This window comes from Hyperolius riggenbachi, chromosome 2, assembly GCF_040937935.1.
Source record: "Hyperolius riggenbachi isolate aHypRig1 chromosome 2, aHypRig1.pri, whole genome shotgun sequence".
Taxonomy (NCBI): Eukaryota; Metazoa; Chordata; class Amphibia; order Anura; family Hyperoliidae; genus Hyperolius; species Hyperolius riggenbachi.
Window position 1 is genome coordinate 558,401,940 of NC_090647.1, and position 144,179 is coordinate 558,546,118.

The 144,179-nt window shown below is 47.3% G+C and overlaps 1 protein-coding gene across 1 annotated transcript; it reads left to right on the forward strand.

The window, feature by feature from the left end:
• Window positions 1-17,388: 17,388 nt before the first annotated feature.
• On the forward strand, window positions 17,389-116,606 carry LOC137545140 (uncharacterized). The gene is made up of 5 exons (XM_068266247.1): window positions 17,389-17,556; window positions 86,723-87,049; window positions 96,524-96,644; window positions 106,866-106,920; window positions 115,964-116,606. The coding sequence occupies exons 1-5, from the start codon at window positions 17,487-17,489 to the stop codon at window positions 116,078-116,080; spliced, it is 690 nt and encodes a 229-aa protein (XP_068122348.1). The 5' UTR covers window positions 17,389-17,486; the 3' UTR covers window positions 116,081-116,606.
• The last annotated feature ends 27,573 nt before the right edge of the window (window positions 116,607-144,179 follow it).

Sequence of the window (144,179 nt, forward strand, 5' to 3'; positions counted from 1 at the left end):
CTACCTATCTAACCTATACTGGAGGGCACCTACCTATCTAACCTATACTGGGGGGCAGCTACCTATCTAACCTATACTGGGGGTGGCTACCTATATAGCCAATACTGGGGGCACTTACCTATACTGGGGGGCAGCTACCTATCTAACCTATACTGGGGGCAGCTACCTATCTAACCTATACTGGGGGCAGCTACCTATATAGCCAATACTGGGGGCGGCTACCTATATAGCCAATACTGGGGGCACCTACCTATACTGGGGGGCAGCTACCTATCTAACCTATACTGGGGGGCAGCTACCTATCTAATCTACACTGGGGGGCAGTTACCTATCTAAACTATACGGGGGGCACCTACCTATCTAATCTATACTGGGGGCAGCTACTTATCTAATCTATACTGGGGGCACCTACCTATCTAACCTATACTGGGGGCAGCTACCTATCTAATCTATACTGGGGGCAGCTACCTATCTAATCTATACTAGGGGCATCTACCTATCTAATCTATACTGGGGCAGCTACCTATCTAACCTATGTTGCAGGTACCTACCTATCTAACCTGTACTGGGGGCACCTACCTATCCACCTACACACTACTAAGCCCCCCCCCCCCCCCCCATTAGTGTATGTGTGTGGTGCGCTCACACGCGAAGAGGATGAATGGGGGGTGGGGGGGCACCAAAATCTGGTTCGCTCAGGGCGCTGTGAAACCTAAGGCCGGCCCTGAGGAGGGGGATGATGAAGCACCTGAAGTTGGTGCAGTTGTGGAGTTGTCTGAGGGAAGCGAAGCTGGGCAGGAGGATTATGATGACGATTATACGGATGCCACGTATGTTCCCAATAGAGGAGATGACCAGGGGGACAGTTCAGAGGGGGAGCCAGAGAGGAGTAAGAGGAGACGAGACCATGAAAGAAGCAGAGGGAGCTCGTCCTCAGAAGCAGCTGGGGGCAGTGTCCGGCGCCATGTATAGCCAGCTAAGGCCAGCCAGCCAACATGCCCTTCAACGTCAGCTGTTGATGCCACCACAGTGCCATCACCCCAGGGGGGCTCAGCGGTTTGGAAATATTTTAACGTGTGTACATCAGATAAAAACAAAGCCATCTGTTCTCTCTGCCTCCAAAAATTGAGCCGTGGAAAGGCCAACACCCACGTAGGGACAAGTGCCTTACGAAAGCACCTGGAGAAAAGGCACAAACAGCTATGGGAAGAACACCTGAGGAAAACCAGCACTCCTCAAAAGACAAGCCACCCTCCTTCTCCTCTTCCTCCTTCAGGTGCATCGTCTTCATCCGCTTTCTCCCTTGAACCTTCACAGCCACCCTCCTTCACACCGCCTCTGCCCTTGAGCGGTTCCTGCTCCTCTGCCCACAGCAGTAGCCAGGTGTCCGTGAAGGAAGTCTTTGAGCGGAAGAAGCCAATTTCGGCCAGTCACCCTCTTGCCCGGCGTCTGACAGCTGGTGTGGCGGAACTATTAGCTCGCCAGCTATTACCATACAAGCTGGTGGAGTCAGAAGCTTTCCGTAAATTTGTGGCCATTGGGACACCGCAGTGGAAGATACCAGGCTGCACTTATTTTTCACGAAAGGCCATACCCAAACTGTACCGTGCAGTTCAGAGGCAAGTGGTGTCATCTATTGCGAAGAGCATTGGGTCAAGGGTCCACCTGACCACGGATGCCTGGTCTGCCCAGCACGGGCAGGGCTGCTACATTACGTACACAGCCCATTGGGTCAACCTGGTGACCGATGGCAGCAAGCAGGGAGTACGTGGCTGCGCAGCGGACCAACTTGTGACATCTCCACGGCTTGCAGGCAGGCCTCCTGCCACCTCCTCTCCTTCTCCTCCAGCTACATCCTCTTCGCTGCCATCCTCCTCCTCCTCCTCGGCTGAGTGGCAGTTGAACTCTAGCGGTGCTGCTATCTCCTCTTCCTCTCCAGCTACACAGCCCCATCTCCCCAGAATCTACGCTGCATGCCAGGTACGATGGTGTCACCCAGTCTTAGACATGTCTTGCCTCAAAGCGGAGAGTCACACTGGACCAGCTCTCCTGGCTGCTCTTAACAAAGAGGTGGAGCAATGGCTGACCCCGCACCAGCTGGAGATTGGCAACGTGGTGTGTGACAATGGCATCAATCTCATTTCCGCGTTGAATTTGGGAAAGCTGACACATGTACCCTGCATGGCACATGTGCTGAATCTGGTCGTGCAAAGATTTGTCACAAAGTACCCAGGCTTAGAGGACGTCCTGAAGCAGGCCAGGAAGTTGTGTGGGCATTTCAGGCGGTCTTAAACGGCCATGGCATGCTTTGGGGACATACAGCGTAGAAACAACTTGCCGGTGAGATGCCTGATTTGCGATAGCACGACCCGCTGGAATTCCACCCTGCTCATGTTCTCTCACCTGCTAGACCAGGAGAAAGCCGTCACCCAGTACCTGTATAATTACAGTAAAAGGACACAATCTGGGAAGATGGGGATGTTGTGGCCCAACCACTGGACACTGATGCAAAATGCATGCAGGACCATGAAGCCGTTTGAGGAGGTGACCAACCTGGTGAGTCGCACTGAAGGCACCATCAGCGACTTGATCCCCTACGCTTACTTCCTGGAGCGTCCCGTGCGTCGAGTGGTGGATGAAGCTGTGGAGGAGCGTGAAAAGGAACAGTTACGGCAGGAGGAGTCGTGGGAGCAATTTTCATCCGAACCAGATGTTTCCTCGACACCTGCGGCAGCACAGAGGGGGGAGGAGGAGGAAGAGGAGGAGTTGTGTGGGAAAGGAGAGGAGTCAGACTTGGATGAGGAAGGTGTTTCTGTGGAGGAGGAGGAAGAGGCGGCGGCAGAAGAACAACCGCAGCAGCTGTCACAGGGGGCTTCTGCTGCTCCACGTTCCCGTGGTATTGTTCGTGGCTGGGGAGAGGAGGAGGACTTGTGTGACGTCACTGAGGAAGAGCAAGAGGAGATGGATAGTACGTCTGGATCCAACTTTGTGCAGATGGCCTCTTTCAGGTTGTCCAGCCTGTTGAGGGACCCCCGTATCAAAAAACTCAAGAGGAATGAGCTGTACTGGGTGGCCACGCTACTAGACCCTCGGTACAGGCAAAAACTGGCGGACCTGTTACCAACTCAACAGAAGGCGGAAAGGATGCAGCACTTGCAGAACAAGCTGGCAATGATGCTGTACAATGCTTTTAAGGGTGATATGACAGGACAACGCAATAAAGGTACCACTGGCAGTAATCCTCCTCCCAAGTCCACGCAGGCAAGGACAGGACGCTCCAGCGATCTCGGGGTGATGTCGGACATGCGGACATTCTTTTGTCCAACGCCTCGCCGTAGCCCTTCCGGATCCACCCTCCACCAACGCCTGGATCGGCAGGTAGCCGACTACCTGGCCTTGAGTGTGGATGTAGACATTGCGAGCAGCGACGATGAACCCTTGGTCTACTGGGTGCGCAGGCTTGACCTGTGGCCAGAGCTGTCCCAATTTGCCATCCAACTTCTCTCTTGCCCTGCCGCAAGCGTCCTCTCAGAAAGGACCTTCAGTGCAGCTGGAGGCATTGTCACTGAGAAGAGAAGTCGCTTAAGTCACAACAGTGTTCAGTACCTCACCTTTATCAAAATGAATGAGGCATGGATCCCAGAGGGCTACTGCACGACCGAAGACTAAGTCAGTCCCCAAACACAGCATCTCTGCCTGCAGGCCGCTTGACTGCCTTCTCCGCCACCACCAACAGGGTCCAGGACTCTAGGCGGATTCCAGAATTTTTTAGGCCGCTGCTATACAAATTTTTCTGGTGCGTGTACATGCCTGCCTAATTTTTCTGGCTGCACTGCGGGCGGCTGCAACAAAAAAAAAAAGGCATGTACATGTGCCCATCCCCCTTCGTGATCATTACCTTGCTGCGGTGAAGGGGCTTGCGTATCACAATGAAGCAATGACCTCCGGCTATAGGAGTGTCTCGGGTGGGGGTGGCACACCGAAGATAATAAGGTCGTTGTTTCATTGTGGTCAGACCAAATTTGATCAGCTTGACAGTCACTGTTCTGTCATTCAGCTACATCAGCCGGGCGACCATATGGGCTGTAAAGCCACCATCACCTGCACTCTCGTCATGGTGCGCACCAGTCCAGCACAGCCGTCACTACACAAACAGCTGTTTGCGGTGCGTTTGGTGTGTCAGTGTGAAGCAGTACACTAATTACACTACCTGATTGATGTATACACATGCAAGATGTTTTAAAGCACGTTAGGCCTGCAATTTAGCATTCAATGTGATTTCTGCCCCTAAAACGCTGCTTTGCATTCAATCCAGATTTTTCCCCGGGACTTTTGGCATCTATCCCACTCCGCCATGCCCCCCTCCAGGTGTTAGACCCCTTGAAACATCTTTTCCATCAGTTTTGTGGCAAGCATAATTTTTCCTATTTTTCAAAGTTCGCCTCCCCATTGAAGTCTATGGCGGTTCGCGAACTTTTCCGCGAACCGAACCTTCAGTGGAAGTTCGCGAACCTAAAATCGGAGGTTCGGCCCATCACTATGCCTAACCCTAACCAACCCTACCAACTAATGCCTAACCCTAACCAACCCCCCAACCAATGCCTAACCCTAACCAACCCTTCAACTAATGCCTAACCCTAACCATAACCAACCCCCCAACCAATGCCTAACTCTAACCAACCCCCCAACCAATGCCTAACCCTAGCCAACCCCCCCCAACCAATGCCCAACCCTAACCACCTGTGCAACCAATGCCTAACCCTAACCAACCTCTCAACCAATGCCTAACCTTAAGCAACCCCCGAACCAATGCCTAACCTTAAGCAACCCCCGAACCAATTCCTAACCTTAACCGACCCCCAACCAATGTTTAACCCTAACCAACCCTCCCAACCAATGCCTAACCCTAACCTACCCCACACTGATGCCTAACCCTAATCAACCCCCCAACCAATGCCTAACCCCAACCAACCCCTTCCCCCCAACTAATGCCTAACCCTAACCAACACCCCAACCAATGCCTAATTCTAACCGACCCCCCAACCAATGCCTAACCTTAACCAACCCTCCCAGCTAATGCCTAACCCTAACCAAGTAATGCCTAACTCTATCCGGACACCCCACCAATGCCTAACCCTAGCCACCCCCTTCAACCGATGCCTAACCCTAACCAGCCCTCCCAACCGATGCCTAACTCTAACCAACCCCCCTTCAACCGATGCCTAACCCTAACCAGCCCTCCCAACCAATGCCTAACTCTAACCAACCCCCCTTCAACCGATGCCTAACCCTAACCAGCCCTCCCAACCAATGCCTAACTCTAACCAATTCCCCCCCCCCCCAGTAATGCCTAACCCTAACCAACCCACTAACCAATGCCTAACCCTAACCGACCACCCCACCAATGCCTAACCCTAACCAACCCCCCCCCCCCTCCCAAGTAATGCCTAGCTCTAACCAGCCCCCCACCAATGCCTAACCCTAACTGACCCCCCCCCCCCAACAAATGCCAAACTCTAACTGACCCCCCACCCTAACCAATGCCTAACCTTAGCCACCCCCCTTCAACCAATGCCTACCCCGGCCCTAACTGACCCCCTCAAACCAATGCCTAACTCTAACCAACCCCCCTTCAACCAATGCCTAACCAACCCCCCAACCAATGCCTAACCCTAACTGACCCTCCCACCCAATGCTTAACCTTAGCCATCCCCCTCCTTCAACTGATGCCTAATCCTAACCGACCCCCTTCAACCAATGCCTAACCCTAACCAACCCCCCCACCAATGCCTAATACCAACTGACTCCCAACCAATGCCTAACCCTAACTGCCTCCCCCCAACTAATGCCTAACCCTAGCCAAACCCCCCTTCAACCAAAGATTAACCCTAATTGATCCCTCTTTCAACCAATGCCCAACCCTAACCGCCTCTCCCCCACCAACGCCTAACCCTAATCAATCCCCCGATCAATGCCTAACCCTAACAGACTCCCCGATCAATGCCTAGCCCTAACCAACCCCCCGATCAATGCCTAGCCCTAACAGACGCCCAACTGATGCACAACCTTAAACGCCCGCCACATTCCCCGCTGATTCCCTGCTAAATATCCGCTGTGATAGTTCTATAGTCGATGGGTTGAGCAGGCACAGAGTCGATATTGCTGGGTGCTTGATGATAAAGTGCTATAGGCAACACACGCTTTTTATTGTGCTATAGCTTCCACATCAGTGCACTGATAAGCATAATTCCCGCCGCGGTGGTTTGGGGCACCTCCATAGACACCCATGTTAAAAGTCGCATCGCCGGCTATAGTGCCAGCTATTTGGAGACGCAGTGTGTATAGCGGGTGGCCCCGGCGCCCGCTATTTTCTTAGTTTCCTCCGGCATCCACTTTTAGTGCATTTGCTGCTTTTAAAATGGGTGCCCATAGAAACACCCAAACTACTGCAGCGCCTCTGGAGCCCAAATTGCTGATTCTGTCAGGTGCAGCTCTGCGGAAAGTTTGTTTACTCTGTTTTACGAAGCCAGTGAAAATAACACCCGGTCTCCCAGAATGCTATGGGAGGAGAATTTTGCATAGCTAAACATCCTAGGCTGTGACATCACTGGGAGGGCGGGACTACGTACCAATATATAGCTATAGGAAGTGTTTCTGAGGCTGAAACCAGGAAAATGACCTTAAAAGTAAGTATCCTAAATAATTTACTGCATTCTACTATATGTCGCTACAGGGCCTCTTTAAAGAGAGTCTGGAGCCTTCTAAAAATCATCTTTTTATTTGACATTTATCTTCAGCAATATCAGCAGTGCTAAAATGCCACATTCCCGCAGCAGAAAGATGTCATTAAACCCCCTAAATACAAGTCGTGGATTTTGCTGCCCGGGGAGGCAGAGCTTAGCGTCAATCCCTGCTGATCTCCGCCTCTCCCGGCCCCTCTCAGTGAAAGAAGACTGAGAGGGGCGGGAGGAGGTGGACATCCGCGGAAATTGACACTACTGGATTGACGCAAGTAGAGGAGGAGCTACAGCGCTAAGCTCTGCCTCTACCAGGAAGCAATCCCCACATTTTGCCCCGTGGATTTGGTGGGTTTAATGACATCGTTGTGCTGCGGAAATGTGGCGTTTTAGCTATGCTGATATTGCTGAAGATAAATGTCAAATAAAAAGAGGATTTTTAGAAGGCTCCAGACTCCCTTTAAAAAGGAACTGTCACGAAAATCTTAAAATTTAAAACATATACAAATAAGAAGTGTATTTCTTCCAGAGTAAAATGAGCCATAAATAACTTTTCTCCTATGTTGCTGTCACTTACAGTAGGTAGAACACATCTGAGATTACTGACAGGTTTTGGCCTAGTCCATCTCTTCATGGGGGATTCTCAGCATGGCCTTTATTCTTTATAAAGACATTCCCTGAAAAAGATTAATACAAAGACGCTGGACAGCCTCCCTGCTCACTGTACACTTTTTTGACAGTTAGATGGAGCAACTGCCATTCACTAAGTGCTTTTAAAAAAAAAAGGAAACCCTAAGAACCTCCTATGAGAAGATGGGCTAGTCCAAAACCTGTCGGTATAATGTCAGATTTCTACTACTTAGTGTAAGTGACAGCACCATAGGAGAGAAGTAATTTATGGCTCAATTAAAGAGACTCTGAAGCGAGTCTAAATTCACGTTTTTAACACGCAGCCGTGTTAAGAACTATGAGCCCTACTAAACCGCCGCTATCCCGCGACAAAACGAGGAGTTTATAACCCCCAAATCCCTTCTGCAAACCCCACGACTTCCTTGGTGGTGGATTTTGCTGCTGGAGGAGGCAGAGCTTTCAGCTGTAGCTCTGCCTCCATGCACGGCAATCGCCGCATGGATCTCCGCCTCTCCCCCCCCCCCCCGCTCTCAGTGAAAGAAGAATGAGAGGGGCGGGGAGAGGCGGCGATCAGCGGGGATTGACGCGCCAAGAGGCAGAGCTACAACCATAAGCTCTGCCTTTACCAGGAAGCGCTCCCCGGACACAGCAGAGGGGATTTGGGGGGTATAAACCCCTCGTTTTGCCCCAGGGATAGCGGCGGTTTAGTAGGGCTTATAGTTCTTAACATGGCTGCATGTTAAAAAAGTGAATTTAGACTCGCTTCAGAGTCTCTTTAACTCTGGAAGAAATGTACTTCTTATTTGTATGTGTTTACATGTATTTTAAAGTTTAAGATTTTCGCGACAGTGGTTCTTTAAGTACTCAATATTTTTGTTGATTGAATTTTGACACAGAAACTGACCAGAAAACAAATAGTCCCCGCCTTTAAGCGTGCTTCTTAGGAATACATATGCGGTGTAACTTCCCCTTATGGGGAATAATTTACTGCATCCACCTATATGTCACTGCGGGGCCTATCTAAGTTTGGGCTTGAGAAGTTTGTCCACTTCTGAGGACAGTCACCCACATCAGTCACATGTCTTACGGACTTCCCCTCCTGCTGTCACTTCTGACTTTTCCCTCTTGCTTAATTTTAGCTGCGACATCTTAAAATATCCCTGACTTGTGATGACTTTAAAGACGAAAGAGGAACTGTAACCATAACAACTTAATGAATAAAATTGCTTATTTTACACAATATTCATTTGTAAATTATTTTTGCCCACCTGGATTTACACTCTGAAACGTATCACAGGTGGCATCCTCTTTAGTCCTGTCAGGTGCATTACTGTGGAATGTTCGTCATTGAGCTTTCTAAAGACAGTGAAAACATTGCCTGGTCCCCCAGAATGCTGTGGGGGAGGGAAAGAGGTGTGCATAGTTAATCAGCCTAGGCTAAGTATCACTGGGGGGGGGGAGGGGGCAGGATTAAACACCAATATTCAGCAATATATAGATATAGTAAGTGTTTCTGATGCTGAAACCAGGATAATTCATGTAAAAATGGTCATCCTGTATACTTAAAGGGACCTAGTCCCCAAGTGTGCAGCACTAGGGTGCAGAGCACAGAGGAGTAAGAGCAGCTAGTGATGGGCTCACGAGTAGTTACTGTCATAGACCGCACGGGCCGGTCCTGGATCGGGTCAATCGCTCAGAGTCAGAAACTCGGTCTCGCTGACTCTGAGCGATTCAATTCAATTCAATGTGTCTGAGGTTGGCAGTGGATCCCTGTAGAGCTAGCTTCCTTTGGCTTCCCCTGGATGAAAGGACCTTTTGGTGCTCAATTAGCAGCTGATTGTGACCAGCTAGAACAACTTTTACCATATGCTAATTAACAAGTCACTGGCCAGCAAGGAATTATTTTTGAACAGTTAATTAAAACAACCCTGCCTTCACTGGTCAAAAAAAAAAAAAAACATACTTCCTGAAATGAAAAAATGTAATTTTGCTCTGCTTTGTGGAACGATACAGAATCGCTAATCGTCTCAACTTCCGTCTCATTCATGACAGTTACCTACTCGAATTTGTGATTCAAATGAGGCTTAATTGCCTCAGCTGTGTGCATGGGAAACGAGAGGTTACTTACCCAGAATTCCATCGGCTTCTATGCGTCCCAAACTTCTTTTGCAAGACTCAATACCGCACTTCCCCCTTCAGGCTTGAAGGAGGAAGTGCGCGGCAGTGAGTCTTCCAACACGTCCCATAGGCCGCCTGCAAGATGTTTGGGATGCATAGAAGCCGACTGAATTCTGGGTAATTAACCCCCATGTCTCCCATGCACACAGCTGAGGCAATTAAGCCTCATTTGAATCACGAATTCGATTAGGTAACTACTCGTTACTACTCGTGAGCCCATCACTAAGTCATAGCACATCAGCCTTTTCCCTCCGTGGGTGCTTGCTATACACTGTTTTCTGCAGCCCATCACTAAGGGCAGCTGATCAATTGATTTTTAATTGGTGGGTAGTGTTAATTATAATGGTTCATTTTTTTGAAATGCTGATGTAAAAAAAGTTAGATAGGTGATGACAATCTATATTTGTATGGTGGCTCTAATTGCAATACTATGCAATGAGTCCACCTGTCTTGCCTCTACTCAAGTACGGTAATGGTATCATTACTCCCTTCAAGAGGAACTGTCGCGTAAATCTTAAAATTGAAAACACGTACAAATAAGAAGTACGTTTCTTCCAGAGTAAAATGACCCATACATTTCTTCTCTCCTATGTTGCTGTCACTTACTACTGTATGTCGCAGCTAAAATTAAGCAAGAGGGAAAAGTCAGAGGTGACAGCAGGAGGGGAAATCCGTAGGACATGTGACTGATGTGGGTGACTGTCCTCAGAAGTGGACAAACTTCTCAAGCCCAAACTTAGATAGGCCCCGCAGTGACATATAGGTAGTAGAAATCTGACATTACCGACAGATTTTGGGCTAGTCCATCTTTCCATAGGGGGTTCTCAATGTGGCCTTTATTCTTTATAAAGACTCTCCCTGAAAAAGATTTATACAAAGATGCTGGCCAGCCTGCCTGCTCACCGTACACTTTTTTGGCAGTTGGACTGAGCAACTGCCATTCACTACAGTAAGTGCATTTTGAAAATAAAGAAATCCCTGTGAACCCCCTATGAGGAGATTGGCTAGTCCAAAACCTGTCGTTTCTGTCAGATTTCTACTACCTATTGTAAGTGACAGCAACATAGGAGAAAAGTAATTTATGGCTCATTTTTCTCTGGAAGAAACCAACTTCTTAATTGTATATGTTTACATATATTTTAAAATTTAAGATTTTCGCTTTCAGCATACTAATAGAAAGGGGTTGGAGGAACTACTAACAATACTCAAAGAGCAGGTGCTGTACAAGGTGCTCTAAATAACCTACACGTTTCACCTACACGGCTTATTCAGGGTAATGTAAAAACACACAAACATACATCCACCACCGCTACCTCCCACAGCCCCAATAACCTATTTACATTTCAGTACATATGAAAAAAAATGATAGCGTGCTCAAACCATGCTGCAGAAGATGTCAGTGGTTTATAAATACATAATAATCATGGGCGGCGCCAGTGGGGTGCTTTGGGGTGCTGAAGCACCCCCTAAAATTGTCCAAGCACCCATAAAGCACCCCCCAGCGTGAACTGACTTTTGGCGTCTAATAGAGGCCGCGTCAGTTCACCGGCAGCAGCAGCCCGCAGCTCCGGCAGCAGCAGAGCAGGGCTACAGTAAAATGTCGTCCGAAGCCATGCTCTGGAGACTTCGAGTATACACTGCAGGGCTTCGGGCGCCATTTTCCTGTAGCCCTGCTCTCAGCGCTCGAGCTTCAGTTCAGGAAGTCAGTGACGTTGCTGGCTGCAGAGGATCGTGGGAGCTAAGCGCCAAACGGAGGCCAGGACAGGAGGTCTTCTGCAGGTGAGTAAATGGTTTTTTTAATGTATTAACAGGTGTATTTTCTGGGAAAATCTGCTGCCAACATTGTGTATTTTCTGGGCAACCCTGCCACATGATTGAACGTATTTTCTGGGCACATCTGCCGACATGATTGAATGTGTTTTCTTGGCAAATCTGCCACTTGATTGAAGTGTTTTCTGGGCAAATCTGCCACATGATTGAACGTATTTTCTGGGCAAATCTGCAGACATGATTGAATGTATTTTTTGGTCAAATCTGCCACATGATTAAACGTGTTTTCTGGTCAAATCTGCCACATGATTGAATGTGTTTTCTGGTCAAATCTGCCACATGATTGAACATGTTTTCTGGTCAAATCTGCTGACATGTTTGAATGTATTTTCTGGGCAAATCTGCTCACATTACGTGTATTTTCTTGAGAAAACCTGCACAATTATGTGAATTTTCTGGGGAAAGGGTCACCAAAACTTGGGCCCACTGTGTTTGCGTTGCACTTTTAAATTACAGTTAGCTCCGCCCTCATCCGGCAATGCCTACGCCCATTTTTGCCGTGGCTATAGCCACACACATTTTTTGCAGCGCCATGCAAAGCTACCCCAGAAGTTGGTCCAGCACCTGCATAGCACCCCCCCCCCCCCAAAATAAAAAATCCTGGAGCCGCCACTGATAATAATATAGTAGCACATTAGACTATAACTATGGTAGTGTTAGATTGTGAGCTCCTCTGAGGACAGTCAGTGACATGACTATGTACTCTGTAAAGTGCTGCAGAAGATGTCAGTGCTATATAAATACATAATAATAATATGGTAGATCATTACACTATGACTATGGTAGGATAAGAGTGTGAGCTCCTCTGAGGACAGTCAGTGACATGACTATGTACTCTGTAAAGTGCTGCAGAAGATGTCAGTGCTATATAAATACATAATAATAATATGGTAGATCATTACACTATGACTATGGTAGGATAAGAGTGTGAGCTCCTCTGAGGACAGTCAGTGACATGACTGTACTATGTAACATGCTGCAGGAGATGTTAGTGCTATATAAATACATAATAATAATATGGGAGGACATTAGACTATGACTATGGTAGAATTAGAGTGTGAGCTCCTCTGAGGAGAGTCAGTGACATGACTATGTACTCTGTAATGTGCTGCAGAAGATGTCAGTGCTATATAAATACATAATAATAATATGGTAGGACATTAGACTATGGCTATGGTAGGATTAGAGTGTGAGCTCCTCTGAGGACAGTCAGTGACATGACTATGTACTCGGTAAAGTGCTGCAGAAGATGTCAGTGCTATATAAATACATAATAATAATATGGGAGGACATTAGACTATGGCTATGGTAGGGTTAGATTGTGAGCTCCTCTGAGGACAGTCAGTGACATGACTATGTACTCTGTAATGGGCTGCACAAGATGTCACTGCTATATACATAATAATAATAATAATAATTATATGGCAGGGCATTACACTATGACTATGGTAGGATTAGAGTGTGAGCTCCTCTGAGGACAGTCAGTGACATGACTATGTACTCTGTAATGTGCTGCACAAGATGTCACTGCTATATACATAATAATAATAATTATATGGCAGGACATTACACTATGACTATGGTAGGATTCGAGTGTGAGCTCCTCTGACGACAGTCAGTGACATGACTATGTACTCTGTAATGTGCTGCAGGAGATGTCAGTGCTATATAAATACATAATAATAATATGGTAGGACATTAGACTATGGCTATGGTAGGATTAGAGTGTGAGCTCCTCTGAGGACAGTCAGTGACATGACTATGTACTCTGTAATGGGCTGCAGAACGTGTCAGTGCTACACAAAGTTTGAAGAGCGACACACACACACACACACGCATGCATGCACACACACACACACACACGCATGCACGCACACACACACACACACACACACACACACGCATGCACGCACACACACACACACACACACACGCATGCACGCACACACACACACACACACACACACACACACACACGCATGCACGCAAACACGCACACACACGCATGCACGCACACACACACACACGCATGCATGCACACACACACACACACACGCACGCACGCACGCACGCATGCACGTACACACACACACACACACACACACACACACACACACACACACACACACACACACACACACCACACACACCACACACACTGTTGTCAGCAAATACACAACACAGGGAACCCAGTGGGCAATCAATGCAGTTTGGAATAAAATAATATTTCTATAGAGCAGGGCAGGATGCAGATAAGGGACTGAGTCAGAACCTAGAAGGATGTTAGATTGGAGGCACTCAGGAAGTGTGTGATATATACAGTATATTATCAATATATCATCAGTATATTATCAGTCACAGCTTGTCACTCATTTTGGCTCCCTGGACCACAAGTCTTTCAAAAGTCCTGCAGACTCATGTTGAGATTAAAAGCAGAACTTCTAGCATACAAATGTAACATTGTATGTGATATGTATAAAGGTGGCCACTGGCCACTAATGATCCAATCTTTTTCATCCAATCTTACCATTGCTATTGTATTTAATATAAGGTACTGCCTTAATTATCCATTCAATATATTCACTCAATTTACCGTTATACTACATAGATTTGGTAAAATTGGATGAAAAAGATTGGATCGTTAGTGGCAACGTTAAAGAGACTCTGTAACAAAAAAAGTTCCCCTTGGGGGTACTCACCTTGGTTGGGGTAAGCCTCAGGGTCCCAATGAGGCTGTAGCTGCAGTCAAGGCTTGCTATATTTACCTCTCCTGGCTCCAGTGGGGGCGCTGTTGCGGCTCTCAGCACGGAGATAGGCGAAAATAGCCGATCTCTGTCGGGTCTGCTCTACTGCGCAGGTGTAGGAGACTTGCGCCTGCGCAGTAGAGTGGGCTGTCAGCGGTCGGCTATTTCCGCCTATCTCCGAGCGGAGAGCTGATACTGCGCCTGCGCTGGAGCCGGGAAGGTAAATATTTACATCCCCGCTGTTTGGAGGGGCACAGCGAGACCGCCGTGGGACACAGGAGGACGGGGGAAGCCTCAATAGGATCTGGAGGCTACCCCCTACTAAGGTGAGTACCCCCGATGGGAACTTTTTAGTCGTTACAGGTTTTCTTTAATTCCTTTTACCACAGGAGGTTTATTTAAAATAAATTTAAAAAAAATCACTTTCACTACCTAAGAATCAATAAAGTAAATCTCCCAACTGAATAAGGATGCCCTTTCTGCAGGCCTAGGGGAGGGGCAATGTGGTGACATCATCATATCCTAACTCTGTTACACAGACATTCAAAGACATAAGAAAAAAAATCGAGAGCCCCAATAGTGTATTATTGATAAAAAAATTTAAAGTTACTAGAGAATCAATGTTATACTCACAAATATGGGTTGCCGAGTGTAGGCACACACTAGTAGCACTTGGGGGAGGGCGGGGGAGAAAACAAGCCTGTCCCCACTCGGGCTAAGAAGTCGCTCTCTGTAGACAGGAAAAAGGTGACCACACCCATTCACCAGGTGCATAAATAAACACTCAAAAATTGCAGAGGCGCCAAACCAGGATAAAATGCATTACAATTATATAAAAGGGGGGGTATTGGTGGACTTACCTCCCCAAAGAAGTCATAACAGTAGTGTATCACAAAAAATACCATTTATTCTTACTTCAATAACTCTCCAACGCATTTCACGGGTCTAACGTCCGCTTCCTCAGGCAAGATACAACAAGGAGCAACTGTAAAATGTCAAAAGCGTGTACAGCGCCTCAAAGGGGTGTCAAAGGGGTGTGTCTGATACTAAAAGTGGCCATACACAATATAATTAAAAGATCCAATTTTACACCAATTCGATAAATGCGATCAGTTGACCAGAAAAATAGAAAGCTTTTTTCCATTTGTTTGAGAAATCTGATTGAATTTTCCGTTTTTATTCGAGGTTTCCTGTTTTATTTGATAAAAGATCAGTGATAAAAAATCAGGAGCATTGTATTTTTCTGATCAATTTATATGAAAATTGTATGGTGTGTGGTAGATTGTCAACTACTTGATGTACAGACCTAAGCAATTGAGTTTTCAATCATTTTTTTCTTTCATAATTGGAGAAAAACTGAACACACGTCGTAAATTGGTCAGATTTTTGAAATGATACAATCGGCCTGAAAAATTGACTGCAATTCGTGAACTGAAAAGATATTTAAAAAATTGTATGGTGTGTGGTCACCTTAACTCAGGGACAAGTAACAACCGTGCAGAAACAGACACATTGCTCACAAGCTGTTCCAGCGCTACACTTCACAAGTGACAGAAACAATTTCCACATTTAAATAATAGCTCTGCTAGTGGCAGGGTCAGCAATTCCATAGGGGCAACATGGGCAACTGCCCGGGGCCTCAGAGCTGGCTGAAGGCCCCTCCAGGTCTCCCCACAAGTGTATAGTGGTCCCTGGGCCCTTGCAGGGTATTTGCAGTAGAGCACTGCACTCCTTCATTAGTCGGCGTTCTTCTGTTTTCATCCCTGCTAGTCCTGTCTTCTCTGTGACCTGCCAGGTCAAAGAAAAGTGGCGCCCCCATGTGGATACATTGGAGAAACATCACAGAAAGACAACACACAGAACATTTATATCACACTTTTCTCCTGGAGGACTCAAAGAGCCAGAGCTGCAGCCACTAGGGCATGCTTTATAACTAGTAACAGTGTTAGGGAGTCTTGCCCTAAAAGCGCTTAGAAAAGCGCTTTTCTAAGCACAAAGCGAAGGGAAAAGCGCTTTGAAAAGCGCTCTATAAATCGCTCAGCACTTGCAATAGCACTAAGTAGAGGCGCTTGATCCAGAATTGGACCTATTACTGTGTTTCTCCCATCTGATTGCCTGATGAAGCGGGAACTTTGCCCGTGAAACGCGTTGCATACCTGGAGAATCCCCAATAAATATTACTGTTATAAAATAACAGCGTATCGGCTGGTCTATTTTGTACCTGAGAGGTGTGTCCACCTACACCCCTCCTTTTTAAGCGGATTTTAATTATTTTATACTTGCTGGCGCCTCTGTTATTCTTGTTTTTAAGGCCTTACTGAGAGTTCTAAAGCCAGTGAAAATATATCTGGTCAGAATGCTCTATGAGGTGAATTCCGCATAGCTAAACAGCCTAGGCTAACCAACAATAGGAGGACGGAGTTAAATACCAATATTCAGCAATATATAGATCAGGGGAGGACTGGCCAGGGGGGAAGGGGGGAGGTTTCCCCCCAGGCTGCCTCTCATTTAATGATTTAGGGCTGGCCGATCCACCAACCGTTTTGATAATTATTATTGAATTGGATGAAAATCTGTACCTCCACAAGCATGCCCAATCAACGATTTAACTGATTTCAGGTGGAAATTAGTTGAATGTATTGATCTGAGATGCTGGGAAATCTCGGGCCAATGTGGTTGATCAAGTGCGATAATCACGAATGATGAATGCGATGGAAACCCCAGCCATTGCCCCTCAAAATGTATTATGTGCCCTCCAGTGCCTGTGCATTTATAATTAACCTGTCACGCTGTCCCTCAAGTGTCCTGGCTGTATTTCTGCATTGGCGCCCCACGTGACTACCGGCATATAGCACATGGGGCGCGTGTGTGACCTTATTTGGGCTGGGGCTGCCGTGAAAACAGGCCTCTAGTTTGTGTTTTCCCTCCAGGCCAAAAGGTCCCAGTCCTCCCCTGATATAGGTATAGGAAGTGTTTCTTATGCTGAAACCAGGAAAATTACCATAAAATTGGGTATCCTAAATAATTTACTGCATTCTACTATATGTCACTACAGGGCCTCTTTAAGTGCTCAATATTTTTGTTACTTAAATTTTGAAACAGAAACTAACCAGAAAACCAAATAGTCATCGCCTAAATGCTTCTAAGGAATACATTTGTGGTGTAACTTCCCCTTGTGGGAATGTTGCAGAAAAAAGATGACAGGAACCGCCCCAGATCTGCCTCTAGATTAGGCTTAGCGGTGACAAAAAAAGAGATCTAGCAGAGAGAAGCGCTGGTGACTTCCGGCTTCTGTCACTGAGAGACGGCTGCAGGTCAGGTGTGCCGCCCGCTACGCTCATCGGAGCAGGACGACCATGAGACAGCCATGTATCCAGGAGCTCTGCCTCCGCTGAGGATCGCCGCGCTCCTGTGTCTACTGCTGCTGCTGCTGACAGGTAGGACACAGGAAATGCTGCACACATCTGGGAACTGTGCAGGTGCGGGCTGCGAGGCTGCTTGTATGCGATTGCTAAATCTCAACGGAGACTTCAGGGAGCCTTGCTGTCCTCTTAGCAGGTCTACAGAAGGTCCTGCTTGTAACTGTTATTATATACTGTTATTATAACTTTTCAGCTGTATGTCGAAACATGGACGAAATCAAAACTGCTGCCTAATTTACGTTCTGCAGAGGTCATTTTATGCAGAGCTAGTGTAATAACTGAGAATCCCCCGTGAGGAGATGGACTAGACCAAAACCTGTTTGTTTTGCTTTCTTGATGATTGTGACAGTGTTGTTGTCCCATTTTAGGTTGTTGGAGATTGTGGACCCAACACATTTGTATGACTCTACTTGGGTTACTGTAGATCCATTTATGGTTAGGGGGAGGTGCTGGAGGGGAGACCTCGTAAATAGTGTCGCAAACATCAAATTTTGTGTTCACGAACGCAAACGCAAATCCATGGCAAAACTTCCACAAAAAATTACTTCAGTTTATTAGTTTACGCAGAGAGGTGTTTTGATCTCTAAAGTGCAGAAATCATATTACACTCCTAAATTAGTGGGATAAAGTGCTTTAAAACGTCCGGCGTGTGTACACGTCAATCAGGTAGTGTAAGGTTCACACTGACAGACGAAACGCAGCATTTACCGCACCACAAACAACCGCAAAGAGCATTCGTTTATGAATTTAAAAAAAAAAAACGTTGAAGCCGCAGCAGCAGAGGCCAGAAAGCTTTTATCTGGTTTTGAAAAAATTGTTTGTTGCAGCCTCTGTAGTAGAGTTCTGATTTTGGTATGGCATATACGTTACATACAAAAATGTAGGGTTTTTTTGAAAAAAAAAAAATGATTGTTGAAGCCACAGCAATGTTGGCATTGGCATATACATTACATACAAAAATGTAGGTGTTTTTTTTTTAATTGTTTGTTGCAGCCGCTGTACCAGAGGCCAGAACGATGTTAGCATTGGCATATACATTACATACAAAAATGTAGGTGGTTTTTTTATTGTTTGTTGCAGCCCCTGTACCAGAGGCCAGAACGATGTTAGCAATGGCATATACATTACATACAAAAATGTAGGTGGTTTTTTTATTGTTTGTTGCAGCCCCTGTACCAGAGGCCAGAACGATGTTAGCATTGGCATATACATTACATACAAAAATGTAGGTGGTTTTTTTATTGTTTGTTGCAGCCCCTGTACCAGAGGCCAGAACGATGTTAGCATTGGCATATACATTACATACAAAAATGTAGGTGGTTTTTTTAATTGTTTGTTGCAGCCCCTGTACCAGAGGCCAGAACGATGTTAGCATTGGCATATACATTACATATAAAAATGTACCGTAGTTTAAAAAAAAAAAAATGTTTGTTGCAGCCTCTGTACCAGAGGCCAGAATGGTGTTGGCACTGGCATACAAAAATGTAGTTTTTGGGGATTTTTTTTCATTGCAGCCGCTGTAGCAGAGGCCAGAACAATGTTGGCATTGGTATGTACATTACATACAAAAAAGTAGTTTTTTTAAAAAAAAATGTTTGCTGCATCCCCTGCAGCAGAGGCCAGAATGATGTTGTCATCATGGCATATACATTACATACAAAAATGTATTTTTGGGGAAAAAAAATGTTTGTTGCAGCCGCTATACAGCAGGTGAGTAGGCTCCCTCTGGTGGTGATTGTGACCACAACTCTTCCTGCTCTTGGTCATGCTGATCTAGCACTCATATTTTTTAATAACTTTATGATTTAGGGAAAAAAACTGTTTAGGGAACTAAATGACACTTAAGTAAGGTGACAGACGGACGGTTAGGTGTATGCTTTTGGGCAGCAATCACTACACAATAAAGGGCCTGCCAGTGAGGCCTTACACAGGAAGACAGCACTGGATACATAACCGTAATTTTTTCAAAAATGATTTGGTTGTAACCACTGTAGCAGTGGATACAAGATATATATATATATATATATATATATATATATATATATATATATATATATATATATATATATATATAAATATATATATATATTTGATTTAGAAAAAAGTAGTGGATACTAGATGCCAGGGGTTCTGGACATTCAGTTTTTTGTTTTTTTTGGGGGCGTGGGGGGTTGATTGTCACTTTACGCAGATCAGGTAACAGATGGGTTTATACTAATATAGGCCCTGCCAGTGAGGCCTTATGCAGGGGACAGTAGTGGATACTAGATGATGCCAGTAGTGTTGGTGAAGGATTATTGGGTTACTAGGACCAGCAGACCTTTCTCCAACAGCTAACGTGTGCACTGGACACACAGAACTGCAATATAATAATAGCAAGAAAAACAATAAACCAGCCCTTATAAGGGCTATTATGGAACGTACTGTAGCACTAGTAGCACTGTGCACACCTGTGTCCAACAGCTAACGTGCACTGGACAGTAGACACACAGAACTGCAATACAACAATAGCAAGAATAATAAACCAGCCCTTAACCTCTTGACGACCAGCTAACGCCGATTGGCGTAAACTGGTCGTCTGCAAGTTTCCATGGAAACGGCCGCTCGTTCGAGCGGCCTTTCCATGTCCGTTCACGGAGGCTGTCTCCGTGAACAGCTGGAGAGCCGCCGATTGCGGCTCGCCGGCAAAATGTAAACACGCGGGGAAGAAATCCCTGCTGTTTACATCATACGGCGCTGCTGCGCAGCAGCGCCGTAAGGCAGATCGGCGATCCCCGGCCTCTGATTGGCTGGGGATCGCCGTCATTTGATAGGCTGAAGCCTATCCTACAATGCGCAGGACGGATATCAGTCCTGCGCAGCTCAGAGGGGAAGGGAGAGGGACGGAGCGCTGAAAACGCTGCGGAGGGGGGCTTTGACAAGCCCCCCCGCAAAGCGCAGAGAGTCGGCGGCGATCAGACCCCCCCAGCAGGACATCCCCCTAGTGGGGAAAAAAGGGGGCAAGTCTGATCGCCCTGGCTAAAACCTGATCTGTGCTGCGGGCTGGAAAGCCTATGCAGCACAGATCAGCCAGAAAGCCACTGGTCGGCAAGTGGTTAAGGGCTACTGGTGGTTGATCTGGATGCTGTGGTAAAACCCATACAGACGTCAGATTTTTCCAAACGACAGGTCGTTTGAACGTCCCGTCGTTCAGTCGTCCGGACGCCAAATCGGGAGTGTGTACAGTCCGTCGTTCAGGTGATAATACTGATCTTGAGCAGTCCGCCTGGCGGATCGCTCAAAACCAGTCTTATCACCCGAACGACGAACTGTACACACGCCCGATTTGGCGTCCGGATGATGAACGATGGGACATTCAAACGACCCGTCGTTCGGAAAAATCCGACGTGTGTATGGGCCTGTAGTAGGCAGTAAGATACTGCACTGAGCACACAGAACAGAGGCCTAACTACCGCTTTCCCTATCAGCAGCACAGCTCTCCCTAATCTGCCTAGCACAGCAGCCAAATGCAGACTGTAACATGTCTGCGGTGCTGGTGTTTTTATGGGGGGGGGGGGGGGGGGTTGGTCCAGAAGGGAGGGATAGCTGATTGGCTGCCATGTGCCTGCTGACTCTGGGGTGAGGGGTTACATTTTGGCTCCCTGATGATGTATGGGGGCGGGTCGAACGCATCTGCCGACGTGAATGCAAATACGCGTTATTTGCTAGGAACTGTCCACCGGCGAACAGTTCAGGCCATCTCTTCTTCCAAAGTCTACTATCATCTCCATGGTTAAAGGAAACCAGAGTTCAAAGGAAATAAAAAGTTTCATACAGACCTGGGGCTTCCTCCAGCCTAATCCGTTCAGATCGCTCCCGCGCCGCCGTCCTCCGCTTCCCGCAGCTCCGGTACCGGGTCCCGTCACTTCTGTCAGTCGCGGCTAGCCTGACGTAAGAGAATAAAATTCTGGCATAGGTTCGTGGGGAGTCTAGATGCTCTAGTACACAAATATTCAGGTACTAGCCAACCCGCGTCGTAGCATACGCCGCATCTATCTATCTAATAGAGTACGTGCCTCAACCTTGAAGCAAGAAGAAGTAGGCTTTCCATGAGAAAATGTATGCATGCTCAAACACCAAGTTTAACCCTAGCAAGTCTGGCTTTGCAAATCCGGCCTAATTGGCTGTTCGAGGCAATGCTCATGCAAATATGCATTTGCTTTCGCATGCCAAACTATGCAGGGTCCAAAAATCAATACCGCAAAGCGATCGCCCTGCGGGTATTAGTTCATGCTACATTAGCACTATCCAGGAGCGCCACGGTGAGGATTCCGAATGCCCCCATACAACCGGGGGACTGCAGGGTCCCAGGCTCTCTTACTGCCTGGGAACCACAGCGGCACCCCGGAGGGGGAGGCTGGGTGGCGCAGCTGCACCCCCCCCCCCCCCCCAAGTGTGGTCAGCGCCAGGGAGAGCCATCCGCACCCACCTCCCAATATTAAAAACAGGCACTTACCTTAACATCCATTGTGTTCTGCAACATGCACATTAACTTGGGGGCACCACATGAGAAAGGAGTAAAGCATGAGTCACCCCGAGCTTTAGAGCTCAGGGCTGGCTCACATACAACACTCCGGGGTGGGGGGAGGACAGGCGCAGACAACTTACTCCAGGGCTCACACCACCAGAGCAAGCCATCCACCACCTGCCTCCAAAGGATACAACTGCAAAAAATGCTTTCCATGAGAAAAATTGTGCGTGCTCAAACACCAAGTTTAACCCTAGCAAGTCTGGCTTTCCAAATCTGGCCTAAATGGCTATTCATGAGGCAATGCTCATGCAAATATGCATTTGCTTTCGCATGCCAAACTATGCAGGGTCAAAAAACCAATACTGCAAAGTGCTCTCTCGCTGCCTGGGAACCGCAGCGGCACCCCGGAGTGGGAGGCTGGGTGGCACAGCCGCCCCCCCCCCCGCCCCCCCCCCCACAAGTGTGGCCAGCGCTGCGGAGAGCCGTCCGCACCCACCTCCTAATATTAAAAACAGCCACTTACCTTAACGTCCATTGGGTTCTGCTACATGCGCATTCATTTTCTCATGGAAAGCATTTTGTGCAGTTTGTATCCTTTGGAGGCAGGTGGTGGATGGCTTGCTCCGGTGGTGTGAACCCTGGAGTGAGTGCGCCTGTCCTCCCCCCCCCCTTCTGGAGTGCTGTATGTGAGCCAGCCCTGAGCTCTAAAGCTCGGGGTGACCCATGCTTCTCTCCTTTCTCATGTGGTGCCCCCAAATTAATGCGCATGTAGCAGAACGCAATGGACGTTAAGGTAAGTGCCTGTTTTTAATATTGGGAGGTGGGTGCAGACGGCTCTCCCCGGCGCTGGCCACACTTGGGGGGGGGGGGGTCGTCCACGTCACCCAGCCTCCCCCTCCAGGGTGCCGCTGTGGTTTCTAGGCAGTGAGAGAGCCTGGGACCCTGCGGTCCCCCCAGTTGAATAAAAAGGGGGCATTGGGAATCCTCCCCGTGGCGCTCCTGGAGGCCTGGAGCACACCAAAAACTGCTAGCAGATCCGCAAAATGCTAGCAGATTTTGAAACGCTTTTTCTTATTTTTCTGTAGCATTTTACCTAGCATTTTGCGGTTTTGTAAAGCGTTTTTGGTGTAGTAGATTTCATATATTGTTACAGTAAAGCTGTTACTGAACAGCTTCTGTAACAAAAACGCCTGCAAAACCGCTCTGAACTGCCGTTTTTCAGAGCGGTTTGCGTTTTTCCTATACTTTACATTGGAGGCAGAAACGCCTCCGCAATCCAAAAAATACCTCATCTCGGGAGTATGCGTTTCAGCAAAACGCCTCCCGCTCTGGTGTGCACCAGCCCATTGAAATACATTACCCAAGCGTATCCGAACCGCTCTGGTGTGCACTAAGCCGGATAGTGCTAATGTAGCATGTAGCAGGGTGACTGCTTTGTGGTATTGGTTTGTGCATGCATTTGCATGAGCATTGCCTCATGAATAGCCAATTAGGCCAGATTTGCAATGTCAGACTTGCTAGGGTAACGCCTCTTTTCCATGGACTGTGAATAGGCAGTGAAATGGCTCTCAAACTCTCACAACTGCTCACTGCTGCCTGGTAACTGCTTGCTGCTGCCTGGTAACTGCTTGCTGCTGCCTGGTAACTGCTTGCTGCTGCCTGGTAACTGCTTGCTGCTGCCTGGTAACTGCTTTCTGCTGCCTGGTAACTGCTTGCTGCTGCCTGGTATCTGCTCACTGCTGCCTGGTATCTGCTCACTGCTGCCTGGTAACTGCTTGTTGCTGCCTGGTAACTGCTTGTTGCTGCCTGGTAACCGCTGGTTGCTGCCTGGTAACTGCTCACTGCTGCCTGGTAACTGCTTGTTGCTGCCTGGTATCTGCTCACTGCTGCCTGGTAACTGATTGCTGCTGCCTGGTAACTGCTTGCTGCTGCCTGGTAACTGCTTGTTGCTGCCTGGTATCTGCTCACTGCTGCCTGGTAACTGCTTGCTGCTGCCTGGTAACTGCTGGTTGCTGCCTGGTATCTGCTCACTGCTGCCTGATAACTGCTTGCTGCTGCCTGGTGACTGCTTGTTGCTGCCTGGTATCTGCTCACTGCTGCCTGGTAACTGCTTTTTGCTGCCTGGTATCTGCTCACTGCTGCCTGGTATCTGCTCACTGCTGCCTGGTATCTGCTCACTGCTGCCTGGTAAATGCTTGGTGCTGCCTGGTAACTGCTTGTTGCTGCCTGGTATCTGCTCACTGCTGCCTGGTAACTGCTCACTGCTGCCTGGTAACTGCTTGCTGCTGCCTGGTAACTGCTTGTTGCTGCCTGGTATCTGCTCACTGCTGCCTGGTAACTGCTTGCTGCTGCCTGGTAACTGCTTGTTGCTGCCTGGTATCTGCTCACTACTGCCTGATAACTGCTTGCTGCTGCCTGGTAACTGCTTGTTGCTGCCTGGTATCTGCTCACTGCTGCCTGGTAACTGCTTGCTGAGCACACAGCTCAACAGTCCGTGGAAAAGAGGCCTTAAACTTGGTGTTTGAGCACGCATACATTTTCTCATGCAAAGTACTTCTTCTTCTTGTTTGAAGGTTGAGGCACTTAGTCTATTATATATATAGATAGATACGGAAACTCTTATACAACACCTACAGTTCTGTACATACAATTAACTTTACAGAACCGTGTACCGTAGGACGGCGTGCAGACAGTTTTTTTCTTGCGAATTTTTTCTTGCTTCTTCACTCTCTGCCAACTGAGCGTCAGATTCCCTAACTGGGAGGAACTGAAACAGCCAGAAAGCAGCCCAGCACAAACACTGTCTGCTACATACAGTAGAGCAAAGGTGATTGTTTCTCCATGCAAATATTGTCGTAGTTTGTATACTGACCAATCAAATTACAGATGAATGTGATTGTTGCAGGTTCCATGATGGTTATAGTATTAAGCTGGAAAAAATAGCATATCGTTGATTATCTCTATAAAGTGGCCTGAGGTCCTCTCTGGGGCCTTCTCAGTGGAAAGCAGAGCCACATTATCCACAAGGCAATCGAGGCAAGTGCCTAGGTCCTGATGGGTGTCCAGGGGGTCTGGCTGCCATCGTCCCTGACTCCGCCTTTTCTTACCAGGCAGACCAGTTACAACATAGTCCCTGTTTGGGAACCCAATCCCCCTGTCCCTCTTTCTCCCTCATTAGTCCCTCTCTCAGGACTGATCTACAGATGTCCTGTGTTTATATTCATCAGCATAAATATTTGTATTTTTATACTGAAAAATGTGTTTCATTGATTTTAAACTTTATTCCTATCCTTTAAATTTATACACAGTAAAGCCCCCATTATCCAACACCAACAGGGATTGGCTGATGCAGGGTAAGTGTAGTTTCTGGCTGCTGGAGAGTCAAAGTTAAAGGGGCACTACAGCGAAAAAACTAAAATTTAAAACATGTGCAAACATATACAAATAAAATGTACATTTCTCCCAGAGTAAAATGAGCCATAAATTACTTTTCTCCTATGTTGCTGTCACTTACAGTAGGTAGTAGAAATCTGACAGAAGCGACAGGTTTTGGACTAGTCCATCTCTTTATAAGGGATTCTCAGGGATATATTTGTTTTCAAAAGCATTTAGTGAATGGCAGTTACTCTGTCCAACTGCCAACAAACTGTGTAGTGAGCAGGGAGGCTGGCCAGCATCATTGTTTAAATCCTTTTTAGGGAATAACTTTATAAAGAATAAAAGCCTTGCTGAGAATCCCCTATGAAGAGTTAGACTAGTCCAAAGCCTGTCATTTCTGTCAGATTTCTACTACCTACTGTAAGTGACAGCAACATAGGAGAAAAGTCATTTATGGCTCATTTTACTCTGGAAAAAATGTACGTCTTATTTGTATATGTTTGCACATATTTTACATTTTACAGTTTTTTTGCTGTAGTGCCCCTTTAAAAATAGACCTAGCTAAAAAAACAGACCTATCACCCACACTATATATCATAAACTCTGTATTAATGTTGGAATACAGTTAAGAAAAACAAATTAAGACAAAGGGCAGACCTAAAGTGTAGCATGTAACAGGTCACATGAGGCGCCGCTGTAGCCATGGATACAGGATTCTGGATGGGTGGATGGGGAGATTCCATCGCTGGAACACTGGGGCAGGGAGTGCGAGGAAGGGGACATTTAGGAAGGGGAGCTGGCTCTATTTCCGCCCTCTAATTGTGTCCGTCCTGAAGCACACGATCCACATTGCTGCATGGAAGACCTGCCTCTCCTTACCGTCCATAACCTGTCCTTTCTCATGTCTATTCATAAGTTTACATGAACAGAAAGTTAGACACGCATTTGACAAGAAGTAAGACCTGATAGGCAGGGCCAGATTTATACTCTTTACCGCCCAAGGCCACTGTCACCAGCCGCCCCCCTTCAGTATAGTTAGCCAGGGGACCCTTTCCCTCTAGTATAGGTAGCCTGTTGACCCCCGCCCAGTATAGGTAGCCAGATGACCCCCTCCACCATTTCCCTCTAATATAGATAGCCAGATGACTCCCTTAATCCCTCCCCCCCCCCTTCAGTATAGGTAGCCAGCTCACCTTGACACTGCAGCAGCCATCAGTGTCACTCATTTCTCTGCTCGTCTCCAGTGCAGAAGCTTCCTCTTCCTTTCCGTCTCCAATGCTGCCCAAGTCCATAGCCACCGGCCACAATGCAAACAGAGAGCAAGGTGGCTGCTGCACAGGCGGCTAGTAGCAGATTACCGCGGTCAGGCGATCGCCTGATCTCCCTGCATTGCAGCATTTGCAAGCTTACAAATGCTGCACCAGTTTAGCCTGCTGCTTTGGTGCCCTTGCTCCTGTGGTGCCCTAGGCCATGGCCTAGGCGGCCTTGGCCTAAATTCGGCCTTGCTGATAAGTCAAATAAAGATTGTGTGACATACTTATGGTCTCTAGTTGGTTATTAAATACATATCTTAGTGGGTAAGATCATAGCTCCCAACTGTCCCTCTTTTGGAGGAACAGTCCCTCTTTGGGAGCCCTGTCCCTCTGTCCTTCTGTCCCTCTTTCCTTCTCATTTGTCCCTCTTTCAGGACTTTGTCCCTCTTTCTATGTAAATATATATATTTCTCTACTGAAAAATGTGTTTGACTCTAAACTTTATTCCCATACTTTAAATTGATATATTTCTAGTTTTCAAATGTTAATATGAAGGAAAATGAACCAGGACAGAAAGCACCAGTGTGGTTTGAATTATAAAACAACACATTTTTCTTATGAAATCTTTATGCTATGCGTGACTAGGGGCGTGATCAGGGGTGTGGCAGGGGCGTGTCTTAAGTGTCCCTCTTTCTCATCTCAAAAAGTTGGGAGGTATGGGTAAGATGAGTTCATGCGGGAAATCAACAGATAAAACTAGGAGCGTAACTAGACATAATCGGGCCCCTCTGCAAAACTAATAGCATGGGGCCCCCTTGGTTCCCAAACCTCATGAGAGTCATGTGATCAGGAGCCGGTGAAAGGCAGCAGAGTGTTTTCTGCTGTGAAACAGCATTTGAAAGCAGGGAAATATCACAGGCGCTCCCGCTACCTGCTACTCTGCATGGCGGGGGGAGGTGGCGGGGACAGTATTTGTGAGCCCCAAAGCCTCCGGGCCCCCCTGCGATGGCAGGGGTTGCAGGGGTGAGTGTTACACCCATGGATTAAACTCGTTTCACAATTATGACTTTGCACATCTCATAATAAGGGCACGATGTGACTGGTGGTTTCTTGGAACTGCCCAGAGTGGTTTATTCAGTTTCCTTTTTGGCAGAAGAACACTGCTACAAGCTGGACAAGAGGACCAGGTGATGACCACAGTCTGCAGGAAGTACTGACACTGAGACCAGAAATACCATGCAGAAATGTTTATTGTAAATCACTCTCGGGCAAACGTGCATGCAAGGAAACCACAACCCAATGCCAGTACAAGGCAGTGTGCACACAACCCCCGGATAACCCATCTAGCTAATTAACTAATATATAAATACAGAGAGGCTGCAGCACACAACAGTGACAGGGGCTCTTGGTCACGCCTTAACACGATTAAAGGGAATCTGAAGTGAAAATAAACGTATGAAATAATGCATTGTATGTGTAGTACAGCTAAGATATAGAGCACTAGTAGCCAAGAAATACGTTTCATATTATTTACAGAACAGGAAGAGTTAAAGGGACTCCGAGCACCTCTCGTGGACATGCCTTTAAGCCAGACGACTTCCAACAAAGTCGTGCTATGACCCCTCTGGAGGAGCCTCTTGCAATGGCCATGCGTGTCACTTCCTCTTCCTGATTCATTCAGGTATGCACTTCTCTAACAGAGAAGACAGGGGTGACCCGGAAGTTATAACATAGCCAAGATGGCAGTCGCAATTTTTAAATTGAAATAGAACAAAAACTATTTGGTGTAGAACGATTCAGGCATCAAATAAAAGAGGAGAGCACAAGCTACAGAAAGATATTCATGTTTAAAGTACTTTGCAGTACAGGTCTGAGTCTCTTTAAAGGCATGCCCATGAGAGGTGCTCAGGGTCCCTTTAAAACTTCAGTTGTTATCTATATGCAAAAAAGCATAGATAGAGCCACCTGCTGGTAGGCAGTGGAAGTCCAGAGTAGCCAAGTGCCATCTAGTGTAAAGACTTTAGAGGGAGGCAATTTAATCAGCATGTTTTATGCAGCTTGGAAATTTCAGTTTGCATCAACTCAGAATTGCAGAGGTGTATCTAGAGGGGTACAGGCATGGCTCTTGCCATGGGTGCCACAGCACCAAGGGGCGCCATGCCTGCCCCTGTGCTGCACCACTATGCCTGCCCCTGTAACTTAGATTTCAGATCAGATTCATTCTGTTATCTGGGGAACATGGCTACTTAATTTATATATGTAGGGTGCACTTGGCTTCAGGGCTAGTTTAAGCCACAATGGGGCCCTAGGGCAAAATAAACCTAGGGGGCCCCCCCAACATATACACCGGAACAAAAATCGGCATTAGGGGACCTTTTTGGCAGCTGGTATAGTCAGGGTGTGAAGTCCCAATCGGTCGGGGCTCCACATTCTGGCTATCCCAGCCTGCATGGGGGACAAGGGGTTAAAAAGTTTCAGGAGGGGGGACCCCACATAATTTTTTTTTTTTTTTTTAAATTCCCACACTCTAAACATAGAAAAAAATTGGGAAAATAGGAAAAAATGCCAGGGATCTTCATACAGCCATATTGCGGCTGTATAGCGATCCCTGGCCAAAGCGCTGCGGCTGCATATAGACCCCCTGGAAACCCCGTCAGGAAATTTATTGCGCTTTCGTTTGATGCATGTAAAATTACACTACCGTTAGGCTTGCTACTAAAAGTGACATTTACCGCATTTAAAAGTATACTTTTTTCCTTCGAAACTTTAAAATCGATTTTCTCAAAAACTATAAAGTCTTTTTGAAAAAAAATTTTTTCCTCTTACTTCTAATGATCTACTTAACATATCCTGCTAATTTAGGGTTTCTAGCATTTAAGGTGGATTTGCTATTAACCATTAAAGTCGTCTGGTTTTTGAATGTGTATTTTTTTTCCTTTGAAACTTTAAAATCGATTTTCTCAAAAACTATAAGGCCGATTTGAAAAAAAAATTTCTCCTGTTGTAGCCACTGGGGGCCCCTACAAGTTCTGGGGCCCTGGGGCAGCTGCCTCCTCTGCCTCTATGGTAGCGCCGGCCCTGCTTGGCTTAGTGTTAGATAAAAGGATAGAGAGGGAATAAGAAGAGATATTTCCTAAAAAGTAACTTCCGCAATATCCAGAGCCAAAATAAACACAGGCAACCATAACACATGTATGTGAGAAAGGATGCTGTTTTTAGAGGGGAAGGGGGCTCTGACTTGGGGGGGGGGGGGGGCAATTTCAGTGTTTGCCATATGCTCTATATTACCTAGATACGCCTTTGCAGAATTGATATTGTCCCATTGACTCTCCCTGGCGGTGTGCTTCTTTTTTGGTGTGTGGGAGGCACATGGCTACAGTAAACAAATTCCATGCAGAGACTCAGGGGGCGGAGCTAGAAATTATGGGGGCCCATAGCAAAATTTTCATAGGGCCCTCAGAACTAGGCACCCTTTGGATATGAGTTAAATGGGCAAATTACATTACAGTACAATATCTAATACAATACAATAACATTTGTAAAGCGCTTTTCTCCCATAGGACTCAAAGCGCATAGTTGTGATCAATACTGGATTGCAGGCTGGACTGTGTTACAGAGGAGACAGTCAGGTGTTCATAATTGCCAGACTAAACTGGTGGACTTAAATCCTTCCGGAGATGGAGCTGCCCTGATTGGGTGTGGCAGTGAGTTCCAAAGTGTAGGGGCAGCATGACAAAAAGCTCTGTACAGGGTATTACATCCTTTTGATCTAAGATTGGGGGGGGGGGGAGGTGAGGGAAAGGGGGTGATGCAGTTGCAACAAGTCTGTCAGGTATTCCCTTGCAAGGTACACCCTGTATAGTCATTGGGCTAAGAGACACAGACAGAGGGTGGAGAGAATAATAGTGAACATATCAAGTATAAATTGGGCCTCTTCTCTTCCAGCGCCCCATATCAGCTGCTATGGCTATTGCTGCGCCCCTACAGCGACTTTTCAAGATGGAATCTGAGCTCAGACTCTGGCACTGTGAAGTGGGAGTGCCAGTTGCTATGGTGCCATGCTACGCCAAGCCAGCTGTTGTACTGGATTTTACTATTGTCCACTGAGCTCCAAACAGGAGTTATGCAATCTGAGCTGTAATCATGAAGTGTCAGGCCAGTTACAGTAGCTTTTTTCATAGCTCGAGGTTCCTGTAACTCTCATGGGACTGTAGGCAGCAGCCCTCTTAACAAAGCATTATACCTAAACATACTTCATATTACTAATAAAATAAGACACTCCAGGCTGGCATTTAAAGGCCGCGGCGTTCTTTATTGGTTTATAAAAAATGAACAAGTAAGAGCTTAGTCATAATAACTCTGTATTCAAATTACTTCACGCTTTCAGTAAACATGACCTTACACGTACACCACTCATCTGATGAGTCCAGGCAACAAAATAGTCACAACAAAATAGCACGGTGTTCCCAAAAGCGCCAGAATCAGGAGATTTGATTTTGACCACCTGGGGCTAGTAGACTGTTTGGGCATCCCACTGCCACTAATGCAAAATATCGGCTATTGGGCGCCAAAAGAAGAAATTTGGGGCCTGATAAATAGCGCCGGGCCGGTCCGACTGAAATTTTTTCGTTTTGAGAATTCGTGTTTTGAAAAATATCATTTTGAAATTCGTTTTGACAATTAACATTTTGTAAATTATCGTTTTAACTTTTTTTTTTTTTCTAATATTTTGAAGCTCGTTTTGAGAATCATAATTACATAAATGATCGTTTTGAAATGTATTATCTTAGAAATGTATGGCATTTTTGTATTAATGTTATTTGCAGCAGAGAAAGGGGGTTTTAGGGTTAGCCACCACCATGGAGGTCTTAGGGTTAGGCACCACCAAGGGGGGGGGGGGGGGTTAGGGTTAGGCACCACCATAGAGGTCTTAGGGTTAGGCACCACCAGGGGGGAGTTAGGGTTAGGCACCACCAGGGGGGTCTTAGGGTTAGGTAACACCAGGGGGGTCTTAGGGCTAGGCACCACCCAGGGGGGGGGGGGGTTAGGGTTAGGCACACCAGCAGGGTCTTAGGGTTAGGCACCACCAGGGGGGATATTAGGGTTAGGCATTGGTAGAGGGAGGGTTCTGTGTGTGGGTAGGGTTAGGTTTAGTTGTAGTAAAATATAGGTAATATTTACCAATGTTTTACTATGCTCATTATGATTGTAAATATATTTTCGTTTTCGTAGTTATTATAGACGATATTTTGCTATTTCTGCTTCACACGGTGCCCTTTTTATTTCCATTATTTTAACATATTTATTATTCTAACTCAGGTAAAGATGAAAAAACGATACAATTATTGTTATAGACATTAATCATTTAAAGAAAACCTGTAACGAAGAAAACCTCCCCTGGGGGGTACTCACCTCGGGTGGGGGAAGCCTCCGGATCCTATCGAGGCTTCCCCCATCCTCCTGTGTCCCACGGCGGTCTCGCTGTGCCCCTCTGAACAGTGGGGATGTAAATATTTACCTTCCCGGCTCCAGCGCAGGCGCAGTATCGGCTCTCCGCTCCGAGATAGGCGTAAATAGCCGATCGCTGTCGGGCCGCTCTACTGCGCAGGCGCAATTCTCCTGCACCTGTGTAATAGAGCGGACCCGACAGAGATCGGCTAGTTCCACCTAGCTCCGTGCTGAGAGCCGCAACAGCGCCCCCTCTGGAGCCAGGAGAGGTAAATAAATGTAGCTTGCCAGGCTTGTCGGGGGAGGATTGCGGGTGACTTTGGGGGAGCCAGCGCTGGATTACCTGCAGCTACAGGGGAGGGGGAAGCCTCATTGGGACCCTGAGGCTTCCCCCTCCCGAGGTGAGTAGCCCCCAGGGGAAGTTTTTTTGTTAAAGAGTCTCTGTAAGGACAACGCTAATTGAAATCTACACCCTGTTTTGATGCTAATGTGGCTGCCAGGGCGTAGATTTCAATTCACAGACACAACGCGTTCCCGCTGCTCTCATTGCTCCCACCGATTGCGTCGCTGTCTCCCCGCCACAGCTCACTCGCTATGCCGTCTCTATGACAGCATACCTCCCAACATTTGAAGATGTGAAAGAGGGACACTTAAGCCACGCCCCCTGTGCGGCCTTAAGCCACACCGCTGCTTTTGCAGGAGGGTGACAATGGGAGGAATGAGTTTGCGGAGGAGAGTGCCAGTGGGTGGGAGATGGTGACACTGGGTGGAAAGGGGGGTGCCAGTGGGTGGGGGAGGAAGGTGCCAGTGGGTAGGAAGAGGGTGTTAGTGGAAAGTGGAGGGTGTCAGTGGGCAGAGAGGAGGGTGCCAGTGAGCAGGGAGGAGAGTGACACTGGGTGGGGAGGAGGGAGCCAGTGGGTAGGAGGAGGGTGTCAGTGGGTGGGGAGGAGGGTACCTGTGGGTGGAAAGGAGGGTGACACTGGGTGGGGAGGAGGGTGCCAGTGGGTAGGAGGAGGGTGTCAGTGGGTAGGAGGAGGGCGCACTGGGTGGGGGGGGAAAGTACCTGTGGGTGGAAAGGAGGGTGCCACTTGGTGGGGGAGAAAGGTGCCAATGGGTAGGAGGAGGGTGTCAGTGGGTAGAAGGGTGACACTGGGTGGGGAGCAGGGTACCTGTGGGTGGAAAGGAGGGTGACACTGGGTGGGGAGGAAGGTGACACTGGGTAGGAGGAGGGTGACACTGGGTGGGGAGGAGGGTACCTGTGGGTGGAAAGGAGGGTGCCACTGGGTGGGAGAGAAAGGTGCCAGTGGGTAGGAGGAGGGTGTCAGTGGGTAGGAGGAGGGTGACACTGGGTGGGGAGGAGGGTACCTGTGGGTGGAAAGGAGGGTGCCACTGGGTGGAGGAGGAGGGTGTCAGTGGGAAGGAGGAGGGTGACACTGGGTGAGGAGGAGGGTACCTGTGGGTGGAAAGGAGGGTGACACTGGGTGGGGGAGAAAGGTGCCAGTGGGTAGGAGGAGGGGGACACTGGGTAGGAGAAGGGTGCCAGTCAGCAAAGAAGAGGGTGCCAGTGGGTGGGGAGGAGGGTGCCTGTGAGTGGGGAGGAGGGTGCTAGTGGGTAGGGGGGTCGTCAGTGGAGGGGGGGAGAATGCCCGTGGGTGGGGAGGAGGGAGTCACTGGTTGGGGAGGAAGGTGCCCCTGTGTGGGGAGGAGATTGCCCTGGGGAGAGAAGACAGAAGAAAATGATCGAGGCGCCAACCGCGCCAATAAGGGATGCGGGAGCCGGCTTTATTCCTCGCTCCCTTCCTCTGAATGCCCCATACCTGTGGTGAATGTGTGCCCCCCTGTAGGCAGTGTGTGCACAGCGGAGCGGTAGGTCATCTTACCGCAGATCCAGGCGCACCGGCAACTGGAGTCTCCAGCTTCCTGTTTACCATGACGTCACAGGAAATAGAGACTAGTTGCCGGTGTGCATGGATCTGCGGTAAGAGGACCTACCGCTCCGCTGCGCACACACTGCCTACAGGGGGGGGACACATTCACAGCAGGTGGGGGCATTCAGAGGAAGGGAGGGAGAAATAAAGCCGGCTCCCGCATCCCTTATTGGCGCGGTTGGCGCCTCGATCATTTTCTTTCTGTCTTCTCTCCCCAGCCACACCGGGACTTAAGGGGGGCTTACCGGGATAGCGGGAGAGCAGGGCCGGGCCGAGGCAGAGGCTGGAGAGGCTCCAGCCTCAGGGCACAGTGTAGGAGGGGGCGCACAATTCATTCAGCTGTCATTCCTAATTGTGTATGAAGCAGAAAGAAATAAGAAAAGGGGATACATAGCAGTGACTGTAAGCCAGATAACTAGATATTAAGGTGTTGGGGAGGTTGTGGGCCCTGTGGCCCTCTTAGTCTAATAGCAATCAGTGTGTGACAGCTGGGGTGGAAGGGATGGAGGGGCGCACTTTGGTGTCTCAGCCTTGGGTGCTGGAGGACCTTGTCCCTGCTCTGCGGGAGAGCCCTCCCAAATCGGGAGAATCCCGACCAATCCGGGACGGTTGGGGGGCATGATGACAGCAGAGCCCTGTGAGCTGATCAGGGGCCGCTTTCATTGGCTCCTGGCCCTATCTTTCAATGTAGGCAACTCGCATTGGCTTACATTGATAGACACGGTCAGCAGCCAATGAAAGCCGCCCCTGATTGGCTCACAGGAACTCTGCCGTCATAGAGACAGCAGAGTGAGGAGGCCTGACGTTCCAGGTGTGTGGTGTGGATGGCGGTTGTGGTGGGTATGTGCGGCTATTCATCGTTATTCCGCAATGTCTGGTATCAGTGGTCTCTGGTCCTTAAAGGGGCAGAGACCGCTGGTACTTAAGTGGTAAAAATTACGGCTATACCCGGTGCCCTTTTTCCTGGCGCCCTTATTTGATGTATGCCATTGATAAACTGAACCAGATGACCAGACTCTGCTCCAAGCCTGTTTAACCCCTTCAGGACCAGCACCCTCTGCCCCCTTAAGGACCAGAGGGTGCTGGTCCAGCAAACCGCCGCTTTCCGACGAATCGCCGCAATAATTTGCCGCTCCTGCCGGACACGCCGCTCTTCCCCGCCGCAGGCTGCTCTCTCTGCCGTCACTATGACGGCAGATCGCTGTGCGCTGGTCAGGAGCCACTTTCCTTGGCTCCTGACCCTGTCACTCCATGTAAGCCAATGAGAACGGCTCCTGCCTGGCTCACAGTGCTCTGCCGTCATAGAGGCGGCACTGCAGCTGATTGCAGCGGGGACGGAGCGGACAGAGCGGCGGGGACGGGCGGGGGCGCGTGGTCAATGGGACGTAGAGTTTACGTCCGGTCAGAACCGCAGCGCCCCTTGCCCGCCGTGGAATCGTACTCGCTCAGTCCGCAGGTAGTTAAACACAGAGTTTTGCTCTCTGCATGTTTGTGCTAATTTATCTTCTCTTAGGAAGTGGACAAAACACGTCATTTGACCAGAGGTGCCTCTGACAGCTTGTGGCCCATGGCTGTGGTCCCCCGGTGGTCTCTGCGCTGATCTAGCTAACACACCACCCCATCCTGGGCTGATGCAATCATTCTCACATCAGGAAGTTGTAGTGGTTTTATAGACAGTTAAACTTTGTAATTGTCAAAGCTTTAAGTCACCTCTCTTCCTCCTACCGGTATCTGCTGCACAAGCTTCATAGGCCACATTTGCAGACATGATTGAATAATTCCCCAGGTACATTGTGCAGACTCTGAAATGCTGGACGTGTGTCCAGTGTGCCTGTTTCCAAAACTCCTTGAGGGCTGGAACCCACTAGAGTTATTCTTTGAGCATTTAGCGAGCACTTTAAATGGCTACCGCTTTCCCTAAACACTCTGCCAATGTAAATAAACGTAACTAATTCCACAGTAGCGATTGTGATTAGCAAAATCACAGGACATGCAGCATTCTGGGAGCTTTTTCGCTTCAATGTAAAGTATTGAAGTGCTGGCAAATCGCTCATGAATTGATACACATACTGATTTGTGTGCGATTGCAAACTGTAAATAAAATTATGATACATTGAAAGGACCAATCAGAATTAAAATCGCTAAGGGCTCTTTCACATTAGGGCAGGCTTTCTGCGTTAACGCAAACGGAAGCCGTTTGCGTTAACCAAGGTAAGATGAAAGTCCATAGACTTTCATTTTACCTTCACACTCGACGCTGCGTTTCGATGCGTTGCGGTTCCGACGCACCCGGGCGCAGTTTTTCCTCCAACGCACCCGCGAGCCGGCGTTTTCCGTCGGGTTTAATTACCAGCTACTGCCGCTGATTGCGTCGCACCGCAGATACCCGACGACACGCCGCAGGCAGACAACGCATGCAGGAGAACGGCTCCTGTTCGCGTTGTCTGATGTGAAAGAGCCCTAATCACAAATCGCTACTCAATCACTGGCAAAAAGCATACACTTTTTAAAACTGATCTCAAAAGCGCAGGAAAACGTTCATGAAGTCTCTTACAAAATGCTAATTAGCGATTTACGACTTGTACTGGCTTCCACTGTGCGTGCCCTTGTAATAGATTGTAACAGAACTCTCTTTCTCTCTCTCTTACCCTCTTATCCAGCCTAGAACTCTCTTTCTCTCTCTCTTACCCTCTTATCCAGCCTAGAACTCTCTTTCTCTCTCTTTTACCCTCATATCCAGCCTAGAACTCTCTTTCTCTCTCTCCTTACCCTCTTATCCAACCTAGAACTCTCTTTCTCTCTCTCTTACCCTCATATCCAGCCTAGAACTCTCTTCCTCTCTCTCTTACCCTCTTATCCAGCCTAGAACTCTCTTTCTCTCTCTCTTACCCTCATATACAGCCTAGAACTCTCTTTCTCTCTCTCTTACCCTCTTATCCAGCCTAGAACTCTCTTTCTCTCTCTCTCACCCTCATATCCAGCCTAGAACTCTCTTTCTCTCTCTCTTACCCTCTTATCCAGCCTAGAACACTCTTTCTCTCTCTCTTACCCTCTTATCCAGCCTAGAACGCTCTTTCTCTCTCTCTTACCCTCATATCCAGCCTAGAACTCTCTTTCTCTCTCTCTTACCCTCATATCCAGCCTAGAACTCTCTTTCTCTCTCTCTTACCCTCTTATCCAGCCTAGAACACTCTTTCTCTCTCTCTTACCCTCATATCCAGCCTAAAACTCTATTTCTCTCTCTCTTACCCTCATATCCAGCCTAGAACTCTCTTTCTCTCTCTCTTACCCTCTTATCCAGCCTAGAACTCTCTTTCTCTCTCTCTTACCCTCTTATCCAACCTAGAACTCTCTTTCTCTCTCTCTTACCCTCTTATCCAGCCTAGAACGCTCTTTCTCTCTCTCTCACCCTCATATCCAGCCTAGAACTCTCTTTCTCTCTCTCTTACCCTCTTATCCAGCCTAGAACTCTCTTTCTCTCTCTCTTACCCTCTTATCCAGTCTAGAACGCTCTTTCTCTCTCTCTTACCCTCATATCCAGCCTAGAACGCTCTTTCTCTCTCTCTTACCCTCATATCCAGCCTAGAATGCTCTTTCTCTCTCTCTTACCCTCTTATCCAGCCTAGATGTCTCTTCTTATTTGTTACTCCCATTTTCGTAGCCATACAATCAATACAGTGTGACCAAATTCACTGTGCTAACTACTACCTAATAAATATGGTATGACCAAATCTTTTCTGTTAAAGGGAATCTGAAGTGAAAAAAAAAAACGTATGATATAATGATTTGTAATGTGTAGTGCAGCTAAGAAATAAAACATTAGTAGCAAAGGAAAGAGTCTCATATTGTTTCCATTACAGGAACAGTTAAGAAACTTCAGTCATTATGTGTGCGAAAGAGCTTCTCTGAGCTCTCCAGTCCAACTTGGGTCAGAGACAGTCCTATTTTCCGAAACACTTATACATCAAAGAAACAGTGAGAGGCAGCTTCCTATAAGGTTTTACTGCAGGGGAGTTCAAATATTATCATTAGCTCTGCTCTGTTTCATGGTTCAAAATAATAAAATACTGTGTTTTGTAAACTGAAAATATGACAGAATGATGCAATGTTATAGAAATTTTTTTATAAAACTGAAAATAAATATATGAGACTGTTCTGTGTTACTTATGTTCTATTATCAGTACTACACATACAACTCATTATATGATAAGGTTTATTTTGCTTCAGTGTCACTTGAAGCATGTACTGAACTATTTGCAATCCCCACAAGCTGAAGAGCTCCCACTCTGTCTCTCCATCACCTGAAGCTTAGTGAAGAGCTGTCATATCTTATGAGAATTATCGCCCACAAGGGGAATTGTTGCGTGTCATGTGGCCCGTCTCGGTCTAGTTGGGTGGGCGGTAAGGTGCATAAACGTGCAGACACTGGGGCTACACATAGGTCGCTGTTACAAGCCGTGAAATAACCCGCGGCTAAGAAACCTGCTCATTTTCTTTTCTATAAGACTCTACAGGCAGGAGAGATCTTGTTATTGAAACATTTTGATTGACTAATACTAAACCGCTATCATTAATATTTATTATTCTGAGCTGACATTTTCAGCAGTGCCTTACAGGGCAAATAACTGTGTTACTAAGGAGCTTATAATGTAATGTCTCTACCTGCAGTGACCATAAACTGATAATATAATTATTTGTATCTATAGCCCAGATCCTAAACAGTTTTTTCCCAAGATCTCATAGTCTTAAAGAGACACTGAAGCGAAAAAAAAATGATGATATTATGATTTGTATGTGTAGTACAGCTAAGAAATAAAACATTAAGATCAGATACATCAGTCTAATTGTTTCCAGTACAGGAAGAGTTAAGAAACTCCAGTTGTTATCTCTATGCAAACAAGCCATTAAGCTCTCCGACTAAGTCTTAGTAGTGGAGAGGGCTGTTATCTGACTTTTATTATCTCAACTGTAAGTGAACTGTTTTCTTTTTCTCTGCCAGAGGAGAGGTCATTACTTCATAGACTGCTCGGAAAGAATCATTTTGAATGCTGAGTGTTGTGTAATCTGCACAAAATATAGAATGATGCAATGTTAGAAAAAACACTATATACTTGAAAATAAAAATATGAGAATATTTTCTTTGCTGCTAATCTTCTAGTAATTATTCATAGTACACAACCAATTCACTATATCATATATTTTTTTTCGCTTCAGTGTCTCTTAAAGGTGGTCACACACGATACAATAAAATGATCCGATTTTACGGCAATTCGATAAAAACGATCAGATCTCCCCAAAAAAGTCGAAAGCTTTTTTTTCATTTGACTGAAAAATTCGACCTGATTTCCCGTTTTCTTCGATTTTTATCGATCCGGAATGCCAGATATTTTTCTTCAATCTTTCTAAAGATTGTATGGTGTGTGGTAGATTGCCAATTTATTAATATACACACCCTAGCAATTTTCTAAGCGTTTCCAATCATTTTTATGATAATTGGGGAAAAAAATTAACATATGTGTGTGGTACATTGGTCATATTTTTGAAATATTACAATCAGTCAGAAAAATTGATTGCAATTCTTAAATTGAACAGATATTTAAAAAATTGTATGGTGTGTGGCCACCTTTAATTTGTTAATACAAGTTAAAAATCTAGGTTTAAGATCTTGTCTCAAGTGACTGACTGCAGTTATTAACCCTTTTCCACTGGCCTCATTTCAGTCTTAAAATTGGACCAGACATGATTTGTAAGCCCTTGCCAATCACAGGGCACCATAATTATTAAGGTAATTAAAAATTAATAGTGGTACTAATCTGAGACATATCTGTGTTTTGAGTCCTATGGGAAAAAAGCGCTTAAACAAACGTTATTGTATTGTATAGTTATTACCGTATATTATTGTTTTGTATCATCAAAATTACATTTTCTTTTTAAGCATTTTATCCTTTAACAAGCTGCAGACAGAACAACATGCTGATACTAAGGCCACATACAGACATCAGACCATAGTCTTTGGAAAATGAAAGATCACAGACCAATCTTACCACCCTTCATGTAGTATGAGAGCCATACTCTACACAGTCTATTCTATGGAGCTGAACTCCACATCAGGAAAAAATCTTTGCAAGATGCTGCACACAAAGATGCTGTACAGAAACAAAAGATCAGTATCTGCAAAAGATCTGTTCCTGCCAAAGATCCATTCCTGCAAATTGCAATGATAGTCTATGAGATCTGCAGATCATCATACACACATGATTTAACTGACATTCATCTGCAGATCTGCAGATCTGAAAATCCATCCTGGTGGATTTGATCTGCAGATGAATGTCAGTTAAATCATGTGTGTATGATGATCTGCAGATCTCATAGACTATCATTGCAATTTGCAGGAATGGATTTTTGGCAGGAACAGATATTTTGCAGATACTGATCTTTTGTGTCTGTACAGCATCTGTGTGTGCAGCATCTTGCAAAGATTTTTTTCTGATGTGGAGTTCAGCTCCATAGAAAAGACTGTGTAGAGTATGGCTCTCATACTACATGAAGGGTGGTAAGATTGGTCTGTGATCTTTCAGTTTCCAAAGACTATAGTCTGATGTCTGTATGTGGCCTAAGCTAAGTAACAGTCATTGCCCCTGCAGAGCCTGCTGTAAATCCTTTCAGCTAGGCAGCTTCACCTTATCCGCCCACATTTGTAAAGCAGGAATTTTAGCTGTAGAAGCCTTGTTGAACACAGAACAGGTAACATTTGTGCCGTGCTCTGGTAGATCTGGGGATGGAGATTTTCTGCAGGAAAATGAAGACTTCACCCCCTCAGATATCAGCTGCGTCTCGTCTGCACACACTGATGCATAGACAGAAGGAAGGCTGCGCCTGCACACACTGATGCGTAGACAGGAGGAAGGCTGTGCCTGCACACGCTGATGCATAGACAGAAGGAAGGCTGTGCCTGCACACGCTGATGCATAGACAGAAGGAAGGCTGCGCCTGCACACACTGATGCATAGACAGAAGGAAGGCTGTGCCTGCACACGCTGATGCATAGACAGAAGGAAGGCTGTGCCTGCACACACTGATGCATAGACAGAAGGAAGGCTGCGCCTGCACACACTGATGCATAGACAGAAGGAAGGCTGTGCCTGCACACACTGATGCATAGACAGAAGGAAGGCTGCGCCTGCACACACTGATGCATAGACAGAAGGAAGGCTGCGCCTGCACACACTGATGCATAGACAGAAGGAAGGCTGCGCCTGCACACACTGATGCATAGACAGAAGGAAGGCTGCGTCTGCACACACTGATGCATAGACAGGAGGAAGGCTGCGCCTGCACACACTGATGCATAGACAGAAGGAAGGCTGCGCCTGCACACACTGATGCATAGACAGAAGGAAGGCTGCGCCTGCACACACTGATGCGTAGACAGAAGGAAGGCTGTGCAGACACTTCCTGTTGATGGAAATGGCGTTTGGTGATGCTCTTTGTTCTGATGGAAGAACAGTGAGATCAGACTGTCTGCAGCGGAGTCTGCCTCTGATATTTGTCTTGTGGTTTATCACCCCCTGTAAACAAGCTCTGTGGGTGTTTTTTACATCGACCTAATTGTTCTACAGCCTGATGCAACACATTCGCGACTGTCTCTCTCTCTCTCTTTCTCTCTCTCTCTCTCTCTCTCTCTCTGTTTTCAGAATATTGAAGTTACCTTCTATAGACCCTTATGGCTGGATCTGTGGCAAGGCCATGGCCTAGGGCAGCAGGAAGCAGGGGGCAGGCAGCAGGCTGTCCTACTAAGGCAGTTTAATTGCCAAACATGTAAACCGCAGCAGTAAGCCAGCAGTAACCCAGTACATGGCCGTCCTGCTTCCACTGGGACCGGGGTGTGGAGTACTGGTCCTGTGCTCCTCCCATCCTGTGCGGTGCTCCCCCTAAGCACAGCACAGACTGGGGGGAAACACAGGACCAGGGAAGTACACAGGGTGGGGTGACCACAAGACAACAGCACAGGACCAGTGGAACAAATGGGACAGGAGGACCGCACAGGACAAGGTGGTTGGGAGGGGTAGTTGGCGACACTGGGCCTTGGGCAGTAAAATATCCAAATCCAGCCCTGTAGACCCCACTCTGAGTGGGTTTTCTGTCCGTTTTCTGCAGGTTTTATTACAGAAGCTAATGTAACTGATAGAGAAAATGCTCCCAGTGCTTCACTGCTGTCTGCTTTTATCTGCATGGGGAAAACACATTCTAGTGTGCACTAGCCAACTGAATAACATTGGTTCACCTGTGCAGAAAGCGAAAGGTGGGGGGGAGAAGAGGGGCCCCATCCAAAGTTTTGCAAGGGGCCCCTGTGATTTCGAGTTACGCCCCTGGTTGGGGAACTCTGTTTTAAACCACCAGCAAGCAAGAAATTTTTTATAGTACTTTTTCCCCAACTTTTTGGTACTTTTTAAATTGCAAATTGCTGTAAAGTTATTTTAAATAAAAGTTGAAAAATGTTCTCCTAGGAGAAAACTCTGGAGAAAAAAATAATTGCATATAGGCCCAAGTCTCTAGAGGGGGAGTAAAGGCTTGCAGATAGAGCATACTGTGAGCTGCATCTGGTCAGAAGGAGGAAGTGGTAGCTCATTAGATACTTAACCCCGCATTGGCTGAACTGAAGTCATGAACCAGCAGGGTGGCGAGTGAGGGGTAGAAAAGTTATTCAGCAGTAATGTCCTAGGTGAGGGGGCAAGGTGACCAAAAAAAATTGCACGGTGCCACGGTCCCAACATAGCGGTCATCAGTTAAAGTGGACCCAAATTAAAAATACAAGATTTCAAAAATAAAATCTATTTTCTAAATTATAATAATAAATAGCAGCCTTTTTTTCAGCTGCATGATGACAAATATAAAATATTTTACATTTATTGGAGGAACCCCTCCCTTCCTTTCATATTGCCGGGACAGAATCCGGCAGACTGGTGGAGTAGCAATGGAGGAATTGCTAATGGCTGCCACCTGTATAACGCTAGTTATGAAAAGAGAAGGGTGAAAAGCATGCACTGAAATGCTCATAGGCTTGAAGGAGTGTTTATTTATCTTTGTATGTGGCAGAGTGGTGCAACTAAATATTTTTAATTAAAAAAAATGTTTGGTTTAGGTCCACTTTAACACCTGCGTCATGACTTCCTCATATGACTGAATAGCTTTGCAGGACAGCTGAGGGCGCCGCTATGTCTGTTCACAGGATTAGTGTTGCTCAGTAGAAGATATGTAACAGAGAAGCATGTGGTGAGTTTCATCAGGTGATAGATTTAACCCTTTCCCTGCCAGCCGACATGTCCTAAACGCGAACATCTACTGCCAAGCAGTTTATAGACATTTTACACTCATTAGATTTACTTAACATATTTGACAAGAAGACCTACATGAAATAGGACATATTATATATATATTTTTTTTCCGTAATGAATTGGACCTGAACACATAAACAAAATGTACTTGTCAGGAACCGGCCCCATGGCAAGCCTGCCGAGACTGGGGGTTTTCTCGTTTCGACCAGATCGAGAGGGGGGCAGCCATATTCAAGCTAACACCAGGCTGTCTCCCTCACAACACTGCCACCACTAGCAGCTGCTAGACTCTTCGACAATTCCCACTCTGCTGTCAAGGGGCCTTGCACTCAGTCCAGCGTTTTTGTATTTGGGTCAGCTTTGCGCTTAGGCCACAATACGGGAATGCCACACACACATGAACTCTCACACGGTAGCTGTGTACCAACCGAGCATCCAATCAGACACTGAACTTGTAACACAAATTACACTGCAGTCTCTTCTAGGAATGAGAGCTCTGCTTAGTACATCAGAAGACCAACTTATTCAAAGAGTAACTGTCGGGCATAAAATAAAAAATCAATTCTATATTTTTATCTGGTAAACAAGTAATGAGGATGCTAATCAGGCAATCCAAAAGTTAAAATCTCTTTTACTTTTCTTGTTTATAAATGATCATTCCCCAGTTTACCTGACTCTTATTTGGTACGTTGCCGCACAAAGGAAGTTGCAGGGCATGCTGGGTTATCCTTTTTTGATTCTGTGCATTAGTTAAGTCTGAAGGGAAATAAAGAAGCAAAAAAGGACAACCCAGCATGCCCTGCAACTTCTTTGTGCGGCAACGTACCAAATAAGAGTCAGGTAAACTGGGGAATGATCATTTATAAACAAGAAAAGTAAAAGAGATTTTAACTTTTTGATTGCCTGGTTAGCATCCTTATTACTTGTTTACCAGATAGAAATAAAGAATTGATTTTTGATTTTATGCCCGACAGTTATACTTTAATAAAGATTTAATATTCCAAAAAAGTGGAACAGTGCAGAAAGAAATATATACAAAATATTTACAAAAACAAAGTAAAAATACAAGGACACACAACAAGACAGTTTGCCAAAATAAAAACGGGAATCAAAGCAGAAATTGAACTTTTACCAGCGCAAAGGTCCAACTTGGTCGTGGAAGGACACAGGTTCTGATCAGGAATCAGGGACCTCTCTAGCTCAGCGCTACCTTCAGGAGAAGACAAGTTCTGAATCTTCCATGCTGACTTTTTATAGGAAGATGTGTAGCGCTGCTTAATATGCTGGCGCTTTATAAATACAATAAATAAATAAATAGCCTGAGACCACTCAATGTTCAGATCCAGAAATAATCTAATTTCCTCAGATTGTGACATCACCATTTGCAGAGACCTCTGTCACATCCTTGCTGGCTGTGATATGCAAATTCCAAAGGTTCCTGTTCTGCTTTCACCTTTCCCAGACTCTAGGTATAGCCCAATTGTGTTTTGGGAACAACAGGTGGCTGCATACAGGCTTCAAAGCAATGCAAACACCTTGCAGGCACATCAAACTATTCCTGACAAATGGCTGCTAATTAGCAGCCATTACATCACAGTACTTTTTCTGGAGCTACAACAAAAAATGTTTGAGTGAAATACTGTATGTTAAAGGGACTCCGAGCTCAAAATAAAAACAAAATTAGTACTCACCTTGGGCTTTCTGTAGCCCAGTGTAGGTCAGGAGGTCCCCCAGCGGCGTCCTGGCTCTTCTCCCAAGGCCTGTGCAGAAATGGCTGCCCGGCGGCTCCCGTCCGGCAGCCCGGCGACCCTGGCCCGAGTGTCGGGCTCCTTCTGCCGCATACGTCACATATGACTTCACCATCCGGCCGCCTTGCGTCATCACGGCGGCCGGCGTGACAGTACGGCGCATGCGCGGTTTAATTGCGCATGCGCCGTACGGTCACGCCGGCCGCCGTGATAACGCGACTGCTACCCTTAGTATGACTGCTACTCTTAGTATGTACAGTATAAGCTGTTACTCTGTGCCTGTACTGATAGTAAACTAGCTGCAGTGTATGCTAATCTCTGCTTCCCCCAGTATGTACAGTATAGGCTGTTACTCTGTGGCTGTATTGATAGTAAACTAACCGCAGTGTGTGCTGATCTCTGTTTCCCCCAGTATGTACAGTAAAAACTGTTACTCTCTGCCTGTGCTATAGTAAACTAGCTGCAGTGTGTGCTGATATCTGCTACCTCCAGTGTGTACAGTATAAAGGTAGCCATACACTGGTCGATTTGCCATCAGATTCGACCAACAGATAGATCCCTCTCTGATCGAATCTGATCAGAGAGGGATCGTATGGCTACCTTTACTGCAAACAGATTGTGAACCGATTTCAGCCTGAAACCGTTCACAATCTGTTGTGGTTGTGGTGGTGCCGCCGCTTCCCCCCCCCATACATTACCTGCTCCGCCGGCGCGACTGCCCCCCGTCACCGCTGCTCCGTCTCCACTCTGGTCTCCAGGTCCGGCATGCTTTACTTCTTCCTGCCCGGCAGGAAGTTTAAACAGTAGAGCGCCCTCTACTGTTTAAACTTCCTGCCGGGCAGGAGGAAGTGAAGCATGCCGGACCTGGAGACCAGACCAGAGCGGAGACGGAGCATCGGTGACCGGGGGACAGTTGCGCCGACGGAGCAGGTAATGTATGCGGGCTCTATTGCGTCGGTCGTCGGGCACTCGAACGCCGCTAGCGACGCGCTCCCTACCCGCGGGCGATCGATGGTAATTTTCCGCATCGACGGGATCGGATGAAATGGATCGAAATTCGGCGTGTAGCGGGAACGATGTGACAGCATATTCGATCCCAGTGATCGAAGCTGCTGTAGATCTGGCGGGAATCGGCCTAGTGTATGGCCAGCTTGAGCTGTTACTCTGTGGCTGTACTGATAGTAAACTAACTGCAGTGTGTGCTGATCTCTGCTTCCCCCAGTATGTACAGTAAAAGCTGTTAATCTCTGCCTGTGCTATAGTAAACTAGCTGCAGTGTGTGCTGATCTCTGCTACCTCCAGTATGTACAGTGTAAGCGGTTAGGGCCCGTTCTCACTTGAGCGGGAATCGCACGATTCCCACTCAAGGCAAACCGCTAGTGGTTTTTAAAAAAAACGCTACAACATGTAAACACATGGCAGTGTTCTCACTGCCGCATTTGCGGTTAGCGTTAACGTGTTACATGCAGTGGTTTGCGATTAGCGATCTCGATTAGCATGCATAGCACCGCTAATCGCTCCAAAACCGACGCAGTGTCCAATGATTTTTCAGCGCAATCACAGGAAACACACTTCCACAAAACGCCGGCGGTAATCGCCAGCGTTTTTCGGTTCTTAGATGTGAACGGACCCATTCTCTCTACCTGTACTGATAGTAAACTAGCTGCAGTGTGTGCTGATCTCTGCTACCTCCAGTATGTACAGTGTAAGCGGTTACTCTGTGTCTGTCCTGATAGTAAACTAGCTGCAGGGTGTGCTGATCTTTTTTACTAGCTGCAGTGTGTTCTGATCTCTGCCACCTCCAGTATGTACAGTATAAGCAGTTACTCTGTGCTTGTACTGATAGTAAACTAGCTGCAGGGTGTGATAATCTCTTTTACCTGCAGTATGTACAGTATAAGCTGTTACTCTGTGCCTGTACTGATATTAAACTAGCTGCAGCGTGTACTGATCTCTGCTACCTCCAGTATGTACAGTATAAGCTGTTACTCTGTGCCTGTACTGATAGTAAAATATCTGCAGTGTGTGCTGATCTCTGCTACCTCCAGTATGTACAGTATAAGCTGTTACTCTGCCTGTACTGATAGTAAACTAGCTGCAGTGTGTGCTGATATTTGCTACCTCCAGTATTTACAGTATAAGCTGTTACTCTGCCTGTACTGATAGTAAACTAGCTGCAGTGTGTGCTGATATCTGCTACCTCCAGTATTTACAGTATAAGCAGTTACTCTGTGCCTGTACTGATTGTAAACTAGCTGCTGTGTGTTGTGATCTCTGCTACTCCATGCTACTGCTCAGACAGGAACCCACCGGTGCCTGCGCAGTGCAGCCACATTCCTACATGGGGGGGGGGGAGTCTGACTGTGAAGATGAAGAGGGTCCCGTCTGGCAGCGAAGGGGTCGTAGAGGATCGAGGGAAGACTCTGGAACATCCAGAAGTTGCCCCTATTTTTTTTTTTAAGTTGCAGGTGTGTTTTAACCCTCTCAGCCACCCTGAAATGAAAGCACACCAGCACTTGTAGTTCCGGGCGGAGCAGTGCTTGTCAAGTCATGTGGCATCATAGTCATGTGACAGCAATTCCTCAGAACTTTTGCAAAAGTCCTTTATGCAGCAGGTTTTTTTTTTAAATCAGAAATAGTAACTCGAAAAAGGAAACTAACTCATTACCACAGAAATTCACAGAATGCGCCTATTAAACCACCATCCTCTCATCCCTTACTGAAGAGGCATCCTGCGCACAGAGAGGGACTTTACCCACCAGGGCGTCATAACGAGGGCAGGGCGTGGCCTGTTTGTGCTGCGCCAGTCAAGCAGTTGTTTACTGTAGCCTCTTCATCAGAAATCGCACCTCTTAGGAATTGCGTGGAACTCCCTGACTCACCCCGAATAACTCTCCTGAATGCTGATAAATTATAAAGAAAAATACATAAAGCAGACATCACTCATCTCAGTGTATGTTTCTGATAGCTGTACGTGAGGGGAAAGAACATTAAATACCTACCTGAATGATCTATAGACTCTGCTGGCAGTTTCAGGCTCTTCAGTGTGGTCCGGCCACCCCTCCGTCTTGCCACTGTCCCCCTATTCGTATTTACGGCTTAGAACAGTCAGAGCTCGGTGCATGGGCAGTCCACTCTGCATCCCCTGGTGAACCCTGCTCCCGCACGGCTGTGCACAGCAGCTATGGCCAAAGGCAGTTTATAGACTACTTAGCTCCCAGGGCGAGGGTGAAAATATTGTGCCTCTTCACCCTGTAGATTTGAGCACATGGTCAGGGCCGGCGCTACCATAGAGGCAAAGGGGACATTTGCCCCGGGGCCCCGCCCTCTGCTGAGGCACCCGCAGCGCCGACCCTGCTACATTTTCCCTGCTCCCCCTCCTCTCCCCGGGGACCTGCAAGCAGCCATAATTCATGCCTCCCAACTTTTTGAGATGTGAAAGAGGGACACTTAAGCCACACCCTTGCCACACCCCTAATCACACCCCTGATCACGCCCCTAGTCACGCATACGATAAAGATTTAGTAAGTAAAATATGTTGTTTTATAATTCAAACCACACTGGTCCTTTCTATCCTGGTCCATTTTCCTTCATAGTAACATTTTAAAATTAGTAATATATCAATTTAAAGGATGGAAATCAAGTTTAGATCAAACACATTTTTTAGTAGAGAAATAGTTTTACATAGAAATATATTTACATAGAAAGAGGGACAAAATCCTGAAAGAGGGGCAAATGAGGAGGAAAGAGGGACAGAGGGACAGGGCTCACAAAGAGGGACTGTCCTTCCAAAAGAGGGACAGTTGGGAGCTATGATAATTACCTATTAGTCCCAGCGGGTGAGCGGACAGGCAGCGACTGCACTCTGAGACACCCTGTCTCCTTCCCACTCTATGACTCGGCGCGTGTTTACAAATGACATGCCTGGTCATAGAGTGGGAGGGACATCTTCTCCCAGAGTGTAGCGGCAGCCGCTGCCCGTCTGCTCACCCGCCGGGCCTAATAGGTAATTATGGCTGCATGCAGGGCCCCGGGGAGCAGAGGGGTAATAGTGTGTGGGGGGGGGGGAGCATTGCATTGGGGGGCCCAACGTTATAGTTTACCCTAGGGCCCCTTAAATCAGCCCCGCACATGGTATATAGGTAGCCAGAGCACTACTTCCCCTTCCCTAGTATATAGGTGGCCAGGGTGTCCCCTCCCATATAGGTGCCCAGGGTACCACTCCCATCTAGGTAGCCAGGGTGCCCCTCCCCTAACATGTTGGAGGCCAGGGTGCATATAAACTTATGAGATAATGAATTGTATGTGTAGTATAGATAACAAATAGGACATTAGTTGCAAAGAAAAGAGTCTCATGTTGTTTTCTAGTACAGGAAGAGTAAGAAACTTAAAGGGGAACTGAAGTAAGAGGTATACGGAGGCTGCCATATTTGTTTCCTTTTAATCAATACCAGTTGCCTGGCAGTCCTGCTGGTCTATTTCTCTGCAGTAGTATCTGAATAACACCAGAAACAAGCATGCAGCTAGTCTTGTCAGATCTGACTTTAAAGTCTGAAACACCTGATCTGCTGCATGCTTGTTCAGGGGCTATGGCTAATAGTATTAGAGGCAGAGGATCAGCAGGGCTGCCAGGCAACTGGTATTGATTAAAAGGAAATAAACATGGCAGCCTCCCGTATACCTCTCTCTTCAGTTGCCCTTTAAATTGTTATCGATGCAGAAGAGCTTCTCTGAGCTATTTAACCAAGCTGGTCGAATACAGTCCTGTTTTCTAAAGCACTTACACAGCCAAGAAACAGTGAGAAAAAACTTGGGATAAGGTTTTACTGCAGGAAAGTTCAAAGGGTCATTATTTCTGCTTTGTTTTGTAGTTTAATATGCAGAGTGTGGTTTGTCAATCACAAATATGACAAAATCATGTAATGTTATTAAAAAAAAGCTATATAAGTGAAAATAAAAATATGAGACTCTGTTCTTTGCGGAAATAGTAAAAAAGGGCGCCGGCAGCTAGTGGACAAAAAGGGCGCCACCATTCACTGCCATAATAAATATCGTTTGATGGGCGCCAAAGAGGAAAAAAGGGCGCAGGAGATTATTAAAGTTTTATAACTGTGCCCAGAGATTATTAACGTTTTATAACTGTGCCCGGAGATTATTAACATTTTCAAACTGCGCCCGTGGCAATTAAATCACGTTTACAAACATACTAAACATATCTTAATATATTTAACTAAACCGTTATTTACAATTTTATCACTTACTGTTTGTAAAACATTATTATCCACATAATAAAGCGATCATTAAGGGGGGTCTTAGGGTTAGGCACCACCAGGAGGGTCTTAGGGTTAGGCACCACCAGAGAGGGATCATATGGCTGCCTTTACTGCAAACAGATTGTGAATCGATTTCAGCCTGAAACCGATCACAATCTGTGGAGCTGCCGCCCCCTCCCCCCTCATACATTACCTGTTCCGGACGGCGCGAGTCCCCTGGTCACCACGGTCTTCTTCTTCGCTCCGGGCTCCAGATCGTTCCTGCAGCTACTGAACTTCCTGTCCAGTGGAAGTTTAAACAGTAGAGGGCGCTCTACTGTTTAAACTTCCTGCCGGGACAGGAAGTTCTGTGTAGCTGCAGGAACGGTCCGGAACCCAGCGCGGAAAGAAGACAGCAGTGACTGTGGGGACTCGCGCCGGTCAGGTAATGTATACCCGCTGTATTGCGTCGGTTGTTGGGCATCTTGGGCAAAATCTTCCGCACGGACGGATCGACGGGAATCGATGGGAACGATCGATTTCAGATGGAAATCGATTGTTCTGTCAGCACCGCCAGGAGGTCTAAGGGTTAGGCACCACCAGGGGTGTGGTTAGGGTAAGGCACCACCAGGGGGGTGGTTAGGGTTAGGCATCACCAGGGGGGATTTATGGTTAGGCACCACCAGGGGGGTCCTAGGTTTAGGCACCACCAGGGGGGTGGTTAGGGTTAGGCACCACCAGGGGGGTGGTTAGGGTAAGGCACCACCAGGGGGTGGTTAGGGTTAGGCAAGGCATCACCAGGGGGGATTTATGGTTAGGCACCACCAGGGGGGTCTTAGGTTTAGGCACCACTAGGGGGTCTTAGGGTTAGGCACCACCAGGGGGGTGGTTAGGGTTAGGCATCACCAGGGGGGATTTAGGGTTAGGCACCACCAGGGGGGATTTATGGTTAGGCACCACCAGGGGGGTCTTAGGGTTAGGCACCACCAGGGAAGTCTTAGGGTTAGGCACCACCAGGGGGGTGGTTAGGGTTAGGCATCACCAGGGGGGATTTAGGGTTAGGCACCACCAGGGGGGATTTATGGTTAGGCACCACCAGGGGGGGTCTTAGGGTTAGGCACCACCAGGGGGGTCTTAGGGTTAGGCACCACCAGGGGGGTCTTAGGGTTAGGCACCACCAGGGGGGTGGTTAGGGTTAGGCACCACCAGGGGGGATTTATGGTTAGGCACCACCAGGGGGGTCTTAGGGTTAGGCACCACCAGGGAAGTCTTAGGGTTAGGCACCACCAGGGGGGTGGTTAGGGTTAGGCACCACCAGGGGGGTCTTAGAGTTAGGCACCACCAGGGGGTCTAGGGGTTAGGGATAGGTAGAGGGAGGGTTCTGTGTGAGAGTAGGGTTAGGTTTAGTTGTAGTAAAATGTTAGTGATATGTACTAATGTTTTACTGCAGCTATTTTTCATTGTTACAAACAATATTTACAGATTTTATTACATGAAGAAACGATAAATGAAGATATTATACAATTATAATGATTATACATTGTAGGGGCCATCGGGGCTGGGTAATAGATGGGAGGTATATTTCCCCGGTATTTGGACTGTGGTCACTTTAAAACCCTGTGTGGTCCTAGAAAGGGAGTCCGGATTTTAGCAGCAAGCAGTTGCTGCTTGGTTTTTTTCTTTTCAGGGCCGGACTCCTGGGATGGGAGGGAAGGAAGGGTGGGCCTTCCCATCCCACCTAGGTACACACCTGGTTGTCAGTGGGGCTGAGGCTCACTAATTATGGTATTAATGAGATGCAAATTTATGCTTAAGAAGCAGCCTCACAAGCAGTGTGAGGTGAGGTGTTGGAGGAGTAGCATGTATGCTATGGAAGCTCCTGACAAGGAATATTGGAGTATTTGATGGAAGCCAAACCATACCCTGCTCTGTTGTTTGTATGGTGTTGGCCTGATGAAAACTGAACTTTTGTTTGAACCTGCTGGACTTTATCTTACCAAGCTGAAGTAAGCTGAACTGTTATTTTCCAATTATTACTGCTGAACTGAAGCTGTTTTCTTCTACTGCACAATAAATGGACTTTGTTTTATACATCTGTGTACTGCGTGCTGGCTGCGACCCCCTCTAAACTTCACAACTGGTGCTCGGATGCGGGCAGCGCAGCACTGCAGGAAAAGAAAAAGTTCCGTTTAAAAAGTGACATTTAAAGGGCCAGTCTCCTTGTATGCATGATGGAGGAAGTGCTGAAACAAATGGCCTTAGCCACTGTGCAGCTACAGCAGAGTATGGTGTCTCAGCAGGCGTGTATGGTGACTCAACAGCAAGCCACGGAAGCCCTGCGAGTCGCCTCAGAAGCGCAAGCCAAAATACTGCTTGAGGCGGTGCAGAAGCTGGCCCAGGGGAGAGAGACAGCAGGAGCTGCCCCTAGCAACCAGGCGATGGTGAGAGCCAGTCACTTTCTGCAGAAACTAACCCCCACAGATGATGTGGAAGCCTTTCTGAAAACGTTCGAAAGGACAGCAGAGCGGGAAGGATGGCCGAAAGACAAATGGGCTGGTATCCTTGCACCGTTCCTGACGGGAGAACCCCAGAAGGCCTACTACGATCTCAACGCTGCAGACGCCCTCGACTATGATCGACTACAGGCAGAGATCCTGGCCCGACTAGGTGTAACCACAGCGGTCCGGGCACAGAGGGTGTACAGCTGGCAATACCTGATGGATCGTCCAGCCAGATCGCAGATGTATGACCTCATCCAACTGGCGACAAAGTGGCTGCAACCAGAGGTACTTACCGGGCCTGAGATGGTGGAGCGATTCGTGCTGGATCGTTTTCTGCGTGCCTTGCCAGTGGGTCTACAGCGCTGGGTCAGTCATGCAGACCCCAAAAAAGAGGAGCAGCTGGTGGAGTTGGTGGAGAGATATAACGTAGTGGAAAATCTACTCTCTCCAAAGGGCCAGGCGGGCCCCAACTTACCCCGTGTGGCAAGGTTCCCGGACTCCGGAAAGGGTGCTTCATGGACCCCCGCAACCAGCATCACCAGAAATAGGGAAGTATTCCCAAAAGCCGCTCAGGGGTTGCCACCTGCTATGGCTACACCTCGGAAGGGAGGGGCGATCCAGTGTTGGAGATGTTCTGCCTGGGGCCATACCAGAGCCCAGTGTCCACTGCAGGAGGAACCCATGCAGTGTGACGTGCTACAGAGGGTGTCCTTTTTTGCCCAGGAGGTATGCCTGGCAGAGCGCCAGGAGAGTTTTGTGTGTCCCGTCAGTGTGAACCAGGTACCTGCCAAAGCCTTGCTGGACTCAGGCAGTATGGTAACCATGGTGCACGCTGATCTAAATGGAATAATTGACACTGTGCTAAATAGTGTGTATCCATGGAGACACAAAGACTTATCCTGTGGTGCCAGTGTAGATTTCAACGGAATGTGGGACAATTACTCACGACGTCGGAGTGGTAAGAAACCTAATGTGTCAAGTGATATTGGGTCGAGACTTTCCACTGTTTTGGGTACTGTGGGAGAGTGTAAAAGGGAAGTTATTTAAAGACTCTGATAATAACTTAGCCCCTCCTCACCCTACCAAAGAACTTGATGCACCGAGTCGGGATACAAATGTTGCAGAAAATGTATTGCAAAATGATCCTGTATTATTGCAAAATGATGATGTAATGTTGCAAATTGATGAAATTGGAACTGACCATCCTTGTCGGGACCCTGAGCAGGTTACTGAGGGGGGGGATGATTCCCCATTACAAGTTATGTTGGGCGAGGATGATGAGGAATCTTCCCCCCCCATCTATGCTCCCTGAGCTGGATGTGTCAAAAGGGTTGTTTATCACTGCGCAGATGCGGGATCCAACGTTATCCCATGCGAGACATCAGGTATCTGTTGTAAATGGAGTTCCCCAGGAACCTGGGGCAGAGGAGAGATTCCCTCATTTTTCAGTTCATGGGGATGTGTTATATCGGGTTGCAAAGGTCAGAGAAGAGGTGGTTGAACAGCTGCTAGTGCCTCAGGAGTTTCGGAGGATGGTACTAGACTTGGCTCACAATGAAGTATTGGGAGGTCACCTGGGTGCCGAGAAAACGGAGGCGCGGATAACTGACAGGTTTTACTGGCCTGGGTTAAAGGCCGAAGTAAAGAATTACTGCACTTCTTGCCCCACCTGTCAGTTAGCCGTGCCAGTGTCCCATTTTCGAAGCCCTTTGGTGCCCTTGCCAATAATCAAGGTGCCATTCGAGCGCATTGCCATGGATATAGTGGGGCCACTGGTAAAGTCTGCCAGGGGGCACCAATATATCCTTGTCATCCTCGACTATGCCACTCGCTACCCGGAAGCCTTTCCGTTAAGAAAACCCACGTCCAAAGCTATCGCCCGAGAATTGTTTAATATGTTCACTCGGACGGGTTTTCCTAGGGAAATCCTTACGGATCAAGGAACCCCGTTTATGTCTAAAGTGATGGCTGATGTATGTAAACTGTTCCAGATTAAACAGATGAGAACCTCGGTTTATCACCCTCAGACCGATGGCCTGGTTGAACTGTTTAATAAGACTTTAAAAATGATGTTAAAAAGAGTGGTTCAAAGGGACGGAAAAGATTGGGACTGTTTATTGCCGGCAGTGATGTTTGCTGTTCGGGAGGTACCTCAAGCCTCCACAGGTTTTTCACCATTTGAACTGGTATATGGGCGCAGACCTCGAGGGTTGCTTGACGTGGTCAAAGAAACCTGGGAAAGTGAGTCCAGTCCTCACAAGAGTGTGGTGGAACACGTTTCCCAGCTGCAAGAACGCATTGCCAAGGTGATGCCCCTTGTCAAGGAACACTTACTGGCAGCCCAAGAAGCGCAGAGTCGGGTATACAACTGCTCCACGAAAATCAGGCAGTTCCAGGTGGGGGATAGAGTGGCAGTATTGATCCCAACCGTGGAGAGTAAATTCTTGGCCGGGTGGCACGGTCCCTTCGAGATCGTTGAAAAAGTGGGGAAAGTGAATTATAAGGTACATCAGCCAGGGAGACGGAAACCCTATCAACTGTATCACGTCAATCTGTTAAAACCCTGGAAAGAGAGAGAGACCGCTCCGGTTAGGGTGGGTGTGAGTGTTGTACCCCAAATAAGCATTGAGGATGTGAAAATAGCCCCCACTCTGTCCAAATCCCAGGTCCAACAAGTAAAAGTTTCTTCAGAGAAACAAGGCGATATTTTCGGATTTGCCTGGACTCACGGGTATGGTGGAGCACAACATTGTTACTGAGCCCAGGGCTAAAGTGTTTGTCAGGCCCTATCGTATCCCGGAGGCCCGCAGAAAGGCGGTGTCAGAGGAAGTGAAGCGCATGTTAGAATTAGACGTCATTGAAGAGTCGCAGAGTGAATGGTCAAGCCCGATCGTGTTGGTACCCAAGCCAAACGGAACTCTGCGATTCTGTAACGATTTCCGGAAATTAAATGAAATTTCCAAATTTGATGGTTATCCCATGCCCCGTGTGGATGAATTGATAGAAAGGTTAGGCCCAGCCCGCTACATAACCACATTAGACCTGACCAAAGGGTATTGGCAAATACCCTTGGCCAAAGAAGCCAGAGAAAAAACGGCATTTTCCACACCTGAGGGCCATTTTCAGTATAAAAGAATGCCGTTTCGGTTACAGACCGCCCCGGCCACATTTCAGAGAGTCATGGACAGAATGTTGCGTCCACACCAAAGATACGCGTCGGTCTACTTAGACGACATCGTAATTTTCAGTTCAGACTGGGAGTCTCACCTTCCCAAGGTTCAAGCAGTCCTGGATGCGTTAAGGAAGGCGGGTTTTACAGTGAACCCCGAGAAATGTGCCCTAGGTATGGAGGAAGCAAAGTACTTGGGGTACATTGTTGGAAAGGAGTTGGTAAAACCCCAAATTAAAAAAATTGAGGCAATCCAGGAATGGCCCCGCCCCATCAGTAAGAAACAGGTTCGAGCTTTCTTGGGGATAGTGGGCTATTACAGACGGTTCATTCCCAATTTTTCTTCCCTCGCAGCTCCCCTAACTGACTTGACCAAGGGCCGGAAGTCAGTGATGATACAGTGGACCGCAGAGACAGAAAAAGCGTTTTTGGAGCTGAAATCGGCATTATGTAGTCACCCTGTCCTGGTAGCCCCCGATTTCACTCGAGAATTCGTAGTGCAGACAGATGCCTCAGATGTTGGGTTGGGGGCGGTTCTGTCACAGGTAATTGATGGAGAAGAACATCCCATAGTTTTTCTCAGTCGGAAACTGACGGCCGCTGAGAGAAACTATGTGGCAGTGGAGAGGGAATGCTTGGCCATTAAATGGGCCCTAGACTCCCTGCGCTATTATTTATTGGGTAGGAAATTTAGGTTGATCTCTGACCATGCCCCGCTAGCGTGGATGAAAAGAAACAGAGGAACGAATGCAAGAGTGTCCCGGTGGTTTCTCTCTCTCCAGGAATTCAACTATGTGGTGGAACATAGGCCGGGTATTTTATCATTATTATTATTATTAAGTATTTATATAGCGCCGACATATTACGCAGCGCTGTACAGTGTATATATATATATCTTGTCACTAACTGTCCCTCAAAGGAGCTCACAATCTAATCCCTACCATTGCCATATGTGTATATTATGTAGTGTAAGTACTGTAGTGTAGGGCCAATTTTTAGGGGGAGCCAATTAACTTATCCGTATGTTTTTGGAATGTGGGAGGAAACCGGAGTGCCCGGAGGAAACCCACGCAGACACGGAGAGATCATACAAACTCTTTGCAGATAGTGCCCTGGCTGGGATTCGAACCAGGGATCCAGCGCTGCAAGGCGAGAGAGCTAACCACTACGCCACCGTGCTGATGCCCTTTCCCGAGTCCACTGTTTAGTGGGTCTATGTGCCTCCACCGCCTCGGGGCTGAGGCAGAGGGGGGGGATATGTAGGGGCCATCAGGGCTGGGTAATAGATGGGAGGTATATTTCCCCGGTATTTGGACTGTGGTCACTTTAAAACCCTGTGTGGTCCTAGAAAGGGAGTCCGGATTTTAGCAGCAAGCAGTTGCTGCTTGGTTTTTTTTCTTTTCAGGGCCGGACTCCTGGGATGGGAGGGAAGGAAGGGCGGGCCTTCCCATCCCACCTAGGTACACACCTGGTTGTCAGTGGGGCTGAGTCTCACTCATTATGGTATTGATGAGATGCAAATTTATGCTTAAGAAGCAGCCTCACAAGCAGTGTGAGGTGAGGTGTTGAAGGAGTAGCATGTATGCTATGGAAATCTCCTGACAAGGAATATTGGAGTATTTGATGGAAGCCAAACCATACCCTGCTCTGTTGTTTGTATGGTGTTGGCCTGATGAAAACTGAACTTTGTTTGATCCTGCTGGACTTTATATTACCAAGCTGAAGTAAGCTGAACTGTTATTTTCCACTTATTACTGCTGAACTGAAGCTGTTTATTTCTACTGCACAATAAACGGACTTTGTTTTATACATCTGTGTACTGCGTGCTGGCTGCGACCCCCTCTAAACTTCACAACATATATTATCGTTTTTTTACAAACGCAATTATATGTTTCACTTTCAAACAGGGAAGATTATCGTTTTCACAATCTCATACACATTATTTAATGTTTTTTAATTTGTAAAACATTATTGTAAACGAAATACAACACAATATTTTTTATGAACGTCATTGCCACTTATCGCCCTTTTTTCCTGACGCCCTTTTTGCATGTACGCGTTCTTTGCTACTAATATTCTATTCATTATCCGTACTACTCGTACAATTCATTTATATCATACGTTTTTTTTTCTTTAGGTTTGCTTTAACCCCCTTGCCGTTACAATTCTGGCGGCAAGGGGGCAGCGCAGCACTTTTTTTTTTCCTTTTTTTTTTTTTTTTAAAAAATCATGTAGCGAGCCGAGGGCTCGCTACATGATAGCCGCTGACAAGCGGCATCTCCCTATCTGCGTGCAGGAAAAAAAAAAATTTTGAAAATCGGCCCAGCGGGTCCTGAGAAATCCTCCTACGCAGGTTACCCCGAGCTGAGCTCGGGATAACCGGCAAGGAGGTTAAAGGATACTAATAACATTAGCAGATCTCTGAGGTTAGAGATTCGGTACTATAGCCCTTCCTGGATTGATGAAGTCCTCTTCTCACCCTAGAATCCAACGTAACTCTTTTGTTGTAGAGATATAATGAATGGAAAATACAGAGTAGCGAAACTATTCAGAGGTAAAACCACCGAGGAGGAAATTCAAAACCACAATTAATTAAAAAAAAAAAAAAAAACTTTCGCTGTGAATGCGTTTTCACTGCTGTATGATCCTGACGTACTGCTATCATTCTGCTCTCGTAGAGGGATCGCCGACTCCCGTGACGCCAGGAGCTATGATGTAAACGCCAAGTAAAAAGTCTTTACTAAAAGTGGCCATACACTAGCAGATAGCCAACAAGATTCGACATATAAATCCTCCCTGATCAAAATCTGATCAGAAAAGGATCTACAGCAGTGGTTCTCAAACTGGGTGCTGTGGCGCTCATCCTCATCCTATGTGCATCGCCATTGGGTAATGCAACCGCACATTGATATACAATGCATAAACCGCCAAATACCTTAAAGAGGAACTCCAGTGAAAATAATGTAATAAAAAAGTGCTTCATTTTTACAGTAATTATGTATAAATGATTTAGTCAGTGTTTGCCCATTGTAAAATCTTTTAAATCTGATGATGATGTAGCTGCTGCATGCTTTTTTGGCAGTTGGAAACAGCTGTAAACAGCTATTTCCCACAATGCAACAAGGTTCACAGACAGGAAACTGCCAGGAGTATCACAGTCCTCACAGTTTCCTGTAGGAGGGGTTTCACCACAATATCAGTCATACAGCGCCCCCTGATGGTCTGTTTCTGAAAAGGAATAGATTTCTCATGTAAAAAGGGGTATCAACTACTGATTGGGATAAAGTTCAATTCTCGGTCGGAGTTTCTCTTTAAGTCCCGGAAGCCATGGTTGAATATGGACATCAGAATTGGGGTGGCATGATGGATTAGTGCAGCTTGGCCTGTATAGGCCTGGAAAGGTTTGTCCAGCTAATGGGGGTCACCTACAATCTGAAGAGGGTGCAGAAGTGATTCTGCATAATTAAAGGGGTGTTCTAAGGAGACCCCACGCAGGGCGGGTTCTCTCATGAAGCAAGGTGAAACATTTGCATCAGGCGCAGAGATTACAGGGGCAGCATGTTTGTACTGTGTGTACCTTCCTGAGGAGGAATGGAGTGGCTGAGGGCGATCAATTTGTTTGTCACAGACTCACAGCCAGCCAGTGTGCTATTGTGTTGAGCTGCAGCATGTCATGTGAGAACATTAAGTCAAGCAGCGTAAATTGTTGGGTGTTAGGCAATCATTCCAAAATGGAAGGGGGGCGGAGGGGCGCATCCTCACAAGTTTGCCCCAGGCATCAAAAAGTCTAGAACCGTCCCTGGCCCCATGTGGGGAAATGTCTATGTGCTCTACAAGACTGACTCTTTATCCTTGTCACTGTCATTCAGGGGGTGCTGCATAATGGGGGGAATGCTGCCTCACTGACTAACTGGAGTGGGGGATGCTGGCTAATGGGGGGGTCAGAGATTATTTGGAGGGAACGCTGCCTTATGGGTAGCCAATGACAAATTGGAAAGGGTCATGCTGCCTAAGTTGGTGGTATGTGTGTGTGTGGGGGAGGGGGAAGGGGAGGAGGGGGTGATGCCTAATAAGAGTCATAACGGCATTTTCGTAGTTGTTTTTGCAGAGGGGTGTCTTGAAAAATTTTTTACAGCCATCAAGGGCACCCTCACCAAGAAAGTTTGAAAACCACTGATCTACTGTATTACTGCCCACACTGCAACTAAAAAAAAATAGGGAAAAAAAATCACCTAGAAATCTGTTAAAAATCTATAGAACCGCTGCCCCATTACAGGCCTAACTAGCAGCCCCCCCTCGGTTACTCCAGGCTAGCACAAAGTCTTGGTACTCACCTTTCCACCGGCACGCTCCTCCCATTTCCTCTCTCCATCCCCGCTGCCTGGCAGCCTGTACTCCATGATCCAGCGGCTTGTACGTCACATGACCATGTACATGCAGTGAGGTCATGGAGTACAAGCACCCTGCAGGGATGGAGAGAGGACATGGGTGGAGCCTTGCACAGGCCCGCAGAGCACTATTTTAAATGGGGTAGTCCAGCTGGGAGACAACTGATCGGCTGCAAATCTACCATTGCTGCCTCCATGCACCCAACCACCCCCCTTTAGAGTGAGATTCTTCCATCTAAACCGATGAATAGTTTGGATCAATTTTGGCCGGGGATCGATCGAAACTATCATCTGGCAGCCATGTTGGGGCATCAGTCTCCAAGAGATTCAATCATAGTGATTGAATCTGCCAGGGAAAATTGATAAGTGTATGGGCACCTTGAGACTATAGCAAAATAGGCGTTAAAAAGACCAAATGATGTCAATATCTGAGGAAGATAGCACTGGCAGCTTTCCTGAATATTACCTACAGATCAAAAAGTTTCTGCAAGGCTGTAAAACAGTTCTGATTAGGGTCAAGTGAAATCATCACTTGGGAGTCTTCGAAAGACTTCTGACCGGTTGGCGAGAATTTCACAAATCACTTTTGCGAAACTGGCACAATCTAGGGGATTGAAATCTCAGGCTGTGGACCAGCTAGAAGAATCATTAACCTCTTCAAAGGTGTATCGACCTCAGCATATTATTCACTGTGAGCTGCAACCACCCTACTTCAAAATATTTCTCAAATGATGTCACAATGTTGAATTAAATATAGTAGAGGTGAATTATAGGACATTTCAGCTCTGGTTTTCCTGTGGACATGACATGGGGAATGCCGCTTTGACAATTAGTGGTTTATGATAGGTAGAGATGGCCTGACGGCGAATAGTTCATGGTGAACACCACGTGTTCACGTCTATTCGCGAACATATGGCGTGTTCGATTCGCCCCCTATGCAATATTATGGAGCCAAAAATTTACCCCTCACCCCAGAGTCAGCAGACACATGGCAGCCAATCAGCCAATGAGCTATCCTTCCCACCTGGACCACCCCCACCTATCAGAAAGCCAGCACAGCAGCCATTTCACACTCTGACTGTGGCTGCTGAGAAGGAGACTAGGGACAGAGCTGTACTGCTGCTATTAGGGAAAAAAGCGTTAGTGAGGCCTGTGTTCTGCGTACCCAGTGGAGTTTCTGGCTCCTACAGTACCAATTCACCATCTACATAACCCCAAAAGCCCTTCTAAAGGCTGTAGACACAGTAGCAGTAGGCTAAAGGCTGTGTTTTGATCTTGTGATGTGGGGCTGCAATACAGATACGCTCTCTGCTCTATCTCAGTCTCTCCACTCCTCCTCTCTCCCTCATTCACCCTTGTTTTCCCCCTTCCCCTAGTGCTGGCTGAATGTGTCCGTGCTGCCATGAATTGCACCTTTGTGATAAAAAGTGTGTCTTCTGATATGAACATTAAATGTGGAGATATGTTGCCTTTATATGCTGTGTTGTAAAGTTAGGTGTTAACAGGCCCAGCACAACTGCAAGGGTTTGTTTGTCTATTCATTGCTGAAGATACTATATAGATGGCAGTTGGTATTGCTTTAGGGCTCATACACACTAAAGGTGGCCACTAATGATCCAATCTTTTTCATCCAATCTTACCATTTCTATGTAATATAAGGTAAATACCTGAAGTATCCATTCAGTATATTCACTCAATTTACCTTTATACTACATAGATTTGGTAAGATTGGATGAAAAAGATTGGATCATTAGTGGCCACCTTTAGAGCTTGATTCAGTCCCATAGGCTTTAATGGGCACTTCGCGCGGTTCGCACGCAAATTAGCGCGAAAAGCTCGTTTAGACGTGCTAAGGGGGTTTTCACAGGCGTGCTAACAGTTAGCACCGCTTTGTGAATCAAGCCCATTGTGACGGACAGGACCACACATAATGCCTGCAATGCAGGTAGCATGAAACTCTATAGACTTTCATGTTACCATTCACACTACAGTTTGCATTCCCGTGTGCTGCATTGTAACTTAGCCGGGAACATCATCGCACACGACGTAGGCATTGTCATGCGTTTTGTTTATAGAATGGAAGCTGCCGACCTACGCGATTTAGCACATTGCAATGCATGTATGAAATTGCGTTCATGCATGCATTGCCTAGTGTGAATGAGCCCTTTGTATCACTTTGAAAGTTTTCTAAAAACGGAGTGCTAGCTGCTCCTTTTACAGAGGAACAGGTCTATTGGTGCCAAATTATTTTCAAGCCTTGGAACTGATGTACTGATCTATATACTGACGATATATGTACCCTTCTACTGGAATTGGTTTGCGAGACTTGAAATGTGTTTCTATCCTCTGAATTGATACGTATTTACAGATGCTAATGTTATTATTATTATTTAGTATTTATATAGCGCCAACATCTTCCGCAGATGCATGTATCCCTGCATCATATGGCTATCGCTTGCGCTATCTGACACTATGGGCTTGATACACTAAACCGTGATGACTCATATGACGGGCGTTTTTAAGCGCATTTTCGGATTTGACAACGATCGCAATTGCGCGCGCAAACGTGAAAACGGCCGTGATATGAATCATCACGGTTTAGTGTATCAAGCCCTGTGTGGCATAATCCACTGAATTGTCCAAACTAAGTCTATCTCCCAGGACCGGGCCGAGGCATAGGCTGGAGAGGCTCCAGCCTCAGGGCGCAGTGTAGGAGGGGGCGCAGAATTCATTCAGCTGTCATTCCTAATTGTGTATGAAGCAGAAAGAAATAAGAAAAGGGGATACATGACAGTGACTGCAGGCCAAATAACTAGATATTAGGTGTTGGGGAGGTTGTGGGCCCTGTGGCACCTCTTAGTCTAATAACAATCAGTGTGTGACGGCTGGGGTGGGAGGGATGGTGGGGCGCACTTTGGTGTCTCAGCCTTGGGTGCTGGAGGACCTTGTCCCGGCTCTGCTATCTCCCGTTCCTCTCTCGGGGAGTTGTGCCAACGCTGTCCCCTGTTCAAATTTGCTGCTACCTGAAGCCCTCAGAAACACTTGTGTCCTTGAGTACTTCCAAAGTTAGGCAGCTCCGTAATACGCCAGCGCACTTTTGTGCATGGGCAGTATGGAGCCACCTGTATTCGGAAGCACTCGGGGACGGGGACATAACTACTGTACTTCTGGACCTTTCAGGAACCCCCCCCCCCCCTTCCTTAAAAATCCTGCGTTTGCCCCTGGCACAGATATATATTTTTGTTCTAATGCACATGGTATGCTGAAAAAAAAACAGAAGCTATTTCTTGCAATCTTTTGCAAGGAAGAATCCAGCTGCCTTTGTGCCTGATCCCTGGCTAGAGGGATAAAATCCTACACACTGGCTACTCCTGTACAGGTTCGCCAGCAACTTCTAGAGGTGAGATTATTCTGAATTCACCCAATCCACTGCTGTACTGTTCCCCTCAGTGCGCTCTGTCTCTTCTTGTCTCTAACACAAGTGTATTCCCTGTCCTTAGGGGCGTAACAATAACCCCTGCAAGGGATGCAGCCGCAGGGGGGCCCTTAGGGGAAGAAACATGAGGGGGGGCCCTGGCTCTAAGGTCCTCCAGGGCCATGTTTAGGGGCAGGAAGGGGCGAGGGAAGGGGGAGCAGCAGACAAAAACAGCAGCTACCATCAGCGCTCCTACCTTCAGCAATAACAGGCTGGGGGGCTCCATCCAAAGTTTTGCAGTGGGGCCCAGTGATTTCTAGTTACGCCCCCTGCCTGCCCTAAAGAGGAGCTGTAACTAAAGATTGCAATGGAAACAGAGGCGCCAGCAGAGTAAAATTGATCGTAGGTGAAACATAGGTGGACTTAACTCCCCAAAACCAAACACAACCACTATGGGCTTGATTCACAAAGCGGTGCTAACTGTTAGCACGCCTGAGAAAACCCCCTTAGCACGTCTAAACTAGCTTTACGCGTGCAAAACTTTATGCGCGTAAAACTTTATGCGCGCAGTGCACAGAGCGCAGGGCGCGCCTAGGACTTTGCGCGCACAATACTTAGCGCGTGATCTGATTGAGAAACCCAGTGCTAACCTACTTAGCACCTTGGTTAGCGCGCCTAAAGACTTATGTCTTTTATGTCCCACAGTGTGGGAACCTTGTTGCATTGTGGGATATGACAGCTGTTTCCAACTGCCAAGCAACCAGTATCTCTCTCTGTGCATTTGTATATCTGTTAAAAAAAAAAAAAAAAACTCTTAGCCTATTGAATTTCTGTTTTTTTCATGTCTGCCAGTAGTAAAGATGGTGACTTGCAGGTTGGTTGTGGATCAAACAATATGAACAAATTACATGGCGAATATCAATCATTTTTTTCATCTCTTTTCTATTTTTGTAACTTCTCACTTTGCAATGTATAGATTTTTTTTTTCCTCTTTTCGCTGAAGTTCCTCTTTAAAGTAAACTTACATATAAAACTTACATATATAAAATAATTTATAAAACAAGTTTAATTTTAAAACTGAAATAGAGAGATTGGACTAAAATAAATATAAAAATATTAGCTACTTTACTGCAGTTTTGTTAGAAATGTAGTCTTGATAAGAAATTGAAAAAAAAATATTTTTTTGTTTAAAAAGGGAAAACTCTTGCAATACCAGTTGGTTTATTTGTAAAGCTGGCAGCAGCTAACATGCAGGATTTCTTTTATTTTTTTTATAGGCTGCTTTCACATTAGGACGTTACAGGCGCACGTTAGAGCAGCCTGTAACGCAGCCCAACTCACAGCAATGAAAAATCAATGGGCTGTTCACAGTGCCCACGTTGCGTTACATTGTAACGCTACACGTTAAGTGAAAGTACTGCATGCAGCATGTTATACATGGCTAAGTAGTACACAAAAGATGCTGGTTGCCCGGCACTCAGTAATGGGGGGATGAATGGGTCTGCTGCACCATGCAGTAGTATACAACCCCGTCCTGTTCCTTACTGCAACTTGGTTCCTTGTGTGTGGAAGCGTGCAAACAGGCTATTTAAATCACCATTCATATACAGTACACACAAGACAGTCCGTGCACTGCTTCCTTAAAACACATTTATTCTTCCATTGATTGTCATCAGCAGGTGGATAGGCACATATGCAGTGACAGCTTATATTCATATACACATGTATTGATACGATCTGACCTGTGCCGTGGACGGGTGCGGGAGGGTGACCAGGGGGTGAGAGGACTGCGCGACAGCCGTTTCGCGCCAGTTTGGCGCTTGTTCACGTGCAGGTATCCTAGGGCAAATGGCGGCGTGTACGGGCTTCCGTGATGTTGCTCGGAAGCCCCGCCCACCACGCACGCCATTGGCCCCTGGGTGCTGGGTAGTGATTGTGCGTGAGGCTAAGGGGGAGGAGACCGGCCTGTGACGCTGCATTGATTCAGTGGTTGCTATGCTGATGAAGACACGCGTGTGCATTAATAACAGATCGCCGTAACTTGGCGAATTTGAACTAACGTGCATACTTTAACGTCGTCCTGTGATGATGCTCAAAATCATGACATTATTCGTGCATAACCCATTTAATATGAAACTTTAAAATGTAGTGCATTCATTGTGCCTTATTGGGGGACCCGCATCACACTGGGTCAAAGTAACTGTCTATGCTATGCCTCGGTCTCCGCCTGCTTTCTAGCTAAAAAAACAGCTTTATTAGAATATTCATCTAAAAACACCCTCATGCCCCTGCTTAAAATCATTGTGAGGTTGGGAGGGGGTTTGAGTAAAGGGACACAAGCCTCTGGACAAGTACCTTAAATAATACATTGTGTTATCCCCATCCCTTCGCATATTACCACTATTCCCATCCGTAATGGGCTGGAGCATTCCAGTTAGCACCCTTCCATTCGTAGGGTACTACATTGGGGAGTGGAGGGGGGGGGAGGAGAGAGGGGGACCCCTACTTTTGCCCCTCTAAAAGGGCATGTATACTTTATTGCTCAATTTTACAAGGGGATCCTCAGGTGCTAACCAGAGGACAGGGTTACACAACCAGGGAGGGGGAAAGAGAAGAAGAAAAGGAGGGCCGTTGATGTACCCCCAGGAGCGAAACTCTCCTAAGTTGTAGGGACGTAGTAGGTGAAGAGGCAGTGCATGTGTGCGATGGTTCTGTCTCGGGGAGGGGGGAAGGACACCACCGGGGTATACGCATCATCCCCATGCGGCGTCCACCCACCTCCCCAAGGACAATGAGCGGGGGCATGGCCTCCTCCCTTCCTGTGGCCACCTGGGCCACGTAGCCATCCACAAACCAATAGCACCTGCCTCACCCCAGCACATCCCTACAGATGGTGTACCCACCCGTATATGCCCTTGGTTTCTAGTGCATTACTCTCTGGGCCCGGGGCACATTAAAAGGGGAGTGTCCCTGGATTACAGTACGTTTTCATCAGGACCCACTGTTCCCAGGGGAGAGGGAGAAGAGGGAAAAAAGAGAAGAAAGAGGTGCAGAGGGGAAGAGCCAAACAAGGCTCCCATTCTTAAAGGGACATTGGAAATAGAGAATTACCCATTTCCCAATGTCATAATGGAACACGAGCAGACTGGTCCTACATCTGAGGAGGAAAAAGAGATCAAGGGGGGGGGGGGGTTTCCCAGGAGGGGATTGGGGGGGGGGGGAAGAGGGGTGGGGGTGGGTAAGAGTGTATGAGGGAGGAGGAGTCCGGGGGACAAGTTCCCGGGTGTTAGGAGAGTCAAGGGCGGGGGAGCCACCCCCCGTCCCTCACATAGTCCACAGAAGGTGGGGAAGTCTCGACGCTATGGATCGAGGAAGCAAGATAGTTCGGGCCTATCATTGAGGCCCACGGGCCCCATTGCCTCCGTACGCAAAATTACACGTGATTCACGTCGGGTTAACTCCTGATCTCTGTTACCTCCTCTTCTGGAGTTCGCAACATGTAGGAGTCCCGCAAATTTCAAACATTTGGCTCTACCTCCATGGGATTCCCTAATGTGTTCAATTAGGCGTGGGCACCCCTTCCCGGACTTGATGGACTTGAAGTGCTCCCCCATCCTCTCCTTTAGTGGCCTGGTTGTTTTGCCTACATAAAAGAACTGGCAGGGACAGAAAATGACGTAGGAGACGAACTTGGTCTGACAGGTGATGAAGGCTCTCACCTCCCACTGTGTTCCCCCCAATCTGAGATTCGTGCCCTCCAACATCTGTGGACAGTATTTGCATCTGCCACATCTGTGGTTGCCTTTAGGGCGTTCATTGGTCAACCAATTAGTTGGTACAACGGAGCGATATTCGCTCCGAGTCAGGATATCCCCTAGGGTCGGGGCCCTCCTGTACACCACTCGTGGGGGATCAGGGAAAATTTTTTGCAGAGCGGGATCTCTGGTAATAAGTGACCCGTTCTTCTTTATAACCTGTGAGAGTTTCCTAGACATGGGGGTATAATCAAAAGTACAGGTGATAGAGCCACCCTTGTTAGGTTTTGGTTGTCTAGCTAAAAGGGTGGACCTCTCCCTTTCTCTAGCCTTCTCTCTAGCTATCTCCAGGGCAGCCTCATCATAATTCCTTGCCCGCATGCGTGCAGTGAGCTCACCCGCCTGTACCTCAAATGTCTCTGGGTTAGTGTTGTTGCGTCTGAGACGTAAGTACTGGCCGTATGGCAGGGATGATTTAACATGCTCAGGGTGGTAGCTACTCCTGTGTAGCAATGAGTTCACGGCTGTGGGTTTCCTGAAGCCCTCACATATGAACTTTGTCCCATCTGGTTTAATCAAAAGATCCAGAAAGCATACCCCACCGTCATTGATTTCAGACGTGAAGCGCATGTTGATCCTGTTGACATTGAGGTGCTCCATGAACTCCCCAAATTCCCCGACTGATCCCTGCCACACGACCAGCACATCATCCACATAACGCGACCACACCTTGATCCTCCCACGGAACGGGTTCAAGGAACTTAGCACGCAATCCTCCTCCCAGGCTCCCAGAAAGAGCCCGGCGTAGGTACAAGCCACAGAGGTCCCCATGGCCGTCCCGGAGGTCTGGTGGTACCACTTTCCATCGAACAAAAATGCGTTGTGTGTTAGGATATACCTAAGGCAATCGCACAGGTAATCCTTGTATCCCGTGTCTTTATTGGTCCTGTCGAGGTACCGGCGCACTCCTTTCACACCCTCCTCATGGGGTATACGGCTGTACAGGCTCTCCACGTCAATTGTGGCGAGCCTGAACCCCGGTCACCACTCTGCATTCTCGACAATGTTGATTGCATCTAGCGTGTCCGCTAGGTAGCTGGGAACCCCCCCAAGAAGGGGGCGCAACAGATGATCCAAAAAGCGGGAGAGTCGCTCCGTTAAGGACCCACACCCCGACACTATGGGCCTACCCGGGGGATTCGACATCGATTTGTGCAGTTTGGGAAGGTGGTACCACACTGGGTACCTGTAACGATTGTGGAACTTTCTCCGTGATCAGCGCACAACGCGTGCGCTGACACGGCGGAAATCCTCCACAAGCGTATATTTGCAGGCACCCAGCAAAAGGTGCTACGCACCTGTAGAGGGAAATTCCTGTCGGCAGATGGTGCTGGGGAGTGCAGAGGAACCAATCCTCTGTACCTCCACAAGTGCCAGACAGGAATTGTACGAAGCGCAGAACGCAATCGCAAGAGAGGCGATTGCGAATGAGAACGAGCAAAGGGACAGGTTGTATGTGTGTGCGCCAATCCAGTCGCCACCCCGCGACCGCGCACACACAACAGCAGATATGAAATAGGAACGCGATCGCGAGAGGTGCGATCGCCAGACGTGACACAAGGCAGATCAGGACAGAATACGAGGGTAGCAAAGGCACAGCAAATACAATAAGGAGATACGGAAAATAACAAACGCTAGCTAACCGCGAACACTGCACTCATTCGCAACAGTGCACGCGGTTATGCGCGGTCTCCACGTGATAAGCACAATAGAGACAAGCACGCCTAACTAACCATTAACAGACAAACATGAAACAGAGGACGCGAGCGCTTGCTTAACGGTTACCTCACCGAGCCTGCAGCAAGCGTAGCGGAAAAGACAGACACGAAAACAGGGACAAACGAGAAATAGGATCCACAGCACTAGCGAAAAGTGGCTAGCGTGATCCAGGTACAGAGTAGCAGAACAGAAGGATCCCCAGCGCTAGCGAAAAGTAGCTAGCGCGATCCCAGGAGACAGAACAGAAGAGATAGCTGGTAGCAACCGCTGCACCAGCTATACTCCAAGAACAGAGATCAGAACCATTTCCTGTCGACCACCATTGGGGCAGGACAATGGCAACAGGCAAGACAAGACAGAACAGGCAATACAGATAATACAACCTGACAGGGCTAGAAGGGGAGCCTAAAGCAACCCCCAGGAATTAACTATACTAGATAGCAATGGCTGACACTCCAGCAGTGTCCATCAGGAACAGACCATGGAAAGGAAATGACCAGCAAAGCATTGTGGGAAAGACATAGTACTTATAGTACACGCCTCCAATGAATGTGGCCAGGCAATTTGCATGACAACGTATGCAAACTCCTCTGCAAGCACAAGCTGCAAAACTGACAGAAACTCTTCTTTCCAGAGTCCTGCAGCATGCAAACCTACACAATGGTCAAAGGGCTGCCTGCCTGCACAGGCAGCTGAGCAAATCATCACAGTACCCCCCCCCCCCCTCCAGGGTCGAATTCCAGACGACCCTCAAAACTGCTATTAGCAACAGACTCAAACTGAAGACTCATGAAGGTCAGGGCAGCCCGACAAGGTCCAATTCCAGAGTCAGTCCACCCGAAACCGACCTCATCGGAAACAGAAGCCACCGAAACATGCCCATCGGTACTACCAGTCTCAGTATAACACCCATCAGGACTGTGAACGCCAGAGAAGAAGCCATCGACACCCTCCAGACAATACCCACCACCTTCCACGGAGCGTCCGAAAATACCAAACCTGCCACAATACCCGCTCAAAGTGTCCCCTACAACACAAAAGCCACCGTTGATCTCATCCAGTGTACCAAGCCAAAATTTCTCCCGGAATCTCCCAGAACCTTTTGAAGCTCCACAGAGATCCCAAGAGGGCAGAACAATCACCAGGCTCACATGGAGAATTACCAAGAACCCCCATGGAACCAATGACAATTCCGGATTCAGAATTACTAGGACACCCATCAAGATCAAGGCTTTCAGGGACCACTTCTGGGCATGCAAGCAGGCAGGCCATATCAGAGCATGTCTCCACCGAGGAAGCATCTGAGTACGCTGGTAACCAAGACACACTTGGGCTTTCTGGGTCACAGAGCACACTGGGGTACACCAGCACAGGAGAAACCTCAGGACATGTCGGGGAACTGCCAACCTCAGAGTCCAGCACGACAAGACCAAAACCAGTACCGGACAGAGAATCATCATGAGTGGAGGTCACAGGCACTGGACTTTCAAAAGAAGACTCGGATACAAATTCAGAAATTTCTGTGACAATAATATCATCATTGACTACATATGAGTGAAGCTCCATCAGAGCTGAAAAGGTAGCCAGCAAGGCAGCAATGCCTACGGAAGAGGGTAACCCCTCAGAAGAACTTGGGGGGCAGGAGACATCTCCTACAAGTTCTGCACCCTTTGGGAGGAACTCGGAGACCTCCAGAACATCCAACAAGACCTCAGGAGCATCATTTTTCAAGTTTTCTAAAAAGGATTCTGTACTATCCATGTTACAGGGCAGGCTCAGAGAAACCCTCTCTGGACCCAGCAAAGACGCTTCAGAGTCAAATTCGCAAAACCAAAGTGCTGTCTCACTCTTAGACTCGGCTAACAATGTCGAATCCGAGGAGACAGAGCGCAAAATTTGCGAATCCAGGATCGCTTTAGGTTGTGAAACTGACGCTTCCCTAGCGCAAATCTCCGCGATCTGCGGAGCAGACTGCAAAGCGTTTGGGACAGAAACACTGGAGCAACTGTCATCAGGCCACAGGCCCTCACAGGTGTGAACAGGGTAAGACAAAGGCGCATTTGCAGTAGAAATAGCGACAACATCAGGAAAAACTTTATTAGACATATTAATTTCACTTTTGACGCTGAACAGTCGAGAAACTTTCCCCATAGCAGGGTCACAGATGGAAGATCTCAAAGATCTGTTTCTAAATGACAAAGGATCCCACACATCCTTGAGGAAACCGGCAGACTCATGCCAATCACAATCTGCAGGAACATCCGAGAAACAGGCATCCGATCGCACAGATTCAAACTGCACACTGTCAGGAGAGAATCCTTCAGGATTCGCACAGGAATCAACCACAGCGGCATACTCATTCATTTCAGATTGCACAAAGTCAAGACTCTCATGCTTTACCCCAGAAAGGCAGGAACAATCATCCGACAACGATGTCTCTTTATTGGAATCAATTGGTTGGTGTGTGTGCAACTCATCCAAAATGGTTTGCCATACATAGATCACCAGATCCATATCACCCTCGTCACATTCATCGGAATCAATCAAAAGGTACATAGAATCGAGACAAGCATTCAAGACATCTTCGCTTTTTGCGATGTAAAAATCGCAAAAGGCTTTCCAATCAAAATCGAATTTCTCCAGCAAGGCCCCAATATCCCATGGAGCAAATGGGGGTTCAAACAACTCGGTTTCCAAGAAACCCTCATAAGGGTTGGGGTCAGGAACATGCAAAGACTTTCTTACTCCTTTAATATAGAAAATAATTCTGCCTATCAAAGGATTCACAAATGCCCTTTCTTGGGGTAATGAAACCTGAGACTGAGAAATTTCAGACTTTACAGAAACAATTTTTTTATTTGTAGTTGCTATGGGCAACGGATTTTTCAGCTGAGAAGTCTTCCTTTTTTTCCTGCTTTTAGTCCTTGCTGCTTTAGGTGGCTGCTGTTTAGACACAGGGGAATAGTTACTGCATTCATTTTCAAACTGAATGGTTTTGCATGAAGTAGGTAGAGCAGCTGACTCATTAGCAACTACACACTCAATCAGAGCAGGTGGTAAACCAGGCAGTTTAAACCAGTGAGAGAATATCACTGCAAGCAACTGATACAGATTACCATTCCAAGGCCACATACAGACATCAGACCATAGTCTTTGGAAAATGAAAGATCACAGACCAATCTTACCACCCTTCATGTAGTATGAGAGCCATACCTACACAGTCTTTTCTATGGAGCTGAACTCCACATCAGAAAAAAATCATTGCAAGATGCTGCACACACAGATGCTGTACAGACACAAAAGATCAGTATCTGCAAAAGATCTGTTCCTGCCAAAAATCCATTCCTGCAAATTGCAATGATAGTCTATGAGATCTGCAGATCATCATACACACATGATTTAACTGACATTCATCTGCAGATCTGCAGATCTGCAAATCCATCCTGGTGGATCTGATCTGCAGATGAATGTCAGTTAAATCATGTGTGTATGATGATCTGCAGATCTCATAGACTATCATTGCAATTTGCAGGAATGGATTTTTGGCAGGAACAGATCTTTTGCAGATACTGATCTTTTGTGTCTGTACAGCATCTGTGTGTGCAGCATCTTGCAATGATTTTTTTCTGATGTGGAGTTCAGCTCCATAGAAAAGACTGTGTAGAGTATGGCTCTTATACTACAGGAAGGGTGGTAAGATTGGTCTGTGATCTTTCATTTTCCAAAGACTATGGTCTGATGTCTGTATGTGGCCCAAGAATTGATTTTTAACAGATTATATGCCCAGGTGAACAATCGTCTTTCAAAAGCACAAAAGGTAATTGGAGAGCAGACGTGGACGGATCAGTAACTTGAAAAGTAGGATTCAGACAAAATTTTACGCATTCAGAGAGAAAATCCTCTTTCGTCTCTGAATTTAATATTTTGAAACTCTTAAAGACACAGGAACCATACTCAGCAAAATCGTACAAATCAGAAATTCCGTCTACACTGGGGTTTTGGGTTGGGCTGGTCATTCTGTAACGATTGTGGATACTTTCTCAGTGATCAGCGCACAATGCGTGCGCTGACACGGCGGAAATCCTCCACAAGCGTATATTTGCAGGAACCCAGCAAAAGGTGCTACGCACCTGTAGAGGGAAATTCCTGTCGGCAGATGGCGCTGGGGAGTGCAGAGGAACCAATCCTCTGTACGTCCACCAATGCCAGACAGGAATTGTACGAAACGCAGAACGCAATCGCAAGAGAGGCGATTGCGAATGAGAACGAGCAAAGGGACAGGTTGTATGTGTGTGCGCCAATCCAGTCGCCACCCCGCGACCGCGCACACACAACAGCAGATATGAAATAGGAACGCGATCGCAAGAGGTGCGATCGCAAGACGTGACACAAGGCAGATCAGGACAGAATACGAGGGTAGCAAAGGCACAGCAAATACAATAAGGAGATACGGAAAATAACAAACGCTAGCTAACCGCGAACACCGCACTCATTCGCAACAGTGCACGCGGTTATGTGCGGTCTCCACGTGATAAGCACAATAGAGACAAGCACGCCTAACTAACCATTAACAGACAAACATGAAACAGAGGACGCGAGCGCTTGCTTAACGGTTACCTCACCGAGCCTGCAGCAAGCGTAGCGGAAAAGACAGACACACAAAAACAGGGACAAACGAGAGATAGGATCCACAGCACTAGCGAAAAGTGGCTAGCGTGATCCAGGTACAGAGTAGCAGAACAGAAGGATCCCCAGCGCTAGCGAAAAGTAGCTAGCGCGATCCCAGGAGACAGAACAGAAGAGATAGCTGGTAGCAACCGCTGCACCAGCTATACTCCAAGAACAGAGATCAGAACCATTTCCTGTCGACCACCATTGGGGCAGGACAACGGCAACAGGCAAGACAAGACAGAACAGGCAATACAGATAATACAACCTGACAGGGCTAGAAGGGGAGCCTAAAGCAACCCCCAGGAATTAACTATACTAGATAGCAATGGCTGACACTCCAGCAGTGTCCATCAGGAACAGACCATGGAAAGGAAATGACCAGCAAAGCATTGTGGGAAAGACATAGTACACGCCTCCAATGAATGTGGCCAGGCAATTTGCATGACAACGTATGCAAACTCCTCTGCAAGCACAAGCTGCAAAACTGACAGAAACTCTTCTTTCCAGAGTCCTGCAGCATGCAAACCTACACAATGGTTAAAGGGCTGCCTGCCTGCACAGGCAGCTGAGCAAATCATCACAGTACCGGGGGGACACGGGCAATAAGTCTGTGGCCAACCTCTGCGGCATGTACCCCAATTCGACTCCCCGCCTTAGCAAAGTGCGGAGAGTCGCCTGATACTTAATGGTCGGATTGCGGTCTAGGCGTTCATATTGGTCGCCATTCTCCAACTGCCTATAGGCCTCCCTCGTATAGGCCTCTCCCGACATGATCACAACATTTCCCCCCTTGTCCGCCTGTTTCACCACCAGGTCTCGACGTTGCTGGAGCCATCTTATGGCCCTTCTCTCTGTGCCACTCAGATTATCCGGCACCCTGTCGTAACAAAGGGCCCTCATCTTGTCTGCGACCTGGTGGAAAAATTGGTCTATTGGCGAACCAGGGGGGATCTGCACCGCCCATATGGACCTACACGCTTGAAAGGCCCCAGGATTACCCAGGCTTAAACAGAGACTGGGGGGGTTCACCTCGTCCATGGGGCAATCACCACCCTCCTCCCATAGCTCCTCCAGTATCCGGAGTGCCTCCATCTCGGCCTGATCCCAGTCCACCATGGGACTGAACCCTAATGTGGAATCTGGGGTTGCCATCATCGAGGGGCCTCCATCACTCTGTCCTCGGAGCCCCACATCCCCATTACTGTGTATCTGGTTAAGCATCATTTTTCTGATCGTTTTGTAGCGATCTACAAAGAAGTCCACAAAATCAAAGTCCCTGGTGGGTGAAAAGCCTAAACCCTTCTTAAGGAGGGTCAGACATGCTTCCGGGATGGCTTCCCCGGTTAAATTGAGCACCTGCAATTCCCCCACATCAACCCCCTCCCTCCTCCCCTCTATTCCCTGGTTCTCCTCTTCTTCGTGCTGTTGCTCCCTTGGATATTGCTGACCGCTACCGGGGAGTCCCAAGTCACTGTCCTTTCCAGGCTTGTTCCGCCCTCTGCCTCCTCGGCGGATTCATTTCCTAAAGGGGTCGAGGCACATGGTTTGGGGGTTGGTTGCTTGGGTTTAGGGTCTGGGTTGCCCTTTTGCTTTTTCTTCCTGAACTGTTTGGGTCTTGGATGCTTCGCTCCTTTATCGTCCTCCGTGTCCGACCCAGAGTCCATTGTCCAATATCCTTTCCCTTTCTTGGGGGGAACCCCCTTGTTGGGAGTGCCTCCCTGACCCCAGTAGAATATTTTCCCTTTCTTAAAATCGTCCTGGTCTCTAACTGGAATGCTCCAGCCCATTACGGATGGGAATAGTGGTAATATGCGAAGGGGTGGGGATAACACAATGTATTATTTAAGGTACTTGTCCAGAGGCTTGTGTCCCTTTACTCAAAAACCCCCCCCTCCCAACCTCACAATGATTTTAAGCAGGGGCATGAGGGTGTTTTTAGATGAATATTCTAATAAAGCTGTTTTTTTAGCTAGAAAGCAGGTGGAGACCGAGGCATAGCATAGACAGTTACTTTGACCCAGTGTGATGCGGGTCCCCCAATAAGGCACAATGAATGCACTAGATTTTAAAGTTTCATATTAAATGGGTTATGCACGAATAATGTCATGATTTTGAGCACCATCTCAGGACGACGTTAAAGTATGCATGTTAGTTCAAATTCGCCAAGTTACGGCGATCTGTTATTAATGCACACTCGTGTCTTCATCGGCATAGCAACCACTGAATCAATGCAGCGTCACAGGCCGGTCTCCTCCCCCTTAGCCTCACGCACAATCACTACCCAGCACCCAGGGGCCAATGGCGTGCGTGGTGGGCGGGGCTTCCGAGCAGCATCACGGAAGCCCGTACACGCCGCCATTTGCCCTAGGATACCTGCACGTGAACAAGCGCCATACCGGCGCGAAACGGCAGTCGCGCAGTCCTCTCACCCGTCCACGGCACAGGTCAGATCGTATCAATACATGTGTATATGAATATAAGCTGTCACTGCATATGTGCCTATCCACCTGCTGATGACAATCAATGGAAGAATAAATGTGTTTTAAGGAAGCAGTGCACGGACTGTCTTGTGTGTACCTTATACACGGCTAAGCCCTGTTAGACTGTTTGCACATGCTCAGTAATGTTGGAGGATGAGGGGAAAGTCCGCTATTGCTGCCAGCCAGCCACATGGCTAATTAATATTCACTGCACTGTGTGACGTGCAGTGTTTATTTCCTGGAGCGGTCGCTCTGTGCGGCGATTGGTTGGCGGGACCACGTGGTCCGCATGCATCAAAAAGTGTGCATCACGGCCGCATCAAGAGCTGCATAATGCGGCTCAATCTGACGTCCAACTTCAACACCACTATGCGTTGCGTTAGGGGCACGTTATGTGACCTTAACGTCCCCTAAAACGCAACGTCTTAGTGAGAAAGAGGCCTAAAAGAAACGATGTACATTTTCTATAAAACAAAAACAAAAAGTTTTTTTAACCACTTCCGTACCAGCAGTCTCTGCCCCCTTAAAGGGGAACTGAAGTAAGAGGTATACGGAGGCTGCCATATTTATTTCCTTTTAATCAATACCAGTTGCCAGGTAGCCCTGCTGGTCTATTTCTCTGCAGTAGTATCTGAATAACACCAGAAACAAGCATGCAGCTAGTCTTGTCAGATCTGACTTTAAAGTCTGAAACACCTGATCTGCTGCATGCTTGTTCAGGGGCTATGGCTAATAGTATTAGAGGCAGAGGACCAGCAGGGCTGCCAGGCAACTGGTATTGCTTTAAGGGGAACTGAAGTAAGAGGTATACGGAGGCTGCCATATTTATTTCCTTTTAATCAATACCAGTTGCCTGGCAGCCCTGCTGGTCTATTTCTCTGCAGTAGTATCTGAATAACACCAGAAACAAGCATGCAGCTAGTCTTGTCAGATCTGACTTTAAAGTCTGAAACACCTGATCTGCTGCATGCTTGTTCAGGGGCTATGGCTAATAGTATTAGAGGCAGAGGATCAGCAGGGCTGCCAGGCAACTGGTATTGCTTAAAAGGAAATAAACATGGCAGCCTCCATATACCTCTCTCTTCAATTGTCCTTTAAGGACCAAGGACTGCTGGCACGCCTCCTAATAAATTGCCGCCAGTCACGACGCTACCCCATCCCCGCATACTCCTCTCTCTGTCGTCTCTATGATGGCGGAGTGCTGACTGCCGGTCAGGAGCCTCTTTCATTGGCTCCTGACGCTGTCTATCAATGGGAGCCAATGTGATTGGCTCTCCATGATCACGCGGTCAGGAGCCAATGAAAGCGGCTCCTGACCTTATAGAGCTCTGCCGTCTTATAGATGGCAGAGCGAGCAAAGTGCTGCGGATGCAGAGTGGCGAGATCGGTGGTATCAGCGGGGACGCACGATTCATTGCGACTTTGAGTCTACGTCTAGTCAGAGCCGCAGCACCACCTGCTGGACGTAGATTCGTACTGAGTCAGTCCAGGACCAGTTAACAGATTGCAATAAAGAGCTAAGATTTCTTTTTTTGCACTGCTGCTGGTCCGATCTCTCTGTTGAACAGCTTGTTGAATTTAGCCCATGTCTTGAAAATAGTATATAGTAAACTCTGGTATAGTAAATTACAAGCAGCCCCCACACACTCACTCACCTCTCTCAGGTTCCAGGCACTGGAGGTTCCATCTGTCTGCCCTGAAACACTGCCTGGAACCTAGGAGAGGTGAGTGTTTGTGGGCTATTTGTAATGCTCCCCGCATGCGGCGCTACATCCCGTAACACTGTGGGGGAGGCGGCGGTGGTGAGCGCACACAGCACAACCTGCAGGAAGGGGACCAATGAGAGGGAGAAGTTAGATATACATGCCGGCCCCCATCTTCCCGCGCCACACAGGTCTTCTACCCTTCTGTGAAAATACTCGATGAGATGAGGATGTTGCCGCTGGTTTTTTTTTATATACATTTTTTATTTTCAAAACATTTTTATTAGCGGAAGACATGTTAAACAAACCGGGTTAATGGCAATGAGTATACAACCGTATTTTGAAAATTATTTTTAAGTACTCTCTGGACCAGATTTATCAAGAGTGTCTGAGACAAAATATTGGTAGGTTTTTAGAAATCCATGCAGAACTGTCCCAGACATCCTAAGAAATCATTAGACAGTGCAGATTCCTTCTAAAACTGTTGTAAAATAGAAAGAGCTAGGAAGGTCTCTCAGACGGAAGCAGGAGATTTGGGCGCATGAGACAAGTGGACAAAAAGGGCGCCCCATTCACTCCCATTATAAATATCGTTTAATGGGCGCCGAACAGGGAAAAAAGGGCGCCGGAGATTAACGTTTTACAAACGGCGCCCGGAGATTTTTAATGTTTTATAACTGTGCTTGTGATGATTTAACTTTACAAAATGAGCCCGTGATGAATAACGTTTATAAAGATACTAAACATATTTATCCTGTTTAATTAAAACATTATTTAACATTTTAACCCTTACTGTTTGTAAAACATTATTATTCACAAAATAAAGCGATCAGTACGTAATGTAAATTGCAATATATTTTTTACACTTACTATTTGTAAAACATTTCTAAAACATTATTATCCACCCAAAAACATTATTTAATTTTTTTTTTTTTATTAATGTTTGTAAAACATTATTATCCATAGGGGGTCTTAGGTTTAGGCACCACCAGGGGGGTCTTAGGTTTAGGCACCACCAGGGGGTCTAGGGGTTAGGGATAGGTACAGGGAGGGCTTTGGGGTGGTTAGTTTTAGGCACCACCAGGGGGTCTTAGGTTTAGGCACCACCAGGGGGGTCTTAGGTTTAGGCAACACCAGGGGAGTCTTAGGTTTAGGCACCACCAGGGGAGTCTTAGGTTTAGGCACCACCAGGGGGGTCTTAGATTTAGGCACCCCCAGGGGAGTCTTAGGTTTAGGCACCACCAGGGGGGTCTTAGGTTTAGGCACCACCAGGGGAGTCTTAGGTTTAGGCACCACCAGGGGGGTCTTAGATTTAGGCACCCCCAGGGGAGTCTTAGGTTTAGGCACCACCAGGGGGTCTAGGGGTTAGGTATAGGTACAGGGAGGGTTCTGTGTGAGTGTAGGGTTAGGTATAGTTTTAGTACAATTTTAATAATACTAATCAACAGTTATTATGAATGTACTTATATTAATATCATTGTTATAAACAATATTTTCACATTTTATTATAATAATAAACGATAAATCAAGATTATTCATAACAATATATAATTATAATGTTTAAACAAATAATACTGTTTTTTTAACAAACGTAATTATACGTTTCAGTTTAGAAACAGGGAAGATTAACGTTTTAAGAATTGCCGATTTCATACACATTATTTAATGATTTATAAATTCTTAAAACACTATTTGTAAACGAAATTCTACACAATATTTTTATGAACGATAATACTGCTTATCGTTTAAACCACGCGCCCTTTTTTCCTGATGCCCTTTTTTGATGTACGCCTCTCAGACAGTGCAGTGTGTGAGGGGAATTGCTGTTGCTGAGGTAACCAACACACACCTGCTGTATTGATCGCAGCAGGCTCTGAGGAGGAATTCAGCAGGTGGGAGGAGCACATCACAAATCATGCCTAGCCTGCACTCTGCAATCATGTCTAGCCTGCAATCTGTAGAACTGTTATCAAGCACTTCTTAATCTGCGCCAGTTTAGGGATGGATTTGCACTTTTCTTAAGTGTAGTGCATCTCTAGAAATTCATGCTAAATTGCCACTGTTACTTAGGATTTAAAGGGACACTTAAGTCATCCCAAAAAAAATGAGTTTTACTCACCTGGAGCTTCCAATAGCCCCCTGCAGCTGTACGGTGCCCACGCCGTCTTCCTCCGATCCTCCTGGCCCCACCGGCAGCCACTTCCAGTTTCGGCGTCAGGAGCCGACAAGCCGGGAACGTGAGTGATTCTTTGCATTCCCAGTCCCAATAGCGCCCTCTATGCTGCTATAGCATATTGTGGCCGGAAACACGAAGAATCACTTGCGTTTCCGGCCTGTCGGCTCCTGACAGCGACAACGGAGAAGGCTGCCGGCGGGGCCAGGAGGATCGGAGGAAGACGGCGTGGGCACCATACAGCTGCAGGGGGCTATTGGAAGCCCCAGATGAGTAAAGCTCATTTTTTTGGGAGTGTTCTTTTAAGAAGGTTCTTATTATCATGCAGAACTGTTCTCCCTGCTTGTTAGAACAGGTTAAGAAGAAAAAACTGTCGGTAATGCGTTGATAAATCTCCCCCTTATAGTTTAGTCAACAAGTGACCCTGTCTGGGGTCTTAAAGACAGAGGCGTATCTGGGTAACACGGCGCCTATGGCAAACACTGAAATTGCGCCCTCCCAACACACACACACACACAGTCAACATGCCGTCAGATAATTCATCAAGTAGTCACATGCTGCCCAATAAAAATAAAGTTGTTGTAACAGTCAACCAGATAAAATAATTAAGTAGCCAGGTGCCTCACAATAAACAAATTAAATAGACAGATGCCTCAAGATAAAACAATTAGTAGCCAAGTCCATCCTGGATACATAAATTAAACAACCATGTTCACCAAATAAAAGAATTAGGTAGCTATGTGCCCATAGATATCAGTATTAGGTAAAAACATGTGTCCCTAGATATTTGGTAGCCATAGCGGTCCTGCAATTGCTGCCTGGGTGCAGGCCAGGGTGCTTGCTAAGGCAGGGTGCAGGTTGAAGTGATTGCAGCAGGGTGAAGCAAGGTACAAGTAAGGGCAGGCTGCTACAGAGGGTAGGCTGCAGCAGAGTGCAGGGTGCTGGTTGGGGCAGGGTGAAGGTTTGGGCAGGGTGCAGATTGCTGGTTGGGGTATATTGCAGCGGGGTGCTGATTGGGCAAGATTGCAGCAGGGTGCAGGATGTGGCAGATTGCAACAAGGTGCTGTTTGGAGCAGGGTGTAGATTGGGGCAGGGGGTTGGTTATAGGGCAGTGTACAGGCTGGGTGCAGGGACAGGGAGCAGGCTGGTGGCTGGGTGCCAGGACAGGGAGCAGGCTGGTGGCTGGGTGCAGGGACAGGGAGCAGGCTGGTGGCTGGGTGCAGGGACAGGGTGCATGCTGGTGGCTGGGTGCAGGGACAGGGTGCATGCTGGTGGCTGGGTGCAGGGACAGGGAGCATGCTGGTGGCTGGGTGCAGGGACAGGGTGCATGCTGGTGGCTGGGTGCAGGGACAGGGTGCATGCTGGTGGCTGGGTGCAGGGACAGGGTGCATGCTGGTGGCTGGGTGCAGGGACAGGGTGCATGCTGGTGGCTGGGTGCAGGGACAGGGTGCATGCTGGTGGCTGGGTGCAGGGACAGGGTGCATGCTGGTGGCTGGGTGCAGGGACAGGGTGCAGGCTGGTGGCTGGGTGCAGGGACAGGGTGCATGCTGGTGGCTGGGTGCAGGGACAGGGTGCATGCTGGTGGCTGGGTGCAGGGACAGGGTGCATGCTGGGTGCAGGGACAGGGTGCAGGCTGGTGGCTGGGTGCAGGGACAGGGTGCATGCTGGTGGCTGGGTGCAGGGACAGGGTGCATGCTGGTGGCTGGGTGCAGGGACAGGGTGCATGCTGGTGGCTGGGTGCAGGGACAGGGTGCATGCTGGGTGCAGGGACAGGGTGCAGGCTGGTGGCTGGGTGCAGGGACAGGGTGCATGCTGGTGGCTGGGTGCAGGGACAGGGTGCATGCTGGTGGCTGGGTGCAGGGACAGGGTGCATGCTGGGTGCAGGGACAGGGTGCAGGCTGGTGGCTGGGTGCAGGGACAGGGTGCATGCTGGTGGCTGGGTGCAGGGACAGGGTGCATGCTGGTGGCTGGGTGCAGGGACAGGGTGCATGCTGGGTGCAGGGACAGGGTGCAGGCTGGTGGCTGGGTGCAGGGACAGGGTGCAGGCTGGTGGCTGGGTGCAGGGACAGGGAGCAGGCTGGTGGCTGGGTGCAGGGACAGGGAGCAGGCTGGTGGCTGGGTGCAGGGACAGGGTGCATGCTGGTGGCTGGGTGCAGGGACAGGGTGCATGCTGGTGGCTGGGTGCAGGGACAGGGTGCATGCTGGTGGCTGGGTGCAGGGACAGGGTGCATGCTGGGTGCAGGGACAGGGTGCAGGCTGGTGGCTGGGTGCAGGGACAGGGTGCATGCTGGTGGCTGGGTGCAGGGACAGGGTGCATGCTGGTGGCTGGGTGCAGGGACAGGGTGCATGCTGGGTGCAGGGACAGGGTGCATGCTGGGTGCAGGGACAGGGTGCAGGCTGGTGGCTGGGTGCAGGGACAGGGTGCATGCTGGTGGCTGGGTGCAGGGACAGGGTGCATGCTGGTGGCTGGGTGCAGGGACAGGGTGCATGCTGGGTGCAGGGACAGGGTGCATGCTGGTGGCTGGGTGCAGGGACAGGGTGCATGCTGGTGGCTGGGTGCAGGGACAGGGTGCATGCTGGGTGCAGGGACAGGGTGCAGGCTGGTGGCTGGGTGCAGGGACAGGGAGCATGCTGGTGGCTGGGTGCAGGGACAGGGTGCATGCTGGTGGCTGGGTGCAGGGACAGGGTGCATGCTGGGTGCAGGGACAGGGTGCAGGTGGGTGGCTGGGTGCAGGGACAGGCTGGTGGCTGGGTGCAGGGACAGGGTGCATGCTGGGTGCAGGGACAGGGTGCATGCTGGGTGCAGGGACAGGGTGCATGCTGGGTGCAGGGACAGGGTGCATGCTGGGTGCAGGGACAGGCTGGTGCATGCTGGGTGCAGGGACAGGCTGGTGCATGCTGGGTGCAGGGACAGGGTGCATGCTGGGTGCAGGGACAGGGTGCATGCTGGGTGCAGGGACAGGAGGCATGCTGGGTGCAGGGACAGGAGGCATGCTGGGTGCAGGGACAGGAGGCATGATGGGTGCAGGGACAGGGTGCATGCTGGGTGCAGGGACAGGCTGGTGGCTGGGTGCAGGGACAGGATGCATGCTGGGTGCAGGGACAGGGTGCATGCTGGGTGCAGGGACAGGGTGCAGGCTGGGTACAGGGACAGGCTGGTGGCTGGGTGCAGGGACAGGATGCAGGCTGGTGGCTGGGTGCAGGGACAGGATGCATGCTGGGTGCAGGGACAGGATGCATGCTGGGTGCAGGGACAGGGTGCAGGCTGGGTGCAGGGACAGGATGCATGCTGGGTGCAGGGACAGGGTGCATGCTGGTGGCTGGGTGCAGGGACAGGGTGCAGGCTGGGTGCAGGGACAGGGTGCAGGCTGGTGGCTGGGTGCAGGGACAGGGTGCATGCTGGTGGCTGGGTGCAGGGACAGGGTGCATGCTGGGTGCAGGGACAGGGTGCATGCTGGGTGCAGGGACAGGGTGCAGGTGGGTGGCTGGGTGCAGGGACAGGCTGGTGGCTGGGTGCAGGGACAGGCTGGTGGCTGGGTGCAGGGGCAGGCTGGTGGCTGGTGCAGGGACAGGGTGCATGCTGGGTGCAGGGACAGGGTGCATGCTGGGTGCAGGGACAGGGTGTATGCTGGGTGCAGGGACAGGGTGCATGCTGGGTGCAGGGACAGGCTGGTGCATGCTGGGTGCAGGGACAGGCTGGTGCATGCTGGGTGCAGGGACAGGGTGCATGCTGGGTGCAGGGACAGGAGGCATGCTGGGTGCAGGGACAGGAGGCATGCTGGGTGCAGGGACGGTGCATGCTGGGTGCAGGGACAGGGTGCATACTGGGTGCAGGGACAGGCTGGTGGCTGGGTGCAGGGACAGGATGCATGCTGGGTGCAGGGACAGGGTGCATGCTGGGTGCAGGGACAGGGTGCAGGCTGGGTACAGGGACAGGCTGGTGGCTGGGTGCAGGGACAGGATGCAGGCTGGTGGCTGGGTGCAGGGACAGGATGCATGCTGGGTGCAGGGACAGGATGCACGCTGGGTGCAGGGACAGGGTGCAGGCTGGGTGCAGGGACAGGATGCATGCTGGGTGCAGGGACAGGGTGCAGACTGGTGGCTGGGTGCAGGGACAGGATGCATGCTGGGTGCAGGGACAGGATGCATGCTGGGTGCAGGGACAGGGTGCAGGGACAGGATGCATGCTGGGTGCAGGGACAGGGTGCAGACTGGTGGCTGGGTGCAGGGACAGGATGCATGCTGGGTGCAGGGACAGGATGCATGCTGGGTGCAGGGACAGGCTGGGTGCAGGGACAGGATGCATGCTGGGTGCAGGGACAGGGTGCAGACTGGTGGCTGGGTGCAGGGACAGGCTGGTGGCTGGGTGCAGGGACAGGATGCATGCTGGATGCAGGGACAGGGTGCAGGGACAGGCTGGTGGCTGGGTGCTCTTACAGACCTCAGATCGCGGCGACCGATCCATGTAGGATAGAGCTAGTCCTCCTCCTGGTGCCGCCCCCGTAGCCTGTCCGTCCCGGAGCTTCTCCTCATGTAAATAGACCTCAGATCCCGACGACCACGTCAATGCCGTCTCTTGGTGCCGTCCCCGCCGCATGCCCCCGATCATTGTATCATAGCAACATACTTCAGATTGAGGAAACTGCTGAGTTTACAGCCCGCCCACGCTACCCGCACTCAATGTATTCAAAATGCGGAAATGACGTCATAGGTCAATGACGTCACTTCCGCATTTGGCCAAAGTTCAGTGCAGGTAGCGTGTGCGGGCTGTAACTCAGCAGTTGCCGCGATCTGAAGTATGTTACTATAACAAGATCCTCGGGGACAGGCGGCGGGGGCAGGGGCGCCACCGGGAGGCGAGGCAGACGGCAGTGGCGAGGTGGCATTGGGGCAGGCATGTCGCCCATGCAGCATGGGTGCCCATGGCAACAGCCATGCCTGCACCCCTCTAGATCCGCCACTGCTTAAAGAGAATCTGTATTGTTAAAATCGCACAAAAGTAAACATACCAGTGCGTTAGGGGACATCTCCTATTACCCTCTGTCACAATTTCGCCGCTCCTTGCCGCATTAAAAGTGGTTAAAAACAGTTTTAAAAAGTTTATAAGCAAACAAAATGGCCACCAAAACAGGAAGTAGGTTCATGTACAGTATGTCCACACATAGAAAATACATCCATACACAAGCAGGCTGTATACAGCCTTCCTTTTGAATCTCAAGAGATCATTTGTGTGTTTCTTTCCCCCTGCGGCTATCTTCCACTGAATTACTGAATTGTCAGGTTGTTTCTTCCTGCAGAGTGCAGACAGCTTTGCCCATATGTAATTCCTCAGTATGTGAAAGCCCAGCCAGCTCAGAGGAGGATTTATCCAGCTTGTAAAAGATAAGAGAGAAGCTGCCCTTATCTAAATAATACACAGGCAGTGTGCATAGAGGGGGGAGATGCATCACAGAACCACAACACTGAAGAACTTGGCAGCCTTCCAGACACAGGCCGACAAGTCTGACAGGGGAAAGATACATTGATTTATTACAGAGACTGTGATAGTAGAAGCCAGAACACATTAGAATAGCTTTTGGAACTTGTAGGATGATAAAAAACAGGATGCAATTTTTGTTACGGAGTCTCTTTAATGATGCTTATAAGAAAAAAGCCAGTACAAAATTCCAAACAACTGAAAGTAAAACTACACAGAACAATAACTGTAACAGTAACAGTACCATAGGAATCACCTTTAAAGTGAACCTAAAGTCACTTAAAAAAAACGAGATTAACTCACCTGGGGCTTCCCTCAGCCCCCTGCAGACGATCGGTGCCCTCGCAGCTCCGCTCCGATGTCCCAGGACCCGCCGGCGAGCACTTCCGGTTTGGCCGTCACCGGCCGACAGGGATGGGAACGCGAGTGATTGTTCGCGTTCCCAGCCTGTATATCGCCCCCTATGCTGCTATTGCGGCCAGGAGGTCGCAATAGCAGCATAGGGGGCGATATACAGGCTGGGAACGCGAACAATCACTCGCGTTCCCATCCCTGTCGGCCGGTGACGGCCAAACCGGAAGTGCTCGCCGGCGGGTCCTGGGACATCGGAGCGGAGCTGCGAGGGCACCGATCGTCTGCAGGGGGCTGAGGGAAGCCCCAGGTGAGTTAATCTCGTTTTTTTTAAGTGACTTTAGGTTCACTTTAAAGAGTATGAAAAATTCTGAATTTATATACATTTTTTACATAGACACCTGCTGTAAATGACAATGATTGCACTGAAATAGTTCCCTGCAGATGACGCTGTCTCTTTGCTTTCAGGTCTGGTGACCCCCGTTTATAGTGTGGAATATTCTGTGGGGGACGCAGCGACCCTCCGCTGCCTGGAGAGATGTGAGACCACAATACCCAGAGACAGTATCATACAGATCACATGGTGGATGTACAACAATACTCACTTCCTCCTATTCAGTACTGATACACGGAACAAGACCTTCTCCAACTTCTCTGACAGGTTTTCCTTCCAGGATCCGCTCACCCTGCAGATTAGAGATGCTCAACGGAGGGACGCCGGGAATTACACCTGTCATGTCACACCATCAGATGCAGGCACCTGTACTACTTTTTTCATCATTTCTCTGGCTCCTGGTAAGAGTGCTGTACAATGCTTTGCGCAATACATATTTTTTTTTACTGAGAAGGTCCTATTTTTCTGCTACGTTATCCCCTTAAAGCAGACCTAAACTGAAAGACACATATATCATACCTCCCAACATTTAAATTACCGAAAACGGGACACTTAGGCCACACCCCATAACCACACCCCCAACACTCCCTAGTCACGCCCACCAATTTTTTTTAAAGAAATATTTTTATTTTATAATATTATTAATATTACTCCTGAAAGGGGGTGGGAGCGTGAGGGTGCCCGTGGGTGGGGAGGAGGGGAGAAAAAAAAAACTGATCGAGGCACCAGCCCCGGGGATGCCGTATGCTATGCAGGATGGGTGGCCGCTATTTCTCCCTCCTAACGTGCCCCCAGTGCCCCCCCCCCCTGCCTGCAGAGTTAAATGCGCAGCGGAGCGGGCTGTAAATCTTACCATTGCCTTTCTGTGCGTACCGGGATCTGGCTCTTCTCGGGTTCCTGCTTCCTGTGACGTCACAGGAAGCGAGAAGACCAGATGAGATCCCGGTACGCACGGAGAGGAAATGGTAAGATTTACAGCCTGCTCAGCTGCGCATTTAACTCTGCCTGCAGAGTTAAATGCGCAGCCTGCTCAGCTGCGCATTTAACTCTGCAGGCAGGGGGGGGACACTGGGGGCACGTTAGGAGGGAGGGAGGGAGAAATAGTGGCCACCCATCCCGCATAGCATATGGCATCCCCGGGGCTGGTGCCGATCAGTTTTTTTTTTCCCTCTCTGCCCAGCGGCCGGGACAGAAGGGGGGCAGCGCGGGATGGCGGGAGGGGCCCCCCAAATCAGGATAGTCCCGACGACAACAGGACGGTTGGGGAGTATGCATATATGGGTGCAGTGCAGTTTCTAGGCTAAAATGCACCCAGTGCGAGGGTGTAAAAATTGCGCCCCCTCCCCCCCCCCGGTATAGGTAGCCAGCTATAGGTGTCCCCCCCCCCCCCGAGTCTAGGTGGCCAGGCATAGGTGAGCCAGTAAATAGTTGCCTACAGTATAGGTAGCCAGTATAGTTGCCCCCAGTATATGTTAGATAGGCAGGCACCCCTCCCCCCCGGTATAAGTTAGATAAGTAGGTGCCCCCAGTACAGGTTAGCTAGGTAGGTGCCTCCAATATAGGTAGCCAGTATAGTTTCCCCCAGCATAGGTTAGATAGGTAGGTACCCCCAGTATAGGTTAGTTAGGTAGGTGCCCCCAGTATAGGTAGCCAGTATAGTTGCCACCTGTATAGGCTAGCTAGGTAGGTAGGTGCCCCCAATACAGGTTAGATAAGTGCCCCCAGTATAGGTTAGATAGGTAGCTGCCCCCCAGTATAGGTTAGATTAGGTAGCTGCCCCTCAGTATAGGTTAGATAGATAGGTGCCCCCAGTATAGGTTAGATTAGGTATGTGCCCCCAGTATAGATTAGATTGGTAGCTGCCCCCCAGCATAGGTTAGACAGGTAGCTGCCCCCCAGCATAGGTTAGATAGTTAGCTGCCCCCAGTATAGGTAAGATAGGTAGCTGCCCCCCAGTACAGGTTAGATTAGGTAGGTGCCCCCCAGTATAGGATAGATAGGTAGCTGCCCCAGTACAGGTTAGATTAGGTAGGTGCCCCCCAGTATAGGATAGATAGGTAGCTGCCCCCAGTACAGGTTAGATTAGGTAGGTGCCCCCAGTATAGGATAGATAGGTAGCTGCCCCCAGTACAGGTTAGATTAAGTAGGTGCCCCCCAGTATAGGTTAGATAGGTAGCTGCCCCCCAGTACAGGTTAGATTAGGTAGGTGCCCCCCAGTGTAGGATAGATAGGTAGCTGCCCCCAGCACAGGTTAGATTAGGTAGGTGCCCCCCAGTGTAGGATAGATAGGTAGCTGCCCCCCAGTATAGGGTAGATAGGTAGCTGCCCCCCAGTACAGGTTCGATTAGGTAGGTGCCCCCCAGTATAGGTTAGATAGGTAGCTGCCCCCCAGTACAGGTTAGATTAGGTAGGTGCCCCCCAGTACAGGTTAGATTAGGTAGGTGCCCCCCAGTATAGGTTAGATAGGTAGCTGCCCCCCAGTATAGGTTAGATAGGTAGCTGCCCCCCAGTACAGGTTAGATTAGGTAGGTGCCCCCCAGTGTAGGATAGATAGGTAGCTTGCCCAGTATAGGTTAAGTAGGTAGGTGCCCCCTTAATGGCGGGGGGAACCAGAGCCGCGGGGAGGGCAGCCCGACCTCTTCCTCCCTCTCCCGGCCGCCCTCCGTGCTCCCCCCTCCCTCGGACTGCAGCAGAGTTATCGGGCAGGGAAGCGCTGCTATACAGTTACTCACCTCCCTGGATCCGATCGCCACTCCCGCCCTGCTGGTCTCCTCTCTGCAATGTAGCCTGATACACACGCTGCTTCCTGTTTACATAGGAAGCAGCGTGACGTGTGTATCAGGCTACATTGCAGAGAGGAGACCAGCAGGGCGGGAGCGGCGATCGGATCCAGGGAGGTGAGTAACTGTATAGCAGCGCTTCCCTGCCCGATAACTCTGCTGCAGTCCGAGGGAGGGGGGAGCACGGAGGGCGGCCGGGAGAGGGAGGAAGAGGTCGGGCTGCCCTCCCCGCGGCTCTGGTTCCCCCGCTATCACAGCGCCCCCCCTTCCTCTGCGCCCAGGGCAGCGGCACGGGCCGCACGGCCCTAGAAACGGCCGTGTATGGGTGTCATAGGGATCTGCTTTTGCCTAATTAAATCAAAGAGCTCTGTAATGTTGTTACATATGTGAATTTTAAATGGGAGAGCATAGGCAAGCGCAGAGGGGGATTACAGCTGCCCAGAATCCCCCCTCAGACCAGGGCTGGTGCAGTGTCTGGGGACAGGCACAAGTTCGGACACTAAAATACCTGCAGGTATCCTGCAGCCTAGAGCACCATGCTGCTTCCTGCACTATGTGCTGCCCCCTTTCTTTCCTGGCTACAGTTGATTTTGGATGTAGCAGCAGCAGCATATGTACAGGAACTAAACAGAGCACTGAACCAGGTATGAGCACATCCCTTTGCCCCCTGCTGTGTGAATGCTTCACTTTCCCCTCCATTAGCAATGCCGCGGCTGTACTCATCATCATCTGTATCCAAAACTGCTCCTGATCGATCCCGTTGTCGATCAGGAGCAGATCGGGTATTTAAAAAAATGTCAGATCCTGTCAGTCGGACCATATTATTAAACTGTATTGAGCGTGGCTGAGGGAGACCTTTCAGGAATCCCCCCTTAAAAAATCCTGCTGTACGCATCACCTCTCCGGGTGGCCACTGAATAAGGCAAAGCGTGATCGAATGTGGTGGATTATATGTTAGTCCCCTTTTAAATCCTTTTCATTGCCGACAGATATGTGATTGGCTGTTTTTATCCATTGTAGAGGTCGCATTTAGCAGGGCAGACTGACAAAAAGACTTTCTCTGAAACGCTGTGTGTCATCTCTCTTAAAGCAGAACTGAAGAACTAACAAAACAAAGTGTTTCACTAACCTGGTTCTTCTGCCAGCCCCGTGCAGCCTTCGAATCTCGCTCCGGTCCTCCACGATCCCCCGTTCTCCCGACGCCAGCTAGTTTAGTAACTACCGACCTGTAAGTCTATGGGCCACTGCGTCTGTGCACCCCAAGCCACGTGTATCTTTCCTCACGTTCCCGTCCGCAATAGTGTCCTACGCTAATAGCAGGACGGGAGCTAGAAGACCGGTGCGGGACAGGAAGGCTGCAAGGGACTGGCTGAAGCCGCAGGTAAGTGAAACACTTTTGTTTTTTATAGTCTTCAGTTTCGCTTTAAGGTGGCCATACATCAGGCGACTTGACAGCTGATCGACGATCCGATTCGTTAATTATTATCAAATCGGATGGAAATCTGTGCCACCAAGAGCATGCCCGATCAACGATGCAACCAATTTCGGGATGAGCATGTCAATCTGACATGCTACAAGTTGTCGGGTCGTCGTGGTCGATCGGGTGCAAGGCAGTAGTGGTGAGCGATATCGGGATCAGCGACGAATGCAATGAAACCCCCGGCGCTGTTCCCTCAGTGTATAAATGTACATGTATGTGTGCCTTTATACATTACCTCGCCTGTGTCGCAGTACCTGTCCATCTTCCAAATTTGCCGCTCTTCCATTGGGAAAAGCAACAAAGGCCCTATCGATGGCAAAGCCACTGGGTACCAGCGTACACCCCTCCCAAAGGAGGCTGAAAAAAAAAGCACAGAGGGGGTAAGAGGAGCCCAGAAGTAGATAAAACTGGGTTAACGGAGTTAGAGAGGCGCTCCGTACCTGGCTCTGATACAACTCTGGCGCTTTATTCGGTCTGAGGAGGTGGCCGCCAACCCACGAAATGCATTGCCCGTGCTTCATGGAATTCATATTTATATGACCTTGTTATTGAGGTAAGTTATATGTTCTATTTTGAGCTGTTTTTTAACTCAGTTTTATCTACTTCTGGGCGCCTCTGTATTCAACCAGTTGGTTGAATAACATTCACAGAAGACAGCTAACACAATAGAGAAAGTCGGATGCACAGAAACTCAGTCCCACTCACCATACGTAGAGCACAGCTAGCCGAAGATTAATGTCAAAGATTATCCAGTGAGAGAGTAGCAGCGCATATCCATTCAAACGTACTTCATTGTAGAAATTAGTTAACTCCCCTGGCGGTATAAAAAATTCCGCCAGGATGCAGCGCAGCAGTTTTTTTTTTTGTTTCCCTATATCATGTAGCGAACCCAGGGCTCGCTACATGATAGCCGCTGCTCAGCGGCATCCCCCCGCCCGCTTCGATCGCCTTCGGCGATCTCCGATCAGGAAATCCCGTTCAAAGAACGGGATTTCCTGGAGGGCTTCCCCCGTTGCCATGGCGACGGGGCGGCATGACGTCACCGACGTCGGGACGTCATTGGGAGTCCCGAACCACCCCTCAGCTCTGCCTGGCACTGATTGGCCAGGCAGCGCAGGGGGTCTGGGGGGGCGCACGGCGAGGCGGGTAGCGGCGATCGAGCGCGGGGCGGCGGCGTTCGGTGTGCTGACGCAGCTAGCAAAGTGCTAGCTGCGTGCAGCAAAAAAAAAAACTAAACAAATCGGCCCAGCAGGGCCGGAGAAAACCTCCTGCGCGTCTTACCCCGAACTACATTCGGGGTTACCGCCAAGGAGGTTAAATTAAGTCACACTGAAGCAAAAAAAATATGATATAACAAATTGGTTCTGTAGTACGGATAATTAATAGAACATTGACAGCAAAGAAAAGAATCTCATATTTTTATTATCAGTTATATAGCTGTTTTTTCTATAACACTGCATCATTCTCTAATATATACAGTTCATACCTGTTCACTGCACCTGTGTGACCGCACGCTGTTTTATATACCAGTCCGTGCATACCTGTGTAACCGCACATTGTTGTACCAGCAGTCACTGCAATCTGTTCACTGCACCTGTGTAACCGCACATTGTTGTACCAGCAGTCACTGCAAACCGTTCATGTCACAAATCGCTAGGCCGGTCTGCGGGTGGGTCAGTCGATCAGCGTCAGAAATCCTCTTACACGGTCATTTGTTCATCACGAAGGGTAACCCGCATTCGCAATTTGATGAACTGACTCGCGAAGGGAGCGTTCTGATACCAACCGAATCACTCCACACACATACACAATTCAAAGATCTGCCACCAAGCGAGTTACACAGCCCGCTACTGTAATTTTACTAGGACTTCGAGAACGCTCTATTAACCCTTAGCAGTATGCAAGAATCTGGGTCAGATCGTTATGTCTGGGCCGGGTTCTCGCATACAGGTTATAAATGTATACTTCTATTAAACACAGGGTAGCGATTTCAGGAGAATAGGTACGATTGTGTATGTTCAGCAATAGGTCATAACCGCTAAACGATTTTTAAACGTTTAATAACAAAAATGCATTACCTACAGTTATATACACCTATTAACATATAAACACAGGGCTTAAAAATAAAGGAATAAAATCAGAAAGTTCTTACTTAGTTAGCTGAGCAGTCCATTTGAAGAATGAAGAAAATAGTCCAGTTTAAAAGTAGGCATTCAGGTTAAAAGTCTTTGTACACAACATGCGCCCGGTTCTCCGTGAGCACATGTCTAGACTTCCCTGGTAGATGGAATTGAAGAACTGAGGAGGAGTTCCTCGCAAACACTTTTTACTGACCTCAGTTTTGGGGCGGTCACTACCTGGAAAGTAGGTGTGTTTAAGGCAGGGTTACCTCCTGGAAGCCAGGTTGCCACCCTCAGACTTAGAGCAACAAATGTACCAATTTATTAATAATTTGTGTGACTCGGCCCAAGATTAGTGTATCGCAAATCCGAGACTATATTCGTAAACGGCTCGCGACCATCTAATAAACGAGGCTATGCATGCCTAGTCTGTCGCATTCGCTCTACGCAGGCCGGATAAAGTGGTTTCTATATGGATTCCTGATAGCTAGAAACGTGCACTTTAGGTGAACGATAGAACTGTTTCCTAGGTATCAGAAAATGTAATTTTGGTCTTGCTGTGCCAAACCTATTTTGAATTATTAATAAAGTAAATGTTCCCATTGTGTGAAGCTATGAGCTTGGAGGGAAATTTGAATCTCAACCAGTCTGGGCTGGCTTGTGGTAACATGAGCTGTGTGACCAAATGGCTTCTCCCCAGGAAAGCGAGCCACTTGTGACATTCTTTCCTGACACAGGATGTGGGGGGAAGGTTACTGTACTCAGTAAGAGAGAGGGAAATTGACATCCATTGTGCATTTACCCAGGACTGACAGGAACTGTGCATGACCATACGAAAATCGTTCGCGATTTTGCGCACGACTTTCCGTAATGTTCGTCACAGTTCACTGCACCTGTGCAACCGCACATTGTATTAGTCAAGTCAGTGCATACCTTTCACTTCATCCCCGCCCAATATGGACAAAACAAGAGGCAGAGCCAGAGGCAGGCCACCTGGAAGGTCTGTTTGAGGTCACGCTGTCGTGATTTCATGCAGCCCTCGACCAAAGTACAGTGTTCAGAAGAAGGCACCTGCCATCAACCCCTAATATTGTCAGGACGTAGTTGACTATTTAACACAGAACACCTCATCTTCCTCAGCTTCCGCACGGAAGCGTGACACCCAGGACTCAGCGGTGTGGAAATTTTTTTTTGTGTCTGCCTCAGATGAGAGCAATGCCATCTGTACTCTCTGCCACCGAAAATTGAACAGTGGAAAGAGCAAGACCTGCGTAGGGACAACTACCTTACGAAGGCACATGATTACAAAGCACAAACTGCAATGGGATGACCGACCAACTGTGCAAAAGCAGCACACAAAAGCAAAGCCACACACTGCAGTGTAAGATACCATCACGCAATTATTTCTCAAAAAAGGCGATATCTAAACTGTACCATGATGTTGAAAGGCAAGTGGTGTCATCTCTGGCACACAGCATTGGGTCAGGGGTCCATCTGACCACGGATGCCTGGTCTGCAAAGCACGGTCAGGCCTGCCCGAAGACTAAATCAGTCCCCACACACAGCATCTCTGCCTGCACGCCGTGTGACTGCCTGCCCAAAGACTAAGTCGGTCCCCACACAGCTTCTCTGACTGCCGGCCGCTTGACTGCCTTCTCCGCCACCACCAACAGGGTCCAGGACTCCAGGTGGATTCCTGAATTTTTAAGGCCGCTGCTAGCAGTAGCAGCGGCCGCTATAATAATTTTTCTGGTGTGTGTACATGCCTGCCTAATTTTTCTGGCTGCACTGCGGCTGCAACAACAAAACAAAAGGCATGTACATGTGCCCATTCCCCTTCGTGATCATTACCTTTCTGCGGTGAAGGGGCGAAAGTTCGTGTGAACCGAACTTTTTTGCTAGCAGCGGCCTTCAAAATTCAGGAATCCACCTGGAGTCCTGGACCCTGTTGGTGGTGGCGGAGAAGGCAGTCAAGCAGCCTGCAGGCAGAGATGCTGTGTGTGGGGACTGACTTAGTCTTCGGGCGGGCAGTAGCCCTCTCGGATCCATGCCTCATTCATTTTGATAAAGGTGAGGTACTGAACACTTTTTTGACTTCTCTTCTCAGTGACAATGCCTCCAGCTGCGCTGGAAGGTCCTTTTTGACAGGACGCTTGAGGCAGGGCAAGACAAAAGTTGGATGGCAAATTGGGACAGCTCTGGCCACAGGTCAAGCCTGCGCACCCAATAGTCCAAGGGTTCATCGCTGCTCACAGTGTCTACATCCACACTTAAGGCCAGGTAGTCGGCTACCTGCCGGTCGAGGCATTGATGGAGGGTGGATCCGGAAGCGCTAAGGTGAGGCGTTGGACTAAAGAATGTCCGCATGTCAGACATCACCATGAGATCGCTAGAGCGTCCTGTCCTTGCCTGCGTGGAAATGGGAGAAGGATTACTGGCAGTGGCACCTTTATTCCATTGTGCTGTGACATCACCCTTAAACGCACTGTAAAGCATAGTTTCCAGCTTGTTCTGCAAATGTTGCATCCTTTCTGCCTTCTAGTGATTTGGAAACATCTCCACCACTTTGTGCTTATACCGAGGGTCTAGTAACGTGGCCACCCAGTACAGCTCATTCCCCTTGAGTTTTTTTATATGGGGGTCCGCAAACAGGCTGGACAGCATGAAAGACGCCATCTGCACAAATTTGGATGCAGACGTACTCTCCATCTCCACTTGCTCTTCCTCAGTGATGTCAGATAAGTTCTCCTTCTCCCCCAGCCACTAACAATAGCACGGGACAGTTGAACAGCACAAGCCCCCTGCGACGCCTGCTGCAGTTGTTCTTCTGCCTCCTCCTCCAAAAAAACACCTTCCTCGTCATCTGACTCCTCTTCCCCACACGACTCTTCCTCCTCCTCTCCTCTCTGTGCTGGCATCCAAAGTTCACAGGGGGGCCCAGTGATTTCTATTTACGCCCCTGTGCACATGGCGAAAAGCGCTTTTTTTTTCTGTCCAGGCAAGACCGCTCCCAACCTTTCACTCTATTAACCCTCCTGGCGGTCTATTAAAAACCGCCAGGGGGCAGCGCAGCCGTTTTTTTTTATTTATTTTTTTTTAAATCATGTAGCGAGCCTAGGGCTCGCTACATGACAGCCGCTGTGCAGAGGCATCCCCCTACCCTCTTCGATATCAGGAACGGGATGTTCAAAGAACGGGATTTCCTGGAGGGCTTCCCTGGAGTCATTGGGAGTCCAGATCCACCCCTCAGCGCTGCCTGGCGCTGATAGGCCAGCGGATAGTGGCGAATCGGCACGGAGCGGCGGCGATCGGTGTGCTCACGCAGCTAGCAAAGTGCTAGCTGCGTGCAGCAAAAATAAATTGTGCAAATCGGCCCAGCAGGGCGTGAGAAAACCTCCTGCGCAGCTTACCCCGAACGCCAGAAAGGTTAATGCAGACCTGTATTTTATTCTTGACTGTATATATCACATTCTTATGTGTTGTCTTGTCTTTCAGGGAATAATGCAACGAACACAAATAGCACACTGATTTATGCATCGAGTTCAGCCGCCGGAGTCGTTATCATCGCAGTGATCATCGCTGGAATTATCTTTCACAAGACTCGTTCAAAGCCCAGGTGAGCGACCCACAAATGATTTACTAAGATTTTCTGCAGCTGCTGGAGAACATAAGAGATCCACCAAACCTGCCCTGAGGTATTCTTATACTTAACGCTGGGTACACAGGTTACGTTTTTTTGGTCGATTTCCCGTTTGATCGATTTACTATTTGTTTTTCCGCTCAATTCTCTTATCTTTTCTTATCAATTTCCAATCACTTCTATGAGAAATTGAGCGGTAAACGATCGAAAGTAATATTGGACATGACGGAAATTATCAATCGAATGCATCTATCGAATGAAAAAATGTAACGTGTGTACCCAGCATAAAGGACAAGGGAAGTGAGAGGCATACGGAGGCTGCCATATTTATTTACTGTTAAAGAATACCAGTTTCCTGGCAGTGCTGCTGGTCTTTTTGGTCAGTAGGGTTTAATCACACACCTGAAGCAAGCATGCAGCTAATCTTGTCAGATTTGTTATAAACCTCTGATCTACATGCTTGTTCAGGGGCTATGGCATAAAGTATTATGCCTAGTACACACCATACAATTTTCTGTTAAATTTTGCTGTTAGATTTTCTGTTAAAGAGGCCATACACTTATAGATTTGCAGCAGATTCGACCATCAGATAGATTTCTGTCAGATGTCTGTCAGATCGAATCTGACAGGAATCTATCTGATGTGTGCCACACACTAGGAACAGATTTCAAATAGATTTCAGAATGAAATCTATCTCAAGGTGCCCATACATTAGAATGATTATGGGCAGATTCGACCAAGAGACAAATTTATCTCTAATCAAATCGAATTAGAGATAAATTTGTCTCTAGTCGAATCTGCCCATACACTACAGGCCGATTCCTGTCCGATTTCAGCATGAAATCATCAGGGAATCGGCTGAGCCGCCGCGTCCGCCCTGCCCCGCCCCCAAAATGTATAAATGTATGTAGTGTAGTGCATTTATACATTACCTGTCCTGTAGCAGATTCAGCAAGGTGTCTGTCCATCTTGTCGGGTAACAGCCGCATACACGCTAGCGGCACATAATGTCTGACGTCAGAGCGCCACCGGCGTGCATGCAGAACCCAGCGAGATGGAGGGAAACTGCGTGGAGGCTGACACCAGACAGGTAATGTATAAATTCACACACTACATACATTTATACATTGTGGCGGCTGCGGCGGGGGTTTCATCGGCTCATCGCTCGTTCACAATTCGGCCGCCGTACCGCCGCGCACCCGATCAACCAACTTCGGCCCGACATCTTCCAGCATGCGCGATCGACCGGCCAATTTGTGCCCCGAAATTGATCGCTTTGTCGGGCGGGCATGCACTTGGCAGCACCAATTTTCATCCAATTCGATTATAATAATCGAATTGGATGGTCGATTGGTTGGTTGGTCGGCTAGTGTATGGCCCCCTTAAATGCATTATTGGACCATTAGATCCAATCCAGCTCTATGGGCCATTGACCTAAATTTTCCATCCTGTCAGATAGATCAAATCGATCGCAATCAATCAAGATCAGCTGCAAATCGATCGAATGGGGAATTTGATCGATTTTTTAATCGATTGATCGATGGCTGAAATCGACCAGTGTATGGGCCCCTTTACATCCTTTTCTGTAAAGTTCTGGTAGAGACTGGTCATTACCTCTGGTGCATTGTTTTCTGGTTATCTCCTGCTGAGTAGAACAATGCCTAATGGCTGTGCAGATAGATGGTTAGATAGATACATTTCCAACATGTTGGCAATTATCTATCTGGCAGGTGTTGTCATATGGATTATGCCCAGAAAGCTAGGTCCATGTTGCAATCTTGTGCCGGTAACTCCCTTTCTACTTGTATTACTCGAGCGCTTTTCCCTAGTAGGTGCGCATTATACAGATCTGCAATCAGTGCAACACCTAAACAGTTGGTGGAATCAGAGAGAATTGCCGGAAAAGCTTTGAGTGAGTTCAAGCGTACATCGGTAGTTACAGCGAATCCCCCCATAATAGATAATCTAGAAAATTGTATGGTGTGTACCTAGCATAATGCTGGGAATACACGGCTCGATTCTGAGCCATTTAGATGGCTCGATAGATAATTTCCGACATGTCCGATATCCTGCCCGACCGTTTCGCCGCTCGATTCCGCATAGAGGACGATAGAAAAAGATAAGAAAAAAAACGAGTGGAAGATAAGAGAATCGCCTGCAGAATCGAGCGGGAAATCGATCGAGCAGAAGAATTGAGCGGCAAAATCGAGCCATGTATGCCCAGCATAAGAGGCAGAAGAACAGAACTGCCGGGCAATCTGGATTATTCAAAGCGAAACAAACATGTCAGCCTCCATATCTCTCTCACCTTGGGCCCCTTTAAGGCCTCTCTTGTACATGCCCATCTCTTCAAATCCCGCATTCTCTGATCTGAACTCCTCCCATGTACAGCACATTGATTTTCAATATTTTTCACAAAATCTCTCAAACCGCAGTATTGTACTTTTCGATCCGGTTCAATTGATAATTTCATTATATTTTCAGTAAAAATTGATTGACATTATAATCAATCAGACATTTTGTGCATTAGATTCATGGAAGATTTAATGAAATCGATCAAATCCTCTGCAGGTCAAACTGGAAAATCCATGGGCTTGATTCACAAAGCGGTGCTAACCTACTTAGCACGTCTTAAGTCTTTAGGTGTGCTAACCAGGGTGCTAAGTAGGCTAGCACCGTTTTTCTCAATCAGATCGCGCGCTAAGTAAGCAAAGTCCTATGTGTGCGATAAGTCCCATAGGCTTTAACGGGCACTTCGCGCGGAGCGCTCTGTGCAGTGTGCGCGTAAAGTTTTACGCGCATAAAGTCTTGCGCGCGTAAAGTTTTACGCGCAAAAAGCTGGTTTAGACGTGCTAAGGGGGTTTTCATAGGCGTGCTAACAGTTAGCACCGCTTTGTGAATCAAGCCCAATGTGTGTGTGGCCTGTTTTAGGTAGAGATACATAGATAATGGCTAGGTAGATACCAGATAGATAGATAGATAGATAGATAGATAGATAGATAGATGTGTACTGATTAGATGGATAGTACTGATTAAATGGATATATACATCTAATTAGAGAGATGGATGTATAAATAAATGTAGTGATTAGAGGGACTGATGGATAAATGTATTGAATACAGGGGTTATTGGATAAATGTATTGATTAGAGAGGTGAACGGATAATGTATTGATTAGAGGGATGGATGGATAGATACATTAAGGCTTTGTTCACATCTAAAATCAAAATGGCTGACGCCAGTGATTTTCAATTTGTTGCACGTTTTTTTCCCTTCCCAGTGCCCACTGCACTACAATTTTGTAAAAAGCGCTTTTGCAGAGCGATTCCGTCTTTTCACTTCCTGACGTCAGTCAGGAGGTGAACGTTTTCACCCGCAAATGACTAAATACAATGGGCCTGATTCACAAAGCGGTGCAAACTGTTTAGCACGGGTGTGCTAAACAGTTAACATCAAATAGAGTAGCGCTGCGCCTACAGCAGTAGCTGCAAATTCTGTTGAAGGGTCCCAAACCTTAATTAAAGAACAATGAATAGATAACAGAATGAGCTTACTAAGGAAATGGAGGCTAATTGGACGTTTATTAAAATTATAAAAAATAAAAAAATATATATAAAATCAACCTTAAGCTGATGGTCACCCTTAATGGTGATGTTGATAGAAAAATGTGGTGTCCAGTTATATGTCCTGAACACAATATATGTACATATATTAAAAATTAAAAAGCAGAGTCAATAGCGATAAGTGCACTTGATTAATATTGCATAGCAGTTCCAGAGGGTTTCCCATTCCTGGTAATGCCCAGACGTAAGTCTAATTGGCAATGGTAGAGCGGGGTGAATAAGTCTTAATGTTGATAGATCCCAGGACAGATGATAATGAAATTCCTGTTGTGTGCAAATGGATACAATGAAACTGCATAGGTAAGTGCTTGAATCGATCTCACCCGTCTGATGCTTCCAAGTAGTGTTGCATATGTCTTCGTGGGAGCCGCTCGATCTCACCCGCCCCGGCCGGCGGCGAGGTGAGAGAGACTAGACGGTAGAGTAGCGTCAGGCAAGCGTGCCCGGCTCCCCTCGTAAGCTGTTAGTGTCCGGCTGATGGCAACCTGGCGCTGGTGAAGCTTCCGTCTCCGGGAGCAGTGCGTACGGACACGGAGCTCCAGCTCACCTCCTTCCCCTCAAGTTGTGACGTCACAAGGGCAGCCGATGCTAACGTTTCGGGGGGAACGCCCCCCTTTCTCAAAGCTAGGCTGCTGGGGGAATCTGAGGCTGGCTATTTAAGGCTTTTGCTGCACTGCTGATTTTATTCAAAAGCATACAGATCCAATTGTTTATTCAATCCGTGCGGAATCAGAGTATTGAGGTTAAAAATCCACATTGTTTCTCGTCGAGACATTTCTAATAGATAGTCTCCACCCCTCCATGATTTGCTGACCTGTTCTATTGCGCAGAATTTTGTTTCCTTAAAGGAACATCCATGCTCAAGCTTATAGTGTGCTGATAACGGGTGTTTTTGCATCCTTTTTTTATATTTGTACAGTGTTCACTCAGTCTTTCCTTAAGGGTGCGTTTAGTCCTTCCCACGTAGTGCTTTGAACATGGACAAATTATCACATAAATAACCCCCTTGGAGTCACAATTCGTGATGTCTTTGATATTAAATGATTCTTTGCTGGATGTGGATATAATTTCATACATCCTTTCTATTGGGGTATTGGATTCTCGGCAAGCTCTGCAGAAACCACATCTTTTAAAATATCCATTGTGCTTACTCCTGGTCTGGGTTTTGACCGTAGGGGCCAGTATGTTACCCAAATTTTGAGACCTCCTAAAGATCATTCTAGGATATTCTGACAGAATAGGCATCAATAGGGGATCCTCCCTCAATATGTTCCAATATTTACCTACTATGTTCTTAACTCTTGATGATTGAGAAGAGTATTTCATAATCAGGCTGGTTTGTTGGGCATTATAATCATTCTGTGTCCCCTTATCCCTCAATAAATCCTGTCTAGCTGTAGTTTTAGCCTGTGCCCTAGCTTCCCCTATACAATCTTCAGGATACCCCTTCTGTTCAAATCTCTCCTGCAGTATGTCTGCTTCTACATCAAAGTCGCTCATTTTGGAACAGTTCCTCCTGAGTCTGAGAAACTGTCCCCCTGGAATGTTCATAAGCCATTTGAAATGATGACAACTGTCTATATTAATATAACTATTGGTGTCCACCGGCTTTAAATAGGTTTTTGTCGAAATCTTATTGTTTTCCCTATAGATAGTGAGGTCCAAAAAGTTCCCTTGTGAATGGCTGAAGTCTCCTGTGAACTTTAGATTATAACTATTAGCATTTATCCATCCAATAAAGGCATCAAGACTTGCCTTAGTCCCCTGCCAAATAAAAAATGCGTCATCTATAAATCTCCTCCAGAGCACCAGGGCGGCTCCGGGGCCCTCTGGGCCGAATAGATGAAAACGTTCCCAGTGGGCCATATATAGGTTCGCAAAAGAGGGAGCAAACCGTGTCCCCATCGCCGTCCCGGTGCTCTGGAGGAAATACTGATCCTCATAAACAAAATAATTATGCCTTAGAATGAACTGTATACTGTCCAGTATGAACTGTACTTGTTCATTCAGCAAAGAGTGTGCTTCTTCCAAGAAGAACTTTGCTGTCTCAATTCCTTTCTCATGGGGTATCACAGTGTAGAGTGAACTGACGTCCACTGTACAGAACCAATAATTGTCAGACCATGTGTAATCTTTAAGGACTCTAAGGAAATGACCAGTGTCTTTGATGTATGTCGGGGTGTTTTTAACAATTTCCTGCAGATACAGATCCACATAGTGAGACAAATGTGAGGACATGGAACCAATCCCCGATATTATCGGTCTCCCCGGTGGGTCGAGTAGACCTTTGTGTATCTTGGGGAGATGGTAATATACAGGGATTCTGGGATTGTCTTGATACAAGTAGACATACTCCTCCTCGTTAATGACCCCCTTGTCTTTTGCATCTCCCAAGATATTTTTCAGCCTCTTGAGAAATTTAAAGGTGGGGTCCATGTTCAACACCTGATAAGTCTCTGTATTGAATAGTTGACGAACTGCTTCCTGATGGTACTGTTCTTTATCCTGTATAACTACCCCTCCCCCCTTATCTGCGGGTCGTATCACAATCGTGGTGTCCTTCTGTAGGCTTCTCATGGCCTGCCTTTCAGTGGAGGTCAAATTGTCAATGTATTTGGTGTTCAGTTTTTTTATATCTTCCAAAACCAGAGTCTCGAAAGTGTTCATAGCTTTACTTGCCTCCTGGACGGGATTAAATTTGGACTTGCACTTCAGCCCAGAGTGTTTAAAGCTATCTTCCTGCTTCTGACTTGCCGATGTACAGTCCCCTGCTTTCTTTATAAAATATTTCTTTAAACATAATTTCCTCATGAATTGTTTGATGCCAATAAAGGCCTCAAATTTATTAAGTTTATTCCCTGGTGCAAATTTAATGCCTCTTGCTAAAACTCCATGTTCAGTTGGGGAAAGTGACTTGTGGCTGAGGTTAAAAACTCCACCCTCTCCCATCGGAATTGGGCCCGTTGGGGTCTCATTTATTTTTAGTGATTTTTTGGATAGCCCCCTCCCCCTCCCTCCCCGCGTCCTAATTTTGACTCTCTTTCTTTGATGTAATGGTCCATTCTTTGTTGTTGCATTTTGTCGGGTGGGTTCTTCCTCTGCTGATATTGTTTGGTGATACTTCTGGTTTCCCTTTGAAAATTTGGCATCCCATATTTCAGTGCTGTGCGGTAATCTAAAAAATGAACATGTGATTTGGGATTAGCTCCCAATGCACTAAATTTATTAGATGTGGGAAGATTAATGTACACTGTTTCCCCCTCATTGTCCACCCGTTCCTCTACACTGATAGCAGCAGGGGGAGGTTCAATGTTTCCCATATTTGTTTCCATCTCCAGTGTGCACAGTTGATCCTGGGTCACCAATATGGTGGTTCCCTTGACTTGAACCTGCCCACTGGGGATGGTCCCTTCAGTAGGGGGCAGTAAATTTACATTCAGCTGACTCATACTACTACTTTCAAGTGCCCCTGCTGTGTCCGGCTCGCTGGTGATAACCCTTAATGTAGAAGGTGGTAGAGTAGTGTTGGAATGGCTGATGTGGCTCTCTTCTGATGCACATGCTGTGTACAAACTAGCCACCCCCGCCCCGAACAATCTTATGAAGAAAAGGTGCACAGGACCCGCCCCTTCTGTTGATTGGACAGAAATCTACCCTGTGTGTGGCCCTCTGTTACAATACCGGCTTGGATCTCATTGCTGGAGGTAAGTGCAATCGGATTATTCATACTGTCTAAGTTCCTAGTTTCTATGTATGGAGGATTAGACAGAGGTGGTGATGTATAGTCATCTTGCTTATCCCCAGAGGTATCCTCCACTGAGGAGACATCTTCCAATATTATGTCATTCCTTTCATCCAAAACTGGATGTGTTGCTAGTTGCAGTTCTTCCCCATATAACCCATCTCTCACAAATTTTCTTCTTTTCCTTTTAATAATGTCATCCTCCATATTAGCAAGTCTAACCTGTATACTGGTTTCTAGACTTTTATAGAACTCATTAGTCTGGAAGGGTTCCAGTTTGCCATAAAGTTGTCTAATGTCCTCTCCACTTCTCATGAGTTGAATTTTCCTGAGTTCTAAAATGAACTCCATGACTTGTAGAGAGAAACCATGGAACATCCTATCCCACTCGAGTTGCGCCGTTTCAGAATGTAGGTCAAAGGATAATGCCTTGCTGACCTCAAGACCTGGCGGGCATTTGTCATGTGAGAGATATCTTTCCAGAGTGTATACCTCCCATAGATTCTTAGTTTCTTGGGTGAGCATCTTTTCAAGTGAGCGGCAGTGAAATTTGATGACATCATTCTCAAAGGGAATAACTTGTGTGTTGGTGTCGTGGCTAAAGAATTTCTCAAGCCTCTCCAATCTATCTTTCCTGTATTGCCATAAATTGGCGCTGGTGGTTACTTGTATTTCCATCATAGGCTGCAAGCGCTGGTGGGAATGTGCAGATGAAAATTAAATAGAGTAGCGCTGCGCCTACAGCAGTAGCTGCAAATTCTGTTGAAGGGTCCCAAACCTTAATTAAAGAACAAAACCCAGACCAGGAGTAAGCACAATGGATATTTTAAAAGATGTGGTTTCTGCAGAGCTTGCCGAGAATCCAATACCCCAATAGAAAGGATGTATGAAATTATATCCACATCCAGCAAAGAATCATTTAATATCAAAGACATCACGAATTGTGACTCCAAGGGGGTTATTTATGTGATAATTTGTCCATGTTCAAAGCACTACGTGGGAAGGACTAAACGCACCCTTAAGGAAAGACTGAGTGAACACTGTACAAATATAAAAAAAGGATGCAAAAACACCCGTTATCAGCACACTATAAGCTTGAGCATGGATGTTCCTTTAAGGAAACAAAATTCTGCGCAATAGAACAGGTCAGCAAATCATGGAGGGGTGGAGACTATCTATTAGAAATGTCTCGACGAGAAACAATGTGGATTTTTAACCTCAATACTCTGATTCTGCACGGATTGAATAAACAATTGGATCTGTATGCTTTTGAATAAAATCAGCAGTGCAGCAAAAGCCTTAAATAGCCAGCCTCAGATTCCCCCAGCAGCCTAGCTTTGAGAAAGGGGGGCGTTCCCCCCGAAACGTTAGCATCGGCTGCCCTTGTGACGTCACAACTTGAGGGGAAGGAGGTGAGCTGGAGCTCCGTGTCCGTACGCACTGCTCCCGGAGACGGAAGCTTCACCAGCGCCAGGTTGCCATCAGCCGGACACTAACAGCTTACGAGGGGAGCCGGGCACGCTTGCCTGACGCTACTCTACCGTCTAGTCTCTCTCACCTCGCCGCCGGCCGGGGCGGGTGAGATCGAGCGGCTCCCACGAAGACATATGCAACACTACTTGGAAGCATCAGACGGGTGAGATCGATTCAAGCACTTACCTATGCAGTTTCATTGTATCCATTTGCACACAACAGGAATTTCATTATCATCTGTCCTGGGATCTATCAACATTAAGACTTATTCACCCCGCTCTACCATTGCCAATTAGACTTACGTCTGGGCATTACCAGGAATGGGAAACCCTCTGGAACTGCTATGCAATATTAATCAAGTGCACTTATCGCTATTGACTCTGCTTTTTAATTTTTAATATATGTACATATATTGTGTTCAGGACATATAACTGGACACCACATTTTTCTATCAACATCACCATTAAGGGTGACCATCAGCTTAAGGTTGATTTTATATATATTTTTTTATTTTTTATAATTTTAATAAACGTCCAATTAGCCTCCATTTCTTTAGTAAGCGCATTCTGTTATCTATTCACTAAACAGTTAACAGTTAGCACGTGAAGTGCCGTTCTCGGACTTTTGCGCGCGCAATTTGTGGCAAGTTGCGCGCGCAAAAGTATGCGATCGCGCGAATCGCGGCACTTTGCGCGCGCAAAAGTCTGAGAACGGCACTTCACGTGTTAACTGTTAACTGTTTAGCACACCCGTGCTAAACATTTTGCACCGCTTTGTGAAGCAGGCCCATTGTATTTAGTCATAAAAGCGCGATTTGTGAGCCTTTTGTGCTTTTCCTATACGTTCCATTGCAGCAAAATCACCCCGAAAATGGTCCATGCAGCGCTTTGCTAAGCAGAAAGCGGACGAAACGCGCTCATATAAACTGTCCCATAAGGATTCATTGCACTAGCGATTTAAAAATCGCCTGCGCTAAAAAAAAAACGCAAAACGCCCTTGGTGTGAACAAGCCCTTATTGATTACTGGGACTGATGGATGGATAAACGTAATGATTAGAGAGTGGATGAATAAATGTATTGGTTAGAGAGATGGATGGATACATGTATTGATTAGAGGAATGGATAAATGTATTGATTACAGTAGCTGGATAAATGTTTTGTTTAGAGGGACTGATAGATAAACAAATGTATTGATTAGAGGTGTGGATGGATATACAGTAGACAGACAGGCAGCCTCCAGTGGGCGCAGGGCAGCAATGAATGGATCAGAACAGAGCTGATATTGGATTATTGTATCTCTGGTATATTGTTTATGAACAGATATGACTACATATTGCTTAAAGAATGTTCCTTTTTCCAGCAAACCTCCGGCTCAGATCCACCAAACCAGCCCGGAGGCCAATCAGCGAGTGGAGGTGAGTTATTATCGTGCACACCACATATATCAGCACACCACACAATGCAGAGAGGGTGACAAGTAATCGATGACAGGTGCTCAGTGAAGAATCCTGAATGCTGAGAAGAATAAAGTCTAAACGGGGCCCAAAGCAACGGAGTAGCTTCAGCTCCCCGTGATGGTCTTTCTGAAAAGCAAAGGTGGGAGATGGGTCACAGAAAGTGGCAGCTGGACCCCTTGACACACCCACTGGGCCCCAGGCATCTGTCTAGGTTGCCTTGTGGATGATCCTGCTCTGCCTGGGTGACAGGGTACTAGGTAAAGGTGGCCATACACCAGGTGACTTGGTGGCCAATCGACCATCCGATTTCATTATTATAATCGGATCTGATGAAAATCAGTGCCGCCAAGAGCATTCCCGAACCGAAATTGGTCACATGTAACGATCAGACGTGCGTGGCGGTAACTCTCTCGCCGATCAGAGAGATGTGTCTCTTGGATGTATCGTTTGATGTATGGGCACCTAAAAGGAAATATCAGGGAAATGCTAAAAAAATTCAGATTTACTTTCCTGGGGCTTCCTGCAGCCCCTGGAAGCCTGTGTGTCCCTCGCCGCAGCTCCACTCTCAGCCAGTCTCCCGGGGTCCGCTCTGCAGCAACAGCAAAATTTGTATAAAACTGGGTTCACTCTGGGTCAGCTGGCAGGGGCGTAGCAATAGGGGGTGCAGAGGTTGCGACTGCATCTGGGCCCTTGGGTCAGAGGGGCCCTCCCTCAACTACAGTATTAGCTCTCTATTGGTCCTGTGCTCATAATAATCACTTCTATAGATGCTTTGAATAGTGGTAATCATTAACCTCCCTAGCGTTCTGGACGAGCTAGGCTCGTCCAGAGACGCCGGAGGTGACCGCTCAGGCCCCGCTGGGCCGATTTGAATAATTTTTTTTTTAAAACACGCAGCAAGCACTTTGCTTGCTGCGTGCCTTACCGGATCGCCGCTGCCCGCCGTCGATCCGCCGCTACCCGCCGCGATAGAGCGCCCCCCCAGCCGAGACCCCGTGCACTGCCTGGCCAATCAGTGCCAGGCAGCGCTGAGGGGTGGATCGGGTCTCCCTGTGACGTCATGACGTCGCCAACGTCAATTACGTCACGACGTGCATCGCCATGGCAATGGGGGAAACCCTCCAGGAAATCCCGTTCAGAACGGGATTTCCGGACGGGCCATTGCGCCGGCGGCGAACGGAGGGGTGGGAGGGACGCTGCAGGGAGGGGGGAATTATGTAGCTAGCGCTAGGCTAGCTACATGAAAAATAAAAAAAAATGTGCAAAAAACGTTCCCGCGGCCCTGCAGAACGCCAGGCATGTTAACAAACTGTTCTCCATCCCCTTCTTGTACCTCTAACACTGTAGTTGCCATTGGCAGGTTTTGGTGCGCCTTATCAATTGTTATGTATAGAGTGCTTGGGGGGCCCCATGTAAGACTTGCAACGGGGCCCACAGCTCCTTAGCTACGCCACTGTCAGCTGGCCTAAGTTTTACAGGGTGACAGACTTGGGGTACTTTTCCATTACCAGTGTTTTACCATTCAATTCATGTCCTGCCTAAACTAATGGAGACCACATGGGAACATTTCCATTAGGGCTACTAAGAATAAGTCAGCGCTCAGTGACAACCAGACAGTAACAACGTTGTATTTCGATTAGTGAAATGTGTTTGCAAAGCAATTTTTGTCCTGCTGCATTTGTTGTACGTACTTGTATAGGAGCGCAGGAAAATTATTCAGCAATCGCGATACTTTGCAATTTATTTATTTTTATGTGTGTGATCTGGTAATTCAATTTTTTTCCTGCTTGCTCTGTTTTTTTCTCCCACCACAAATTGCAATCACAATTGCACCATTCAGCTGTCGATTTCATGAAAAGTGCAGCAGTAATACGTGCAGTGGGTATGCATGAAATTGTAACTTGACTGCAATTAATAGTGGAATGGGCTGTTCAAGTGGATGTGATGAGGCTGGCAATGAACCAACATGTCTGGGGTGGTACATCCTACTATACATATACAATACCGCTCTGACTGAGACTCACAACTATTCCCATTAGATGGCCAATTAATGTTAAACTTTAAAATGTGCTAGGCACGTTGTCGAATGTGCTAGGCACGTTGTGGTGTAGTCTTTAAATTTTGAGGACTCCACCCCAACTTCACTCACTCCACCTCCACTCCTCCACCCCTCCCGCCCCTCCTCCTCCCCCTCCCCCTCTTCACTCACTCCCCAACTTCACTTACTCTCCCTTTCCTCCTCCCCAGCTACACTCACTCTCCCATTTCATCTTTTACCACCACAGTTTACTTTAAATAATTTTTCCCCACACAAAAGTCATCATGTTGGACTATGCTGTACAGTGTACATCCTGCAACATGTATGCATGCCTTGATCAGCGGATTGAGGGTGTTTACTGTTGCCCTGGGTGTGTGCGTGTTGCTCAGTTAGAGGCGGAAGTCGTAGAGCTAAATAAGCATCTCGCAACACTGAGAAGCATACACAACATGGAGAAGAGCTTGGATCTCACGATCCAGACACTGGATGGAACCGTTGAAGATGAGGAGGGTGGAGTACAGCCGGACCAAGAAGCAGAGGCAGCTGCTAGTTGGGTCACAGTTAGAAGGGGTAGGGGAAAAAGTGGCAGGGAGGCTAGTCCCGAGTTGTCCCTCACTAATAAGTATGCTTGTTTGCGTAATATTGGGGAGGATGATTCTGGAGTAGCAATGCTGCAGCAGGATGTGCTCCTTAGCAACCAAGGGGCAGACTGCTGTAACGAGAAAGGGAATAGGAGTGCAGCTAAGGCTAGACAGGTACTGGTGGTAGGGGATTCAATTATTAGGCGCACAGATAGGGTAATCTGTCGAAGAAACCGCGAATGCCGTACAGTCTGTTGCCTCCCGGGTGCTCGGGTTCGGCATGTAGCGGAAAGAATTGACAGATTACTGGGTGGGGCTGGGGAAGACCCGGCTGTCATGGTACACATTGGCACCAATGACAAAGTTAGTGGGAGATGGAAGGTCCTCAAAAATGATTTTCAGGTACTTGGAGATAAACTTAAAGCAAGGACCTCCAAGGTGGTGTTTTCTGAAATACTGCCAGTGCCACGTGCTACATCTGAGAGACAGAGGGAGCTTAGGGAGTTAAATAAGTGGCTGAGAAATTGGTGTAGGAAGGAAGGGTTTGGGTTCCTGGAGAACTGGGCAGACTTTTCAGTCGGCTACAGGTTCTACAGCAGGGATGGGCTGCACCTTAATGGGGAGGGTGCAGCTGCATTGGGGGAGAAGATGGCTAAACGGTTGGAGGAGATTTTAAACTAGGATCTGGGGGGAGGCGGGAGGATAAAGTCTCAATACATAGACAAGATGAGGTAAAAAGACAGTGGGAACCTATCATTATGGAGGGTGGAGAGGGGGGTGGGGACAGTGTAAAGATTAAGGAGGTTGGTAAAAATTCAAGTAGCCAATTTCATGTAAACAAAATTGGTAAATGTGGTGGTAAAAATATAAAGTGCATGGTAACCAATGCTCGGAGCCTTGCAAATAAAATAGACGAACTAGAGTTCATTCTGAATGACAAAGGCTATGACATTGTGGGAATAACCGAGACATGGATGGATGAAAGCCATGACTGGATAGCTAATTTAAAAGGATACAATGTGTTTAGGAGGGATAGAACAGGGAAAAAAGGTGGAGGGGTTTGTCTCTTTGTTAAAAATTCTCTTACAGCTGTCCTCAACGATGAGATGGAGGAAGATTGCGAAGATGTGGAGTCCGTTTGGGTAAATATTCATGGTGGAAATAAAAGTTGCCAATTGCTTATTGGGGTATGCTACAGGCCACCTCTTATTAATGAAGCTGCAGAACTGCGATTACTACAGCAGATTGAAAAAGCTGCAGGTAAAAATGAGGTCACAACATGATAACGTTTGAGCTGGTGACTTATAGGCCACGGGGCAGCGGGACCACTAAAACTATGAACTTTAGAAAAGCAAAGTTCACTCAAATTAGGCAGGCACTAAGTTTGGTGAACTGGGATAATGTACTACAAGGGGAAGACACTGAAGGGAAATGGCAAGCTTTTAAACTTATACTCCATCAATACTGTAGTATGTATATCCCATATGGAAACAAAATGTCTAGGAATAAAAAAAGGCCTCTATGGATGAATAGAAAGGTTAAAGATAAAATGAAGAGGAAAAAGAATGCCTATAAGGTCTTAAAACATGAGGGGACAGAGGCTGCACTAAGCAATTATAAGGAGTGCAATAAAAATTGTAAAAAAGAAATTAGGCAGGCAAAGATTGAAGCTGAAAAACAAATCGCTAAGGATATCAAATCTAACCCAAAAAAGTTTTACAAGTACATTAACTCTAAAAAAAGAAAGGTTGACTGTATAGGACTCCTAAAGGATCAGGATGGGAACTCAATGGTGGATGACCAAGGTAAGGCAGAGTTATTAAATGCTTTCTTTGCTTCTGTCTTCACAAAAGAAACAGCACTGTTGCAAACTACAGAGGCGGAAGAGTCTCAATCTTCTAACTGTAATATTAAATACTTAACGCAGGAAGAAGTGAAGGCAAGACTAAATAAATTAAAAATAGACAAGGCACCTGGCCCGGATGGCATGCATCCTCGGGTCCTAAGGGAATTAAGTTCAGTTATAGATAAACCCCTTTATCTTATCTTTTGTGACTCTCTTGCAACTGGCAGAGTCCCAGTGGATTGGCGTACAGCCCACGTTTTCCCATTATTTAAGAAGGGCAAAAAATCTGATCCAGGAAATTATAGACCTGTAAGTTTAACATCAGTTGTATGCAAACTATTTGAGGGGTTACTAAGAGATACTATACATGACTTCATAGTAGAAAATAATCTTATTTCTCAGCATCAACATGGGTTTACTAAAGACAGGTCCTGTTTGACTAACATGCTCAGCTTTTATGAGGTAGTGAATGCTAATATGGATATTGGGAATGCTGTAGATGTGATATACTTGGACTTTGCAAAGGCCTTCGACACTGTTCCCCACAAAAGTCTGGTGCAAAAGTTGAGGATGCAAGGACTGGGGAAGAGTCTGTGTTCATGGATAGGGAACTGGCTAATGGACAGAAAGCGAAGAGTTGTGGTCAATGGATCATACTCAAAATGGGAGACTGTTAGCAGTGGGGTCCCACAGGGGTCTGTTCTGGGTCCAGTGCTCTTCAATTCATTTATTAATGACCTAGTAGATGCAGTAGTGAGCAATGTTGCTATTTTTGCAGATGATACAAAATTGTGCAGAATCATTAACTCTCAGGAAGATAGTGTCATATTGCAACAGGATCTGGATAGGATGGCTATATGGGCACATACATGGCAGATGAAATTCAATGTTGACAAATGTAAGGTCATGCATTTTGGACGTACTAATGGTCTAGCACCATACAAAATAAATGGGATACAGTTGGGGACATCAAACTTGGAGAAGGACTTAGGAGTACTCATTGACAACAAGTTAAATAATCGTACTCAATGCCAAGCAGCTGCAGCTAAAGCTAACAAAATTTTGGGATGCATTAAAAGGGAAATAAAAACTCGAGATGCTAGCATAATATTGCCCCTGTTTAACTCTCTAGTAAGGCCACATCTGGAATATGGAATTCAGTTCTGGGCACCACATTACAAAAAAGATATTGCAGTTTTAGAGCAGGTGCAGAGACGAGCAACAAAATTGATGCGTGGGATGGAAGGTCTCACTTATCGAGAAAGGTTAGATAAACTGTGTTTATTTAGTCTAGAGAAAAGACGCCTTAGAGGGGATCTAATTAACATGTATAAATACATCAGAGGGCAATATAATACCTTGGCGGATGAGCTTTTTGTCCCTAGGCCTTCTCAAAGGACTAGAGGACATGATCTGCGCATGGAGGAAAAACGTTTTAGCCATTTATTTAGGAAAGGGTTCTTTACAGTAAGAGTGATTAAGATGTGGAATGCATTGCCACAGGAAGTCGTTATGGCAAACTCTATACCTGCATTTAAAGGGGGCTTAGATGCTTTCCTTGCGTTGAAAGACATCCATGGCTACAATTACTAGGTAATGCCTAATGTTGATCCAGGGATTTTATCTGATTGCCATCTGGAGTCGGGAAGGAATTTTTCCCTTTAGGGGCTAATTGGACCATGCCTTGTAAGGGTTTTTTCGCCTTCCTCTGGATCAACAGGGATATGTGAGGGAGCAGGCTGGTGTTGTACTTTATACTGGTTGAACTCGATGGACGTATGTCTTTTTTCAACCAAAATAACTATGTAACTATGTAAGGCTACTTTCACACCAAGACGTTGCGTTTTAGGGGACGTTAAGGTCGCATAACGTGCCCCTAATGCAACGCATGGTGGTGTTGAAGTTGGACGTCAGATTGAGCCGTTATGCAGCTCTCAAAGCAGCAGCTCCAGGATAGTGATGGGAAGTCCAGATCTTTTTAAGGATTCAGATCATTCGAATCGGCTCATTGAAAATATCCGGATCTTTGAACCGAATCATTTGAATCATTTTACTAGGGAAGCAGACTGGGGGTGAAATGATTAGCAGGACAGGACTTTCCCTGCACTGTACATTCTGTATGTTCCTGTTTCTTCCAGACAGACATCCACTGTGAACCGAATCTTTCATTGTGATGATCTGGATGATTCGACAAAAAACATCCAGATCAAATAAACGATTCGTTCATGATCCGGATAACACTACCAGTCCCACCACAAGTCTCCACAGTGCAGTGAATATTAAAGGAAAGGTTCAGGGAGGGTGGGTAAAAAATCAAAATCAATTTCCACTTACCTGGGGCTTCCTCCAGCCCGTGGCAGGCAGGAGGTGCCCTCGCCGCCGCTCCGCGGGCTCCCGGTGGTCTCCGGTGGCGCGCCCGACCTGGCCAGGCCGGCTGCCAGGTCGGGCTCTTCTGCGCTCCAAGGCCCGGAACTTCTGCGTCCCACGCCGGCGCTCTGACGTCATCGGATGTCCTCCGGGCTCTACTGCGCATGCGCAGTAGTTCTGCGCCTGCGCAGTAGAGCCCGGAGGACGTCCGATGACGTCAGAGCGCCGGCGTGGGACGCAGAAGTTCCGGGCCTTGGAGCGCAGAAGAGCCAGACCTGGCAGCCGGCCTGGCCAGGTCGGGCGCGCCACCGGAGACCACCGGGAGCCCGCGGAGCGGCGGCGAGGGCACCTCCTGCCTGCCACGGGCTGGAGGAAGCCCCAGGTAAGTGGAAATTGATTTTGATTTTTTACCCACCCTCCCTGAACCTTCCCTTTAATTAGCCATGTGGCTAGTCACTGAGCATGTGCAAGCAGGCTAAAGCCCTGTATAACGCACAGCATGCAGCACTTTCGTAGAACGTGCAGCGTTACAATGTAACGCAACGTGGGCACTGTGAACAGCACATTGATGTTACAGTGCTGTGAGTTAGGCTGCGTTACTGGCTGCTGTAACGTGGGACTTTAACGTCCCACTGTGAAACCAGCCTAAGGTGACAATAAAATAAAAAATATACACAGCATGTACCATGTTCTCTTAAAGTTATGACGATTTGTCAAGGTCTTTATGTGTATCCCAGCCTCGGAGACCCTAAGTGTGTTCCAGTGCTCAGCCCCGCCCCTTTCCTGGTAGGATGCTGTGGCTTCTTTGGCATTCATTATCTCGGATGCAGAAGCTGCCATGGCACTCATGCATAATGGGGCGGGGCTAATCACCAGAACTAGCCGCACGGAGGGTCTTGGAGGCTGAGTGACACAAAATAATAATTACTGAAAAATCATGCTTCAGTTGACTAAGACCTGCTCGGTAAGTCTCAGCAGCTGTGGAGCAGGTCAGGCAGGATGTGTGTGTGTGTGCATGAGTCTGGGTTTTTTCTGTCCACTGCATCCCTGGCATCCCATTAGAGGTGCTGCAGCCACCAGAGGGCGCTCTTCTATATACTAGTATATAGATATGCAACTCTAAAGGGATACAGAAAAGCGTTTTTAGGCCCTGTTGACAGTGCTCACTTGCGTTGCAGAATTATTTTGCATGTCAACTCACTGCCCATACAATTCTATGGGCCTGTTCTCAGTAACGGATCATGTAATTCTAGCTCGCTGCATGCAGGCTTTGCATTAAAGTCTATGTCCAGCCTCCATTGCAGTTCACAGTCAATATAACGTGTGAGATATGCAACTGACCACTGTCAACCTAGCCTCAAAGGGAACCTGAGGTGAGAGGGAAATGGAAGCTGACATGTTTATTTCCTTTTAAATAATGAAAATTGCCTGGCAGTCCTGCTGATCCTCTGCCTCTAATACTGTAAGCCATAGAACCCAAACAAGCATGCAGATCAGATGAGATGTCTATGACAAATCTGACAAGATTATCTGTATGCTTATTTTAGAGGTGTGATTTAGACCCTACAGACCAGAAAGATCAGCAGGATGGCCAGGCAAATTGTTTTATTTAAAAGGAAATAGATATGGCAGCTTCCATAGGTCTCTCACCTCAGGCTCCTTTTAAATGTCTCCTTCTCCGGCTCTGCAATTCTGAAGTCCCGCCCTCCAGAGTATCGGATCAAATGGGGTGAGAAGCAGGGCTGTGTGGCTCTCCCTATTGGCTGTCTGCTACATCTGTCAATATGTTACCGCATGGAGAGTGTCAGGTACTGGCTGGTCAGAGCTGGAGAAAAATACTGAACATTTTTGCTTGGTTTAATAAATCTTTGCCTATCGCAATTTCTAGACATTTCTTGAGGTATTTACCGCACAAATCGGTAATTTTACTTTTCATTGCAGTAATAGGTTTAGAGAATTAGAATTTGGAATGTGATCAGTAATATCAGCTGTTTTCTGCATTACCGAATGCGGCAACGCTTAGTGAATTGAGGCCAAAATGTAGTTTTGCAAAGGGGAGTAAATATCATTTCATTAGCAGGCAGTCACATCTTGTAGACAGTATAATACGTAAGTACCATAAATAGTGTTTTCTGAATGTGTGACCTGTTTCCTCTGCTCTCCCTGCAGCCAATATACGATAATGCGAATGAGGATTATTGTCTGCGCTTTAATACCCTGTATGATACAATACCCGGAGCAGCGACAGGAGACCGGCCGTGTGCCAAGGGGCAACGTCTACAATAAAGCGCTGCCTCTCTCACAGTCAGATCCCATCACTGGAGACGGGTGATGGGGAGGCGGCCATGTGCCAAGGGGCGACGCCCGCAATAATGTTCTGCCTCTCTCAGCCAGAGCCTATCACTGGAGACGGGTGATAGAGGCCGTGTGCCAAGGGGCGACACCTGCAATAATGTTCTGCCTGTCTTACAGCCGGATCCCATAACTGGAGACGGGTGAAGGGGGTGGGCAGGCGGCCGTGTTTCTGGATATCTGTTACTGGACAATTACACTATCAGTGACACGGCCGCTGCTGTACGCTATCTGGTCTCATAAAAATGTGCAATACAACAGAGGGAATCTGTCCAGCCTTCGGTATCCCTAGAGATGTGACTGAACATGAGCCATGTTCTACATGTGGACCCAAAATGGACCAAATACAGAAATGGAGCAAGCCCGGGACCAAGAGAGTTGTCATTATTAAAGACACACACTTGAATGTAGTCAAAGTGATGTAAATAATAATCATGATTAATAAAATTTTTGAACACTTTATTGTTCTTTTTACTTCAGCGGTTATGCTGTTGGGTGGTTGTGTTATGTGGTGGTGGTGGTGGGGGGGTCATGTAAATCATTGGTTCATGGTACAATGTCTGTTGCACTTCCTGATGAAGCCCTTCAGGGTGAAACATGTTGAAGTTTTTTATGTGTCACTATTTATAGTTTGCACCCTCCGACCCCCGATGACTTTACTAGTCACCTCTCATATTGTGTTGTATACAGTGGCAGCTGTCTAGCAGTGAACAACGGGATTGAGGTGTTCCTACACTGACTAGCAGATGGCCACCACTAGGGGGAATCACATCCCATCTAGTATACTACCACACTACTTTGGGGTCAAATGCTGATTGTGAACGATATACACATGGTAGACTGGTAGTTATTATGCATCCCATCTGATGTTTAGATTTTGGGTTTTCTTATTTTACATACTGCATCTGTGAATGGGCTAGACCAAGCATGGGCAAACTCGGCCCTCCAGCTGTTAAGTAACTACAAGTCCCACAATGCATTTGCCTTTCTGAGTCATGACTGTGGCTGTCAGACTCCTGCAATGCATTGTGGGACTTGTAGTTCCTTAACAGCTGGAGGGCCAAGTTTGCCCATGCCTGGTCTAGACTAACTACACCCTTCTCTATACTCTGTAGGGGAGATGGGGGATCAGCAAAGACCCCCCCCACACACACACAGTCCACTTTTTTGAGACTGGGGCCCATATGCAGGTCACATTTTCTCCTAGATGAGGTTTTCAAAATTGTCAATAAAATGATTGTTAACCACCAGCAAACAAGAAAATGCAATAATTATGATAGTACTTTTTCACCTACTTTTGGAATTTTTTTTAAATGCAAAGTGCTGAAAAATTATTTTAAATACTGTATGTACTCGCATATAAGCTGACCCATGTATAAGCTGAGGTACCCACTTTTCCCTCAGAAACCAGGAAAACGAGATTGACTCACATGTAAGCCCCCTATCCAGTATAGCCCTCTCCACAGTAGCCTGATGTTCCCCCAGTACAAGTCTGCTCCCTACCCATAGCCAGATGTGCACAAAGTGATACAGCTGTGTCTCAAGGTACCACTAGATGGCGTCACAGATAGGAGACACAGCGATTGCCACACAGGAAGAATCCCCGATCATTGCACTGCTGACACGTTGCTTGCACGCTCCGCTACACAAGCCAGGGGACACAGGTAGTCTTGAGCAGTGCACTCTGCACACCATGTTGCAGGGGATGGGGGGGGGGGCACGGACACAGCAGGGAGACAGCTGGCAAGAGCATGCTCACTACTGCAGGATCCTTACACTCCTCTGCCAGTAACAAAAAAACTGCTCCACCATCTGTTTTGCTTCACTGACTCGCATACAAGCCGAAGGGGTAACTATTCACCACATTTTTATGCTGAAACATTAGGCTTATACACGAGTTTATACAGTACAAGATTAAATATTATTATCTAGGAGAAAACTCAGGGTAGGAACACACTAGGCAGAATCGCATATGCGTTTTACACTATGTGCTATGGAAAACGCATGTACGATTCTGCCTAGTGTGTTCCTACCCTCAGGAGATAAACTTAATTGCACATGGGCCCAGAGGTGTGACTCATAACAGCCTCAATATTTGGGTGATTTCATCTGAGCCATTACATTTTTATATCAGTTAACTATGTTTATTTGTAAAAATGTAAAACCAAGTTCTATAGCATTTATCCCCTAGTAGTATTCCATTTTGGAAAACATGGCTCAGAAAGCATCTGAGGTGTATATATATAATTAGCGATACAATTTTACTGCATGATCGACCTTCTGATCAGATAATCGGGATCAGAAGGAAACAATCGATTGGGCAATCAAATGGGGTAAAAAATATAACCAATCTGATAATTTGATGTAGAATCAATCAACGAAATGGATTGATAGGGCGATTGTTTGTAGTCAACTAGCAGCATCAATGCAATCCAATCTAAATGATCGGAAGGTTGACTGTTCACTAAATTGTATCATTAATTGGCACCTTAAGTTGTAGTGGCTGAATAGTGTACTGGTTAAGGGCTTTGCCTTTGCTGCAGGAGACCAGGATAAGAATCTTGGTAAGCCATCACCTATTCAGTAGGAGACCTTGGGCAAGACTCCATGACACTGCAACTGCCTACTGAGCGCGCCCCTACTGCCTGCATCTCTGGTGCTTTGATTCCACCAGGAGAAAAGTGCAATATAAATGTTATTTATATTGCAGGGGTTGCAGTGTTACAACTGTCTCATGTTTGCTTGGCTGTGTACATGACCCATAATGCAGCAGAGCCCAGCTTTGACCTTTTGCAGAGCTGAATACTGAGAATATCTGTGTCATGTATAGAGCATGACGTGAACAGGAACTGGGGACATGGACAGTAAAGCCTGCAGACGCCTCTGTACTGTGACACCCTGTTCTGCCCACTTCCTGCAGCCACCTCCATGTAGCATCTGCACATCCGAAGACAACAGGCTGCAGGGACCGGCCACAGTCTTTCTATATACCGTAGGTGGGACCAGAGCCGGGACAAGGTCCTCCAGCACCCAAGGCTGAGACACCAAAGTGCGCCCCTCCATCCCTGCCACCCAAGCCAACAAACACTGATTGCTATTAGACTAAGAGGCGCCACAGGGCCCACAACCTCCCCAACACCTTAATATCTAGTTATCTGGCTTGCAGTCACTGCCATGTATCCCCTTTTCTTATTTCTTTCTGCTTCAAACACAATTAGGAATGACAGCTGAATGAATTCTGCGCCCCCTCCTACACTGCGCCCTGAGGCTGGAGCCTCTCCAGCCTATGCCTCGGCCCGGCCCTGGGTGGGACATGTGTCCTGATAGCTCATAGTCAAAACCCACACAATAACTAAGTCTTTCCCCAGCCATAACCCCCCATCCTCATCACTAAAGTCAAATAGTTATTCACCCTCACATCCTAGCAATGTCTCAGAAACTTATGCTAGCTGGCCTCCTCCTCCTGACCCAAAAGTAAAAACACACCTTCCATTTAGGCTAGTTACACACCAGGACGTTGCGTTTAGGGGACGTTATAGGACACATAACTTGCCCCTAACGCAACGCCTGGTGCTCTCTGGTGTGGACGTCGGAGTGAGCCGCGTTGTGCAGCTCACTCTGGCGGCCGTGATGCGTACTCTTGGACGCATGCGGCATCACATGGTCCCGCCCGGCCAATCGCCGCACAGAGCGGCCGCTCCAGGAAGTAAACACTGCACGTCACTGAGTGCAGTGAATATTAATTAGCCATGTGCCCGGCCGCTCTCCCCTCCTCCCCAACATGACCAAGCATGTGCAAACAGTCTAACGCGGCTTAGCCGCATAGAAGGCACAGCATGCAGCACTTTGCTGCGTTACAATGTAACGCAACGTGGGCAGTGTGAACAGCCCACTTGTGTTACATTGCTGTGCGTTGGGGGAGCATTACAGGCTGCACTAACGTGCACCTGATACGTCCCTGTGTGCAAGAAGCCTTAATCAGAAGTCCAGCACAGATATCCTTGGCAGCAGTGGTGTAGCTAAGAATCTGTGGGCCCCAGTGCAAGTTTTGCACTGGGCCCCCCAAGCACTTTATGCATAATTGATACGGCGCACCAAAACCTGCCAAGGACAACCATAATGTCAGAGGTGCAAGAAGAGCATGGGGAACTTTGTTAATAATCACTACTATGCCAGAGGCTTACAATCAGAAGGGTGAGGGTAGAATCAAGGGGAGCGTTTGTTGAAAGGGTACCCAGCAGAGCGTATTATAATACTGATGGGGGGTGGGGGTAGGCAAGCATGAAAAGGTGAGTCTTGAGCGCTAGTTTGACGGTATTAAAGTTGGAGGGCAAGCCTGATGGCTGGTGGGAGTGAGTTCCAGAGCGTGGGGGCAGCTCTAGTAAAGTCCTGCAATCGTGCATGGGAGTGAAATGGGAGGGGATCTCAGCTGAAAAAAAAACAAAACCTGAGATTGCAAGCAAAAGGGACAAAATCACTGATAAATCCCACGTGCAAAGCATTAAATAAATCCTAGAGGACTATACTCACTTATAGTGAGAGTGGTTTATGTGCAGCTGCTGTAGTATAATGCAGGTATGGCACAGCACAAAGCAATGTACAGTGAGAGTGATTCACAACACAGCTATACAGCACTAGTGTCTGTGTAGCAGCACTCCCTGCCTGCATTAACTTTTAATATGCTGTATTTACATAAGAAAAAGCCCCAGACAGCAATACATCACTTACCGTATTTTTCAGACTATAAGACTCTCCTGACCATAAGACACACCTTGGTTTAGAGGACAAAACTAGTGGGGAAAATGATATACTAAACCCGGTGCATCCATGGTGAAATGGCATCTAGTGGATTATGCCCTCTTGTACCTCTTGTGTCTCCCTGTATCCTCCTCTGTCCCCCTCTGTTCCCTTGTGTCCTCCTCTGTCCCCCTTGTGTCCTTCTCTGCCCTCGTGTCCCCCTCTGTCCCCCTTGTGTCCTCCTCTGTCCCCCTTGTGTCCTCCTCTGCCCTCGTGTCCTCCTCTATCCTCCTTGTGTCCTCCTCTGTCCTCCTTGTGGTCTCCTCTGTCCTCCTTGTGGCCTCCTCTGTCCCCATTGTGGCCTCCTCTGTCCCCCTCGTGTCCTCCTCTGCCCTCGTTTCCTCCTCTGCCCTCGTGTCCTCCTCTGTCCCCCTTGTGTCCTCCTCTGTCCCCCTTGTGTCCTCCTTGCGTCCTCCTCTATCCTCTTTGTGTCCTCCTCTGTCCTCCTTGTGTCCTCCTCTGTCCCCCTTGTGTCCTCCTGTGTCCTTCTTGTCTCCTCCTCTATGTCCCTTTGTGTCCCCCTTGTGTCCTCCTCTATATCCCTTGGTGTCCCCTTGTGTCCTCCATTTGTCCTGTGTCCTCCTCTGCATGGGCACAGTACTGGGAGTCCCCGGCATTGCGGCGGGTTGGAGGTTGGTATTGGCAGGTGTTCACAAGTCAGGACCTCCCTGCATTTGGACTATAAGACACAGTGACTGCTGATCTGTAGGTAATTATTAAAAATACAAGGGCATAACCTGTGTGATCACAGAACATCCAATAAGACACCTGTCACATGTTTCTTCCCCCAGAGGTGTTTACATTCCTGGTCGGCACCACCTGCGGACTGACTGTGTGGTCGAGTCTGACAAATTATCCTACAGACATAGCAATTAATTGTATTATGCTTTTCATGAACCACACCATGTGCAGAGCCGTCCATCTAGCATAGAGCAACACCTATGGGGCCTTATTCACAAACAGTGGCATAGCTGGAGATTATGGGGCCCCATGGCAAAACTTTCACGGGGCCCTGAGATGAAGGCACACTTAAGCAATGCCACCTGCAGCTATCCTATATGGATAGGAGTTCATTGGACAAGTTACATCCTCATGCAATCAGCACTGCACATAGCTCATGGGCACTGAGACAAAGTCAGGGGGTGGAGAAACACAAGAAAGTTAATGGTGAACACATTAACCACATAAGTACCAGCGGTCTCTGCCCCCTTAAGGACCAACCAGAGACCGCTGGTACAATAATGACAGAATCCCGGCGAATCGCCACGCATACCCGCCGCAATCGCCTTCACCACTGCACGCCGGGATCCTCCTGACATCCACTCTGTCGTCTCTATGACGGCAGAGTCATGTGAGCCGGTCAGGAGCTGCTTTCATTGGCTCCTGACCGTGTCTATCAATGTAAGCCTATGGGAGCGGCTTACATTCAGTGCTGCTCGGATACCCCTTATTTGAGATAACTCATGGTTTAGCTCTCCTTAAATAACATAGCTCATGGTTTAGCTCTCCTTATTTGAGATAACTCATGGTTTAGCACTCCTTATTTGTCATAACTCATGGTTTAGCTCTCCTTAATAACATAGCTCATGGTTTAGCTCTCCTTATTTGACATAACACATAATTTAGCTCTCCTTATTTGAGATAACTCATGGTTTAGCTCTCCTTACTTGAGATAACTCATGGTTTAGCTCTCCTCATTTGGCATAGCTCATGGCTTAGCTCTCCTTATTTGACATAACTCATGGTTTAGCTCTCCTTATTTGAGATAGCTCATGGTTTACCGCTCCTTATGTGACATAACTCATGGTTTAGCTCTCCTTATTTGAGATAACTCATTGTTTAGCTCTCCTTATTTGAGATAACGCATGGTTTAGCTCTCCTTATTTGAGATAACGCATGGTTTAGCTCTCCTTATTTGACATAACTCATGGTTTAGCTCTCCTTATTTGACATAACTCATGGTTTAGCTCTCCTTATTTGAGATAACTCATAGTTTAGCTCTCCTTATTTGACATAACTCATGGTTTAGCTCTCCTTATTTGACATAACTCATGGTTTAGCTCTCCTTATTTGACATAACTCATGGTTTAGCTCTCCTTATTTGAGATAACGCACGGTTTAGCTCTCCTTATTTGAGATAACGCATGGTTTAGCTCTCCTTATTTGACACAACTCATGGTTTAGCTCTCCTTATTTGACATAACTCATGGTTTAGCTCTCCTTATTTGACATAACTCATGGTTTAGCTCTCCTTATTTGAGATAACTCATAGTTTAGCTCTCCTTATTTGACATAACTCATGGTTTAGCTCTCCTTATTTGACATAACTCATGGTTTAGCTCTCCTTATTTGACATAACTCATGGTTTAGCTCTCCTTATTTGAGATAACTCACGGTTTAGCTCTCCTTATTTGAGATAACGCATGGTTTAGCTCTCCTTATTTGACACAACTCATGGTTTAGCTCTCCTTATTTGACATAACTCATGGTTTAGCTCTCCTTATTTGACATAACTCATGGTTTAGCTCTCCTTATTTGACATAACTCATGGTTTAGCTCTCCTTATTTGAGATAACTCACGGTTTAGCTCTCCTTATTTGAGATAACTCATGGTTTAGCTCTCCTCATTTGGCATAGCTCATGGTTTAGCTCTCCTTATTTGAGATAACTCACGGTTTAGCTCTCCTTATTTGAGATAACGCATGGTTTAGCTCTCCTCATTTGGCATAGCTCATGGCTTAGCTCTCCTCATTTGACATAACTCATGGTTTAGCTCTCCTTATTTGACATAACTCATGGTTTAGCTCTCCTTATTTGACATAACTCATGGTTTAGCTCTCCTTATTTGAGATAACTCACGGTTTAGCTCTCCTTATTTGAGATAACTCATGGTTTAGCTCTCCTCATTTGGCATAGCTCATGGTTTAGCTCTCCTTATTTGAGATAACTCATGGCTTAGCTCTCCTCATTTGAGATAACTCATGGTTTAGCTCTCCTCATTTGGCATAGCTCATGGCTTAGCTCTCCTCATTTGAGATAACTCATGGTTTAGCTCTCCTTATTTGAGATACGATTTTTCATGAAAAATATAGCAATGTATTTTTCAAATTCTTTATAGGCTAAACTATAGCGATTTTTTTTGTGGCAAAAAAATAATGTTTTTGTGTTTTTACGCAAAATGCAAAACCGCTAAAATACAGGCTATTATTTGCAAAAATTTCACGGAATCGAAAATAGGATTTTTGATGTGAAAATGACTTTGGCAAAAATTCACAACTAACACTGTCATCTATAACTGTTCTGGGTCGTGCCCTGTAGGTGTGAAATGGTTATAGAGGAACGTTTGCACGGTAGCCGCATATCACACCTTCTCCCCTTGGTTTGGTGTCCCCAGGGCAGCCGGAGGGCGCCAGACCTGGTGGTGAAACCAGGAGCGATAGTCCCTGGTGAGACGTTCTCGGGGCTGGAAAGGAGACATAGTTATACTTCATAGATTCATCAGAGACTTTTATTTGTGCTTCTCTATTGGAAACTTTTTTAAACTCCTCCAGAAAACCACAAAACAGACTGTGTTAGACAATTGTCAATCCCGCCCCTGCAGCAAGGAAATCACGCCCCTCCCCCACTGTAAGAAAACATCTCTTGAAATGTGAGAAAACTTATTTAATCCTCTGACACATCGGTCTAACCAAAGTTACCTCAAGGCTTCTGCTATGCTAGTTTAATTTAAATGACACTATACTTAAAAGCTATACTGAACTCAGAACTTCCTCTCTGATCTAAGGCTTCTTTCACACTAAGACGTTGCGTTTGATGCGACGTTAAGGTCGCATAATGTGCCCCTAACGCAACGCATGTTAGTGTTGAAGTTGGACGTTATATTGAACTGCGTTATGCGTCTCTTGATGCGTACGTGATGCGTACTTTTTGACGCATACTGATAGAACGAAAACGGTGCATGTGGCACATTTAAAAAAAAAAAAAACATTACTGAGCATGTGCAAACAGTGTAACGCAGCGAAGTACAAGTATAACGCACAGCATGCTGCACTTTAATTTAACGTGCAGCAATATATATACTCCAATGCAACGTAGGCACTGTGAACAACCCATTGATTTATCATTACTGTCAGTTGTTCTGCATTACAGGATGCTCTAACGTGCCCCTGTAACGCCCTAATGTGAAAGCAACCTAAAAGACAAACAACTGCATAATAAAATTTTAAGGCGCGTACAGACGCCGTATTTTTACAAGCGACGGGTCTGTCAGACCCTCCCGCGGAGCAGTCATTTTGCCAACAGTAGCGCGTGTGTACAAGCTGTCAGCAGACTGATAAGACTGTGTTTGACTGATCCGCTGTGTGGACAGCTTGTACACATGTACTACTGTTGGAAGAACGACTGCTCCGTGGGAGGGTCTGACGGACCCATCGCTAGTAAAAATACGGCGTGTGTACGCGCCTTTAGGGCTGATTCCCACTATGAGAGCTTTTTAAAACGCCAAAATTTTAAAAGTTCTTGCTAATGCAATGCTATGGGGGATTTTTACAAAATCGCATCGCTCCGGTGTGAACACTCACATAGCATAACATTAGCGAGAGCTTTTAAAATCGCAAGCGCTCAGAAAAGCTCTTGTGGTGTGAATGAGCCCTAAGGCTACATTTACAGTGGGACGTTGCAGTGCTGCGTTGTAAAGTTTTATAACGCAGCTTACCGCACTGCAATGAAGAGTATATGTGATGTTCGCAGTGCGATGTTAGCATCGCATTGTAACGTGTAACGTTATGGTAACACACTGCTGCGGTGCGTTACCGCTAAACATACACATTACCAAGTACAGGGAAGCATACTTTTCATTGACTGTATGCTTCACTGTGCCTACTGTATGCAACAGTAAGTTAATCTGCGTTACCAATTTTTTGTTGCGTTGCATTGTAATATTGCTTTGCAACTTTACAACGCAGCGTCCCACTGTGAATGAGCCCCTTCAAAGAAAACATTTCTTTGTTACAGTTGATAAAAATCCTGCAAAAAGAAAAAAAAATTGCTGTGTGTCTACTTTCTGCTTTTATGGAAGCAGACATAGGGTTAACATTCTGTGTTTACGAATTAGCTGCTCTGCTGAGGCAGCTAGCTGACAGATCACATTACACTTGTGATTAGTTACAGATGAAGGGGGATTAGACAGGCTAAACTCTATAAATAGATACAGAGTGGATTTCTCTATTTTCCTTGTGTCCTGTGCAAGAATTCAGCTCCACTTTAAAGGGCAACTGAAGTGAGAGGTAAATGGAAGCTGCCATATTTATTTCCTTTTAAACAATACCAGTTGCCTGGCAGTCCTGCTGATCTATTTGGCTGTAGTAGTGACTGATTCACACCTGGAACAAGCATGCAGATAATCTTGTTAGATCTGACAATAAAGTCAGAAACAAATGAGGGGGAATTAAACAGGCTAAACTCTTTAAATACATACAGGTTGCATTTCTATATGTTTTCCTTCTGTCCTGTGCAAGAGTTCAGGTCCACTTTAAAAGACAACGAGAGGGATATGCAGGCTGCCATATTTATTTTGTTTTAAACAGTTGCCTGGTAGCCCTGCTGGTCTCTTTGGCTGCAGTAGTGTTTGAATAACAAAAGAAACAAGCATGCAGCTAATCTTGTCAGATCTGACAATGTCAGAAACACCTGATCTGCTGCATGCTTGTTCAGGGGCTATGGCTAATAGTATTAGAGGCAGAGGATCAGCAGGATAGCCAGTAGTGTTGGGCGAACACCTGGATGTTCGGGTTCGGGCCGAACAGGCCGAACATGGGCCAGATGTTCGGCATGTTCGGCCCGAACGCCGAACTCAATGGGAGTCAATGGGACCCCCGAACATGCCCATTTTGGGGGCCCTATGGGGTCGCAGGCATAAGGGGGGAGCATGCCCCGGTCGCGGGGGGGGTCGGAAATTCCCCCCACCCCCTCCGCTAGCGCTCCCCCCTCTGCCCGCTTCCCCATACAAAAAGTTTAAATCAAGTTCAATAGTACCTGGGCTGGTGGCATTGGCTGGCAGTGGAGTGAGGAGGAGGAGGAGTCCGAATAGCAGAGTGACGTTGAGGCCGGGCAGCGGGCGGTTCAGCGCTAGTACCCTTGTGGTACTTCCGCCCTTTCTCTGACCTCACGTCCTCTGCGTGATGACGCATACGAGGGTACGCGTGATGCGTACCCTCGTATGCAGAGGACGTGAGGTCAGAGAAAGGGCGGAAGTACCACAAGGGTACTAGCGCTGAACCGCCCGCTGCCCGGCCTCAACGTCACTCTGCTACTCGGACTCCTCCTCCTCCTCACTCCACTGCCAGCCAATGCCACCAGCCCAGGTACACTACTATTGAACTTGATTTAAACTTTTTTTATGGGGAAGCGGGCAGATGGGGGAGCGCTAGCGGAGGGGGTGGGGGGAATTTCCGACCCCCCCCGCGATCGGGGCATGCTCCCCCCTTATGCCTGCGACCCCATAGGGGGGCCGTATTGCGGCCTGTTCGGCCGAACAGGGCCCTGTTCGCCCGAACAGGGGCCCTGTTCGGCCCTGTTCGGGGGCATACAGAAGTTCGGGGCGAACCCGAACTTAAAAGGCCGAACACCATCAGGTGTTCGGCCGAACTCGAACATCACCCGAACAGGGTGATGTTCTGCAGAACCCGAACAGTGGCGAACACTGTTCGCCCAACACTAATAGCCAGGCAACTGGTATTTCTTAAAAGGAAATAAATATGGCAGCCTTCATATCCCTCTCACTTCAAGAAACACTGAAGTCTCCGAAAATACAGCTTTATATTGCAAAAAGCTGTTCAACATTATTGCCCTAACTAAAACGTCGCATCCCCGCAGCTGAAATGCCCCGGGAGGCAGAGCTTTCAGCTGCAGCTTTGCCTCAATGCGCGTCAATCCGCGCGTATCTCCGCCTCTCCCCCGCCCCTCTCAGTGTATGAAGACTGAGAAGGGCGGGCAGAGGCGGAGATACTCACTGACAGACGCCTGTAGAGGCAGAGCTGCAGCTGTGAGCTCTGCCTCTCACGGAAGCGCTCCCTGCAGTGTGCCCCGGGGAGTTTGGGGGGATTTAGTTAGATTTCAGCCGCGGGGATGCAGCGTTTTAGTTAGGGCAATAATGTTGAACAGCTTTTTTGCAATAAAAAGCTGCATTTTTGGAGACACAGAGTCTCTTTCAGTTGTCCTTTAAGTAATGTAAGAGCTGATGCATTATGGCTGTCAGGGCCCTTTTCCACCTGCAATCGCTAGCGTTCAGCATTGCTGAATCGCAAAACCGGCGATTCCCCCGACGTTTGCGGCCGCGATTTTGCTATGCTATGCACTGCATAGCAGAATCGCGGCAATTATCGCTCCGCCGCGCGTTCGCGTTCCCGACAAAAGCGAATCGCGGTAGTGGAAATGACCTACCGCGATTCCTATGTTAAAAAGCAAACCGTAGCGATTGTAAAATCGCTAGCGGTTTGCGGTTTTGCGATTCAGCCAGCGCAAACGCGCGGTGGAAAAGGGCCCTTTGTGCTTTTTCATTACAATGTTTTCTCTTTTCCTTTAGGCCCACTAAAACATTCCTGGTTGTTGTGTTTTCCCCTTTAGTGATCTGACACTGGTACACACCATGCAACTTTTCCTTCAGTTCCTATTTCTGATTGAGAAAAAGATTGGATTGGGAAATAAAATATACAGTATACAGCTTACTGGCTGATCTCAAGCTCAAAATCATTCCCTTTCTCAATTGGAAGCAGATCAGACAATTATCAATCAAAATACTATCGCACAGTCATCAGAAATCTGATTGGAATTTGAAAAGCGTGTTATTCATGTCACTGACTGTCCTCAGAGGAGCTCACACTCTAATCCTACCACAGTCATAGTGTAATGTCCTACCATATTATTATTATGTATTTTTTATATAGCACTGACATCTTCTGCAGCACATTACAGAGTACATAGTCATGTCACTGACTGTCCTCAGAGGAGCTCACAATCTAATACTACCATAGTTATAGCCTAATGTCCTACCATATTATTATTATGTATTTATATAGCACTGACATCTTCTGCAGCACTTTACAGAGTACATAGTCATGTCACTGACTGTCCTCAGAGAAGCTCACACTCTTATCCTATCTTAGGCCCAGTGCACACCAAAACCGCTAGCAGATCCTCAAAACACTAGGCGTTTTTGTGAGCAGATTTCAGAGCAATTCTAGGCATGTTTGGAGACGTTTCTAAACATGTCTAGTGGTTTCTGGAGCGTTTTTGTGTAGCAGATTACAAATACTGTTACAGTAAAAGCTGTTACTGAACAGCTTCTGTAACAAAAACGCCTGGAAAACCGCTCTGATCTGGCGCTTTCCAGAGCGGTTTGAGATTTTCCTATACTTTACATTGAGGCAGAAACGCTTCTGCAAACCGCAAACGTGCAGCAGGACCCACGTTTGCGGTTTGCTAAAAACCTCAAACCGCTGGTGTGCACCAGCCCATTGAAATACATTAACCAAGCGTTTTCACAGGCGGATGCGGTTGGTGGATCGCTGCTAAAACCGCTCGGTGTGCACTGGGCCATAGTCATAATAATAGGCTCAGTCGAGATTAGTCTGGGTCTTCTGTGCGTGTGGACCTCCCGCGCATGTGCATTAGACCAGGACGGAGGCAACTGAGCTGTGTAGCATGGAGCATTGTCCTGCTGGAAATTGCTCTGAGTTGGCGCACATAGTCTTAGCAGAAAGAAGCAAATGCTTTCCTAGGATGACCTTGTATTTAGCCTGATTCATGTTTCCTTTCTAAAGACACATTTGCCCGGTTGGAGCTTGGCTGAAGCACCTCCAGATCATCACTGACCCTCCTCCATATCTTACGGTTGGTGCGAGGCGCTGTGGATTGTGGTAGGGCCGTTTTTAGGCATAGGCTAATGGGCAGATGAAAAGAAAATAACATAACAAAACCCACCACCAAAATGACTGCCAGCTCTGACAGGGGCTGAAATGCTTTAAATCACAAGGTCTTTTGAAAAATTATGAAAAATCGAGATGACCTGTACACACTGGTGCAGTGTGTTTTTAGAAAAACGCAATCGCAGTGACTGCTGTGCTTTCTAAGACCTGCATTTGAAAAAAACGCATGAAAAACCCAATGCATGCGATTTTCATTGTTTTTTTTTTTTTAGGTAAACAATCAGGAAACCAGGAAAATATAGCCTCAGCAAAATCGCAAGCGCATCACAAGAGCACAAAAATCGCAAGTAGAAATTTGATTAAAAAAACGCAAACGTCCAGCGTTTGCTATTGCGCTTGCGATTTTCAGTGTGCACAGGCCCTGCCCTGGCTTTCCCAGCACATGCAGAGGAGGCGGAGCCAGCCAGCAGAGCAGTGAATATTAACCACTTGGCATCCGGACCTTGTTTCCCACTTATGGACCAGAGCAGTTTTGGACAGTTTAGCTATGTTCTTATTTAATCAGAAATAACGTTATCACAGAAATGAAATATCTATTGTTTTTTTTTTTCTTTCAAGACAAACTGGGCTTTCATTGTATGCCATTTTTTCCCTCAAACAATTTTTGGTACTTATCCGTTAGCCGGGCGCATCCGGCAGGTGGCGCTAATTACTATTCCCCCTCCAGGCCGACATGGATAGTAGGGAAAGATGTAACTCTGGTGGAGTTTTGTCGCCACCTAGAGGATGCGCCCGGCTAACGGATAAGTACCCAATTTTTTTATATGAATTTTAATGGGAAAACAAGGAAAAAATAGAAAAAACACATTATTTCTCAGTTTTATCAATTCCAGTTTAAAATAAAAAGTGCTACTGTAGATAAAAAAAACACAAATTTTCTCTGGCTATTCTTACTGCTTATCACAAACCTTAGATTATGTTCCTGTCACAATTTATGGTGAAGATAATGGATTCTGAAATGATGCTACAGAGCGTATTTTTCACTATGAAATGAGGAAATAAAAGTATTTTTAATGGTAAAAAATCAATCTCATTCGCTAAGGAAACATATATTCCCATTCACCAATTAGGGTCCTTTTCCACTACGGCGTTTGCTGAATCGCAAACCGCTAGTGATTTTCCAAATCGCTACGGTTTGCTTTTAACATAGGTATCGCGGTAGGTCATTTCCACTACCGCGATTCGTTTTTTACCTAATCGCGATCGCGCAGCAGAACGATTATTGCCATGATTTTGCTATGCAGTGCATAGCAAAATTGCAATTGCAAACGTCAGGAAATCGTCGCAAAATTTTGTATTTTTGCTGAATTGCAATCAGCGCGAACGCTAGCGATTGTTAGTGGAAAAGGGCCTTTAGTGCTGCATCAGGCAGGCCTAGTGCACACCAAAACCGCTAGCAGATCCGCAAAATTCTAGCAGATTTTGAAACGCTTTTTCTTCTTTTTCTGTAGCGTTTCAGGTAGCATTTTGCGGTTTTGTGAAGCATTTTTGGTGTAGTAGATTTCATGTGTTGTTACAGTAAAGCTGTTACTGAACAGCTACTGTAACAAAAACCACCTGGCAAACCGCTCTGAAGTGCCGTTTTTCAGAGCGCTTTGCGTTTTTCCTATACTTAACATTGAGGCAGAAACGCCTCCGCAATCCAAAATCTGCAGCAGCCCGGGAGTATGCGTTTCTGCAAAACGCCTCCCGCTCTGGTGTGCACCAGCCCATTGAAATACATTACCCAAGTGTATCCACAGCCGCAAGCGGATCGCAAACCGCAGCAGAACCGCTCTGGTGTGCACTAGGCCATAGTGCCAGAAATGTGCACAGGAGCAAGCCCAATCCTGCACAGCACTGCTTCTGCTACAAGACGTAGGCCCAGTGCACACCAAAACCGCTAGCAGATCGTCAAAACGCTAGCGGTTTTGGGAGCCGAGAGCAGATATTTGGCCGGGTGCACACCAAGCGGATTTTGTATGCGATCCACCAGCCGCATCAGTCAGTGAAAACGCTTGGCTAATGTATTGCAATGTGTGGTGCACACCGGCGGTTTGAGGCTTTTTAGCAAACCGCAAACGCGCAGCAGGAGGCGCGTTTGCGGCTTAGCAAAAACCTCAAACCGCCGGTGTGCACCATCCCATTGCAATACATTAGCCAAGCATTTTTCCAGGCGGATGCGGCCGGCGGATCGCTCCAAAAACCGCTCGGTGTGCACTAGGCCGTATATCTACTGACTTGTGACTTAAAGGGAACCAGAGACGAAGGGTAGTTGAAAAATGAAAAAAGATTTTACACATACCTTTTACCCCATACCCCATTTTATACATGTCCATTAAACAAGGTGTGTATGAGATCTGCAGATGTCATAGACTATGAAAGCATTTTGCAGGAACGGATCTTTTGCAGGAACGGATCCTTTGCAGATACTGATCTGTTGCATGTGTACAGCATCTTTGTGTGCAGCATCTCAGAATCAGAATCAGTTTTATTTCGCCAAGTACACCAAGAGCTATAATCGGAATGATTTGTGGTTCACATGGCATAGGCAGAGTATAAGACATACGCATAACACATACAATTTGAAATACGGTAGACAGATTGTATCGGCCATTGCACTGCTGTGAAAATACAGTCTGGTAATAATAAAGAATAGAGATGCAGGTAAAGGCCCCAAGTCTATTTTCGGATAAGAACCAAGGCCCAAGGCAGGCAGCGGCGGGGACCGGCTGACCGAATCTTACAAAGATTTCTGTCTGATGGGGAGTGCAGCTCCATAGAATAGACTGTGTAGGTATGGCTCTCATACTACATGGAAGGGGGTAAGATTTCTGTCTGATGGGGAGTGCAGCTCCATAGAATAGACTGTGTAGGTGTGGCTCTCATACTACATGGAAAGGGGTAAGATTTCTGTCTGATGGGGAGTGCAGCTCCATAGAATAGACTGTGTAGGTATGGCTCTCATACTACATGGCAGGGGGTAAGATTTCTGTCCGATGGGGAGTTCAGCTCCATAGAATAGACTGTGTAGGTGTGGCTCTCATACTACATGGAAGGGGGTAAGATTTCTGTCTGATGGGGAGTGCAGCTCCATAGAATAGACTGTGTAGGTATGGCTCTCATACTACATGGAGGGGGGTAAGATTTCTGTCTGATGGGGAGTGCAGCTCCATAGAATAGACTGTGTAGGTGTGGCTCTCATACTACATGGAAGGAGGTAAGATTTCTGTGTGATGGGGAGTGCAGCTCCATAGAATAGACTGTGTAGGTATGGCTCTCATATTACATGGAATGGGGTAAAATTGGTCTGTGATCTTTCATTTTCCAAAGACTTTTATCTCAAGTGTGTACCTACCTTTAGATATGCTGTAGTAGTGGATAAAGTGGCTAATGAAGTGTGCGGGACACTCACTCTCAGCTCTCCTAAACTGTGACTCAGCAGCAGAGTGTGAGAAAGGGCGTCTGCTTTTCCAGTGTACAACGCTGCTGCCCCCCAGAGTTTGCTGCCTGAATTACTTGATTCAGGATTTTGCCATGGTAATTCAGCAAACTCTGGGGGGCAGCAGCGCTGTACACTGGAAAAGCAGACGCCCTTTCTCACACTCTGCGGCTGAGTCACAGGTCAGGAGGGATGATCAATGCTATGCAAATACTTCTGAGTTTATGCTAATTTATGTACATGTTTATGCAAATATATGCAGCTTGAAATTGGACCAATCCATTTAAACCTGGGTGGGACCTGATTGGTCCATTTTCAAGCTGCATATATTTGCATAAAAATGTACTCACATTTGCATAAACTCAGACGTATTTGCATCTCATTGATCCTCCCTACAGGAGAGCAGCAAATGTATTTTCTGCCTCTCTTCAATAGGGTTCAATGCTCTCCTGTCTGGCCCAGGGACCCCCTGTGGTGGGAGAGCTGCACTGCAGTTAGGGGGTAGAGAGGGAGACCTGGGGGCCTACCAGCCGGCCCTGGGGCCCAGTTTGCCTGTTTGGAAGCACCAGCCCTGTATTTCCATGTCCTGCCCCACCAGGGTAGTTTTCCATGCCATCCGGCTGGGAAGAAATTCTGGGGAAAACCCTGCACATGATCTGTATTGAATATACAGAAGTTCCCCCTATACAGCCAGTGGCATAACTACAATTCATCCCCCCAGCCCACAGCTAAACTTTGACAGCCCCCCCCCCATGCTCACACCCCTTCCCTGGCCTCCCGTTGGTGCCCTTCACAGCCTTGGGGCCCATCTCACAAGGGCCATAAAACTAGTGTAGCCATCATCAACTTCTCACCCATAACAAGTGCAGCCACAAAACACCTGATCTGAAGTATAGACCGGTGCTCTTCCTCTTTCAAGCCGGAAGGAAGAAGTGCGCCGGTGTGAGGCTTGCAATGCGACCAATAGGACGCGTGCCAGCTGTTTGGGACGGCGGCATTATGGGTAATTAACCCCTTGTAACCCCATTGCACACCTGCGCCAATTAAAGCTGATTTGAATCACGAGTGATCACTCATGAGAGCACCACTGCTAGTTACGCCACTGTGTAGCCCATAGTATGTACACAGTCACACTTTGGGGGCTTGTTCACACTAAGGGGCGCTTTCGGGGTTTTTAAAGCGCCAGCGATTTTCAAAATCCCCCTAAAAGTGCTTGTGCAATGATTCCCTATGAGAGTGTTCACATCTGAGCGGTTCGTTTCCGATCCGCTCACCAAGGCGCTGCCTGAACCATTTGTGGGGCGATTTGCCTGTAATGGAAGGTATAGGGAAATCACAAAGTGCTTAAAAGCACTTTGTATAGCGAATAGCGATTACCCCAGCGCTTTCATGAATAATTACATTGTATTTATTCATTTCAGGGTGAAAAAGTTCACTTCCTCACTGACGTCAGAAAGTGAAAACCGAATCGCTCTGCAAAAGTGCTTAGAAGAGCGCTTAAAAAAATCCCTAACGCGCAGGTAAGCGCCGGGAGGCTCTACAAAAAATCGCTCACAAAACGCTGGCGTCAGCAATTGCGATTTATGATATGAACAAGGCCTTAAAGTGTACCTGAGACGAAGGGGATTAAAAGTTTCATACATACCTGGGGCTTCCTCCAGCCCCCTCTGCGCAGATCGCTCCCAGGCCAGCGCCTAAATCCTCCTACATGCTCCGGTAGCAGCCCCGGGGCCAATTGGCGCAGGCACAGTACAGCCAAGCACACTCGCGGCTGGGAGCGTTCTGTGCCTGTGCAGATGACTGGAACACGGCAGAGCGGGAGCGCATGCTTACTACACCCGACAGTCCACGGAGAATGGGGCTGTTACCGGAACATCTAGGAGGATTTAGATGCCGGCGAGGGAGCAATCTGCACAGAGGGGGCTGTAGGAAGCTCCAGGTATGTATTAAACTTTAGAGTGACCAGACGTCCCGGATTGCCCGGGACACGTCCCGGATTCGGGGTCCGCTGTCCCAGGCTTAATGAGGTCCCGGGAAACGTCCCGCTTTCAGCAGCGGGACGTCCCGGCCTCGGGACTCTGGCCACTCTCTCCTCAATGAACTGGCAGCGGCGTCTATAGACGCCGTGCCAGTTCATTGCCCGCAGCCCCGCTCCAGCCTCCTCTTCCGGTGTCTGTTTCCGACACCGGCAGGCGAGCAGGGCTACGGCAAGATGGCTGCCGAAGCCCTGTACTGGAGACCTATTTGTGTCACTAGTACAGGGCTTCGGGCGCCATCTTGCCGTAGCCCTGTCAGCGCGGGAGAGAAGAGCAGGAGGAGGAAGACGGTCCCGGGACGGAGCAGCGCGCCAGAGGCCGGACACTTCTGCCAGGTGAGTAAATGCTTTCTTTTCCAGGTGAAATGTTTGCCCGCATTGTTTCTTTTCCAGGTGAAATGTTTGCCCGCATTGTTTCTTTTCCAGGTGAAATGTTTGCCCGCATTGTTTCTTTTCCAGGTGAAATGTTTGCCCGCATTGTTTCTTTTCCAGGTGAAATGTTTGCCCGCATTGTTTCTTTTCCAGGTGAAATGTTTGCCCGCATTGTTTCTTTTCCAGGTGAAATGTTTGCCCGCATTGTTTCTTTTCCAGGTGAAATGTTTGCCCGCAGTGCGTTTCTTTTCTGGCGAAATGTTTGCTGCATTGCGTTTCTTTTCTGGTGAAATGTTTGGCCGCAGTGCGTTTCTTTTCTGGTGAAATGTTTGCCCGCAGTGCGTTTCTTTTCTGGCGAAATGTTTGCCCGCATTGCGTTTCTTTTCTGGCGAAATGTTTGCCCGCAGTGCGTTTCTTTTCTGGCGAAATGTTTGCCCGCATTGCGTTTCTTTTCTGGTGAAATGTTTGGCCGCAGTGCGTTTCTTTTCTGGTGAAATGTTTGCCCGCAGTGCGTTTCTTTTCTGGTGAAATGTTTGGCCGCAGTGCGTTTCTTTTCTGGTGAAATGTTTGCCCGCAGTGCGTTTATTTTGTACTGACATGTTGCCCGCATTGCGTTTATTTTGTACTGACATGTTTGCCCGCATTGCATTTATTTTATACTGACATGTTGCCTATTGCGTTTATTTTCTGGTGTCCGGGGTAACTGTTACTGCATTTATTATTTAATGGTCATAGATGGCTATGTTTGCTGCTTTGTGGTTACGGTATACTATTAGCATCACACAGTTTCTGCACACCCATGATACAAAGTCTCGTTTGTCCACATCATGGCGTAAACACTGCTTTCTTATGCCTCGCTGTTACATCATTACGTTAGCTCCGCCCATACAATGTCATGGCCACGCCCATTTTTTTCGTCGCGGCGCGCTGCGCGCGCCCCCCCCCCCGTCCCAGGTTGGACCCACAAAAATATGGTCACTCTAATTAAACTTTTAGTCCCCCTTCCTCTCAGGGTATCTAAAGGATACCCGAGGTGACATGTGACATGATGAGATAGACATGTGTAAGTACAGTGCCTAGCACACAAATAACTATGCTGTGTTCCTTTTTTTCGTTCTCTGTCTGAAAGAGTTAAATATCAGGTATGTAAGTGGCTAACTCAGTCCTGACTGACAGGAAGTGACTACAGTGTGGCCCTCACTGATAAGAAATTCCAACTATAAAACACTTTCCTAGCAGAAAATGGCTTCTGAGGCCTGGTGCACACCAAAAACTGCTAGCAGATCCGCAAAACGCTAGCGGTTTTTGAAACGCTTTTTCTTCTTTTTATGAAGCGTTTCACCTAGCGTTTTGCGTTTTTGGGTAGCGTTTTTGGTGTAGTAGATTTCATATATTGTTACAGTAAAGCTGTTACTGAACAGCTTCTGTAACAAAAACGCCTGGAATACCGTTCTGAACTGGTGTTTTTCAGAGCGCTTTGCGTTTTTCCTATACTTTACATTGGAGGCAGAAACGCCTCCGCAATCCAAAAAATGCCTCAGCCCAGGAGTATGCGTTTCTGCAAAACGCCTCCCGCTCTGGTGTGAACCACCCCATTGAAATACATTACCCCTGCGTATCCACAGCCGCAACGCTAGAAAACCCGCTCGGTGTGCACCAACCCGCAGAGCAGGAAAGAGATAAAAAAAAGGGTCAATAGTTCATAGATTTTAGCTCTGGCATACTTCAATGAATGTGTCATTGAGCAAAAACAATAAAACTGTGAAAACTTAAAAAGTAGATTTAAACATAAAATAAAACCGTGGAATATCAATCTTTTATTTCATTAGTTTATTTACGCCTCGGTGTCCTTTAAGCTTTGTCAGGGACAGGTTGTCTATGTCTGAAGCTGCTCTTCTCATATTTTAACAAACTAATAAAAGTTCAGTTTTAGTGCACTATGGGGGCCTGACCCTTTGGGTACACATATTTCACATCTCACATTCACCCACCTTTCCTGTCCTACATCGGCCCTGCTAGAGAGTGTGAAAACCACAATCTCCACCACCAGCGCACAACTAGGCGAGAAAAACAACCCGCGGTCAGCAGATCGGAAATAACAAGTGCCAGACCAATCCTGCGCTTCTGCTGACCGGATGACAGCCAGAGATAGCTGCTAAATAACTTCTGCAAAAAATGTTTCTGCTAACGTGCCTATCATATATTTAGCATAAAAAGGCGCATGGAAAATTTGGCGCCTAGTAATGCCGATAGTAAAATATTGGTATTAAATACTGTTATTTTACTATGGCTAAATGTAACCCTACTTTCACACAGAACCCTCCCAGCTAACCCTAACCCCGTGTACAAACTTCCTACCCAACGCCTAACCCTAAACTCCTCCCTTAAGCCTCATCTACATGGCACAATTTTCAATCAGATTCATCGGTGATCTGATAAGAAATTGCATCGTGTGTAGACGTTCAAATTGTTTCAGATCAATTTGGCAATAGATTTTGTATTGATAAGTACCCAAATCTATTGCAAAATCTATTGCAATCCGATTGGACCCGTTGGAACTGCCAAAATAGTGTGCAGCGAGTAGGGAATCTATAGATCCTTTCCAGGGAGAGCTTTCGTAAAGAGTAAAGGCATTACTGAGACTGTCCCATAAGGAGATGGACTAGTCGACAATCTGTCACCTTTTTAATATCTATTGTAAGTGACTGCAACATAGGAAAAAAAGTAATATACAGTATAGTGCATTTTACTCTGGGACAAAGTACATTTTATATGTACATATTTCAAAAGTTATAAGGTAGCAGGAAAAAGGGCACCAGCAGCTAGTGGATGAAAAGGGCGCCGCCATAGACTCTAATGCAATTACCGTTGATACGGCGAAAAAAGCAGAAAAAAAGGATGTCCGATAAATGTTGTTAACAACATTAGAACATTAAAGTTTTTGAAGTATGTCATCGTTTTAGAAACTTGCAACGTTATAGTTTTTGTCATATTATTTCATTATTTTGTTTGTATGTACAGATTTTAGGATATCAAAGATATTATTGTTTCTATGTGTAAAAGGGTGTTTCTGCAGGGAGAGAGGTTAGGGTTAGGCACCACTGGGGGGGGGGGGGGGTAATTAGGGTTAGGCCCCACCCAGGGGGCGGTTAGGTTTAGGCAACACCTATGGTGTGTGGTTAGGGTTAGGCACCACCATGGGGGTGGTTAGGGTTAGGCACCACCGGGGGTTAGGGTTAGGCACCACCGGGGGTGGTTAGGGTTAAGCACCACCGGGGGGGGGGTGGTTAGGGTTAGGCACCACCTAGAGGGGGTTAGGGTTAGGCAATAGGCACCACTGGGGGCGGGGAGGTAGTTAGGGTTAGGCACCACCGGGGAGGTGGTTAGGGTTGGGCACCACCAGGGGAGTGCTTAGTTTTAGGCACCACCAGGGGAGGGTTCTGTGTGAAAGTAGGGTTGGGTTAAGCCATGCATGGGCAAACTTGGCCCTCCAGCTGTTAAGGAACTACAAGTCCCACAACGCATTGCAGGAGTCTGACAGCCACAGTCATGACTCATAACGGCAAATGCATTGTGGGACTTGTAGTTCCTTAACAGCTGGAGGGCCAAGTTTGCCCATGCCTGGGTTAAGCTGTATTGTTGAATTACGTAACGATTTTTAACATTAATATATTTTCATTATCAACTCCCGACTGTTTTAAAACGGTATTTATTGCTAACCAATTTCATCAACAATGTTTATCGTTATTGAGATTTCGTTATCTACCTGCGCTATTTCATTAAACAGTTCGGCCCTTTTTTCCTGGTGCCCCTTTTTTTATACATGCGATTCTTTTTGCAATAGTTCAACAGTTCACGAGAGCCGAGAGGTTTATGTCTGAAACGTTATTATACCTGCATAATGCTTGTTTTCTCAAACATTATGGGATAACAAAATAGCTTGTGTGGCGCGTTGTGTTATTTCATACTTTCACAAACTGAACATATAATGTGGATAATAATTATAATCATAACCAATATACATACTCTTCAGTCTTTAGCACTATCATAATGTTCTTCTGAAAAGAAATATTGGCCTCTGGTGGACAAACAGTAAAAATGCAGCAATTTATCTTTCACTTTTTGTCTTGTTTTTTTTTTTTTGCTTGTTTGTCTGTTTATTTTTCAAATTTAACTTTTTATTGGTACTTGTGACTTTTACAAAAGCTAAACTGACTACTGCAAGAACAAATACACAGCACATAAGACTCAAGACAAAGCTATACAAGGCAAACAGTGTACACAATACATGACCATGTGATTTGGGCTGGTAAGGTAGATCCAGTAATACAAGTACGAGGTGGTCACAAGGAAAGGAGCACACGGTCATGTAGAATACACTAGGGAAGAGAGAGGGTACAAGATACATGATCATGTGATTTGAGCTGGTTAGGTAGATCCAGTAATACAAGTACAGGCTGTCATAGGAAAGGAGCACAAGATCATGTAGAATACACTAGGGAAGGGAGAGGGTACAAGATACATGATCATGTGATTTGGGCTGGTTAGGTAGGTCCAGTAATACAAGTATGAGGCTGTCATAGGAAAGGAGCACACAATCATATAGAATACACTAGGGAAGGGGGAGGGTACAAGATACATGATCATGTGATTTGGGCTGGTTAGGTAGGCCCAGTAATACAAGTACGAGACGGTCATAGGAAAGGAGCACACGGTCATGTAGAATACACTAGGGAAGGGAGAGGGTACAAGATACATGATCATGTGATTTGGGCTGGTTAGGTAGGTCCAGTAATACAAGTACAAGGCTGTCATAGGAAAGGAGCACACGATCATGTAGAATACACTAGGGAAGGGAGAGGGTACAAGATACATGATCATGTGATTTGGGCTGGTTAGGTAGGTCCAGTAACACAAGTACGAGGCTGTCATAGGAAAGGAGCACACGATCATGTAGAATACACTAAGGGAGGCGATACAAGATACATGATCATGTGATTTGGGCTGGTTAGGTAGGCCCAGTAATACAAGTACGTGGCTGTCATAGGAAAGGAGCACACGGTCATGTAGGATACACTAGGGAAGGGAGAGGGTACAAGATACATGATCATGTGATTTGGGCTGGTTAGGAAGGTCCAGTGATACAAGTACAGGCAGTCATAGGAAAGGAGCACACGATCATGTAGAATACACTAGGGAAGGGAGAGGGTAAAAGAGACATGATCGTGTGATTTGGGCTGGTTAGGTAGGCCCAGTAATACAAGTACAAGGCTGTCATAGGAAAGGAGCACACCATTATGTACAATACACCAGGGAAGGGAGAGGGTACAAGATACATGATCATGTGATTTGGGCTGGTTAGGTAGGTCAAGTGATACAAGTACAGGCAGTCATAGTAAAGGAGCACACGATCATGTAGAATACACTAGGGAAGGGAGAGAGTAAAAGAGACATGATCATGTGATTTGGGCTGGTTAGGTAGGCCCAGTAATACAAGTACGAGGTGGTCATAGATAGGAAAGGAGCACATGATCATGTAAAATACACTAGGGAAGGGAGAGGGTACAAGATACATGATCATGTGATTTGGGCTGGTTAGGTAGGTCCAGTAATACAAGTACGAGGCTTCTACTATAGGAAAGGAGCACATGATTGATTATGTAGAAAACAAAAGGGAAGGGGGAACCATACCAAAGGCTTACAATCTAAGGGGAGGGGAGATGGACACATTAGGTAGGGCTGTGGAATAAATATTCAGTAGTGTGAGAAAATGCGGAAAAGCCGCCGCGTGTGCTCAGAACAAGGCGGTGGAAGCACTCAGACCTTTTGTCAGAATCTGTGTTAGTATTCTGTTATACTTCAGACTAGTTCCAGGGTGTTGATGATCAAGGACCTCACACCCAAGCCTAAGAATCTGTATTACCATCCTGTTATACCTCAGACTAGTTCCAGGGTGTTGATGATCAAGGACCTCACACCCAAGTCTAGGAATCTGTATTACCATTCTGTTATTGTTCAGACTAGTTCCAGGGTGTTGATGATCAAGGACCTTACACCTAAGTCTAGGGACTTGTGTTACTATTCTGTTATATATATATATATACCTCGCTATATCTGATACTCTGTTGCCAAACCTTGCGTGCCTTAGGATTACCGAATCAGTCTCCTGTCTTCTGTACTTTGTCTGTCTGTGTGTTGCCGACCTGGCTTGCCCGACCTCGAGAGCTATCTTCTCAGTTAAGAGATCGTTCACAGATCACTCAGTGACATCCTGCCTTTGGTGTCACTCACGCTCTGGTCCTTCCTACCCCTAGCCTGGCTCCTCCCTGCGGGAGAGTCCCAGGTTACTGGAAGGTACTTGTTCTCCAGGACATTATTGCCTGCTGCCCTGATACCTGTTCCCCAGGTATTCTCCTCAAAGTAATACTGTTGCACCAAACACTCATATTACTCAGGTATCCAGAGGTTAGTGATATATCTGATTATCGGTGATACTGCAGATCATCAATAATCAGGTATATATCTGCATTTTTGGTGATACTGCAGATCACCAATAATCAGATTCTCTCTGTGTTACACCGATCGTTACAGAACGGCAGACCAAACACAAATGGACGCACTCAGACATCTGGGCACACTTACCACTTCGGTGGATAACATCAACCAAGTGCTGGGTAGCCACCAGACGTTAATTGACGCCCTGTCTGGATCCGTACAAACCCTCCAGACGGCTGTGGATGAAGTGCGATCCCCTCCTAGCACAGACATACGTATGCCTGTACCCGAAAGATTTTCTGGTCACAGATCTGACTTCCGAAATTTTAGAAGTAGAGTGTTATCATACTTTGAATTAAGACCTAAGTCCTCAGGCACTATGGCCCAAAGGGTTACATTTATCAAAACTTTGTTATCTGGCGATTCCCAGACCTAGGCGTACAGTCTTCCCATCGGTCACCCGGCCCTGGCCTCTGTAGAAGAATTTTTTAAAGCTATGGCTGTAATTTACAATGACCCAGACATTGCCTCGACTTCTGAGCGGAAGCTCAAACTTTTGCATCAAGGCAAGGGTCCGGTTGAAGATTATGCTGCTGAATTTAGGAGATGGTCGGTATCGGCCAGGTGGGATACATTTGCCCTTTTAGATTGTTTTTTATCAGGGTTGTCAGACGAGGTCTCTGATCTTATGTTAAGTCAGCCTGAACCCAAATCCATCGATGAGGCCATTTCATCGGCCAACAGGATAGATCGCCGGCTGCGCTATCAGAGGCAGACCCCGGGTAAAAACCACGTGAGAATGGTGCCCCATGCTGTGCCTCCAGTAACTCCACCTCTCCCCGCATCACCTCCCCCTGAGCCAATGCAGATTGGTCGGTCTAAGTTGTCTCAGTTGGAGTGGAAACGCAGAATATCAGAGCAGCTCTGTCTGTATTGTGCAGAGGGGGGTCATAGAGTGCAGAATTGCCCTAAGAAATCGGGAAACGCAACTGCCTAGGTGTAGTTGGGGGTAATACCCTAGGCGTACAATTTTTACCCCTAGATGAAAAACGTTTGCTTCTTCCTTGTACTATTTCGTGGGAAGATAGGTCTGAAGTCACTGAAGCCTTCATTGACTCAGGTTCAGCGGCTAATTTTATGGATTACGAATTTGCTAAGAAATTGGGAATTCTGCTCACCCGGGTTAAACCACCGATTCAAGTTACTGCAGTGGATGATTCCCCTCTGCAGGGTAACAGTCCTCTGTCACAGACTCCCGAGGTGGGAATCACTATTGGGGTGTTGCATAGAGATGATTTGCATTTTTTTGTGTTACGCATGACAACCTCCACGATCATCCTTGGCATGCCATGGTTACAACTTCACTCACCTCAGATTAATTGGGCTACTGGTCAGCTAACAAGCTGGTCTTCCCATTGCTTTCATCATTGTTTAGCGAAGGTAACCTTGGGTGAGACCAAGATTCACGTGGAGGGATTGCCGGATCAGTATTCTGAATTTGCGGATGTGTTTTGTCCCAAGTCAGCAGATAAACTTCCTCCACACCGCCCTTTCGATTGTCCTATCGATCTCCGGTCTGGTTGTATGCCCCCTAGAGGTCATCTCTACAATTTATCTGGGCCTGAGAAGTTGGCCATGCAGGAATATATCCGTGAAAACTTAGCTAAAGGGTTCATTCGCCCTTCCCGGTCGCCTGCTGGAGCAGGTTTCTTTTTTGTAAAGAAAAAAGATGGAGGCCTTCGGCCATGCATTGATTATCGGGGCCTGAATAAAATCACAGTAAAAAATCGCTATCCATTACCTTTGATAGACGAATTATTTACTCAGGTCACCAATGCTAAGATTTTTTCAAAATTGGATTTGCGGGGTGCATACAACCTGGTGCGGATCAGAAAGGGCGATGAGTGGAAGACGGCCTTTAACACACCC

Coding starts and splice junctions, on each gene's coding strand:
- LOC137545140 (XM_068266247.1), top strand. CDS start 17,487: ATGTATCCAGGAGCTCTGCCTCCGCTGAGGATCGCCGCGCTCCTGTGT. Junction 17,557..86,722: donor ACTGCTGCTGCTGCTGACAG/GTAGGACACAGG, acceptor CTTTGCTTTCAG/GTCTGGTGACCCCCGTTTAT. Junction 106,921..115,963: donor AGGCCAATCAGCGAGTGGAG/GTGAGTTATTAT, acceptor CTCTCCCTGCAG/CCAATATACGATAATGCGAA.